The following is a 144,179-nucleotide window of genomic DNA, read 5'->3' on the forward strand; positions in this document are numbered from 1 at the left end:
CATTATACGCTATGTCAGGGGGCGTCCAATGAGAAGAGAACCCTGGGAGAATAAATGGCGCCCTCTGCTGTTGGTTCATAGCATAGCCTAAGGCCGTGTTCACACTGGCATCATACACACGCAGTTCGGCATCTGTATTACAACACTGCAAGTCCCAGCTGAACCGCAGAGGTCAACACAAAAATCGGTCTGTTTTATGCAAGTGTGAACCTGGCCATAACCCCCCCTCATTAACCCCTTGCTTGCTTCCCAACATTATAGATCCTCATGATACGGACTAATAGTTTCCAAACTGCACCTCTCCAGATATTGTAAAACTACAACTGGGAGTTGTATACCCTGGGAGTTGTAGTTATGCAACAGCTGGAGGTGTCCTGGTTGGGAAACACAGCCATAGGAGAAGGAGCATTTGCAAAACTACAACTCCCAGCATGCCTGATCAGCTGTTTGATGTCTGGGCATGCTGAGATTTGTAGTTTTGCAACAGCTGGAGGCCTCCTTGTTGGGAAACAATGCTGTAGGAAAAAGAGCATTTGCAAAACTACAACTCCCAGCATTCCCAGATGGGTGTTTGCTGTCCGGGCATGCTGGGAGTTGTAGTTTTGCAAATGCTCCTTCTCCTACGGCAGTGTTTCCCAACCAGGAAACCTTTAGCTGTTGAAAAACTACAACTCCCAGCATTCCCAGATGGGTCTTTGCTGTCCTAGTTTGCTGGGAGTTGTAGTTTTGCAACAGCTAAAGGTTTCCTGGTTGGGAAACACTGCCGTAGGAGAAGGAGCATTTGCAAAACTACAACTCCCAGCATTCCCAGATGGGTCTTTGCTGTCCGGGCATGCTGGGAGTTATAGTTTTGCAACAGCTAAAAGTTTCCTGGTTGGGAAAAACTGCCGTAGGAGAAAGAACATTTGCAAAACTACAACTCCCAGCATGCCCGGACAGCCAAAGGCTGTCCGGGCATGCTGGGAGTTGTAGTCTTGCAACATCCCGGGGGCCGCATTTTGTAGACCACTGATCAGGCCCATGTGTTCTGATGGGACACACATATCAATTAGACGTATTTGTACTTACAGATGGACGTTTACTGCTTCCTGTTTACGGATCTTTTCCTTATCACCAAACCGGTGAAGAAGGCGGAGAGGACCAAAGTCATCCGGCAGCCATTACTGGTGGACAAAGTCATCTGCAGAGAACTAAAAGACACAGGTGAGCGATCTCTATCCTCTACTGCAGTATCAGTTCTGAACACTAGGTGGTGTCGGCGCTCTCTCCCACCATCCCCTTATATACGATGTATTGGAGCTTTTCTCCCCAACCTGCAGCTCTCCAGTGTGTTGCAAAACTTCCCCTCTCAGTATAAGACATGCTGGGAGTTGTAGTATTGCAACAGTCTGTCTGATTAATAATTGTTGCAAATGATTCCCGGTATTTGCATGATCATCTTCCCTGAATCCAGGGCCGCTGTTTGCTGTACAGCAGATGCGTTGCAGGGCGAAAGGTAAATATTAAATATTGTTTTACCTAAAATACACATGAAGCGGAGGTAAATGATCTGTAATGGTTGTAAATACATAGAGGTCACGTTATACAGGGATACAGCCTCGTCTTATCCAGATCATTGCAATGGTCACAGCAGCACAGAGTATTTTATATATATATATATAAACACAGAATATGTTCAGCTCTCACCCCTAGCCCGCAGTGCCCGGACTGGCGTGGGCAGCGCCTAGTATGCAGGAATCAAGAACAACGGGATGTCCAGCGCAGGTAAGTGGTAACGGGATGCTTTATTACGGAACTTCAGCACATAGGTGACAATGATACCGGTGACGCGTTTCGGCCCTGGAGTTGGGCCTTAGGTGTATGACTAAGGCCCAACTCAAAGGCCGAAACACGTCACCTGTATCGTTGTTACCTATGTGCTGAAGTTCCGTAATAAAGCATCCCGTTACCACTTACCTGCGCTGGACATCCCTTTGTTCTTGATATATATGTATTTTTTTTTAAGACTTATGTAGATTTAGCATTTTTGCATCAAATTTTCTTTACTAATACTATCCACTCATTCATCTCTTCCTTCCATCTCCCTCAGGTTCCTTCCTCCTGATCTACCTGAACGAGTACCGAAGTGCGGTGGGCGCCTATACTTTTCAAGCCAGCGGGCAGTCATTGTGCAGGGGATGGGTGGAAGCGCTTTTCAATGCACAGGTAAGTGATAAATGATCACAATGCCCCTCTAGAGCTTTCTTTTCCAACCAGGGGGCCTCAAGCTGTTGCAAAACTACAACTCTCAGCATGCCTTAAGGGCTAAAAAAACATTCTAGAGCGGTATTCTCCAACCAGTGAGCCTCCAGCTGGGATACTGCAAACTCCCCCTCTTAAAGTTAGATGTCCTTGGTGTTTTATACAGGGATACTGCATAGACCAGTATTTCCCAATCCATGTGCCTCCACTTGTTACAAAACTACAACTCTCAGCGCGCTGTTGTCTGGGCATGCTGGGTGTTGTAGTCTTGCAACAGCTGGTGGCTCCCCTGTTGGAAAACACATCAGTATTGCATTGTACTATACGAGTGATTGCATATTTAAGTCCCTAAGGGAGACTAAAAGTAGTATGCAACTTTCCAGGCATGCTGGGAGTTGTAGTTGCAACAGCTAGAGACACCCTGATTGGGAAACACTGCTCTTGAAAAAGATTGGGAGAATGCAAGGGTTAAAAGTCTTTAAAATGTTGAGCTAAAGAAGTTATCAAGGAACAGAAAAACGAGCTGATTTCTTCCAAAAACAGCACCACCCCAGCATGATTTGAGTGTAGTATCACAACTCAGATCCATTTGCTTCAATAAAACTGAGTTGCAATACTGCACACAACCTGAGTGCAAGTGTGGCGCTGTTTCTGGAAGAAATCAGCGTCTCTTGCTCAGGAGGACCGATCCTGTCCTGCATTATACAGACAATCCATTGATATGAATGGACACTGTGTAATGTTTAATTTCTCCTGTGGTGGCGCTGTAGGGAAACTGAACACATACTGTCAGAGCTTATGTCTGGGGGTCCCAGCAGGAGAACACTTTGTGATCAGCTGCAAAACCCATGGACAGGGATGGCGCTGTATATATTTCTAAAACGGCATGACCCCTCTATCCGACAGGCAGAGAGGGTCCCTGGGATCCTATAAAGTCAAATTAGCTAATTTTATTTGGAAGATATTACTGAAAATATGGAATAGATTTTCTGCAATACCTAATCCAGCCTGTGGTGGTGCTGCTGCTCACCATTCTCTATCATATCCTGTTAACCATATAACATTTTACATCTTTCTCCACAGAACTTGTTACAGAGACTCCGCCAGGAGCACGTGCAGAACCAGCGGCTCCACCCAGAGGAGGAAGAAGACATGGAAAGTGGGACCTCTGCGGCCAGCTCCCCCACCATCCTGCGACGCAGCAGTGCTGACATGTTACAGAGGTAGGTGGCCTTCGTAAGATGATCACCTAATGTCCTGCAGTTACAGTTTGTGGAGGAACTCAGCAAGTGCTCAATATCCCTGCAGTGCCTCCAGAGGGGAAATGGGGCATTACATCATTTCTGTCAAAAGATTTGGACAATCTGTGTTCTTACATATTGGTTCATAATGACCCCGATTTACTAATGAGTTCCCAACATCATTTTGGTGCAGGATATGTGTGACAAACATGTGACATTGAGTGCTAAGAAACCAGTGATGATGATGATGATTGTTATGATGGAGATAATGATGCTGTGATGGAGATGATGAGGAGGATGATAGTGATGAGGATGATGATGATGATGATAGTGATGATGGTAGTGATGATGGTGATGATGATAGTGATGATGATAGTGATGATGATGATGATAGTAATGATGGTGATGGAGATGATGATGGTGATGATGATAGTGATGAGGATGATGGTAGTGATGATGATGATGATAGTGATGAGGATGATGATGATGATGATAGTGATGTTGGTAGTGATGATGATGATAGTGATGATGGTAGTGATGATGGTGATGATGATAGTGATGATGATAGTGATGATGATGATGATAGTGATGATGGTGATGGAGATGATGATGGTGATGATGATAGTGATGGTTATGATAGTGGTGATGATGATAATGGTAATGATTGTTATGATGGAGATAATGATGCTGTGATGGAGATGATGAGGAGGATGATAGTGATGAGGATGATGATGATAGTGATGATAGTGATGATGATTGTGATGAGGATGATGATAGTGATGAGGATGATAGTGATGAGGAGGAGGATGATAGTGATGAGGATGATGGTGACGGTGATGGTGATGATGATAGTGATTGTGATGATGATGATAGTGATGAGGATGATAATGATGATGATGGTGATGATGATGATAGTGATGCTGATTGTGATGATGATGATAGTGATGGTGATGATGATGATGATGATGATAGTGATGATGGTGATGATGATGATAGTGATGCTGATTGTGATGATGATGATAGTGATGATGATGATAGTGATGCTGATTGTGATGATGATGATGATAGTGATGATGATGGTGATGATGATAGTTATGAGGATGATGGTGACTGTGATGGTGATGATGATAGTGATGATGATGATAGTGATGGTGATGATGATGATAGTGATGGTGATGATGATGATAGTGATGGTGATGATGATGATAGTGATGGTGATGATGATGATGATAGTGATAGTGATTGTGATGATGATGATGATAGTGATGGTGATGACGATTATAATTATGATAATTATTTTCATTATTCTGAATGTTTCTTTAATGTGTCTCTATAACTTTTTTGCAGCCAATCGGATGGCTCGACAGAGACCATATCGGTCGTGGTCATCGATGCCTGTGATGATCTCTCCTCTCCCGAGACCGACCAAGGACCCTTCAGCTCCCAGTCCGATGCGACTTCCATCAGCACCACGGCCTCCTCCATCACCCCAACCAGGGACATGTTCGAAAGCATGGAGACCTCAGAGGCGAGCCCGGTGGCCGAGTCCAACTACCTAAAACTGGAGCCGAACACCTGCAGATCCTCGTCCATCGACAGCGCCTACGGGACCCTCTCCCCGACCTCACTGGAGGAGTTCGTGGAACGTCAGCAACAAGAGATGACAGAAGAGGAGAGGGAGTCGGTCAGCTCTCAGCGCTCCACCTCCCCCAAACTGAAGAGGAGAACCCCGGTCCAGCTCCTACCGTGCAAGACCAAGGTCCTGAAGTCCAAGTCTGAAGCCAACCTCCTCCACCTGATCTCCACAGAACCCACCACCCATGATGCCGAGGAAGCTCAGCTGACCCAGAGCAAGAGCCTGTGCGAACTCTTTATCTCCCCCAGACCAGACGCCATTGCGGATGGCGGCAGAAGCGACCGGGGGGCCCGATACGTTTCCCACAAAAGGACTAGCTTGGTGGAACGGTCCTTGAGGAAAGCCGAAGAACATTTGGCAAAACCCAGATCCCGCTCGGAATACGGCAGACAGACTGTGGTCAATCTGAGCAGCTGCAGCAGCAGCGACTCCTCCGACCTCTCCGATTCCGAAGAGATGCGATTTTCCAAATCTTCCGAAGATCCGCTATCCCGGCAGCTGGACGCTCTACCGGATTATGAGCTTGACTACCCGTCACGGGAATACAGCTCCTCTTACACCGAACACTATGTGGGCGACAATGGGGCCGAGACGGGCAATGCTGCCTCACCAGGCTGTGCCAGACGGACAATGTCAGACCCCCAGACGGCGCAGCACCGGAAACTTACTCTGGCCCAACTCTACCGGATAAGAACGACTCTGCTCCTTAACTCTACTCTAACCGCCTCGTAAGTCCATTCACTTATCTCTTGTGTAGACAATGTTATAAGGTTGGAGGCACACTTGTTGGGAAACACTACTCTAGTCTATGGTCTATTTCTGGTGTTGCAGCTAAAGTGAATGGAGCAAAGCTGCAATACCAGGTGCAGCCTAATAGGCGGCGCTGTTTCTTGGTGATCCACATGTGGTCACTTACCGCAACATATACGAGCATCCTCATTCTATAGATGACCTCACCAATTTAAACATATGTTTAAATTCCTCTCTCAAGATCTCTGCTTGCTGTCATTGTTTGGAAACTGTTGTTTCCCTATTAACCATCCTGTCAGACACAACTGTCCCTAATATCATGTTTGTAGGCCCCAATAGGGTTTATGGACAGAGGTTATCAAACCATTTCAGCCCTGACGCTCTCTATTAGAGACGCATTGCCTGACAACCCCTTAGAGAAGACTGTTGCTAGGTGGTGTTTCCCTAGCAACCATCCAGTCAGACATTACAGTTCCCTCTATCTTGTTTGTAGGCCCCACTGGGATTTATTTATACATAGAGGTTATCAAACCATTTCAGTCCTGGCCTTCTCTATTAAAGACGCATTGCCTGACAACCCCATAGAGAAGACTGTTGCTAGGTAATGTTTCCCTAACAACCATTCTGTCAAACATTACAGTCCTTTCCTGTTTGTAGGCCCCACTGTAACCATCCTGTCAGACACAACAGTCCCTGCTATCCTGTTTTATAGACCCCAATAGGGTTTATGGACCGGGGTTATCAAACCATTTCAGTCCTGACCTTCTCTATTAGCAACTCATTGCCTGACAACCCCATAGAGAAGACTGTTGCTAGGCAGTGTTTCCCTAGCAACCATTCTGTCAGACATTACAGTTCAGTTTGACAATGTTCTCTTTTGTATATAGGAAGCTGCTGCATTTAGTCAAAGTTATTTCACAAATACAAATTTACATTTTTTGTTGTTGTTGTTGTGTTTTTCAGGGAGGTGTAAATACATTGGAACCGAAACGCGTTGACTGCAGGAGAACAATATGTCCAAAGCGTTCCGGGTGGCCTGCGTTCCTTGTACCGGATGTGCACGTGGCTGAAGAGTCCATGTCTAGGCGTTGGACTTGGTGGGTCTAGATTCGTTGACAGACATTTGCAGAAAAATCTCCCCCCCCTTGAGACTCTGAAACGCGTCTCGTTCGCACTTTTTGAGCAATAAAGAATTTGTGATGGAAAGAAGGGGAAACGCCATAGGAAACGAGTGGAGGCGGTGAGACTCATGGGTGGACCCCGAAGTGTTATGGCAACCAATTGGTCGCGCCTTCGCAGGACTGAATTATGCATCATAACTATTGCTTTAATGTTTTACATACTCACCCTTTCCCCTTCCTTGACCCCGGCGCACCATACATGTCTATTAGCACAGCCCAAATTAACCTCTACGAAATGTTTACTAAGCTGTACGTCTGGCAGAGGAATCGAAGGGATGATGAGACTTCTTAACGTAAATTATAAGGATATTACGAGTCATCATGACCAAGCAAAATGGCGCCATTGGCTGCATCGACCAATCTCCTGTGATTTTTCTTGTCTGTGATCTGTCATGTGACTACTTAAAGCAGCGGTCTTCAAACTGTGAACCTCCCATATGTTGCAAAACTACAATTCCCAGCATGCCCGGACAGCCATTGGCTGTCCGGGCATGCTGGGAGTTGTAGTTTTGCAACATATGGGTGTCCACAGTTCGACAAGATGGCAGACGTTTGGGGGGAGGGGGGAAGAAGGGTTGGGCATGTTGAATATCTGGAATTAGGCACATTGGATGTCTGGAAGCAGCATATTACCTTTTTCTCCTTTGAAAACTCATGCACGCTCATCTGAGAGGGTCCGGAGTGATCATTGGGGGCCATACGTGCGTCTGGCCAATGGCTATCTAACGTGTATGGGAGACTATAGTCAGTAAGAAAACAAGGCAAAAGGAACAGACGCAGGAAAAACTGATTGAACTGTGTTATAGCTACTGTAGGCTCCGCAGGGGCGGGGCTTGATATAAGGAAAACCAAAGACAGAATTGCTGTTTGATGCCCTGCCCCCTCGGAGTCTGCAATAGCCAAAACACAGTGTTTACTGCCAGTAAAATCTCGTTAATGGAGTTCTTAGAGTCAGTTTTAGGAAGGAGGATCCGCCATCTAACCCAGTAAAGTCACACGGGGGATTTAATTTTACGGCGGTAAAAACTGCGCATATTTATTGGCACAAAAATTCGCAACTTTTTTGTCGGACTAATAAATCTGCCTACAAATGTCTTAGTAAGGCTGTAAATTTATAGAGTAGGTTATTCTTTAAAAAAAAGTATGATGAACACAGGAGCGATGACATCATCAGGTGACATCACAGTTGTGTTTAGATTGATCTAATTTAATGGAGCCTATTGATCATTTGCGTGAAATTTTTTTTCAATTTCTTTTTCCTTTCCGTTTTGCGCAGTTTTTCCGGCAAGGTTCCTGCGTGTAATTAAATAAATTGCGTAAGTGCACCATTTAAAAAAAAAAAATGCATTAGACTTCCCACAACCTAGGCAGTGGTGTATACTCGCGCAATTTTTTGTTGCTCAATTATTATTGTTTTTTATGCATTTTTAATGCACAATGATGAACGCAACAAATCATCTGCACACTTTAAGCCACGCCCCCTCTTAGTGCAAAAATAATGCAAGAACACGGCAAAATAAAAAATTAAAATTGCGCAAAAAATTATGATAAATGCCCCCCCCCCCCTTCCTATTATTAGAGCATGTGTGTTATACAGAGGCCTCCCCGGCTGTATATACTCCGACAAATGGGTCCCCTCGAAAGCTTCCGCACGTGACCAAAGTTGGGCGCCCGCGTCCGATTCTTACGCCGATACGAACGTCTTACGACTTTCTCGATGACTTGTGTCGCTGACCTGTACAGCCGCTAGAAGCGAGACGACTTCATCCTGTCATTCAGTCTAAGGGATGCGATTGCTAGTGTATAAGTAAGTGAACCCCCCTCCTCCCCATAAGGGTAGAGGGGGGGGGGGGGGGGGCCTGGCGCCTATTTTTTTTCCGATAGATTATGTACGGCGATGGCGAAGATGGACAGCGACAGTATTATCCTTCCCGGACATGGTGCTTGCCAATGTTTAAATTATTTCTTCCATGAAAATATTTTTCTTTAGTTGTTTTGTTTTTTTTAGATTTTTTTTTTCTCTTTAGTTTTTCTTTCTTTTGTTTATTTTTCGTTGTTACATTATTTAAACTTGTTGTTTTTTTGTTTTTTTTTCCAAAAGGGCACTTTATTTGTAAAATAATTTGTAGTTACCGTAACCAGTTAGAAACCCGTAACCTGTACATAGTCTATATCATATAAGTCTAGCACGATGTCGTAATGGCGCGCGTTCATGTCATAAACCGCTTTTTTACTGACGCATAATCTCATTTTCCTAACATGCACCGAGCCGTATGGGCGGCCATTTTGGCGAGATGAACCACAAGAAAATGTGCGAGCTATAATTTGAACTAGTCATATTGTTTAAGGGTTTGTCCGAATTGAATTTTTTCCCCCAGACACAGCGCCACCTATATGGCCGTGCCCGGTATTGCAGCTTTGTTACTTTTTTTTTGCTTGAGCTGCAACACCAGAAATAGCCAATAGAGTTTCCCATCCATTTTTGCAAAACTAAAACTCCCAGCATGCCCGGACAGCCAACGGCTGTCCGGGCATGCTGGGAGTTTTAGCTTTGCAACAGCTGGAGGCACACTGGATGGGAATTACCATACTAGAGCGGCGCTGTTTCTTTAAAAAAAATTCAAATGTTCAAATTGGCCGCCGCGTATACGGTTTCGTTATTACTAGGTTTGACATAACAATACATTGTACCCTCCCCCATCCATATGTTTTTACACCGCGTACCCCGGTAGGGTATTTTTTATTTATTAAAAAGAAAAACATATTACTTCTTTAAAGTGGTATAATTATTATTATTATTTTTTTTTTTTGTAAAAGAAAAAAATATATAAAAGTGAATTGAGTTTTTTCCTAATAATTTGGAAATAAAATTGTAAAATGTAATAAAAATGTTTGTAAATGCCACAGTGTGTGCCGCTTTATTACTAAGAAAATAAAAGTCGCTTATGGAATAGGCGCCGCGGGAAAACGGCGACATAACCAGGTTCACACTACGGAAGTTCCGGTGAAGCACCTTTTATATTGGCCAATGGTGGGACTATTTGTGGGACCTATGAGGAGATGAGGTTGTTTTTCTGTCTTCCATTGAGATCTACAGTAGTTGTATTAATACGTATACAAACAGCTCCCCCTAGAGGTGGCTGCAGACAGCCATAGTTTATACATTTAAAGGGGGTGTCCCAAAATCACCGCTGATTGCTGGAGGCCCATCTTTAGGACCCCCATTCCATGAGGATGAGAATGTGTATCCCATGTCCTCTGTTTGGCGGGGGGTCCGGCGTACATCAATGTTTATGGGGTCGTTGAAGAAGTCGGGCTGATATCTGGAGATGTTGCTTCAATGTCGTCCTGTAATTTTCTGTCCTCATGACGCCGTCAATTCTGTGAAATGATCAGTCCCTCCTGCAGCAGAGCCCCCACAATGTGATCGTGCCCCCCCCTAAGGTTCACAGTTGGGTGGGGTGATGTAGGGTGAAGGGGCTGGACAGAGGGGATGACATCACTCAGGGGGTGGGGCTAGATCTCAAAGACAAGATCCAGCCTAGCCTTCAAAAAAGATGGGAGTCAGGAAACTGAGAACACCACGCTGACAATAAGAGGACTACACAACTTCCTGTCAGGAGAGGGGGAGGAGCCAGGAGCTGCTGAGATAACACCACACTGACAATAAGAGAACTACACAACTTCCTGTCAGGAGAGGGGGAGGAGCCAGGAGCTGCTGAGATAACACCACACTGACAATAAGAGAACTACACAACTTCCTGTCAGGAGAGGGGGAGGAGCCAGGAGCTGCTGAGACAACACCACACTGACAATGAGAGGACTACACAACTTACTGTCAGGTGAGGGGGAGGAGCCAGGAGCTGCTAAGACAACACCACACTGACAATAAGAGAACTACACAACTTCCTGTCAGGTGAGGGGGAGGAGCCAGGAACTGCTGAGACAACATCACACTGACAATGAGAGTACTACACAACTTCCTGCAAGGAAAGGGGGAGGAGCCAGGTGAGGGGGAGGAGCCAGGAGCTGCTGAGACAACACCACACTGACAATGAGAGGACTACACAACTTACTGTCAGGTGAGGGGGAGGAGCCAGGTGCTGCTGAAACATCACCACACTGACAATGCAAGGACTGCACAACTTCCTGTCATGGGAGGAAATAAGCAAAAATATGCTGAAGCCAGTACAATTTGTGACAACACTATATTTGTGTATTTTAGGTTGAACTTGATGGTCTTTTTTTCAAGCTTACTAAGTTATATATCTTAGGCTGTTTTAGTTTTATTTAAATATATTTTTAATTGCTGAATACCCCTTTAAATACTGCCCTAGGTCACCTCCACCTCACATGATATCCATCAGCCTATCAGAAGCTTCTTTAAGCCATAGAATAGTTTTGGGAAATTTCCCAAACTATGATGTATATAACGTGATATTATCTAGTGATATTGTTAAAGGGGTTGTCTGAAATTTTTTCCCCGTGAAACAGCGCCACCTATAAGGCCGCCACCTGGTATTGCAGCTTTGTTACTTTTTGCTTGAGCTGCAACACCAGAAATTGCCCATAGACTAGAGCTGTGTTCCAAACCACTGTTGCAAAACTACGGAGTTGTAATTTTGCAACAGCTGGAGGTACACAGATTGGTAGACACTATACTAAAGTGATAGTTTTATTTAAATACAGTATTTTGATGGCTGAATACCCCCTTTAAATACTTCCCCAGGTCACCTTCAGCGACCTCACATGATGTTACTCAGCCTATCAGAAGCTTCTTTTAGCCATAGGATAGTTTTCTGAAATTTTTTCCAAACTGTGGTGTATGTAAACTTCTGACCCGCTGGGAGTCTCAGATTAAGCATAGAAGTATCGGGGTCCTCGTAAAAACATTTTCATGGTTTTTAAATAGGGGAAATGATCTCTTGTTTTATGTATCTCATGTTTTTAAAGGGGTATTCCGGCATTTCTTTTTATTTGACTGTGTTACAGGGGCTGTAAAGTTAGTGTAGGTCATAATATAGTGTCTGTACCTGTGTGTGGTCACTTAAAGGGGTATTCCAGGAAAAAGCTTTTTCTTTTTATATCAACTGGCTCCAGAAAGTTAAACAGATTTGTAAATTACTTCTATTAAAAAATCTTAATCCTTTCAATAATTATCAGCTGCTGAAGTTGAGTTGTTCTTTTCCGTCTGACAACAGTGCTCTCTGCTGACATCTCTGCTTGTCTCGGGAACTGCACAAAGTAAGAGAGGTTTGCTATGGGGATTTGCTTCTACTCTGGACAGTTCCTGAGACAGGTGTCATCAGAGAGCACTTAGACAGAGAAGAACAACTCAACTTCAGCAGCTCATCAGTACTAAAAGGATTAAGATTTTTTAATAGAAGTAATTTACAAATCTGTTTAACTTTCTGGAGCCAATTGATATATAAAAAAAAAAGTTTTTTTCCTGGTAACCCCTTTAATTCTTCTGTGATTTTTGCCACAATTTTTATTTTTAACATCACACAAAATAAATCAGGTCTCAGGTTTTCTCAAGTTGCAGTGCGGCCCAAGACATTACATCACTAGTCAAGTGATCAGAGGAAGTGTGTCTATGCTTCAATGGGCAGAGCGACTGCTGGGTTGGGAGTGAAATCATTCTGCAAGAATTGTAGTTTGCAACAGCTGGAGGCACCCTGGTTAGAAAACACCGGTCTATTGCATTGAAGGGAGCACAGGTGTGTTTCAATGGGTGGGGTTGCTGATGTGTGGGAGGGAGAAAAGTGACCTCACACTTACAAACAAGGAATCATGGGACTTGTAGTTGGAGGGAGGGAACTCCAACAGGAAATAGCCATTTTGCAAAAAGAAAGCCACAGTGTTCTGGTAATCTCACAACATAGCCATTTAACCCCAAGACAAGTGCAGATCCTTCCTAATCATGTCCATTACTGTCTGCCAGGTACGTACTAAAATCCCCTTATGGTGGAGAACCCCTTTAAGTAACTTATCTTTTGTATGTGTCTTATTGTGTTTTTTTGTATCTTATGTTTTTAAGTAATTTATCTTTTTTATGTATCTTATGTTATTTTTTTTTATGTCTTATCTTGTTAAAACATGTATCTCATCTTGTGTCTCTTGTTTTTTAAGTAATTCATCTTTTTTATGTATCTTATTTTTTGTCTTGTTTTATGTATCTCTTGTTTTTAAGTAACTTATCTTTTTTATGTATCTCATTGTTTTTTGTATCTCCTGTTTTTATGCATCTTATGTTATTTTTTATGTTTCTTTTTAATATCTCATCATGTTTTATGTATCTTATGTTTTTCATGTATCTCTTTTTGTTTCTTTGTATCTCCTGTTTTTATGCATCTTATGTTATTTTTTATGTTTCTTTTTAATATCTCATCATGTTTTATGTATCTTTTGTTTTTCATGTATCTCTTTTTGTTTCTTTGTATCTCCTGTTTTTATGCATCTTATGTTATTTTTTATGTTTCTTTTTAATATCTCATCATGTTTTATGTATCTTTTGTTTTTCATGTATCTCTTTCTGTTTCTTTGTATCTCCTGTTTTTGAACACTTGATGATTTTTGCCCATTTTTCATTCCGTGACTCATGTTACATTGTTTCCCCATGTCTTGTCCCCAGTTTGCCGTGGTTATGTATATATCTATGTCGCTGCTGACATCACTCTTTCCTCCCCCATCGCTGAATGTTCTTCACGTAAATTTTTACATATTTTTTTTTTACCAAATCTTCTCGCTTGTAACACGAAATGAGTTTTCAGAAATGCTCTTTCATGTGGTGACGTCTCAGAAGTGAAGACCTAACACATTTACATTGTGTGGGCTGCAGAGTGACATGACAAGGGGAGGCGCTGCAGCAGCAGAATATGGGAGGAGGATAGTCGCTCGCCCTCACTGAACTCCCAGGTGTCACTGGTGTCATTTCTGCTGGGGATGTTGCAGTGGATGCGTCGGGTTATAGGTGCCCGGACTCTGGAGTTTTAGGACTCTCCATGAACATTGGGGTCCGTATACATTGGGGTCCGTGAACATTGGGGTCATCGATTTCAGAAAATGAAGCCTTTTTTGTGCGTTCTGCTGCTGGGTTGGGTAAGTGACGACTGCGCATTTTTCAATCATTATTGACACCATAAAAGGAACTGAAGTGATAAAATAATGTTCTATGTCTGACAGTAAACTATATAATCATAAAGTTACTAGAGATAAGAAACCAAAATTTGTGTTGGGAGGATTTGCTCAAATCAGCTGTCAAATCCTATTCAGATTCTTACAGGAGCAGGGACTCCCATCTAAATACAGGAGTCCCTGCACCCATACACAATGGGATGAGAATCTGCAGACTATCGGCCTATCTGCCATGGTAACAGTTTGGGTGCAGGCTCTACGGACTGTATAAGTGATTACAGTGCAGTTACATCCAGTGACTACAGGGGGCTTCTCCTCTGACTCGATTTATTTTGTTGTCGCATCTTTTCCTCCATCCTTCCTGTTTTTCCAGCTCCCCCCCTCCCCACTTTTAGTTATCGTTTTATTAACAGGTCATAGTGCCGCCAAATAATAATAATTATACCCTCTTGGTTCCCTACACATTAATAGTTCCCCCCTTCTGTGTTGAACATAGTAATAGCCACCAAATAGTAATAGAGCCCCCTTAAGGCCGCTCAAAGAATTGGTGCTGTTCTTGATTCCTCACACAATGATGGTGCCCCACACAGTAAAAGCAACCTATAGGTCACTAGGCTGACCCAATAATACCCTTTTTCCCCATACATAAATAAACTTATCTTTATTGATTTCCTAAACACACATTAACAAAAGAGATTAAAATTCCAGTGTGACTCACTCCCTATGATTTCATAGTTATATATGAGTGCCGACCCGGCTACTCTCATTAGTTATTTATTTTTGCACCCCTGTGTACCTGCAGCATATACTCGGGGTATTGGAGTGATCACTGTGAATAAAATCAATCACTCGTCCCCTCTCGACATGTTTCGCTGCTTCACGCAGCTTTGTCAAGAGGGCAGCGGGCACTGAGTGTAAAAACGCTGAACTGGGGGATTTAAACCCTCCCTTCATGACAGCTTTGTGCCGGGAGTTCATCTTGTTGGAGGGCTGATGTGCACTGTTACCTGCGCAAGAACTTTTACTTTCCGGGCTGTATAAGTATAAGTTCTTGCGCAGGCAACAGCGCGCATCAGCCCTCCAACAAGATGAACGCCAGCTCTTTTGAGACTAAGCTTCGGCGCAGGGGATTCTGCGCAGATACGTCATGTTTCAGTCGCGTTTTGAACATAAATGTTCTCGCATATGATCTTGCGCAGACACGCTACGGGATCGAGGACGTCAGAAGTCTTCTCCTCCACTTACATTCCCCTCCGCAGGGCTAACTCAAGATTTAGGTGCATCTTAGTGCCAGTCAGCAAGAAGGGATGCTGACAGGCTGTGACACCGTCCCAGCCAATCAGATCGCAGAAATTCCGAACTCCCGACACAAAGCTGTCATGAAGGGAGGTTTTAAAACCCCCAGTTCAGCGTTTTTACACTCAGTGCCCGCTGCCCTCTTGACAAAGCTGTGTGAAGCAGCGAAACATGTCGAGGGGGGCCGAGTGATTGATTTTATTCACAGTGATCACTCCAATACCCTGAGTGTATGCTGCAGGTACACAGGGGTGCAAAAATAAATAACTAATGAGAGTAGCCGGGTCGGCACTCATATATAACTATGAAATCATAGGGAGTGAGTCACACTGGAATTTTAATCTCTTTTGTTAATGTGTGTTTAGGAAATCAATAAAGATACGTTTATTTATGTATGGGGAAAAAGAGTATTATTGGGTCACCCTAGTGACCTATAGGTTGGAATTAGTTAATTTACCCGCCATATATTGGTCTTAAATAGATCCCACACAGTAAAAGTGCCCCTCTTGGTACTCTCAGACAGTAATAGTGCCCCTCTTGGTGCTTCCAGACTGTAATAGCACCCCACTAGGTACTCGCACAGTAATAGAGCACCCTTGGTACTCTCACACAGTATTAGTGCCCTTCTTGGTGCCACACACAGTAATAGTGCCCCTTCTGGTACTCCCAGACTGTAATAGTGCCCCTCTTGGTACTCTCATACATTAATAGTGCCCCTCTTTGTACTCTCATACATTAATAGTGCCTTTCTTGGTACTGTCAGACTGTAATGGGCCTCTCTTGGTACTATCACAGTAATAGTGCCCCTCTTGTTGCTCTCACACAATAATAGTGCCCCTTCTGGCACTCCCAGAGTGTAATAGTGCCCCTCTATGTGCTCATACACAGTAATAGTGCCCCTCTATGTGCTCATACACAGTAATAGTGCCCCTCTATGTGCTCATACACAGTAATAGTGCCCCTCTATGTGCCCATACACAGTAATAGTGCCCCTCTATGTGCTCATACACAGTAATAGTGCCCCTCTATGTGCCCATACACAGTAATAGTGCCCCTCTATGTGCTCATACACAATAATAGTGCCCCTCTATGTGCCCATACACAGTAATAGTGCCCCTCTTGTTGCTCTCACACAATAATAGTGTCCCTTCTGGCACTCCCAGAGTGTAATAGTGCCCCTCTATATGCTCATACACAGTAATAGTGCCCCGCTATGTGCTCATACACAGTAATAGTGCCCCTCTATGTGCTCATACACAGTAATAGTGCCCCTCTATGTGCTCATACACAGTAATAGTGCCCCTCTATGTGCTCATACACAGTAATAGTGCCCCTCTATGTGCTCATACACAGTAATAGTGCCCCTCTTGTTGCTCCCACACAGTAATTGTGCCCCTCTTGGTTGAGTCTTCTACACAAATATATCTTACTTTATGCCCCCCATATAATGATGTATTTTATTCTTCCCCATTAAAAGTTATTTTTTTTGCAGCAATGAAAAATTATCTATCGTTCCCATGAAGAGCTTGGTGAGGGAAGCCTCGTCTCCACCTATTCTGTGTAACTTTTAATCTAAGGATAACCCCAATAATAGCGATTTCTTTCTTCCAAACATTGATAATCATAACTCAGAATGTTATAATCCGGCCCTGGTTTGCTTTCTTGCCCTTTTTATTTGGGTTTTTCTATCACTAGAAGAAAATTGGGGAAGCACCTTTCCCTGCTGGGTGGTCATCGCTGAGGTAGTGAGACGTCCTGCAAAGACATCATAGACATCTGACGTGGTGGGACGTCCTGAGGAGACATCATAGACATCTGACATGGTGGGACGTCCTGTGACATCATAGACATCTAACGTGGTGGGACGTCCTGTGACATCATAGACATGTGACGTGGTGGGACGTCCTGTGACATCATAGACATCTGACGTGGTGGGACGTCCTGTGACATCATAGACATCTGACATGGTGGGACGTCCTGTGACATCATAGACATGTGATGTGGTGGGACGTCCTGAGGAGACATCATAGACATCTGACGTGGTGGGACGTCCTGTGACATCATAGACATCTGACATGGTGGGACGTCCTGTGACATCATAGACATGTGATGTGGTGGGACGTCCTGTGACATCATAGACATCTGACGTGGTGAGACGTCCTGTGACATCATAGACATCTGACATGGTGGGACGTCCTGTGACATCATAGACATCTGACGTGGTGGGACGTCCTGTGACATTCTAGACATCTGACATGGTGGGACGTCCTGTGACATCATAGACATGTGACGTGGTGGGACGTCCTGTGACATCATAGACATGTGACGTGGTGGGACGTCCTGTGACATCATAGACATCTGACGTGGTGGGACGTCCTGTGACATCATAGACATCTGACGTGGTGGTACGTCCTGTGACATCATAGACATGTGATGTGGTGGGACGTCCTGTGACATCATAGACATCTGACGTGGTGGGACGTCCTGTGACATCATAGACATGTGACGTGGTGGGATGTCCTGTGACATCATAGACATCTGACGTGGTGGGACGTCCTGTGACATCATAGACATCTGACGTGGTGGGACGTCCTGTGACATCATAGACATGTGACGTGGTGGGACGTCCTGTGACATCATAGACATCTGACGTGGTGGGACGTCCTGTGACATCATAGACATGTGACGTGGTGGGACGTCCTGTGACATCATAGACATCTGACGTGGTGGGACGTCCTGTGACATCATAGACATCTGACGTGGTGGGACGTCCTGTGACATCATAGACATGCGACGTGGTGGGACGTCCTGTGACATCATAGACATCTGACATGGTGGGACGTCCTGTGACATCATAGACATCTGACGTGGTTAACCCTACGTTTTTTCTCCTTCTCTTTATAGTGATGACATTTCCTTTCTACATAAAACACAACCAAGAACATTTCTACCTGACACGGTGACATAAATATTTTCTTTTTGCGCGATCACTTGACATTTACGGTAAAACACTTGTGGTTTCCTTCACTTCTTGCTGTGACCTCAACAATACGATCTCCTGCGCGTTATGACTGGACCAAAACCTGCACATTTCCCCCCAAAATTTGTAGTTTAAAGAAAAAGTCATATAACAGCGTAGACACATCCGTCCGCGTCCGATCACATGGCCATTTACGGCTTCTACTGTGTTTTCCAGCCAGTGTGCCCCCAGCTGTTGCAAAACTGCAACTCCGAAGCCGAAGGCTGTCCGGGCATGCTGGGAGTTGTAGTTTTGCAACAGCAGTTGGTCCACAGGTTACATGCATGGAAAGCCAACCTGTCGTTACCAAGTATATATGGGCTAATGGCCTCATCAAATATATAACGTAATTTTTTTCTATTTTTATGTTATATAGAAAATATTTTATAATATTTTTTAACCTTTTCCCGCCCTATGACATATAGAAATGGGCATATATTTACGCCATATCGAATCAACAGTCTTTGAATAGAGCACAGGAGCTGCATTCACTTCAGGAATGGTGAGAAACGGCTGCTAACAGCAGCCGGGACTCGCCTCTAATGTCAGGCAGAGGCAGTTGTGCATTAACCCTTTAGATGCTGCGATCAAAGTTGATCCCGGGATCTAAAGGTTAACATTCCTGGTACCAGAGGGCTGGTACCACCACGGGATCCTCATCAGCTTGGATGACGACAAGAGGTCACACATCCTCCTCTGCGCTGTCAGACCGCCACTCCAGTAAACGTCCTGTGACATCATAGACATCTGACATGGTGGGACGTCCTGTGACATCATAGACATGTGACGTGGTTAGACGTCCTGTGACATCATAGACATGTAACATGGTTGGACGTCCTGTGACATCATAGACATGTGATGTGGTGGGACGTCCTCTGACATCCTCCTCTGCGCTGTCAGACCGCCACTCCAGTAAACCAGACAGCCTGTAGTCACGGAGCGCCGATAACACTGATTAATGCTGATTTATGGCTTGAAAGATTACGTGTAATTGTCTTCTATGGGGACTAAAATTGGAACTGTCCGGAGCAGGAGAGGTTTGCTATGGGGATTTGCAGAGCACTGTGCTCAGACTGGAAAAGACTACACAACTTCCTGCCAAGCATAGAGCAGCTGATAAGTACTGGAAGGATTAAAATTTTTAATAGAAGTAATTTACAAATCTGTTTTTCACCAGAGTACCCCTTTAATGGAGCCGGATCATTACATTACTCAGGGGAAAATTATATTTTTGTATATCGTGATAACTTTTAATCCTGGGATAACCTATGAGTAACATCAAACTCCTGATACCACCGCCATCACCGTCTGAAAAAGGCGGGCGCTAAAGATGACCAGTCACCCATGGCTTGCCAGTATTGCAGTGTTATTTAGATATTTCCTATCACTATTATTCATAGATTATTTTCTGAATGTGCATAGGGTTCTGCATTGTGCCTTTTGTTCAGTGATCCAAAAGCTTCCCCTGATGAAGCTGCTGTACAGTGAAACATGTTGAGGGGGCCCATGTTATTATTTACAACTCATGTAAGTGAGTACTGCAGCCTCCGTTCACCATATATTTAGATTAGTTATACTTGGGTATTATCACTTGCTACATTTTCACGCTTTTCTGTTAATCTTTTATTTGTCTACAATAAACGTTAGATTTTAGGGGTGGGATAAAAAAAAAAAAATTACGTTTTCTGAATTCAGACTTTGGCCCAGGGATTTTTGTGTTTACTGAATCCAAAAGCTGCTTCAGGTCAGATTAAAGGGGCACTCCGCTGCTAGACATCTTATCCCCTATCTAAAGGATAACTGATCATGGGGGGTCCCGCTGTTGGGATCTCCCACAGCACCCGATGTTCTAAACAAATTCCGGCTTCCTGTGGCAGTGGTTGTGATGTCTCGGCCACGCCCCCTCGTGATGCCATGTCACACCCCCTCCAGTCATGTCTATGGGAGGGGGCGTGTCAGCCGACACGCCCCCTCCCATAGACATGAATGGAGGGTGTGTGGTGTGACGTCACGAGGGGGCGTGGCCGTGACGTCACGATCACGGCCTCCGGCTCCAAGCGTTCTGAACAAAATGTTCTGATTTCTGATAAGATCACAAACCACATCACTATTGATACGAAGTCTCAGCTCTTTCCGTTACTTTGTATAATTTCTTCTACCGACGTCACGTCATCTATGTGCCAAAAAAAGATATATTTTTGGCGCACGGATGACTGGTCTAAAGTTTTTTTTTTTTTTTTTTAAACAATTGTAGAAATTCAACGTGAAGAAATTCTTAGTATAAAACTACAGACTAATTTCCTGCTAATAAAAGAACGATGGGACCTGTGGGCGAAAGAATCAAATTCTAATACAAATCGATTCAGGTTGTGAGTATTAATTAGTTTAGTATTAGTACAGCGCCACCTGGAGGTCAAAGTGAATTGCTATGTGCACGTCCACCTACTGAGCCGATGCTGGGGGGGGGGGGGCACATGCTCAGTTACTACCAGGTCTGCCAGGGGGGTGCTGTATATAATAGATGTTACACAGTATGTACACTGAATCCCTTAAAACTTAAAGGGGTACTCCACTGGGAAATTTTTTTTTATCAACTGATGACAGAAAGTTAGAGGGGTACTCCCATGGAAAACTTCATCCATTGGTGCCAGAAAGTTAAACAGGTTAAACAGGATTTGTAAATTACTTCTATTTCAAAATCTTAATCCTTCCAGTACTTATTAGCTGCTGAATACTACAGAGGAAATTCTTTTCTTTTTGGAACACAGAGCTCTCACTGACATCACGAGCACAGTGTTCTCTGCTGACACCTCTGTCCATTTTAGGAACTGTCCAGAGCAGCATATGTTTGCTATGGGGAGAGTTCTTAAAATGGACAGAGATGTCAGCAGAGAGCACTGTGGTCATGATGTCAGCAGAGAGCTCTGTGTTTAAAAAAGAAAACCATTTCCTCTGTAGTATTCAGCAGCTAGTAAGTACTGGAAGGATTTAGATTTTTTTATAGAAGTAATTTACAAATCTGTTTAACTTTCTGGCACCAGTTGATTTAAAAAAAATATATAGTTTGCCACGGGAGTACCCCTTTAAACTGAATTTTCTATGACTTCTATTAAAAAAAATCTTAATCCTTTCAATACTTATGAGCTTCTGTATGCTCCACAGGAAGTTCTTTTCTTTTTGAATTTTCTTTCCAGTCTGACCACAGTGCTCTCTGTTAGGAACTGTCCAGAGTCTGGACAGTTCCTGATATAGACAGAGGTGTCAGCAGAGAGCACTGTGCTCAGACTGGAAAGAACTAGATAACTTCCTGTGGAGCATACAGCAGCTGATAAGTACTGGAAGGATTAAGATTTTTTTTAATAGAAGTAATTTACAGATCTGTTTAACTTTCTGCACCAGTTGATCAAAAAAAAAATGTTTTCCAGCAGAGTACCCCTTTAACCTCTTAAGGATGCAGGGCGTACCTGTACGCCCAATCCCGGCTGCTATTGATAGCCGGGACCCTGGGCTAATAGCGCACAGCACAGTTGATCGCTGCGTCTTAAATGAAAGTAAAAGCTTCCTTGTAGCTCAGTTGGGCTGATCGGGACTATCGCGATAAAATCGCGATGTCCCGATCAGCTAGGACGCGAGCGAAGGCCCCCTTACCTTGCTCCGTCGCGTTCGATCGGCATTTGATTGCTTCAAGCCTGAGCTACAGGCTTCAGCAATCAAGCCCCTATTACGCTGATGCATGTACAGCTATGGCTTTGCAGGGGTCAGGGTAAGAGATCAGTGTGTGCAGTGTTATGGTCTCCTATGGGATAACAATGATCAGTGTGTGCAGTGTTATAGCCCCCTATGGGATAACAATGATCAGTGTGTGCAGTGTTATAGCCCCCTATGGGATAACAATGATCAGTGTGTGCAGTGTTATAGCCCCCTATGGGATAACAATGATCAGTGTGTGCAGTGTTATAGCCCCCTATGGGATAACAATGATCAGTGTGTGCAGTGTTATAGCCCCCTATGGGATAACAATGATCAGTGTGTGCAGTGTTATAGCTCCCTATGGGATAACAATGATCAGTGTGTGCAGTGTTATAGCCCCCTATGGGAGCTATAACACTGCAAAAAAAAGTGGAAAAAAAAAAGTTAATAAATGTTAACCCCTCCCCTAATAAAAGATAAAAGTTTGAATCACCAATCTTTTCCCATAAAAAACCCAAATTGTGTAAATAAAAATAAACATATGTGGTATCGCCGTGTGCATAAATGTCCGAACTATAAAAATATATTGTTAAGTAAACCACATGTTCAATGGCGTACGCGCAACGAAATTCCAAAGTCCAAAGTAGCGTATTTTTGGTCACTTTTTATATAATAAAAAAAAATTGAATAAAAAGCGATCAATAAATCCTATCAATGCAAAAATGGTACCGATAAAAACTTCAGAACACGGCGCAAAAACATGAGTCCTCATACCGACCCATGTGCAGAAAAATAAAAAAGTTATAGGGGTCAGAAGATGACAATTTTAAACATATACATTTTCCTGCATGTAGTTATGATTTTTTTTAGAAGTACGACAAACTCAAACCTATATAAGTAGGGGATCATTTTAACCGTATGGACCTACAGAATAATGATAAGGTGTCATTTTTACCGAAAAATGTACTGTGTAGAAACGGAAGCCCCCAAAAATTACAAAATAAAAAATTATCTTACATTTTGTCGCGCAAAGAATTTTTTTTTCCATTTTGCCGTGGATTTTTTGGTAAAATGACTAATGTCACTGCAAAGTAGAATTGGTGGCGCAAAAAATAAGCCCTCAAATGGAATTTTAGGTGCAAAATTTAAAGCGTTATGATTTTTAGAAGGTGATGAGGAAAAAATGAAAATGCAAAAACTGAAAAACGCTGAGTCCTTAAGGAGTTAAGGAAGTTGCTCAGTTTAGAAAAGACATTTTCATTAGTAAATCTGAATAAATTGAGGGGGTTCTCGGTTCAGGTTATAAAGAGCGTCTCTCACTATGAAGGACCCATCCTGGACTATTCAGGTAACCAACCCATCGTATTTTCAGATATGAGTGAAGGTAAATTAGTATTTGAGTGATTTTGGTATTTGTTACTATGTAGATAATGGGAAAGAATAGCAGGTAGTAATAATAATAGAGAAAAGACGTCGTCTACGTATTGTGACTACATAGAAATCTCTAAGCTGAAGCTGTGGGGTCGGGGTTAATAGTCAAAACTCAGCAGTCAACATTTTGTGAAAAAAAAAAACACCATGTGCTCCCCCCCCAAATCCTTCTTAGACCAAGTGTTAACCATAGTAGAAGGGTACGTGGAAGTCTGGTGCCTCTTCTACTATACTGGTATAGACTGAACGTTTCTTCCTCTTAGATTCTGCTAACAATTTATTACTTATCGCTTCCATCTTTGCTACGCGGGCAGGAACAGCGAATTGCGCAGCGGTGTTAGATTCCGATGGCTCTATCTCCTGATCAGCGCCATATACTTGTATAAACTGCAGATAATCTTCTCGGCATCTGGTTTCCTGGGGATTACGCTGCGGTTGTCACTTTCCTGTAACTATCAGAACAATACATAGAACCTTGTCTGAGGAGGTCGATGATTTACAACTTGTTAAAAAAATAAATAAATAAAAAAAACGACCCTCAACAACCTCTTCCTCTTATTTACTTCTCGAAATCCTCTAGTTCAGGGTTTCCCAACCAGTGTGCCTCCAGCTGTTGCAAAACTACAACTCCTGGCATGAAAGGCACTCTCAATGGTAGTGTTTTCCAATGTGTGTGCTCCAGCTGTTGCAAAACTACAGCTCCCAGCATGCCCGGACAGCCAAAGGCTGTCCGGGCATGCTGGGAGTTGTAGTTTTGCAACAGTTGGAGGTACCCTGGCTGGGAAACGTTTGCTGTAAGAGAAGGAGCATGTACAAAACTACAACTCCCAGCATGAAAGGTTGTCCGGGCATGCTGGGAGTTGTAGTCTTGCAACAGTAGGAAGCACTCTGGTTTGGAAACCCTGCTATAATCAATGATTTGCAACCAATGGTTCTCCTGCTGTATCAAAACTAAAACTCCCAGCATGCCCTAACAGCCTTTGTAGTTGTAGTTTTGCAACAGCTGGAGGCGCGCTGGTATGGAAACACTGCTATTATCAATGAGTTTCAACCCATGGTCCTCCTGCTGTTGAAAAACTACAACTTCCAGCATGCCCGGATAGCTTTTGGCTGTCAGAGTATGCTGGGAGTTGTAGTTTTTCAACAGCAGGAGGCACCCTGTTTGGGAAACACTGCTATAAACAATGATTTTTAAGCCTTTGTCTATCTGAACATGCTGGGAGTTGTAGTTTTGGAACAGCAGAAGGCACACTGGTTTGGAAACCCTGCTATAAACAATGATTTTCAACCTGTGGTTCTCCTGGTATTGCAAAAACTACAACTCCCAGCATGCCCTGATAGCTTTTGGCTGTGGTTTTACAACAGCTGTAGGCACGCTGGTATGGAAACACTGCTATAATCAATGTTTTTAAGCTGTGATTCTCCAGCTGTTGCAAAACTACAACTGTCAGCATGCCTGGATAGTCTTTTGGGTGTTTGTAGCTTTGCAACAGCTGGAGGCACACTGTTTGGGAAACACTGCTATAATCAATGATTTTCAAGCCTTTGGCTGTCCGGGCATGCTGGGAGTTGTAGTTTTGCAACAGATTTTGAGCTTAGATCAGCGTTTATCAACCTGTGTCTATTGCACATCTACAATTCCCAGCATACACGCGGACAGTTGGCTGTCTGGACATGCTGGGAGTTGTAGTTTTGCAACAACTGCAGGCAACACTGCTCCATGGTGTGTATATATATATATATATATATATATATATATATATATATATATATATATTTTAGTATCCAATAGCTTGCCACAGCTATAATCCAAACTGTATCCATCCAAAGATACAGCACCAGTCACGAGGTCCGGTATAATGCAGGCTTAAAGGGGTACTCCGGTGGAAAACTTTTTTTTATTTATTTTTTTAATCAACTGGTGCCAAACAGTTAAACAGATTTGTAAATTACTTCTATTTAAAAATCTTAATCCTTCCAGTACTTTTTAGGGGCTGTATACTACAGAAGAAATGCTTATCTTTTTAGATTTCTCTGATGTCATAACCACAGCGCTCTCTGCTGACCTCTACTGTCTATTTTAAGAACTGTCCAGAGTAGCAGAAAATCCTCATAGCAAAAATATGCTGCTCCGGACAGTAGCTAAAATAGACAGCAGAGGTCAGCAGAGAGCGCTGTGGTCATGACATCAGAGAAATCTAAAAAGATAAGCATTTCCTCTGTAGTATACAGCCCCTAAAAAGTACTGGAAGGATTAAGATTTTTTTTTTAATAGAAGTAATTTACAAATCTGTTTAACTTTCTGGCACCAGTTGATTTAAAAAAAAAAAAAAAAAAAAGTTTTCCACGGTAGTACCCCTTTAAATCTTTATTGTGCTTAGGAACACACGTGCAACATTTCAGCTTAATAATGCTTGAAAAAGGGCTACTATGCCGAAACGTTGCACGTGTGTTCCTGAGCACAATAAAGATTTAAGCCTGCATTATACCGGACCTCGTAACTGGTGCTGTATCTTTGGATAATATATATAAATTTATATATATATATATATATATATATATATATATATATATATATATATACATACATATTTACATTTAAAAAAAAAATAGCTTGGTGCTTAAAATTTATAAAGTTGTAACAATGGTTTGAGTATCTTTTATGACAATAACCGAGTCTACGCCTCCACTATTCCATGTGAACAGCCTCAGCCTATGGGCAAAATAGACAGCCGCCTAGAGCGCACTCTTGATGGGGGCGCGCTCTGCCCGCAGCAATAAAGTTGGCCAGCATCCAAAGCACCCACCCATCCAGTTAAACCCTGCAACCCCAGAAGTAAGGGGATTACATGAGGAGGAGGTTTGTTACAGTGTGTCACCCCAGAAGTAAGGGGATTACATGAGGAGGAGGTTTGTTACAGTGTGTCACCCCAGTAGTAAGGAGATTACATGAGAAGGAGGTTTGTTACAGTGTGTCACCCCAGTAGTAAGGAGATTACATGAGGAGGAGGCTGTTTGTTACAGTGTGTCACTCCAGTAGTAAGGAGATTACATGAGGAGGAGGTTTGTTACAGTGTATCACCCCAGTAGTAAGGAGATTACATGAGGAGGAGGTTTGTTACAGTGTGTCACCCCAGTAGTAAGGAGATTACATGAGGAGGTTTGTTACAGTGTTACACCCCAGTAGTAAGGAGATTACATGAGGAGGAGGTTTGTTACAGTGTGTCACCCCAGTAGTAAGGAGATTACATGAGGAGGAGGTTTGTTACAGTGTGTCACCCCAGTAGTAAGGAGATTACATGAGGAGGAGGTTTGTTACAGTGTATCACCCCAGTAGTAAGGAGATTACATGAGGAGGAGGTTTGTTACAGTGTGTCACCCCAGTAGTAAGGAGATTACATGAGGAGGTTTGTTACAGTGTTACACCCCAGTAGTAAGGAGATTACATGAGGAGGAGGTTTGTTACAGTGTGTCACCCCAGTAGTAAGGATATTACATGAGGAGGAGGTTTGTTAAAGTGTTACACCCCAGTAGTAAGGAGATTACATAAGGAGGAGGTTTGTTACAGTGTGCCCCCCCCCCCCAGTAGTAAGAAGATTACATGAGGTTTGTTACAGTGTGTCACCCCAGCAGTAAGGTGGCGTGTGTGAAAGGGCAGAGCCAATGGGCGGGGTCAAGGAGCGACAAAATTAGCTTTCCCTCTCGGGTGGCAAAAAACCTTGCACCAGCCCTGGCTCCATTGTGGTAACATCTGCCCACAGTATTTTGGCCCCCAAAAACGCCATGGGGTGTGTATGGCGCTTGTTTATTTATTCATTGATTAATTTTTTTACAGTTGCCCTGTCTGTTTCCACACAATCTTTGTACTGTTTATTTTTTTTATTTTTTTTAGACCAAGTAGAAGCCCAGCCTATAGGTGCGTTCACACAAGCGGATTAACTTGTAAATTCGCTGCGGGTTTCCTTCTGCTAGTTTCAATGGGGGAAATTTACAGCAGTGGAATTTCCGATCCGCTGAAGAACCCATTGAATTCAATAGGGTCTGCGGCAGAAATTCCACTGCCGAAAATCTGTTGCGGAGAGCCCCGCCCCATTCAAACTAGCAGGGGGAATCACGCGGCAAGGTAATCCGCTCGTGTGGACGCACCCTTAGTACGTGTTCACATGACGGAAATTCTGTGGGAAAGTCCGCATGAATTTTCCGCGCGGTAAATTTGTTGTCCATTAACTTTAATGGGATTCTGCAAGGATATTTACACAGCAGAATTTCTGCAGCGGATGTTCCACTGCAGATATTCCGCATTCTGTGGTATGGAAAAATATAAGTCTGGTCTGATATTTTTCCAGACTTTGGCTGCAGAATCCCATTGAAGTCTATGGGGCTTGATTTCTGCTGAATTCATGCGGAATTTATTCAGGTTCTGCATGGAATCTGCACAAACTTCTAGTGTTCTATCTTTTTACTGAGATGCAGAATCACACGGAATAAAAACTGCGGAATTCTGCACAGAACCAATGTGGATGCAGAATTCACGCAGATATGTGGATTTTTTGCCGTGTGAACGCGGCCTTAAGCTACGTTCACACAGGTGGGATACCTGCAGAATTTCCACACTGTATTTGCTGCGGAAAATCTGCAGCGGATTTTGCTACCATTGACTTAAATGGGTCTGAAGGAAAATCTGCAAATCTGCCTCTATTGCAAATTTTCTGCTGACCCATTCAAGTCAATGATAGCAAAATCCATCCATGTTAACGTACCCTTAGGTTCAATGGGTTGCAAAGTCCGTTCCAGAAAATCTGTAGCAAAATACGTAAGTATGAAGGGAGCCTTAGACCAATGTTTCCTTACAAGTATGCCTCCAGCTGTTGCAAATTACAACTCCCAAAATGCCCCGACAGCTGTAAACGATAAGTAATATAATACAGTGGAGCAAAAAAGTATTTAGTCAGCCACCAATTGTACAAGTTCTCCCTCTTATAAAGATGAGGCTGTAATTTCCATCATAGGTTATAACCTCAACTATGAGAGACAGAATGAGAGAGAAAAATCCATAAAATCACATTGTCTGATTATTAAGGAATTTATTTTCAAATTATGGTGGAAAATAAGTATTTGGTCACCTACAAACAAGAAGATTTACACCAGAAACAATATTGTAGATCTGAACCAGGCTGGGAAGACTGAATCTGTAATAGGCAAGCAGCTTGGTGTGAAGAAATCAACTGTGGCAGCAATTATTAGAAAATGGAAGACATACAAGACACTGATAATCTCCCTCGATCTGGGGCTCCACACAAGATCTCACCCCGTGGTGTCAAAATCATCACAAGAACGGTGAGAAAAAAAATCCCAGAACCACACGGGGGGGGGGGGGGGGGGACCTAGTGAATGACCTGCAGCGAGCTGGGACCAAAGTAACAAAGGCTACCATCAGTAAAACACTACACCACCAGGGACTCAAATCATGCAGTGCCAGACATGTCCCCCTGCTTAAGCCAGTACATGCCCGGGCCCGTCTGAAGTTTGCTGGAGAGCATTTGGATGATCCAAAAGAGGATTGGGAGAATGTCATGTGGTCAGATGAAACCAAAGTAGAACATTTTGGTAAAAACTCAACTCATCGTGTTTGGAGGAGAAAGAATACTGAGTTTCATCCAAAGAACACCATACGTACTGTGAAGCATGGGGGTGGAAACATCATGCTTTGGGGCTGTTTTTCAGCAAAGGGACCAGGACGACTGATCCGTGTGAAAGAAAGAATGAATGGGGCCATGTATCGTGAGATTTTGAGTGAAAACCTCCTTCCATCAGCAAGAGCATTTAAGATGAAACGTGGCTGGGTCTTTCAGCATCACAATGATCCCAAACACACCGCCCGGGAAAGAAGGAGTGGCTTCATAAGAAGCATTTCAAGGTCCTTGAGTGCCCTAGCCAGTCTCCAGATCTCAACCCCATAGAAAACCTTTGGAGGGAGTTGAAAGCCTGTGTTGCCCAGCGACAGCCCCAAAACATCACTGCTCTAGAGGAGATCTGCATGGAGGAATGGGCCAAAATACCAGCAACAGTGTGTGAGAACCTTGTGAAGACAGAAAACATGTGACCTCTGTCATTGCCAACAAAGGGGATATAACAAAGTATTGAGACGAACTTTTGTTATTGACCAAATACTTATTTCCCCCATAATTTGGAAATAAATTCATTATAAATCAGACAATGTGATTTTATGGATTTATTTTTCTCATTCTGTCTCATAGTTGAGGTTATAACCTATGATGATAATTACAGCCTCATCTTTATAAGGGGGAGAACTTGTACAATTGGTGGCTGACTAAATACTTTTTGCCCCACTGTATATGAACACAGCGACCTCACCAGCAGAATAGTGAGTACAGCTCTGCAGTATAATATAGGATATAACTCAGGATCAGTACAGGATAAGTAATGTAATGTATATACACAGTGACCTCACCAGCAGAATAGTGAGTGCAGCTCTGGAGTATAATACTGGATATAACTCAGGATCAGTACAGGATAAGTAATGTAATGTATGTATACAGTGACCTCACCAGCAGAATAGTGAGTACAGCTAGGAGTATAATACAGGATATAACTCAGCATCAGTACAGGATAAGTAATATAATATATGTACACAGTGACCTCACCAGCAGAATAGTGAGTACAGCTCTGGAGAATAATACAGGATATAAATCGAGATTTTCCTAGCTTGTGACGGAAAATATTAGTTATATGAAGACAGGAGGCGAGTATCTTATGCATTAATCTTTCTTTATTAATGCCCATAGCAGAAAACTATCTTTCTTTATATAATTCAAACAGAAAAAACTTTTCTTCTTTGAAAACGATGAAACAGACTACATATCCCAGCAGTCCTTGCAATCCTGATAGCCACTCCTATCCCAGTGACTCTATATAAAGGACTGCCTTAGTAACACTCCTCCTCTTTCTTGAAGCGAAGTGCAGACTCCTAAGAATCACGAACTCCATGTAGAACTCGGTACCGCAACTCGATTCTTCGGCCAGCCGGCCAACACCTTCCGACTCCGGAGCCATAACACGGTCTTGTGGAACCTTGCCACCAACGACACTCCAACAGGGATGTCCTGAAATCGAACTTCGTCCCAACGGGGACTCAGGAACCAATAGATTATCCGCAAACAGGAATTCTCCGCCGTAGTTCAATACCCTGTAGAAAAAGAGAAGAAAACTCGTAACAGGGTGGGTCGGGAGGGAAGATACTCGCCTCCTGTCTTCATATAACTAATATTTTCCGTCACAAGCTAGGAAAATCTCGATTTATATATCAGACAGGAGGCTCATATCTTATGCAAGTTTAAAGCTGCATCATAAAATAGACATCAAATATAAGAATGATTCAGATCAAAGGACAGACATAGAGACATGATCCTCCGGTCTAAAGTAAAATTGACGAAAGGTCGACTCTGAAGACCAATCTGCTGCTACTAGAAGGTCTGACAGCGAACCACCTGAAGTAACCACTTTAGTGGCCATAGCTCCCCTAGTAGAGTGGGCGCCAAAAAGGGAAATATCAATCCCTGACATTTCCATTACTGATCTCACCCATCTGGCCAGAGTGGCCGAGGAGACTGGATGGTGTGGTTGGACATATGAAACAAGTAATTGGGAATAGTCGGGGGAACGCAAAGGTGCCGTGCGCCTCTCGTATGCCTGCAGGCATCGGACGACACAAAGTCGTGGATGCGACGGAAAAAAGGGGTAGAAAACCGAGTGCAATCTGGTTTTGGTTCTACGAACCACTGAGAAATTAACCCCTTCTGGCGAAAATTGTCGCCTGGAAATATCGAGGGCTCTCACATCTGATACCCTTTTAATGGAAACCAGACATAATAGAGTCGTGAGCTTGAAGGATAAAACCTTCAAGGAAAGAGAATCATTGTCTTCCCACGAGGAAAACATCTGTAACACTTTGGCAACGTCCCAAGTGGTCTGATAACGCGGTCGCGGAGGACGTTTAAATTTTACGCCGCGTAGGAGACGGCACACCAAAGGATGTTTGCCTACAGGTAAAGAGTCCACCGGAGAATGGTATGCCGAGATGGCGGACCTGTATACATTGAGGGAACTATATGATTTTCCCGATTCACATGATTCCGCCAGGTAGTTCACTACTAATGAAACAGGTGCCTGAACAGGATTAACTTGTCGTTGATCACACCAACGAACCCACAATCCCCAGGCAGATCGATATGCCGATCTAGTCCCTGGGGCCCAGGCCAAGGCGAGGAGATCTCTAGCCGATTGTGAAAGGACTCCACTTGGGTCTGGCACCCCGAAACCAACCACGCCAGGAGAGGTAGTTTGCCCTCCAGCACCAACGGGTGTTGACCCTTGGTTGGATTCGTCAAAAGATGTGGTAAGTGGGGAAGTAGTCTGGGATAGTCCATCGAAATCCCCAGAATCAGAGGGAACCACGGTTGCGTCGGCCACCAAGGCGTGACCAGAACAACCCTCGCCTTCTGGTTGACTATTTGAAGGAGAAGTCTGGTGATCAACGGAAAGGGGGGAAACGCATAATGCATCCCTGTCGGCCAAGTTTGGCGAAATGCATCCACTGCTACTGCCTCTGGATCCGGCCTCCAGCTGTAAAAGCGGAATAACTGTCGGTTGAGGCGTGAGGCGAAAAGATCCGTGTGGAACGGACCCCAGATGTCACGATGCCGGCTGGCAGGAGGTGGATCCTCTGTGCCAGAGAGGGATTGGCGTGGACCGTGCTAGTGGACCGGTTCTAAGTCACTACTGGTTTTCACCAGAGCCCGCCGCAAAGCGGGATGGTCTTGCTGCGGCGGTAGTGACCAGGTCGTATCCACTAGCAACGGCTCAACCTCTCTGGCTGCTGAAGATAGGCGCGGTACAAGGGAGTAGACAGAAGCAAGGTCGGACGTAGCAGAAGGTCGGGGCAGGCAGCAAGGATCGTAGTCAGGGGCAACGGCAGGAGGTCTGGAACACAGGCTAGGAACACACAAGGAAACGCTTTCACTGGCACAATGGCAACAAGATCCGGCGAGGGAGTGCAGGGGAAGTGAGGTATAAATAGGGAGTGCACAGGTGAACACACTAATTGGAACCACTGCGCCAATCAGCGGCGCAGTGGCCCTTTAAATCGCAGAGACCCGGCGCGCGCGCGCCCTAGGGAGCGGGGCCGCGCGCGCCGGGACAGGACAGACGGAGAGCGAGTCAGGTACGGGAGCCGGGATGCGCATCGTGAACGGGCGCCACCCGCATCGCGAATCGCATCCCGGCTGGAGACGGTATCGCAGCGCACCGGGTCAGTGAAGCTGACCGGAGCGCTGCGGTAGCGAGAGTGAAGCGAGCGCTCCGGGGAGGAGCGGGGACCCGGAGCGCTCGGCGTAACAGTACCCCCCCCCCCTTGGGTCTCCCCCTCTTCTTAGAGCCTGAGAACCTGAGGAGCAGACTTTTATCTAGGATATTGTCCTCAGGTTCCCAGGATCTCTCTTCAGGACCACAACCCTCCCAATCGACCAGAAAAAAGGTTTTCCCTCTGACCTTCTTGGAGGCCAGTATCTCTTTTACGGAGAAGATGTCCGAGGAGCCGGAAACAGGAGTGGGAGGAACAAGTTTGGGAGAGAAACGGTTGATGATAAGTGGTTTAAGAAGAGAAACGTGAAAGGCATTAGGAATACGAAGAGAAGGAGGAAGAAGAAGTTTGTAAGAGACAGGATTAATCTGGCACAAGATTTTGAAAGGACCAAGATAGCGTGGTCCCAATTTGTAGCTAGGGACACGGAAGCGGACATATTTAGCGGAGAGCCATACCTTGTCTCCAGGAGAAAAAATGGGGGGAGCTCTTCTTTTTCTATCAGCAAACTTCTTCATGCGTGATGAAGCCTGTAAAAGAGAATTTTGGGTCTCTTTCCATATGGTGGAAAGATCACGAGATATTTCATCCACAGCGGGCAAACCAGAGGGCAAGGGAGTAGGGAGGGGGGGAAGAGGGTGACGGCCGTACACCACAAAAAATGGGGATTTGGAGGAAGATTCAGAGACTCTGAAGTTATACGAGAATTCGGCCCATGGTAGAAGATCTGCCCAGTCATCCTGGCGGGAGGAAACAAAATGACGTAAATAATCACCCAGGACCTGGTTAATTCTTTCTACTTGCCCGTTGGATTGAGGATGATATGCAGAGGAAAAGTTTAATTTAATCTTGAGTTGTTTACAGAGAGCCCTCCAGAATTTTGACACGAATTGGACGCCTCTATCCGAGACGATCTGCGTGGGCAACCCGTGAAGACGAAAAATGTGTACAAAAAATTGTTTTGCCAACTGAGGCGCTGAAGGAAGACCAGGAAGAGGGATGAAATGTGCCATCTTGGAGAATCGATCAACGACCACCCAAACAACAGTGTTGCCACGGGATGGGGGTAAGTCTGTAATAAAGTCCATACCAATCAGAGACCAAGGCTGTTCGGGGACAGGCAGAGGATGAAGAAGACCAGTGGGCTTCTGGCGAGGAGTCTTATCCCGGGCACAAACAGTGCAGGCTCGTACAAAATCCACAACATCCGTCTCCAGAGTCGGCCACCAATAGAAACGAGAGATGAGTTGCACGGATTTCTTGATACCCGCATGACCTGCGAGATGGGAGGAGTGACCCCATTTGAGGATTCCGAGGCGTTGGCGTGGAGAAACGAAGGTCTTCCCTGGAGGAGTTTGCCTGATGGAGGCTGGAGAAGTGGAGATCAGGCAGTCAGGGGGAATGATGTGTTGCGGAGAGAGCTCTACTTCCGAGGCATCCGAGGAACGAGAGAGAGCATCGGCCCTAATGTTCTTATCGGCAGGCCGAAAGTGAATTTCAAAATTAAATCGGGCAAAGAACAGAGACCACCTGGCCTGGCGAGGATTCAGCCGTTGGGCAGACTGGAGATAGGAGAGGTTCTTGTGATCGGTGTAAATAATAACTGGAAATCTTGATCCCTCCAACAGATGCCTCCATTCCTCAAGTGCTAATTTAATGGCTAGAAGCTCTCGGTCCCCGATGGAGTAGTTCCTCTCAGCCGGAGAGAAGGTCCTAGAAAAAAAACCACAAGTAACAGCATGCCCGGAAGAATTTTTCTGTAGAAGGACCGCTCCAGCTCCTACTGAGGAGGCATCAACCTCCAATAGGAAGGGTTTAGATGGGTCAGGTCTGGAGAGCACGGGAGCCGAAGAAAAGGCAGACTTGAGCTGTTTAAAGGCGTCTTCCGCTTGAGGAGGCCATGACTTAGGATTGGCATTCTTTTTTGTTAAAGCCACGATAGGAGCCACAATGGTGGAAAAATGTGGAATGAATTGTCTGTAATAATTGGCGAAACCCAAAAAACGTTGGATAGCACGGAGTCCGGAGGGGCGTGGCCAATCTAAGACGGCAGAGAGTTTGTCTGGATCCATTTGTAGTCCCTGGCCAGAGACCAAGTATCCTAGGAAAGGAAGAGATTGACATTCAAACAGACATTTCTCCATTTTGGCATAAAGTTGATTGTCACGAAGTCTCTGAAGAACCATGCGGACATGCTGGCGGTGTTCTTCTAGGTTGGCAGAAAAAATCAGGATATCGTCCAGATATACAACAACACAGGAATATAAGAGATCACGAAAAATTTCATTAACAAAGTCTTGGAAGACGGCAGGGGCGTTGCACAGGCCAAAGGGCATGACCAGATACTCAAAGTGTCCATCTCTAGTGTTAAATGCCGTTTTCCATTCATCCCCCTCTCTGATGCGGATGAGATTATAGGCACCTCTTAGGTCCAGTTTGGTAAAGATGTGGGCACCTTGGAGGCGATCAAAGAGTTCAGAGATGAGGGGTAGGGGGTAGCGGTTTTTTACAGTGATTTTATTAAGACCGCGGTAGTCAATGCAAGGACGTAGAGAGCCATCTTTTTTGGACACAAAGAAAAATCCGGCTCCGGCAGGAGAGGAAGATTTGCGGATAAAGCCCTTCTTTAAATTTTCCTGGATATACTCAGACATAGCAAGAGTCTCTGGGACAGAGAGAGGATAAATTCTGCCCCGGGGTGGAGTAGTGCCCGGGAGGAGGTCAATGGGACAGTCATAAGGCCTGTGAGGAGGTAAAGTCTCAGCTTGTTTTTTGCAAAAAACATCCGCAAAGTCCATGTAGGCCTTAGGGAGACCGGTTACAGGGGGGACCACAGGGTCACGGCAAGGAGTACTGGGAACCGGTTTAAGGCAGTCCTTGGAACAAGAGGGACCCCAACTCTTGATCTCCCCAGTGGACCAATCCAGGGTAGGGGAGTGGTGTTGAAGCCAGGGTAGTCCAAGGAGAATTTCGGAAGTGCAATTGGGAAGGACCAAAAACTCAATTTTCTCATGGTGAGGTCCGATGCGGAAACGTATGGTACAGTCCAATCTTTCATTGTTAACACAATTGATGTAGAGAGGTCTGGCGAGACTGGTCACTGGGATGTTGAACCTGTTGATGAGAGAGGCCAAAATAAAGTTTCCTGCAGATCCGGAATCCAAGAAGGCCATAGTAGAGAAGGAGAAGGTAGAGGCAGATACCTGCACAGGCACAGTAAGACGCGGAGAAGCAGAGTTGACATCAAGGGCTGTCTCACCTTTGTGCGGAGTCAGCGTACGTCTTTCCAGGCGGGGAGGACGGATAGGACAATCCTTCAGGAAGTGTTCGGTACCGGCACAGTACAGGCAGAGATTCTCCATGCGGCGTCGTGTCCTCTCTTGAGGTGTCAGGCGAGACCGGTCAACCTGCATAGCCTCCACGGCGGGAGGCACAGGAACGGATTGCAGGGGACCAGAGGAGAGAGGAGCCGGGGAGAAAAAACGCCTCGTGCGAACAAAGTCCATATCCTGGTGGAGCTCCTGACGCCTTTCGGAAAAACGCATGTCAATGCGAGTGGCTAGATGAATGAGTTCATGTAGGTTAGCAGGGATTTCTCGTGCGGCCAGAACATCTTTAATGTTGCTGGATAGGCCTTTTTTAAAGGTCGCGCAGAGGGCCTCATTATTCCAGGATAGTTCTGAAGCAAGAGTACGGAATTGTACGGCGTACTCGCCAACGGAAGAATTACCCTGGACCAGGTTCAACAGGGCAGTCTCAGCAGAAGAGGCTCGGGCAGGTTCCTCAAAGACACTTCGAATTTCCGAGAAGAAGGAGTGTACAGAGGCAGTGACGGGGTCATTGCGGTCCCAGAGCGGTGTAGCCCACGACAGAGCTTTTCCAGACAGAAGGCTGACTACGAAAGCCACCTTAGACCTTTCAGTAGGAAACTGGTCCGACATCATCTCCAAGTGCAGGGAACATTGAGAAAGGAAGCCACGGCAAAATTTAGAGTCCCCATCAAATTTATCCGGCAAGGATAGTCGTAGGCCTGAAGCGGCCACTCGCTGCGGAGGAGGAGCAGGAGCTGGCGGAGGAGATGGTTGCTGAAGCTGAGGTAGTAGCTGCTGTAGCATCACGGTCAGTTGAGACAGCTGGTGGCCTTGTTGCGCTATCTGTTGTGACTGCTGGGTGACCACCGTGGTGAGGTCGGCGACAACTGGCAGAGGAACTTCAGCGGGATCCATGGCCGGATCTACTGTCACGATGCCGGCTGGCAGGAGGTGGATCCTCTGTGCCAGAGAGGGATTGGCGTGGACCGTGCTAGTGGACCGGTTCTAAGTCACTACTGGTTTTCACCAGAGCCCGCCGCAAAGCGGAATGGTCTTGCTGCGGCGGTAGTGACCAGGTCGTATCCACTAGCAACGGCTCAACCTCTCTGGCTGCTGAAGATAGGCGCGGTACAAGGGAGTAGACAGAAGCAAGGTCGGACGTAGCAGAAGGTCGGGGCAGGCAGCAAGGATCGTAGTCAGGGGCAACGGCAGGAGGTCTGGAACACAGGCTAGGAACACACAAGGAAACGCTTTCACTGGCACAATGGCAACAAGATCCGGCGAGGGAGTGCAGGGGAAGTGAGGGGAGTGCACAGGTGAACACACTAATTGGAACCACTGCGCCAATCAGCGGCGCAGTGGCCCTTTAAATCGCAGAGACCCGGCGCGCGCGCGCCCTAGGGAGCGGGGCCGCGCGCGCCGGGACAGGACAGACGGAGAGCGAGTCAGGTACGGGAGCCGGGATGCGCATCGCGAACGGGCGCCACCCGCATCGCGAATCGCATCCCGGCTGGAGACGGTATCGCAGCGCACCGGGTCAGTGGAGCTGACCGGAGCGCTGCGGTAGCGAGAGTGAAGCGAGCGCTCCGGGGAGGAGCGGGGACCCGGAGCGCTCGGCGTAACACCAGAGACCCTGAAGCGTTAGAAACACAGATCGTTCCAGCGTCCAGTCGCTGGAATCTGTAAGGTATCGGGAATTCCAGTCTGCCACAGAGTTGGACACACCTGGAATATACTCCGCTATCGGAATAATGTTGCGAGAAAGGCAGAAATGCCAAAATTCGGACGCGATGTCCGCTAACATTTTGGATTTCGTGCCCCCTAGGCGGTTGATGTATTGCACCGCCGCCACATTGTCCATGCGTAGTAATACGCAACAGTTGGACCTCTGGGAGAGGAAGCTCCTGAGGGCGAAAAAGGCCGCCAGGAGTTCCAATGCATTGATATGGAGGGAAGATTCGTCGACGGACCATGTCCCTCCTGTGGTAGAGTGGCCACACCGGGCCCCCCAGCCCTGTCGGCTCGCATCCGACTCCAAAACGACGTCTGGGCTGGAATTGAAGATCGTCTTGCCGTTCCATTCGACGGCATGCCGAAGCCACCACCGTAACTCTTCCTCCGATTCTGGACAAAGAGTGACCTCGTCCGCATAACGCAGACCCTGCCCTAAGTGTAGGGTCTTGAGGCGTTGCAGCGCCCGATAATGAAGCGGGGCCGGAAAAATGGCCTGAATGGAGGCCGCTAGTAGACCGACTATACGTGAGATCACTCTCAACGATACTCGGCCTTTTCGCAAGACTGCCCTGATTTCCTTGCGAATCAAGGCCAGTTTGGACTTGGGTAAACGTAGTACCGCCTGTCTGGTGTCCACTAAGAACCCCAAAAACTCCATCTCCTGACCTGGAGAGAGTACTGACTTTTTGTGGTTGATGAGGAAACCTAGGTCCTCCAGTAATGTCACTGTCCACAGTTTGTGCAGACTGGCTTGTTCTCTGGAACGTGCCATTATTAGTAAGTCGTCCAGATATATTATTAGGCGTACGCCTCTGCATCGCAATGCGGCTACGAAGGGCTTCATTATCTTGGTGAAGCACCATGGAGCTGATGAAAGACCGAAGGGTAGGCAAGTAAATTGCCACATTCTGTCCCTCCATAGAAATCTTAGAAATTGCTGGGAGGCAGGATGCATGGGAATTGTTAGGTATGCATCCTTTAGGTCTATCTTGACCATCCAATCTCCCGGGATCAGGAGGTCTCGCAGTAAGTGTATCCCCTCCATTTTGAAGTGACGATACGTCACATGTTGGTTTAACTGTCTTAAGTTTATCACCGGCCGATAACCTCCGTCTTTCTTCTTGACTAAGAAGAGAGTGCTTACGAACCCGGGTGACCAGGGATCGACTTCTACTACCGCCTGTTTTGATATGAGTTCTTCTAGTTCCAAGTCTATGAGGCGTACATTTGGAGGAGAAAAATGAATGGGATGCGGTCTGATGTTCATGACCGGTTGAGAGAGGAAATCTATGTGATAACCCGTTACCGCTGCCAGTATCCACGCGTCTGCTGTAATCATGGACCAGACGTGGGTAAAATACTGCAGCCTGCCCCCCACAGGTATGTGTGTGTGGTAGTGTGGCATCATACTCACCAGTGGGCGGACGAGATCTAGGGAATCCTCTGCTTCCGCGTCCCCTCCAGGGGCGTCCTCGTGGGGGAAAGAAAGGGGCCGGTTGTGCCATAGGGATTGGATATTGCTGTTGAGCGGTAGCATAAGGTTGAGCAGGGGGTCTGGAATAAGCTCTGTAATAATTGTTACGGCCGGCAGAGCGACCCCTACCTCTGCCGGCCTTGTGAAAAACCTTAGTCCCAGTACCAGGCTTTTTAAGAGAGGATTGAGCCTTGTCAAGGCTGGTGAACAGACTAACGAATTTGTTTATGTTTTTGATCAAATCCTCTCCAAATAGGAGGCCTTCGGCTGAAGGTCCCGGCTCAGTCTCAGCCAAATGAGACAACTGGGGGTCGAGTCTCATTAATATCGACCTGCGTCGCTCAGTAGAGCATGTAGTATTGGCCGAACCCAGGAGGCATATGGCCCTCTGTGCCCAACCTCTTAATTGGGTCAAGTCCACGGGGTCATCTGTGGAAGCCGCTTGTTCTGATAAATTTAATATTTTTGTCAGAGGGCCCAACAAGTCTAAAATGCGATCTTGTATCGCCTTAAATGAGCGCTCGATACCTTTTTTGGTATACTTGCCATTTTTTAGCAAGTACTTTAACAGTACTGGATCAATTTCAGGTGTATGGGCCACCTTTTTGGGGACAAATGGCCTGGGGCATTCTGCTCTCAGTTTGTTCCTATTGACCCTGTCCAGGGTCCTCCTTCTCCAGTATTCTACATATTGTGATACTTGCGGTAGGGGTGCCCAGTCACCTGACCGCGGATGCGATATTGCATCCGGTTTGAAGAATGGTTCCCCTAGGGAGTCTAAGATGGCCTCAGAAGGCAAGTCAGGGTCGACTTCTTTTAAGTCAGTCATAAGCCCAGCTTCCTCAATCTCCGAATCAGAATCTGTGGTCACTGCCACCTCGGATCCTTCTGAAGATTCGTCATTAGACGTATCATTAAAGGAGTTCGGCTTTGCTCGCCTAAGGGACTTAAGGTGTTTATGTGGTATCTCCTTGTGAGTCAAGGGTCGTTGAGGATTCTGTTCAGGAAGGCTGGGTTGACCGGCCGTGTTGGGTCCGGTCTTATGCATCAATTCTACTTCCCCTGCCGGGGAGTCGGAATACGCAGTAAGGTGTCTGCGTTTGAAAGGAGCTTTCCCTTTCTTAACATTACTCTCTGTAACCTGGGAGGTGGAAGGGTTAACAGCAGAGGACAGTGCAGCCTGCACAGACCTGTTGATGAGGTCCTGAATTTGAGCAGCTGTGAGAAGCTGAGGTGAATCAGATGGAAAATCATCCACTGTCACCTCCCTGGGTAAGGAATTAGCTCCTTCTGCCATGATAATTCTATAATAGTACTAATTAGGGATTAGAGTAATGTAAATGTACTACAATCTAGAGCAACAGAGTAACTATTAAGCGCACCGCACTGAGCAAACTAAGTTCTCAGGGCAGCACAGAATATATGAATTCACTATACAGGGACAAATCCGTAAGTACCGCTCTCCTCACCGCTCGCAGCAGACTGGCGATGCGGTGAAGAGGAGTGTCACGATGCCGGCTGGCAGGTAGTGGATCCTCTGTGCCAGAGAGGGATAGGCGTGGACCGTGCTAGTGGATCGGTTCTAAGTCACTACTGGTATTCACCAGAGCCCGCCGCAAAGCGGGATGGTCTTGCTGCGGCGGTAGTGACCAGGTCGTATCCACTAGCAACGGCTCAACCTCTCTGACTGCTGAAGATAGGCGCGGTACAAGGGAGTAGACAGAAGCAAGGTCGGACGTAGCAGAAGGTCGGGGCAGGCAGCAAGGATCGTAGTCAGGGGCAACGGCAAGAGGTCTGGAACACAGGCTAGGAACACACAAGGGAACGCTTTCACTGGCACAATGGCAACAAGATCCGGCGAGGGAGTGCAGGGGAAGTGAGGTATACATAGGGAGTGCACAGGTGAACACACTGATTAGAACCACTGCGCCAATCAGCGGCGCAGTGGCCCTTTAAATCGCAGAGACCCGGCGCGCGCGCGCCCTAGGGAGCGGGGCCGCGCGCGCCGGGACAGGACCGACGGAGAGCGAGTCAGGTACGGGAGCCGGGGTGCGCATCGCGAGCGGGCGCCACCCGCATCGCGAATCGCATCCCGGCTGGAGGCGGTATCGCAGCGCACCCGGTCAGTGGATCTGACCGGGGCGCTGCGGGAGCGAGAGTGTAGCGAGCGCTCCGGGGAGGAGCGGGAACCCGGAGCGCTCGGCGTAACAGTACCCCCCCCCTTGGGTCTCCCCCTCTTCTTGGAGCCTGAGAACCTGAGGACCAGATTTTTATCTAGGATATTGTCCTCAGGTTCCCAGGATCTCTCTTCAGGACCACAGCCCTCCCAGTCAACCAAAAAGAAGGTTTTTCCTCTGACCTTTTTGGAGGCCAGTATCTCCTTTACGGGAAAGATGTCTGAAGAACCGGAGACAGGAGTGGAAGAGATAAGTTTAGGAGAGAAACGGTTGATGATGAGTGGTTTAAGAAGAGAAACGTGAAAGGCATTAGGAATACGAAGAGAAGGAGGGAGAAGAAGTTTATAAGAGACAGGATTAATCTGGCACAAAATTTTGAAAGGACCAAGATAGCGTGGTCCCAATTTGTAGCTGGGAACACGGAAGCGGACATATTTAGCGGAGAGCCATACCTTGTCTCCGGGAGAAAAAATGGGGGGAGCTCTTCTTTTCTTATCAGCAAACTTCTTCATGCGTGATGAAGCCTGTAAGAGAGAATTTTGGGTCTCTTTCCATATGGTGGAAAGATCACGAGATATTTCATCCACAGCGGGTACACCAGAGGGCAAGGGAGTAGGGAGGGGGGGAAGAGGGTGACGGCCGTACACCACGAAAAATGGGGATTTGGAAGAAGATTCAGAAACTCTGAAGTTATACGAGAATTCGGCCCATGGTAGAAGATCTGCCCAGTCATCCTGGCGGGAGGAAACAAAATGCCGTAAATAATCACCCAGGACCTGGTTAATTCTTTCTACTTGCCCATTGGATTGAGGATGATAAGCAGAAGAAAAGTTTAATTTAATCTTGAGTTGTTTACAGAGAGCCCTCCAGAATTTAGACACGAATTGGACGCCTCTATCCGAGACGATCTGCGTGGGCAACCCGTGAAGACGAAAAATGTGTACAAAAAATTGTTTTGCCAACTGAGGCGCAGAAGGAAGACCAGGAAGAGGGATGAAATGTGCCATCTTGGAGAATCGATCAACGACCACCCAAACAACAGTGTTGCCACGGGATGAGGGTAAGTCTGTAATAAAGTCCATACCAATCAGAGACCAAGGCTGTTCGGGAACAGGCAGAGGATGAAGAAGACCAGCGGGCTTCTGGCGAGGAGTCTTATCCCGGGCACAGACAGTGCAGGCTCGCACAAAATCCACAACATCCGTCTCCAGAGTCGGCCACCAATAGAAACGAGAGATGAGTTGCACGGATTTCTTGATGCCCGCATGACCTGCGAGATGGGAGGAGTGACCCCATTTGAGGATTCCGAGGCGTTGGCGTGGGGAGACGAAGGTCTTCCCTGGAGGAGTTTGCCTGATGGAGGCTGGAGAAGTGGAGATCAGGCAGTCAGGAGGAATGATGTGTTGCGGAGAGAGCTCTACTTCCGAGGCATCCGAGGAACGAGAGAGAGCATCGGCCCTAATGTTCTTATCGGCAGGCCGAAAGTGAATTTCAAAATTAAATCGGGCAAAGAACAGAGACCACCTGGCCTGGCGAGGATTCAGCCGTTGGGCAGACTGGAGATAGGAGAGGTTCTTGTGATCGGTGTAAATAATAACTGGAAATCTTGATCCCTCCAGCAGATGCCTCCATTCCTCAAGTGCTAATTTAATGGCTAGTAGCTCTCGATCCCCGATGGAGTAGTTCCTCTCCGCCGGAGAGAAGGTCTTAGAAAAAAAACCACAAGTAACAGCATGCCCGGAAGAATTTTTTTGTAGAAGGACCGCTCCAGCTCCTACTGAGGAGGCATCAACCTCCAATAGGAAGGGTTTAGATGGGTCAGGTCTGGAGAGCACGGGAGCTGAAGAAAAGGCAGACTTGAGCTGTTTAAAGGCGTCTTCCGCTTGAGGAGGCCATGACTTAGGATTGGCATTCTTTTTGGTTAAAGCCACGATAGGAGCCACAATGGTGGAAAAATGTGGAATAAATTGTCTGTAATAATTGGCGAACCCCAAAAAACGTTGGATAGCACAGAGTCCGGAGGGGCGTGGCCAATCTAAGACGGCAGAGAGTTTGTCTGGATCCATTTGTAGTCCCTGGCCAGAGACCAAGTATCCTAGGAAAGGAAGAGATTGACATTCAAACAGACATTTCTCCATTTTGGCATAAAGTTGATTGTCACGAAGTCTCTGAAGAACCATGCGGACATGCTGGCGGTGTTCTTCTAGGTTGGCAGAAAAAATCAGGATATCGTCCAGATACACAACAACACAGGAATATAAGAGATCACGAAAAATTTCATTAACAAAGTCTTGGAAGACGGCAGGGGCGTTGCACAGGCCAAAGGGCATGACCAGATACTCAAAGTGTCCATCTCTAGTGTTAAATGCCGTTTTCCATTCATCCCCCTCTCTGATGCGGATGAGATTATAAGCACCTCTTAAGTCCAGTTTGGTAAAGATGTGGGCACCTTGGAGGCGATCAAAGAGTTCAGAGATGAGAGGTAGAGGGTAGCGGTTCTTTACCGTGATTTTATTAAGACCGCGATAGTCAATGCAAGGACGTAGGGAGCCATCTTTTTTGGACACAAAGAAAAATCCGGCTCCGGCAGGAGAGGAGGATTTGCGGATAAAGCCCTTTTTTAAATTTTCCTGGATGTACTCAGACATAGCAAGAGTCTCTGGGGCAGAGAGAGGATAAATTCTGCCCCAGGGTGGAGTAGTGCCCGGGAGGAGGTCAATAGGACAGTCATAAGGCCTGTGAGGAGGTAGAGTCTCAGCTTGTTTTTTGCAAAAAACATCCGCAAAGTCCATATAGGCCTTAGGGAGACCGGTTACAGGGGGAACCACAGGGTCACGGCAAGGAGTACTGGTAACCGGTTTAAGGCAGTCCTTGAAACAAGAGGGACCCCAACTCTTGATCTCCCCTGTGGACCAATCCAGGGTTGGGGAATGGTGTTGAAGCCAGGGTAGTCCAAGGAGAATTTCGGAAGTGCAATTGGAGAGGACCAAAAACTCAATTTTTTCGTGGTGAGGTCCGATGCACATTAGGAGGGGTTCCGTGCGGTAACGCACGGCACAGTCCAATCTTTCATTGTTAACGCAATTGATGTAGAGAGGTCTGGCGAGACTGGTCACTGGGATGTTGAACCTGTTGATGAGAGAGGCCAAAATAAAGTTTCCTGCAGATCCGGAGTCCAAGAAGGCCTTAGTGGAGAAGGAGAAGGTAGAGGCAGATATCCGCACAGGCACAGTAAGACGTGGAGAAGCAGAGTTGACATCAAGGACTGTTTCACCTTTGTGCGGAGTCAGCGTACGTCTTTCCAGGCGGGGAGGACGGATAGGACAATCCTTCAGGAAGTGTTCGGTACCGGCACAGTACAGGCAGAGATTCTCCATGCGGCGTCGTGTCCTCTCTTGAGGTGTCAGGCGAGACCGGTCAACTTGCATAGCCTCCACTGCGGGAGGCACAGGAACGGATTGCAGAGGACCAGAGGAGAGAGGAGCCGGGGAGAAAAAACGCCTCGTGCGAACAAAGTCCATATCCTGGCGGAGCTCCTGACGCCTTTCGGAAAAACGCATGTCAATGCGAGTGGCTAGATGAATGAGTTCATGTAGGTTAGCAGGAATTTCTCGTGCGGCCAGAACATCTTTAATGTTGCTGGATAGGCCTTTTTTAAAGGTCGCGCAGAGGGCCTCATTATTCCAGGAAAGTTCTGAAGCAAGAGTACGGAATTGCACGGCGTACTCGCCAACGGAAGAATTACCCTGGACCAGGTTCAGCAGGGCAGTCTCAGCAGAAGAGGCTCGGGCAGGTTCCTCAAAGACACTTCGGATTTCCGAGAAGAAGGAGTGTACAGAGGCAGTGACGGGGTCATTGCGGTCCCAGAGCGGTGTGGCCCATGACAGAGCTTTTCCAGACAGAAGGCTGACTACGAAAGCCACCTTAGACCTTTCAGTAGGAAACTGGTCCGACATCATCTCCAAGTGCAGGGAACATTGTGAAAGAAAGCCACGGCAAAACTTAGAGTCCCCATCAAATTTATCCGGCAAGGATAGTCGTAGGCCTGAGGCGGCCACTCGCTGCGGAGGAGGTGCAGGAGCTGGCGGAGGAGATGATTGCTGAAGCTGTGGTAGTAGCTGCTGTAGCATCACGGTCAGTTGAGACAGCTGTTGGCCTTGTTGCGCTATCTGTTGTGACTGCTGGGCGACCACCGTGGTGAGGTCGGCGACAACTGGCAGAGGAACTTCAGCGGGATCCATGGCCGGATCTACTGTCACGATGCCGGCTGGCAGGAGGTGGATCCTCTGTGCCAGAGAGGGATAGGCGTGGACCGTGCTAGTGGACCGGTTCTAAGTCACTACTGGTATTCACCAGAGCCCGCCGCAAAGCGGGATGGTCTTGCTGCGGCGGTAGTGACCAGGTCGTATCCACTAGCAACGGCTCAACCTCTCTGACTGCTGAAGATAGGCGCAGTACAAGGGAGTAGACAGAAGCAAGGTCGGACGTAGCAGAAGGTCGGGGCAGGCAGCAAGGATCGTAGTCAGGGGCAACGGCAAGAGGTCTGGAACACAGGCAAGGGACACACAAGGGAACGCTTTCACTGGCACAGTGGCAACAAGATCCGGCGAGGGAGTGCAGGGGAAGTGAGGTATACATAGGGAGTGCACAGGTGAACACACTGATTAGAACCACTGCGCCAATCAGCGGCGCAGTGGCCCTTTAAATCGCAGAGACCCGGCGCGCGCGCGCCCTAGGGAGCGGGGCCGCGCGCGCCGGGACAGGACCGACGGAGAGCGAGTCAGGTACGGGAGCCGGGGTGCGCATCGCGAGCGGGCGCCACCCGCATCGCGAATCGCATCCCGACTGGAGGCGGTATCGCAGCGCACCCGGTCAGTGGATCTGACCGGGGCGCTGCGGGAGCGAGAGTGTAGCGAGCGCTCCGGGGAGGAGCGGGAACCCGGAGCGCTCGGCGTAACAAGGAGGTACAGAACTAGGGTGTTCTCAGCCGTAATCTCGCGATGTTACGGCTGAAAAACCCAATGATTGGTCAGTAAATGACCGCGCCTCACGGAGGGCCCGCCCCCTTCCCTGACCACGCGCGCGAGTCGGAGTCGCGGCGGGAAGAAGGAGGAGAAGAAGGGGGGAAGGGTAAAGGACGCTCACAAGATGGCGTCTAAAGGTAAGAGTATGAGGCAAAATGGGGAAAAGAAAAACAGGATTAGGAGGGAGGAGAAGAGCGCCCGAACGTGCGGACAGCGGCTCTCTTCTCCCTACGATATAACAGGGCAGAAGCCCAGAGGAAAAAGAGAGAATGAATAGAAAAGAAAGAATAAAATATTTAAAGAGAGAGTAGTAAGATATTGTTAAGTGTAAACACAAAACAATTCTGAATACACTGCACAGGTAGGAACAAATGAAGAAGTAATTTATACATGAATTGAAGTAATACTTATCTTATCTCTGCCATGAGCAGAAAGAAAGAGGAGGAGTGTTACTAAGGCAGTCCTTTATATAGAGTCACTGGGATAGGAGTGGCTATCAGGATTGCAAGGACTGCTGGGATATGTAGTCTGTTTCATCGTTTTCAAAGAAGAAAAGTTTTTTCTGTTTGAATTATATAAAGAAAGATAGTTTTCTGCTATGGGCATTAATAAAGAAAGATTAATGCATAAGATATGAGCCTCCTGTCTGATATATAACTCAGGATCAGTACAGGATAAGTAATGTAATGTATGTACACAGTAACCTCACCAGCAGAATAGTGAGTACAGCTCTGGAGTATTATACAGGATATAACTCAGGATCAGTACAGGATAAGTAATGTATGTACACAGTGACCTCACCAGCAGAATAGTGAGTACAGCTCTGGAGTATAATACAGGATATAACTCAGGATCAGTACAGGATAAGTAATGTAATGTATGTATACAGTAACCTCACCAGCAGAATAGTGAGTACAGCTCTGGAGTATTATACAGGATATAACTCAGGATCAGTACAGGATAAGTAATGTAATGTATGTACACAGTGACCTCACCAGCAGAATAGTGAGTACACCTCTGGAGTATAATACAGGATATAACTCAGGGTCAGTACAGGATAAGTAATGTGATGTATGTACACAGTGACCTCACCAGCAGAATAGTGAGTACAGCTCTGGGGTATAATACAGGATATAACTCAGGATCAGTACAGGATAAGTAATGTATGTACACAGTGACCTCACCAGCAGAATAGTGAGTACAGCTCTGGAGTATAATACAGGATATAACTCAGGATCAGTACAGGATAAGTAATGTAATGTATGTACACAGTGATCTCACCAGCAGAATAGTGAGTACAGCTCTGGGGTATAATACTGGATATAACTCAGGATCAGTACAGGATAAGTAATGTAATGTATGTACACAGTGACCTCACCAGCAGAATAGTGAGTACAGCTCTGGAGTATAATACAGGATATAACTCAGGATCAGTACAGGATAAGTAATGTATGTATACAGTGACCTCACCAGCAGAATAGTGAGTACAGCTCTGGAGTATAATACAGGATATAACTCAGGATCAGTACAGGATAAGTATTGTATGTACACAGTGACCTCACCAGCAGAATAGTGAGTACAGCTAGGAGTATAATGTAGGATGTAATTCCCTATCATTTGTATTTTGTTATGCTTAGTGTTGGTTTTTGCACTTTGTGTTGGCATTTAGTATTAGGTTGGGTGGTGGGTTTATAGTGGGTTTGTGGTTTCTGATTTTGACTCATAGGTGTCTGTCAGTCTATGTTTTGGTATTTGGTTATTTGGTTTGGGCATGATCGCTTTATTTTGTGAGAGGGAAATAGAACCGGACTAAGGATTTAAGGATAGTTTTATCAGCTATTGTATATTGTGCACATATTGTTAGGTTGCCAGACCGGCTTTGAAACGCGTTGAGCTGATCCTTTTATGTAAAATAAAACGTATCTATGAAAATACTCTCTCAAGTGATCGTTGGTGGCAGCGCGATTCATCTCCCATTTCATGGATCTTCTTGGGTAAATGTGTCACTCGGGATCTTATAAATCTATCACTCGGGATCTTATAAATTTATCACTCGGGATCATTCGGGATCTTATAAATGTGTCACTCGGGATCTTATAAATCTATCACTCGGGATCATTCGGGATCTTATAAATGTATCACTCGGAATCTTATAAATGTGTCACTTGGAATCTTATAAATGTGTCACTCGGGATCTTATAAATCTATCACTCGGGATCTTATAAATTTATCACTCGGGATCTTATAAATGTGTCACTCGGGATCTTATAAATCTATCACTCGGGATCTTATAAATGTATCAGTCAGGATATTATTAATGTATCACTCGGGATCACTCGGGATCTTATAAATGTATCACTCGGAATCTTATAAATGTATCACTCGGAATCTTATAAAGCTATCACTCAGGATATTATTAATGTATCACTCGGGATCATTCGGGATCTTATAAATGTGTCACTCGGGATCTTCTAAATCTATCACTCGGGATCTTATAAATGTATCACTCAGATCTTATAAATGTATCACTCAGGATATTATTAATGTATCACTCGGGATCACTCGGGATCTTATAAATGTGTCACTCAGGATCTTATAAATGTCTCACTCGTCGCTCGGCTTCTGTGTTATTGCAGAGACTTTTACCAGAAGCGGCTTTGTTTGCCTATAAGATGTGGTTTTCCGGTTATCTGTCCTACTTTCGGGTTTGTGCCAACTCAGCTTTTCCTGTAGTTCGACTTCCCTGAACTCCTTATGCAAAGCAAATAACTGCGGCCGGACTCTGAGAAGAGGCTTCACAACGCAGTGGGCGTAGTAAATAAATAAAACCGTACGGAGATTCCATCCGAACACCATGATTGATCGGAAAAACAGCAGAAAAAAACTGGGGAAACCAAGACAGACGCGCAGAGTCTGGAGGAAGAGCTGAATGCTGAGCAATCCTTCTTAACCCTTAAATGATGCCGCAAATTTACGTTTTTTCGCATTTTAATTTTTGCGTCCTTGTCTTTTGAAATCAATAACTCTTCCGATTTTCGATCTCTAGGGCTTTTTGTCTGTAGAACCAATTGTACTTTGTAATGACATTCACTCATTTCACCACAAAATGTAAGGCGAGGCCAATTTTTTTTTACTCCATTATGAAATTGAAAAAAAAAAAAAAACTACTATGCAACTTTTAGAAGGTTTCATTTCTACTCAGTGCACTTTAGGGTAAAATCATCAAGTTATCTTTCTGTTTTTATCTGTGACATTTTTCTTTAGATGTTACTTTTTGATCATTTTTTATAAATTGTTTTCTCTGATATGAAGTGACCCAAAATCTGCAATTCTAATTATTTTTTTTATGTCTACGCCATAGACCGTGCAGTTTAATTAACATTATATCTTACTAGATTCAACATTTACGCAATTATACCGCATATGTTTCTTTTTATTTACTTGAATTTTATTTTAAAAAATAAGAAAAGGGTGGTGATTTAAACAGTTATTCAGTTTAAAAAAAAATAATTTTATTCACATTACTTTATTTAAAAAAAAATATTTTTTAACACTTTTTTCATTGTTGCCTTTGGGGACTATGGGGAAGATTTTTCAAAACCTGTGCAGAGGAAGAGCGGTGCAGTTGTCCATAGCAACCAATCAGATCACTTCTTTCATTTTTAGAGAGGCCTGGTAAAAATGAAAGAAGCGATCTGATTGGCTGCTATGGACAACTGCACCGCTCTTCCTCTAGACAGGTTTTGAAAAATATCCCCCTATATCCAATCTTATGCAATACCCCTGTATGCAATCTTTAGATTGCAAACGCTGTTCAATGTTGTGCTATTGCATAGCATTGATCAGTGCTATCTGTGCTCTTCTGCTTGAGCCTGCCAAAGCATGCTGGAGATATAGAAAAGACACCAGATGGCAAGGAGGCAGATAGGAACCCTCTGGTCATCATGGAAGCTGATCGGGACCCCGCAATTATCTTATGGTGGTCCAGATCAGCTTACACAACTATGCGCCCACATACAATAACGCACTTTAGGTCTCGCAATTATTGTAGGATATAAAAGGGTTAACAGCCTAGCTGTGACCCCTGGATGACGATTCAAGCTGGGGCCGCACGAAGCGGGGGATGACATCCCAATCCCATTACCGTCCTATAGCGGGAACGGGTTAAAGGGCAGTTCCCAACCAGGGTGACTCCAGCTGTTGCAAAACTACAACTCCCAGCATGTCCGGACAGCCGTTGGCTGTCCGGGCATACTGGGAGTTGTAGTTTTGCAAAGCTGCCCTTAGCTTCAGAGCTAAAATCCTTCACAAATTCTTCATCGTGTTTGCCAACCAGTGTGCCTTCAGCTGTTGCAAAACTACACCTCCCGGCATGCGAAAGGCATGCTGTTAGTTGTAGCTTTGCAACAGCTGGAGGTGCCCTGGTTGGGAAACACTGCTCTAAGGCTACGTCCACACGTGCTGTATTTTGCTGCAGATTTTTGCAACCCAGTATAGTCAATATGTGGCAAAATCAGCTGCAGAACTTATCCCAAGGCGGGAATCGACTTGGGTTAAAAAAAAAATAAGAGAATAAAAAAAAAAAATATATATATAAAAAAAAAAAATTATATATATATATATATATATATATATATATATATAAAAAAATTATATATATATATATATATATATATATATATAAAAAAAATTATATATATATATATATATATATATATATATATATATTTTTTTTTTTTTTTATAAAATAAACACAGTACTCTCTGTATGGCATTTTGGGGGCCAAAAACACAGACAAAAGGGAAGTTTTTTCAGCCTTTTGTGGCACTTTTTAGGCTCAGGCTTAGTTTTCCAAAATCTTCAGCATGTTGAGGGTATGAAAACATTGATTTATTTATTTATTTATTTATTCATTCCACACACTTTTCTTTGCTTTGAAAGTATGTGAGGATTCAATTTTGCGCCATTTATTTATTTATTTTTTGCATTTTGCGCCAAAACTTAACGTCAATTTTAAATATATAAAAATTCAGGCGGGCAAATACAAATCACTATGTAAGGAGATATGTGAGATATTATTAGCGATACCGTCGCACTCGTTTTTACCACTCAGTTACTTAGGATGATTGACATGAAAATAGCGCGTTTTATTATGATTTTAATAACCGCAGGAAAGTAATTTAAATTATTACAGCAATTTTGGAAAATCATAGTAAAAAAAGCGACAGAGCTGCGGAGCCTCCAGTTGAAAGTGAGCGGCACCAGACGGTAGGTTTGGAAACCAATTTAAAAATAAATAAAGTTTGGAAATATATATATAACAGTATCTTAAAATGTCAGGATTATAAATACAATATACAATATATAACTTAGCTTTTTTGTACACTATTCAACAGTAACGTAATGTTAAGCTTTGTCCATGTTTCTCTGCTGGATCCCTTCATAGTTATTTTTCTCTAAGGTGATATAGGATGTAATTCTAGGCAGGTGATCACCCCCCACCGCAGACGTCAGCGCCATCTCGTGCCCGGACTATACCCACAACTAGGGCAGAGACGGTAAAGGGACATTCAGCTGATGATACTCTGAGCAGTGTTTATATACTAGTGTGCCTACATGGTGATAGATGTAGTTTTGCAACAGCTGGAGGCACCCTGATCTGGAAACACTGGAATACAGACTGCTGCTCCATAGAAAAATACTGAATGGACAAGAATATAACTACTATAATACTGCTCCTATATACAAGAATATAACTACTATAATACTGCTCCTATATACAGGAATATAACTACTATAATACTGCTCCTATATACAAGAATATAACTACTATAATACTGCCTCCTATATACAAGAATATAACTACTATAATACTGCCTCCTATATACAAGAATATAACTACTATAATACTGCTCCTATATACAAGAATATAACTACTATAATACTGCTCCTATATACAAGAATATAACTACTATAATACTGCCTTCTATGTACAAGAATATAACTACTATAATACTGCTCCTATATACAAGAATATAACTACTATAATACTGCTCCTATATACAAAAATATAAGTACTATAATACTGCCCCTATATACAAGAATATAACTACTATAATACTGCTCCTATGTACAAGAATATAACTACTATAATGCTGTCTCCTATATACAAGAATAGAACTACTATAATACTGCTCCTATATACAAGAATATAACTACTATAATACTTCTCCTATGTACAAGAATATAACTACTATAATACTGCTCCTATATACAAGAATATAACTACTATAATACTGCTCCTATATACAAGAATATAACTACTATAATACTGTCTCCTATATACAAGAATATATCTACTATAATACTGCTCCTATATACAAGAATATAACTACTATAATACTGCTCCTATATACAAGAATATCACTACTATAATACTGCCACCTGTGTACAAGAATATAACTACTATAATACTGTTCCTATATACAAGAATATAACTACTATAATACTGCTCCTATATACAAGAAAATAACTACTATAATACTGCTCCTATATACAAGAATATAACTACTATAATACTGCCTCCTATATACAAGAATATAACTACTATAATACTGCCTCCTATATACAAGAATATAACTACTATAATACTGCTCCTATATACAAGACCATAACTACTATAATACTGCTCCTATATACAAGAATATAACTACTATAATACTGCTCCTATATACAAGAATATATCTACTATAATACTGCTCCTATATACAAGAATATAACTACTATAATACTGCTCCTATATACAAGACTATAACTACTATAATACTGCTCCTATATACAGGAATATAACTACTATAATACTGCTCCTATATACAAGAAAATAACTACTATAATACTGCTCCTATATACAAGAATATAACTACTATAATACTGCCTCCTATATACAAGAATGTAACTACTATAATACTGCCTCCTATATACAAGAATATAACTACTATAATACTGCCCCCTATATACAAGAATATAACTACTATAATACTGCTCCTATATACAAGAATATAACTACTATAATACTGCTCCTATATACAAGAATATAACTACTATAATACTGCTCCTATATACATATACTGACCTATATCCCTACTAGCAATGAGGCCGACACCTGCAGTCAACATAAAGATGTATACAGATCTCATTGAGTTTAGTACAAGCTGTATGAATTCATAGACAATCAGCGCCCCCTGGTGGAATTTATCATAGATCACCTTACACAGAAATATTATGACATAATTGTGCAGAGAAACAGAAAAAAACGAACAGAATGTATAAGATAGTATCCACGGAACAATAAACAAAACATTTAGTCTAATCTTCAATTTTTCTTCTTTAGGTTCATTTTACAGAATCTGTTATCCATAAAAATATAGATACACTAGAGAGAAGCAATGAAAGAGTTAACTTCAGTAATGGCGAAATAAACCGACCAATCAGAAGTCTCCAGCGTCACAAACGGTCGAACTGTGGAACCGAAATGTATTATAACTATGAAGACGAACATTGCTGCAAGATGTGCCCTATAGGTGAGATCATCTACCGCTGTGTATTTACATAGTATTATAGTAGTTATATTCTTGTATATAGGAGCAGTATTATAGTAGTTATATTCTTGTATATAGGGGGCAGTATTATAGTAGTTATAATCTTGTATATAGGAGCAGTATTATAGTAGTTATATTCTTGTATATAGGAGCAGTATTATAGTAGTTATATTCTTGTATATAGGAGCAGTATTATAGTAGTTATATTCTTGTATATAGGAGGAAGTATTATAGTAGTTATATTCTTGTATATAGGAGGCAGTATTATAGTAGTTATATTCTTGTATATAGGAGCAGTATTATAGTAGTTATATTCTTGTATATAGGAGCAGTATTATAGTAGTTATATTCTTGTATATAGGAGCAGTATTATAGTAGTTATATTCTTGTATATAGGAGCAGTATTATAGTAGTTATATTCTTGTATATAGGAGCAGTATTATAGTAGTTATATTCTTGTATATAGGAGCAGTATTATAGTAGTTATATTCTTGTATATAGGGGGCAGTATTATAGTAGTTATATTCTTGTATATAGGAGCAGTATTATAGTAGTTATATTCTTGTATATAGGGAGCAGTATTATAGTAGTTATATTCTTGTATATAGGAGCAGTATTATAGTAGTTATATTCTTGTATATAGGAGCAGTATTATAGTAGTTATAGTCTTCTATATAGGAGCAGCATTATAGTAGTTATATTCTTGTATATAGGAGCAGTATTATAGTAGTTATATTCTTGTATATAGGAGCAGTATTATAGTAGTTATATTCTTGTATATAGGAGCAGTATTATAGTAGTTATATTCTTGTATATAGGAGCAGTATTATAGTAGTTATATTCTTGTATATAGGAGCAGTATTATAGTAGTTATATTCTTGTATATAGGGGGCAGTATTATAGTAGTTATATTCTTGTATATAGGAGGCAGTATTATAGTAGTTATATTCTTGTATATAGGAGTAGTATTATAGTAGTTATATTCTTGTATATAGGAGCAGTATTATAGTAGTTATATTCTTGTACATAGGAGGCAGTATTATAGTAGTTATATTCTTGTATATAGGAGGCAGTATTATAGTAGTTATATTCTTGTATATAGGAGCAGTATTATAGTAGTTATATTCTTGTATATAGGAGCAGTATTATAGTAGTTATATTCTTGTATATAGGAGCAGTATTATAGTAGTTATATTTTTGTATATAGGAGCAGTATTATAGTAGTTATATTCTTGTATATAGGGGCAGTATTATAGTAGCTATATTCTTGTATATAGGAGCAGTATTATAGTAGTTATATTCTTGTATATAGGAGGCAGTATTATAGTAGTTATATTCTTGTATATAGGAGCAGTATTATAGTAGATATATTCTTGTATATAGGAGGCAGTATTATAGTAGTTATATTCTTTTACAAAGGGGGCAGTATTATAGTAGTTATATTCTTTTACAAAGGGGGCAGTATTATAGAAGTTATATTCCTGTCTATATACCTGATATATATAGCGGAGCTCTAATTTGCCATCACTCCTGGTTTTACGCCTCAGTGCACACTATTGAAAAGGTTTTTGTGCCATTTGGAAGCCATTTTATTTAGAGAAATATCCTGGCAGCAGGGACCCTTGAGATCAAGCATTATATGGGGCCAATAATTCCTATGTGGTTAGTATAATTACCTCTAGGATCTCTGAGATGCTTTTGTATTTTCTCTCTTTTAGGTCACTATAAGGAGAAGCCGTGTTCTGCTCCTGAGCAGGATTCTGTATGTAAACCTTGTGTCGCAGGCACCTTCCTCGCTCACATCAACTACGTAACTGAATGCAGACGTTGTACGCGTTGTGATCCAGGTACAGTGCGCATAGTCACTTCTCCGTATCCATGTATGTTATAAGACTTCTGCAATTGTTTTATGAGAAAAAACTTAATTTACTCCTAAGGGAAAATAACCTTTTGGGATAACTAATTTCCAAACCTTTATTCTGATAATGGGGAAAGCAGCTGCATAAAGTACCATTTTCATTCTTTCTCGTTATTGCCATTTTAAGGAATAGATCAGTGTTTTTCAAACAGTGTGTTTCCTTCTGTTGCAATACTACAACTCCCAGCATGACCGGACAGCCAAAAAAAACACAAAGTGTACTGGGATACTGCAAACTCCCCCCTTAAAGAAAGATATCAGTGGTGTTTTCTAGTGGGATAAGGCGTAGTCCAGTGTTTTTTTTAACCAGTGTTCCTCCACCTGGAGCAAAACTATAGGTTGTGTTATTTTGAAACAGCTGGAGACAAACTGAAAAACACTGGAATCGATATATTTTAGGGAAGTGTAATTCCTTAAAATGTATCTAAATCTTTTCATATACTCTTAGTAGACATACTGAACATGTTCTTAATGATGGGGGTTGTAGTTTTGCAATGTCTGATATATTGTTGTTACATCTACTGTTCACTCCTGATGTTGTAATCCCACAATGTGTAGTAGTCCAGTTCTGTAAAGTAGTTGCCATACTCCATGATGCCACTTTAGATCTATAAAGATTTTTGAGCTTATCTCAGTCTTTCTTTGACAGACAGACAGGGGGGAAAAATGCAAAGTGTACTGGGATACTGCAAACTCCCCCTCTTAAAGAAAGATGTCAGTGGTGTTTTCAAGGTGGATAATGCATAGTCCAGTGTTTTCCAACCAGTCTTCCTCCACCTGTTGCAAAACTACAACTCCCAGCATACTCAGAGAGCCATGTTGTAATCCCACAATGTGTAGTAGTCGTGCTCTGTAAAGTGGTTGCCATACTCCATGATGCCCGGTAAGATTTATACAGATATTTTAGTTTATCTCAAACTTTCTTTGACAGACACACAAGTGGAAGTGGTGAGATGCTCTGCAGATAGAAATTCACAATGTGCCTGTAAAGAAGGTTATTATCTATCTGCGGATCACTGCATACTGTGTACAAAATGCCACAATCGGAGTGTAACCAAGAATTGTAAGTAGAATTCTTCTCATTGTCCAGTACTGGGGTTGTTAGGCTGTTATTAGAGGATAGCATTATGTAGAGAAGTGACAGAGGTGAATTGACCTATAATCACATTTGAGGTGTTTTATGAAGATTTAAAGTCTTTAGGCTGTGGTCACATGTTTAATTTTACTGCATTTTTTATGCATATTCAGTTTCTTTAACGATTTTTAAAAAATCAAGGTAAAAATGGGACATTTTACTGTGATTTACCAAATTTGTGACAAAATAGCACCTTTTTTGTTAAGATTTGGAGAAAATCATGGCAAAAAAAAAACATTAAAAAAGCTGCAAAAAAAAAATGCAATGTGTGAACACAGCCTCAGGGGAGGTGTATATCTACTATATATCCTGATCCCATAAATATAGCAGCAGTATACAGATAATGTGCAAGGGAGGTGTATAACTACTAGTGTTGAGCGGCATAGGCCATATTCGAATTCGCGAATATTCGCGAATATATGGACGAATATCCGTCATACATTCGCGAATATTCGCATATTCGTTATATTATCGTTTTATTTTCGCATATGCGAATATTCACATATGCGAAAATTAGCATTTGTGAATATTGGCAAAAACAAAATTAGAGCATGCGAAAATTCGCATATGCTAATTTTCGCATATGCAAATTTTCGTGCGACAGTCTCACACAGTAGTATTACAGCCTTCTTTACACCACACAAGCTGGAAGCAGAGAGGGATGATCACTGTGATGTGTACTGGGAAAAAAAAAAACGAATATTCGTAATTACGAATATATACCGCAATATTCGCGAAATTCGCGAATTTGCGAATATGCGATATTCGCGAATAATATTCGAATTGCGAATATTCGCGAGCAACACTAATAACTACTATAATCCTGATCCCACAGAGATAGCAGCAGTATACAGAGAGAGCTGGAGGAGAAGTGTGTAACTACAATATATCCTGATCCCATAGAAATTGCAGCAGCAGTATACAGATAGAGCTGGAGGGGAGGTGTATAACTACTACATATCCTGATCCCATAGAAATAGCAGCAGCAGTATACATATAGAGCTGGAGGGGGTGTATAACTACTATATATCCTGATCCCATAGAAATAGCAGCAGCAGTATACAGATAGAGCTGGAGGGGAGGTGTATAACTACTATATATCCTGATCCCATAGAAATAGCAGCAGCAGTATACAGATAGAGCTGGAGGAGAGGTGTATAACTAATGTATATCCTGATCCTAGAGAGATAGCAGCAGTATACAGATAGAGCTGGAGGGGAGGTGTATAACTAATATATATCCTGATTCCATAGAGATAGCAGCAGTATACAGATAGAGCTGGAGGGGAGGTATATAACTACTATATATCCTGATCCCATAGAGATACCAGCAGTATACAGATAGAGCTGGAGGGGAGGTTTATAACTACCGTATATCCTGATTCCATAGAGAGCAGCAGTATACAGATAGAGCTGGAGGAGAGGTGTATAACTAATATATATCCTGATCCCAGAGAGATAGCAGCAGTATACAGATAGAGCTGGAGGGGAGGTGTATAACTACTGTATATCCTGATTCCATAGAGATAGCAACAGTATTCAGATAGAGCTGGAGGGGAGGTATACGACTACTATATATCCTGATCACAGAGATAGCAGCAGTATACAGATAGAACTGGAGGCAAAGTGTACATCTACTATATATATATATATATATATATATATATATATATATATATATATATATCTCCTGATCCCATAGAGATAGCAGCAGCAGTATACAGATAGAGCTGGAGGTAGGGGAGGGGTCTGGGAGCTAGCAGGAGGGATCTGATGATGTCACCCTGTAGTTCACTCCTAAATCATTGTATTCTGAAGGTCCTGTCCAGTCCTGATTGTGATTATGGAGGGGGCCTATGGGGCCCCCTCTATTGTATGTGTGTCCCAGGGATAAGTTACTTTAAGACGCAGGGTTCCCCTCAGTATTTCAGGAGGTGTTGTGCTAAACCTGTAAGAAGCAGTGTCCTGTCTAGTCTGTTTTCTAGTTGATATGCAATGTAACATGTCTTGGGGCCAGCACCTGTCTATGGCCTAAAGGATAAATTAAATGAACACTACACATTGTCTCCCCATCCTCTATCTGTGCAGTAATGGGGGTTGTGGTGGAGACAAGGAGATACAATGTAACCAGGACAATATTGTATCATAGGTTGGATACTACAGTATCTAATGAGGTCATTGAGTGAGAACATGTGGCTCTCTTCTGCCACCTAATGGACACATAGCAGTTTTACATGACTATTCTAATCTGCACATTAATAAACTTTAGAACAGTGTTTATCAACCAGGGTGCCTCCAGCTGTTGCAAAACTACAGCTCCCAGTATGCCCGGACAGCCAACAGCCTCCAGATATACAGTATAGTAGCTATACACTTCTCATCCAGCTTTTGGTATCAGGATAGATAGCACTTATACCCCACCCCCTCCAGCTCTATCCATATACTGCTGCTATCTCTAGGTGATTAGGATATATAGAAGTTATACCTCACCCCTCTGCTATGTCTTTGGGATCAGAATATTTAACAGTTATACACCTCCCCTTCAGCTCTATCTGTATACTGTTGCAGCTATCTTTGTGGTATCAGGATATATAGTAGTTATACACCTCCCCTCCAGCTCTATCTGTATATTGCTGCTATCTCTATAGGATCAGGATATATAGTAGTTATACACCTTCCCTCCAGATCTATCTCTATCTATACTGCTGCTATCTCTATGGGATCAGGATATATAGTAGTTATACACCTCAGCTCCAGCTCTATCTGTATACTGCTGCTGCTATCTCTATGGGATCAGGATATATAGTAGTTATACACCTCCCCTTCAGCTCTATCTGTAATACTGCTGCTATATCTATAGGATCAGGATATATAGTAGTTATACACCTCCCCTTCAGCTCTATCTGTATACTGCTGCTATCTCTATGGGATCAGGATATATAGAAGTTATACACCTCCCCTCCAGCTCTATCTGTATACTGCTGCTATCTCTATAGGATCAGGATATATAGTAGTTTTACACCTCCCCTCCAGCTCTATCTGTAATACTGCTGCTATCTCTATGGGATCAGGATACATAGTAGTTATACACCTCCCCTTCAGCTCTATCTGTATACTGCTGCTATCTCTATGGGATCAGGATATATAGTAGTTATACACCTCCCCTCCAGCTTTATCTGTATATTGCTGCTATCTCTATGGGATCAGGATATATAGTAGTTATACACCTCCCCTCCAGCTCTATCTGTAAACTTCTGCTATATTTAGTAGTTATACCCCTCCCCTCCAGCTCTATCTGTATACTGCTGCTATCTCTATGGGATCAGGATATATAGTAGTTATACACCTCCCCTCCAGCTCTATATGTATACTGCTGCTATCTCTATAGGATCAGGATATATAGTAGTTATACACCTCCTCTTCAGCTCTATCTGTATACTGCTGCTATCTCTATGGGATCAGGATATATAGTAGTTAAACACCTCCCCTTCAGCTCTATCTGTATACTGCTGCTATCTCTATGGGATCAGGATATATAGTAGTTATACACCTCCCCTTCAGCTCTATCTGTATACTGCTGCTATCTCTATGGGATCAGGATATAAAGTAGTTATACACCTCCCCTTCAGCTCTATCTGTATACTGCTGCTATCTCTATGGGATCAGGATATATAGTAGTTATACACCTCCCCTCCAGCTCTATCTGTATACTGTTGCTATCTCTATGAGATCAGGATATATAGTAGTTATACACCTCCCCTCCAGCTCTATCTGTATATTGCTGCTATCTCTATAGGATCAGGATACATAGTAGTTATACACCTCCCCTCCAGCTCTATCTGTAAACTTCTGCTATATTTAGTAGTTATACCCCTCCCCTCCAGCTCTATCTGTATACTGCTGCTATCTCTATGGGATCAGGATATATAGTAGTTATACACCTCCCCTCCAACTCTATATGTATACTGCTGCTATCTCTATAGGATCAGGATATATAGTAGTTATACACCTCCTCTTCAGCTCTATCTCTATACTGCTGCTATCTCTATGGGATCAGGATATATAGTAGTTATACACCTCCCCTTCAGCTCTATCTGTATACTGCTGCTATCTCTATGGGATCAGGATATAAAGTAGTTATACACCTCCCCTTCAGCTCTATCTGTATACTGCTGCTATCTCTATGGGATCAGGATATAAAGTAGTTATACACCTCCCCTTCAGCTCTATCTGTATACTGCTGCTATCTCTATGGGATCAGGATATATAGTAGTTATACACCTCCCCTCCAGCTCTATCTGTATACTGTTGCTATCTCTATGAGATCAGGATATATAGTAGTTATACACCTCCCCTCCAGCTCTATCTGTATACTGCTGCTATCTCTATAGGATCAGGATACATAGTAGTTATACACCTCCCCTCCAGCTCTATCTGTAAACTTCTGCTATATATAGTAGTTATACCCCTCCCCTCCAGCTCTATCTGCATACTGCTGCTATCTCTATGGGATCAGGATATATAGTATTTATACACCTCCCCATCAGCTCTATCTGTATACTGCTGCTGCTATTTCTATAGGATCAGGCTATATAGTAGTTATATACCTCCCCTCCAGCTCTATCTGTATACTGCTGCTATCTCTATGGGATCAGGATATATAGTAGTTATACACCTCCCCTCCAGCTCTATCTGTATATTGCTGCTATCTTTATGGGATCAGGATATATAGTAGTTATACACCTCCCCTCCAGCTCTATCTGTAAACTTCTGCTATATATAGTAGTTATACACCTCCCCTCCAGCTCTATCTGTATACTGCTGCTATCTCTATGGGATCAGGATATATAGTAGTTATACACCTCCCCTTCAGCTCTATCTGTAATACTGCTGCTATCTCTATGGGATCAGGATATATAGTAGTTATACACCTCCCCTTCAGCTCTATCTGTATACTGCTGCTATCTCTATGGGATCAGGATATATAGTAGTTATACACCTCCCCTCCAGCTCTATCTGTATACTGCTGCTATCTCTATAGTATCAGGATATATAGTAGTTTTACACCTCCCCTCCAGCTCTATCTGTAATACTGCTGCTATATTTAGTAGTTATACCCCTCCCCTCCAGCTCTATCTGTATACTGCTGCTATCTCTATGGGATCAGGATATATAGTAGTTATACACCTCCCCTCCAGCTCTATATGTATACTGCTGCTATCTCTATAGGATCAGGATATATAGTAGTTATACACCTCCTCTTCAGCTCTATCTGTATACTGCTGCTATCTCTATGGAATCAGGATATATAGTAGTTATACACCTCCCCTTCAGCTCTATCTGTATACTGCTGCTATCTCTATGGGATCAGGATATAAAGTAGTTATACACCTCCCCTTCAGCTCTATCTGTATACTGCTGCTATCTCTATGGGATCAGGATATATAGTAGTTATACACCTCCCCTCCAGCTCTATCTGTATACTGCTGCTATCTCTATGAGATCAGGATATATAGTAGTTATACACCTCCCCTCCAGCTCTATCTGTATATTGCTGCTATCTCTATAGGATCAGGATACATAGTAGTTATACACCTCCCCTCCAGCTCTATCTGTAAACTTCTGCTATATATAGTAGTTATACCCCTCCCCTCCAGCTCTATCTGTATACTGCTGCTATCTCTATGGGATCAGGATATATAGTAGTTATACACCTCCCCTCCAGCTCTATCTGTATATTGCTGCTATCTCTATGGGATCAGGATATATAGTAGTTATACACCTCTCCTCCAGCTCTATCTGTAAACTTCTGCTATATATAGTAGTTATACACCTCCCCTCCAGCTCTATCTGTATACTGCTGCTATCTCTATGGGATCAGGATATATAGTAGTTATACACCTCCCCTCCAGCTCTATCTGTATACTGCTGCTGCTATCTCTATGGGATCTGGATATATAGTAGTTATACATCTCCCCTCCAGCTCTATCTGTATACTGCTGCTATCTCTATGGGATCAGGATATATAGTAGTTATACACCTCCCCTCCAGCTCTATCTGTATACTGCTGCTGCTATCTCTATGGGATCTGGATATATAGTAGTTATACATCTCCCCTCCAGCTCTATCTGTATACTGCTGCTATCTCTATGGGATCAGGATATATAGTAGTTATACACCTCCCCTCCAGCTCTATCTGTATACTGCTGCTGCTATCTCTATGGGATCAGGATATATAGTAGTTATACCCCTCCCATCCAGCTTTACATGGTCATCTAGATGTTACAAAACTACAACTCCCAGCATGCTGGGAGTTGTAGTTTTGCAGTATCTAGAGGTCCACAGTTTGGAGACCACTGATCTAGAACGTGGTCACACGAAGAACTGTAGATCTGTATGTCTACACCACTTATATATCTTCATCCATAGGCTCCTCAACAAACAATGCTCAATGTGGAGGCTGCCTGCCCGGTTACTATGAAGAACAGGATGAATGTCGTCCGTCCTGTGATCAGTAAGTGCTAAATAACATGAAGTTACATAGAAATTGTTATAATTTGTTACAATATGTGTTTAAATGTTTTTGGTCAAGTTCTTTCACATCAATCTTTGTTCATAAATAACCAGAAGGCAAAAAGCTCAAAGCATTCAGTCATAGATTCTATCCATGACTATACGACCGTCGTGGATGGTGCATTGTCCTGCTGACCGTCTCCTTCTGCCATAGAGGAAACAGCTGCCATGGAGGGATGAACTTGGTCACCACAATGTTTAGATAAGCCCGACTATTCAAATGTCTATTCACAGGTATGAGAGGAGCCACGGTGCGCCAAGAAAACATTCCCCTCACCATAATATCTCTTCTACCCGCATGAACTGTTCACACCTGACACGAAGCACACATCAACATGCTGCTTCTACCAAATTCTGCCCCTCTTCTCCATTAGCATGATGCAACAGAGATCTGGATCAGGTCATGTTTATCCACAGAGATCTGGATCCATCTGACCAGGTCATGTTTCTCTATAGAGATCTGGATCCATCTGACCAGGCCATGTTTCTCTATAGAGATCTGGATCCATCTGACCAGGCCATGTTTCTCTATAGAGATCTGGATCCATTTGACCAGGCCATGTTTCTCCACAGAGATCTGGATCAGGTCATGTTTCTCCACAGAGATCTGGATCCATCTGACCAGGCCATGTTTCTCTATAGAGATCTGGATCCATCTGACCAGGCCATGTTTCCCCACAGAGATCTGGATCCATCTGACCAGGCCATGTTTCTCTATAGAGATCTGGATCCATCTGACCAGGCCATGTTTCTCTACAGAGATCTGGATCCATCTGACCAGGCCATGTTTCTCCATAGAGATCTGCACCCATCTGACCAGGCCATGTTTCTCTATAGAGATCTAGATCCATCTGACTAGACCATGTTTGTCCATAGAGATCTGGATCCATCTGACCAGGCCATGTTTCTCTATAGAGATCTGAATCCATTTGATCAGGCCATGTTTCTCCATAGAGATCTGGATCCATCTGACCGGGACATGTTTCTCTATAGAGATCTGGACCCATCTGACCAGGCCATGTTTCCCTATAGACATCTGGACCCATCTGACCAGGCCATGTTTTTCCACAGAGATCTGGATCCATCTGACCAGGCCATGTTTCTCCTCAAAGATCTGGATCCATCTGACCAGGCCGTGTTTCTCTATAGAGATCTGGATCCATCTGACCAGGACATGTTTCTCTACAGAGATCTGAGTCCACCTGACCATGCCATGTTTCTCTATACAGATCTGGATCCATCTGACCAGGCCATGTTTCTCCATAGAGATCTGGATCCATCTGACCAGGCCATGTTTCTCCATAGAGATCTGGATCCATCTGACTAGGCCATGTTTTTCCATAGAGACTGGATCCATCTGACCAGGCCATGTTTCTCCATAGCGATCTGGATCCATCTGACCAGGCCATGTTTCTCCATAGAGATCTGGATCCATCTGACCAGGCCATGTTTCTCTATAGAGATATGGTTCCATTTGACCAGGCCATGTTTCTCAATAGAGATCTGGATCCATCTGACCGGGACATGTTTCTCTATAGAGATCTGGACCCATCTGGCCAGGCCATGTTTCTCAATAGAGATCTGGATTCATCTGACCAGGCCATGTTTCTCCTCAAAGATCTGGATCCATCTGACCAGTCATGTTTCTCTATAGAGATCTGGATCCATCTGACCAGGACGTGTTTCTCTACAGAGATCTGGATCCATCTGACCAGGCCATGTTTCTCTATAGAGATCTGGATCCATCTGACCAGGCCATGTTTCTCTATAGAGATCTGGATTTATCTGACCAGGCCATGTTTCTCCATAGAGATCTGGATCCATCTGACCAGGCCATGTTTCTCTATAGAGATCTGGATCCATCTGACCAGGACATGTTTCTCTATAGAGATCTGGATCCATCTGACCAGGCCATGTTTTTCCATAGTGACCGGATCCATCGGACCAGGCCATGTTTCTCTATAGAGATATGGATCCATTTGACCAGGACATGTTTCTCTATAGAGATCTGGATCCATCTGACCAGGCCATGTTTCTCTACAGAGATCTGGACCCATCTGACCAGGCCATGTTTCTCCATAGAGATCTGGATCCATCTGACCGGGACATTTTTCTCTACAGAGATCTGGACCCATCTGACCAGGCCATGTTTCTCTGCAGAGATCTGGACCCATCTGACCAGGCCATGTTTCTCTATAGAGATCTGGATCCATCTGACCAGGTCATGTTTCGCTATAGAGATCTGGATCCATCTGACCAGGCCATGTTTCTCTATAGAAATTTGGATCCATTTGACCAGGCCATGTTTCTCCATAGAGATCTGGATACATCTGACCAGGCCATGTTTCTCCACAGAGATCCGGATACATCTGACCAGGTCATGTTTCTCTACAGAGATCTGGATCCATTTGACCAGGCCATGTTTCTCTATAGAGATCTGGATCCATCTGATCAAGCCATGTTTGTCCAAAGAGATCTGGATCCATCTGACCAGGCCATGTTTCTCTATAGAGATCTGGATCCATTTGAGCAGGCCATGTTTCTCCATAGAGATCTGGATCCATTTGACCGGGACATGTTTCTCTATAGAGATCTGGACCCATCTGACCAGGCCATGTTTCTCTACAGAGATCTGGATCCATCTGACCAAGCCATGTTTTTCTATAGAGATCTGGATCCATCTGACCAGGCCATGTTTCTCTATAGAGATCTGGACCCATTTGACCAAGCCATGTTTCCCTATAGAGATCTGGACCCATCTGACCAGGCCATGTTTTTCCACAGAGATCTGGATTCATCTGACCAGGTCATGTTTCTCCTCAAAGATCTGGACCCATCTGACCAGGCCATGTTTCTCTATAGAGATCTGGACCCATTTGACCAAGCCATGTTTCCCTATAGAGATCTGGACCCATCTGACCAGGCCATGTTTTTCCACAGAGATCTGGATCCATCTGACCAGGCCATGTTTCTCCTCAAAGATCTGGACCCATCTGACCAGGCCATGTTTCTCTATAGAGATCTGGATCCATCTGACCAGGACGTGTTTCTCTACAGAGATCTGGATCCATCTGACCAGGCCATATTTCGCTATAGAGATCTGGATCCATCTAACCAGGCCATGTTTCTCTATAGAAATCTGGATCCATTTGACCAGGCCATGTTTCTCCATAGAGATCTGGATACATCTGACCAGGCCATGTTTCTCCACAGAGATCCGGATACATCTGACCAGGTCATGTTTCTCTATAGAGATCTGGATCCATCTGACCAGACCATGTTTCTCTATGGAGATCTGGACCCATCTGACCAGGCCATGTTTCTCCACAGAGATCTGGATCCATTTGACCAGGCCAAACTATAGAGATCTGAATCCATCTTACTAGGCCATGTTTCTCTATAGAGATCTGGATCCACCTGACCAGGCCATGATGTTTCTCCACAGAGATCTGGATCCATCTGACCAGGCCATGTTTCTCCATAAAGATCTGGATCCATCTGACCAGGCCATGTTTCTCTATAGAGATCTGGATCCATCTGACCAGGCCATGTTTCTGTATAGAGATCTGGATCCATCTGACCAGGACATGTTTCTCTATAGAGATCTGGATCCATCTGACCAGGCCATGTTTCTCCATAGAGATCTGGATCCATCTGACTAGGCTATGTTTCTCTATAGAGATCTGGATCCATCTGACCAGGCCATGTTTCTCTATAGAGATCTGGATCCATCTGACCAGGCCATGTTTCTCTATAGAGATCTGTAACCATCTGACCAGGCCATGTTTCTCTATAGAGATCTGGATCCATCTGACCAGGACATGTTTCTCTATAGAGATCTGTAACCATCTGACCAGGCCATGTTTCTCTATAGAGATCTGGATCCATCTGACCAGGTCATGTTTCTCTATAGAGATCTGGATCCATCTGACCAGGACATGTTTCTCCACAGAGATCTAGATCCATCTGACCAGGACATGTTTCTCTATAGAGATCTGGATCCATCTGACCAGGACATGTTTCTCTATAGAGATCTGAATCCATATGACCAGGACATGTTTCTCTATAGAGATCTGAATCCATCTGACCAGGACATGTTTCTCTATAGAGATCTGGATCCATCTGACCAGGCCATGTTTCTCTATAGAGATCTGTAACCATCTGACCAGGCCATGTTTCTCTATAGAGATCTGGATCCATCTGACCAGGACATGTTTCTCTATAGAGATCTGTAACCATCTGACCAGGCCATGTTTCTCTATAGAGATCTGGATTCATCTGACCAGGTCATGTTTCTCTATAGAGATCTGGATCCATCTGACCAGGACATGTTTCTCCACAGAGATCTAGATCCATCTGACCAGGACATGTTTCTCTATAGAGATCTGGATCCATCTGACCAGGACATGTTTCTCTATAGAGATCTGAATCCATATGACCAGGACATGTTTCTCTATAGAGATCTGAATCCATCTGACCAGGACATGTTTCTCTATAGAGATCTGGATCCATCTGACCAGGACATGTTTCTATAGAGATCTGGATCCATCTGACCAGGCCATGTTTCTCTATAGAGATCTGGATCCATCTGACCAGGCCATGTTTCTCTATATAGATCTGGATCCATCTGACCAGGACATGTTTCTCTATAGAGATCTGGATCCATCTGACCAGGCCATGTTTCTCTATAGAGATCTGGATCCATCTGACCAGGACATGTTTCTCTATAGAGATCTGGATCCATCTGACCAGGTCATGTTTCTCTGTAGAGATCTGGATCCATCTGACCAGGCCATGTTTCTATAGAGATCTGGATCCATCTGACCAGGCCATGTTTCTCCATAAAGATCTGGATCCATCTGACCAGGCCATGTTTCTCTATAGAGATCTGGATCCATCTGACCAGGCCATGTTTCTGTATAGAGATCTGGATCCATCTGACCAGGACATGTTTCTCTATAGAGATCTGGATCCATCTGACCAGGCCATGTTTCTCCATAGAGATCTGGATCCATCTGACTAGGCTATGTTTCTCTATAGAGATCTGGATCCATCTGACCAGGCCATGTTTCTCTATAGAGATCTGGATCCATCTGACCAGGCCATGTTTCTCTATAGAGATCTGTAACCATCTGACCAGGCCATGTTTCTCTATAGAGATCTGGATCCATCTGACCAGGACATGTTTCTCTATAGAGATCTGTAACCATCTGACCAGGCCATGTTTCTCTATAGAGATCTGGATCCATCTGACCAGGTCATGTTTCTCTATAGAGATCTGGATCCATCTGACCAGGACATGTTTCTCCACAGAGATCTAGATCCATCTGACCAGGACATGTTTCTCTATAGAGATCTGGATCCATCTGACCAGGACATGTTTCTCTATAGAGATCTGAATCCATATGACCAGGACATGTTTCTCTATAGAGATCTGAATCCATCTGACCAGGACATGTTTCTCTATAGAGATCTGGATCCATCTGACCAGGCCATGTTTCTCTATAGAGATCTGTAACCATCTGACCAGGCCATGTTTCTCTATAGAGATCTGGATCCATCTGACCAGGACATGTTTCTCTATAGAGATCTGTAACCATCTGACCAGGCCATGTTTCTCTATAGAGATCTGGATTCATCTGACCAGGTCATGTTTCTCTATAGAGATCTGGATCCATCTGACCAGGACATGTTTCTCCACAGAGATCTAGATCCATCTGACCAGGACATGTTTCTCTATAGAGATCTGGATCCATCTGACCAGGACATGTTTCTCTATAGAGATCTGAATCCATATGACCAGGACATGTTTCTCTATAGAGATCTGAATCCATCTGACCAGGACATGTTTCTCTATAGAGATCTGGATCCATCTGACCAGGACATGTTTCTATAGAGATCTGGATCCATCTGACCAGGCCATGTTTCTCTATAGAGATCTGGATCCATCTGACCAGGCCATGTTTCTCTATATAGATCTGGATCCATCTGACCAGGACATGTTTCTCTATAGAGATCTGGATCCATCTGACCAGGCCATGTTTCTCTATAGAGATCTGGATCCATCTGACCAGGACATGTTTCTCTATAGAGATCTGGATCCATCTGACCAGGTCATGTTTCTCTGTAGAGATCTGGATCCATCTGACCAGGCCATGTTTCTATAGAGATCTGGATCCATCTGACCAGGCCATGTTTCTCTATAGAGATCTGGATCCATCTGACCAGGACATGTTTCTCTATAGAGATCTGGATCCATCTGACCAGGACATGTTTCTCCATAGAGATCTGGATCCATCTGATCAGGTCATGTTTCTATAGAGATCTGGATCCATCTGACCAGGACATGTTTCTCTATAGAGATCTGGATCCATCTGACCAGGACATGTTTCTCTATAGAGATCTGGATCCCTCTGACCAGGACATGTTTCTCTATAGAGATCTGGATCCATCTGACCAGGACATGTTTCTCTATAGAGATCTGGATCCATCTGACCAGGACATGTTTCTATAGAGATCTGGATCCATCTGACCAGGCCATGTTTCTCTATAGAGATCTGGATCCATCTGTCCAGGCCATGTTTCTCTATATAGATCTGGATCCATCTGACCAGGACATGTTTCTCTGTAGAGATCTGGATCCATCTGACCAGGTCATGTTTCTCTGTAGAGATCTGGATCCATCTGACCAGGCCATGTTTCTATAGAGATCTGGATCCATCTGACCAGGACATGTTTCCCTATAGAGATCTGGACCCATCTGACCAGGCCATGTTTCTCTGTAGAGATCTGGATCCATCTGACCAGGACATGTTTCTCTATAGAGATCTGGATCCATCTGACCAGGACATGTTTCTCTATAGAGATCTGGATCCCTCTGACCAGGACATGTTTCTCTATAGAGATCTGGATCCATCTGACCAGGACATGTTTCTCCATAGAGATCTGGATCCATCTGATCAGGTCATGTTTCTATAGAGATCTGGATCCATCTGACCAGGTCATGTTTCTCTATAGAGATCTGGATCCATCTGACCAGGACATGTTTCTCTATAGAGATCTGGATCCATCTGACCAGGACATGTTTCTCTATAGAGATCTGGATCCATCTGACCAGGACATGTTTCTCTATAGAGATCTGGATCCATCTGACCAGGCCATGTTTCTATAGAGATCTGGATCCATCTGACCCGGCCATGTTTCTCTACAGGCCCCAGTTAGTATTGCCCCGATAAACAGGCTTCGCTCCAAGTCCCTGTGATCACTGGATTCTTCAGCTGTTAATTTATTTATATTTTTCTAGAAGGAATAACAGAAGAACAACAATAAGTTCTAGGAAATGATTCTCCAACTTTGTTTTAATGTTTTTTTCCAGCTGTTTCCATTGGTCATTGACTATTTTCTCTCTCTCCAGGATTGGTGAAAAATGTGAAAATACTAATACCAGCTGCTCCCCAGTGTGTGAACCTGTCACCTTTGAAGGTAAGTCAGACAAATAGGAAACTGATTAAAGCCCCTCAGTAAATATCATTTACAGTACCTACAGTCCCCACCAGGGGAGCTTATGAGCTTACTTCATACCGTATAAACCGATGGTTTCAAACCTGGGATCTGTGACACACTGGGGGCCCTGAGAACCCACTAGGGGTGTCAGAGTATGTGGGGGCAAACTAGCTACAGGGGCTATTACCTACAGAAGGCACTAACTACCTACAGGGGGAAACAAACTACCTATATGGGGCGAATTACATGCAGGGCACAAACTACTTTAGGGGGTCAGGGGGGGGGGGGTTCAAACTACCTACAGGGGTACATTAACAACCTACAGTGGGATCCTACCTACAGGGAGCAAACTACCTAAAGGGGTACATTAACTACCTACAGGGGAGGTGTAAACTACATGTGGTAGGGAAATTACATACAGGACAAAAACTACTTACAGTTGGGGCAAAGTGGTGGTGGTGGTGGGGGGGGGTTCTTACCTACAGGGGGGTTCCTACATACAGTGGGGCACTTACTACCTGCAGGGGGATGGGTGTTTGCAAACTACCTATGGGGGAAATTACCTACAGGGCACAATCTCCTTACAGGGGCGAATTATCTACAGGGTACAGACTACTTACAGCGGGGGCAAACTAGCTAAAGGAGGGTCTTACCTACAACAGGAAAACTACCTACAGGGGGCACTAAATACCTGCAGGGGAGGAGGGGGTGCAAACTACAGGGCACAAACTACTTATGGGGGCGGGCAAACTACCTAAAGGGGGATCTTACCTACAGGGGGTTCCTGCCTACAGCAGGAAAACTACCTACAGGGGTGGACTAACTACCTATAGGGGGGGGGGGGGGCACTTACTTCTGGCAGGGAGGGAGCAAACCACCTATGGGGGGGAATTACCTGCAGGCCACAAGCTCCTTACAGTGGGAAGGGAAAATACTTATGGGGGGCTTCTAATTTCAGTGTTCAGAGTCTTACCTACAGGGGGGGGGGGGCAGACTAACTTCAGGGGATCCTGCCTACACGGGGGAACACTACAATCTGGGGGCACTATCTTTCAATGTGTTGTCCCGAGGTGGAAAAGCTTGGGATACACTGATTTAAATAGTGAACTCTATAATAAAACAATGTGCAGAGAGCTCCCCCTGGGGGTGGCTACAGGTAGACAGAATTCTTACACTACAGCTATGCAGGGGATTTGGAACTCTGTGTCAGAATAAAAAACTGAGCCCCGAATGCTCTAAAAATATAAAAGAATATCCATAACTTATATCTTCTGTTTTTTATATTTCTGTAGAGAAGTCAGCGCCATACATGTGGATCGGGGGCTTCCTGCTGCTTCTCGTACCATTCGGGGGTCTTTTTATTTACAAGCACATGAGGAGGAAGAAACACAACAGGGGTCAGTCTGTGTATTATATGTATTATGTGTATTATATGTATTATGTGTATTATATGTATTATGTGTATTATATGTATTATGTGTATTATATGTATTATGTGTATTATGTGTATTATGTGTATTATATGTATTATGTGTATTATATGTATTATGTGTATTATGTGTATTATGTGTATTATATGTATTATGTGTATTATATGTATTATGTGTATTATGTGTATTATGTGTATTATGTGTATTATGTGTATTATATGTATTATGTGTATTATGTGTATTATGTGTATTATATGTATTATGTGTATTATATGTATTATGTGTATTATATGTATTATGTGTATTATGTGTATTATGTGTATTATGTGTATTATATGTATTATGTGTATTATATGTATTATGTGTATTATATGTATTATGTGTATTATGTGTATTATGTGTATTATATGTATTATGTGTATTATATGTATTATGTGTATTATGTGTATTATGTGTATTATATGTATTATATGTATTATATGTATTATGTGTATTATATGTATTATGTGTATTATATGTATTATGTGTATTATGTGTATTATGTGTATTATATGTATTATGTGTATTATATGTATTATGTGTATTATGTGTATTATGTGTATTATGTGTATTATGTGTATTATATGTATTATGTGTATTATATGTATTATGTGTATTATATGTATTATGTGTATTATGTGTATTATGTGTATTATATGTATTATGTGTATTATGTGTATTATGTGTATTATATGTATTATGTGTATTATGTGTATTATGTGTATTATGTGTATTATGTGTATTATGTGTGTTATATGTATTATATGTATTATGTGTATTATGTGTATTATGTGTATTATGTGTATTATGTGTATTATGTGTATTATGTGTATTATATGTATTGTGTGTATTATGTGTGTTATATGTATTATGTGTATTATGTGTATTATATGTATTATGTGTATTATATGTATTATGTGTATTATATGTATTATGTGTATTATGTGTATTATGTGTATTACCGTATATACTCGAGTATAAGCCGAGTTTTTCAGCACGATTTTTCGTGCTGAAAACACCCCCCTCGGCTTATACTCGAGTGAACTCCCCCACCCGCAGTGGTCTTCAACCTGCGGACTTCCAGAGGTTTCAAAACTACAACTCCCAGCAAGCCAGGGCAGCCATCGGCTGTCCGGGCTTGCTGGGAGTTGTAGTTTTGAAACCTCCGGAGGTCCGCAGGTTGAAGACCACTGCGGCCTTCAACATCATCCAGCCCCCTCTCACCCCCCTTTAGTTCTGAGTACTCACCTCCGCTCGGCGCTGGTCCGGTCCTGCAGGGCTGTCCGGTGAGGAGGTCGTCCGGTGGGATAGTGGTTCCGGGCTGCTATCTTCACCGGGGAGGCCTCTTCTAAGCGCTTCGGGCCCGGCCTCAGAATAGTCACGTTGCCTTGACAACGACGCAGATGCGTCGTTGTCAAGGCAACGGCTCTATTCCGGGCCGGAAGCGCGGAGAAGAGGCGCCCCCGGTGAAGATAGCAGCCCGGACCACCTCCTCACCGGACCACCTCCTTACCGGACAGCCCTGCAGGACCGGACCAGCGCCGAGCGGAGGTGAGTACTCAGAACTAAAGGGGGTGAGAGGGGGCTGGATGATGTTGAAGGCCGCAGTGGTCTTCAACCTGCGGACCTCCGGAGGTTTCAAAACTACAACTCCCAGCAAGCCCGGACAGCCGATGGCTGCCCGGGCTTGCTGGGAGTTGTAGTTTTGAAACCTCTGGAGGTCCGCATGTTGAAGGCCGCAGTGGTCTTCAACCTGCGGACCTCCGGAGGTTTCAAAACTACAACTCCCAGCAAGCCCGGACAGCCGATGGCTGCCCGGGCTTGCTGGGAGTTGTAGTTTTGAAACCTCTGGAGGTCCGCATGTTGAAGGCCGCAGTGGTCTTCAACCTGCGGACCTCCGGAGGTTTCAAAACTACAACTCCCAGCAAGCCCCGACAGCCGATGGCTGCCCGGGCTTGCTGGGAGTTGTAGTTTTGAAACCTCTGGAGGTCCGCAGGTTGAAGACCACTGAGGGCGAATGATGAGAAGAGGATGATGAAGGGGGGGTGTGGGGATGATGAAGGGGGGTGGGGATGATGACAAGGGGATGATGAAGGGGGGGTGTGGGATGATTACAAGGGGATGATGAAGGGGGGATGTGTGGGATGATAAGGGGATGATGAAGGGGGGATGTGTGGGATGATGACAAGGGGATGATGAAGGGGGGATGTGTGGGATGATAAGGGGATGATGAAGGGGGGATGTGTGGGATGATGACAAGGGGATGATGAAGGGGGGGATGTGTGGGATGATAAGGGGATGATGAAGGGGGGATGTGTGGGATGATGACAAGGGGATGATGAAGGGGGGGATGTGTGGGATAATAAGGGGATGATGAAGGGGGGATGTGTGGGATGATAAGGGGATGATGAAGGGGGGATGTGTGGGATGATGACAAGGGGATGATGATGAGGATGTTAATGACGGGTCTGGATGATGACAGGGGGGGATGAGGTATTTCCCACCCTAGGCTTATACTCGAGTCAATAACTTTTCCTGGGATTTTGGGTTGAAATTAGGGGTCTCGGCTTATACTCGGGTCGGCTTATACTCGAGTATATACGGTATATGTATTATATGTATTATGTGTATTATGTGTATTATGTGTATTATATGTATTATGTGTATTATATGTATTATGTGTATTATGTGTATTATGTGTGTTATATGTATTATGTGTATTATATGTATTATGTGTATTATATGTATTATGTGTATTATGTGTATTATATGTATTATGTGCATTATGTGTATTATGTGTATTATGTGTATTATATGTATTGTGTGTATTATGTGTATTATATGTATTATGTGTATTATATGTATTATATGTATTATGTGTATTATGTGTATTATATGTATTATGTGCATTATGTGTATTATGTGTATTATATGTATTATGTGTGTTATATGTATTATATGTATTATGTGTATTATGTGTGTTATGTGTATTATATGTATTATGTGTGTTATGTGTATTATGTGTATTGTATGTATTGTGTGTATTATGTGTATTATATGTATTATGTGTATTGTGTGTATTATGTGTGTTATGTGTATTATATGTATTATGTGTATTATGTGTATTATGTGTGTTATGTGTATTATATGTATTATGTGTATTATATGTATTATGTGTGTTATATGTATTATGTGTATTATATGTATTATGTGTGTTATGTGTATTATATGTATTATGTGTATTATATGTATTATATGTATTATGTGTATTATATGTGTATTATGTGTATTATATGTATTATGTGTATTATGTGTATTATATGTATTATGTGTATTATGTGTATTATGTGTATTATATGTGTATTATGTGTATTATATGTATTATATGTATTATGTGTGTTATGTGTATTATGTGTATTATATGTATTATGTGTGTTATATGTATTATGTGTATTATATGTATTGTATGTATTATGTGTGTTATGTGTATTATATGTAATATGTGTATTATATGTATTATGTGTGTTATATGTATTATGTGTATTATATGTATTATATGTATTATGTGTGTTATGTGTATTATATGTATTATGTGTATTATATGTATTATATGTATTATGTGTATTATATGTGTATTATGTGTATTATATGTATTATGTGTATTATATGTATTATATGTATTATATGTATTATGTGTATTATATGTATTATATGTATTATGTGTATTATATGTGTATTATGTGTATTATATGTATTATGTGTATTATGTGTATTATGTGTATTATATGTATTATATGTATTATGTGTATTATGTGTATTATGTGTATTATGTGTATTATGTGTATTATGTGTGTTATGTGTGTTATGTGTATTATATGTATTATGTGTGTTATGTGTATTATATGTATTATGTGTGTTATGTGTATTATATGTATTATGTGTATTATGTGTATTATATGTATTATATGTATTATATGTATTATGTGTATTATATGTATTATGTGTATTATGTGTATTATATGTATTATATGTATTATATGTATTATGTGTATTATATGTATTATGTGTATTATGTGTGTTATATGTATTATGTGTATTATGTGTATTATATGTATTATGTGTATTATATGTATTATGTGTATTATATATGTATTATGTGTATTATATGTATTATGTGTATTATGTGTATTATGTGTGTTATATGTATTATGTGTATTATGTGTATTATGTGTATTATATGTATTATATGTATTATGTGTATTATGTGTATTATGTGTGTTATATGTATTATATGTATTATGTGTATTATGTGTATTATGTGTATTATATGTATTATGTGTATTATATGTATTATGTGTATTATGTGTATTATATGTATTATGTGTATTATATGTATTATATGTATTATGTGTATTATGTGTATTATGTGTATTATGTGTGTTATATGTATTATGTGTATTATATGTATTATATGTATTATGTGTATTATATGTATTATATGTATTATGTGTATTATGTGTATTATATGTATTATGTGTATTATGTGTATTATATGTATTATGTGTATTATATGTATTATGTGTATTATGTGTATTATATGTATTATGTGTATTATGTGTATTATATGTATTATGTGTATTATGTGTATTATATGTATTATATGTATTATGTGTATTATGTGTATTATATGTATTATGTGTATTATATGTATTATGTGTATTATGTGTATTATATGTATTATGTGTATTATATGTATTATGTGTGTTATGTGTATTATATGTATTATGTGTATTATGTGTATTATATGTATTATGTGTATTATATGTATTATGTGTATTATATGTATTATGTGTATTATATGTATTATGTGTATTATGTGTATTATATGTATTATGTGTATTATGTGTGTTATATGTATTATGTGTATTATATGTATTATGTGTATTATGTGTATTATATGTATTATATGTATTATGTGTGTTATATGTGTTATATGTATTATGTGTATTATATGTATTATATGTATTGTGTGTATTATGTGTATTATGTGTGTTATGTGTATTATATGTATTATGTGTATTATGTGTATTATGTGTGTTATGTGTATTATATGTATTATGTGTATTATATGTATTATATGTATTATGTGTATTATATGTATTATATGTATTATATGTATTATATGTATTATGTGTATTATGTGTATTATGTGTGTTATGTGTATTATATGTATTATGTGTATTATATGTATTATGTGTATTATATGTATTATATGTATTATGTGTATTATGTGTATTATGTGTATTATGTGTATTATATGTATTGTGTGTATTATGTGTATTATGTGTGTTATGTGTATTATATGTATTATGTGTATTATGTGTATTATGTGTGTTATGTGTATTATCAGCTTTATACACATTTATGATACAAACCACAGAAGAACCAGAAATAACTTTTCCTTTTTCTGATTTTCAGGAGAGCACATCATCACTGTGGTAAGATCCCATCATGTGTTATTATGGTCCTGGACATGAGGGGATAAGAAAGGGTTAATGTTATCATCAGAGCGATCAAGAAAACTCAGTCATTGTTATGGAACTGGACAGATAGATATGAGATAGATAGATAGATAGATATGAGATAGATAGATAGATAGATATGAGATAGATAGATAGATATGAGATAGATAGATAGATATGAGATAGATAGATAGATAGATAGATAGATATGAGATAGATAGATAGATAGATATGAGATAGATAGATAGATAGATAGATATGAGATAGATAGATAGATAGATAGATAGATATGAGATAGATAGATAGATATGAGATAGATAGATATGAGATAGATAGATATGAGATAGATAGATAGATAGATAGATATGAGATAGATAGATATGAGATAGATAGATAGATAGATAGATAGATAGATATGAGATAGATAGATATGAGATAGATAGATAGATATGAGATAGATAGATAGATAGATAGATATGAGATAGATAGATAGATAGATATGAGATAGATAGATATGAGATAGATAGATAGATAGATATGAGATAGATAGATAGATAGATATGAGATAGATATGAGATAGATAGATAGATAGATATGAGATAGATAGATAGATATGAGATAGATAGATATGAGATGGATAGATAGATATGAGATAGATAGATATGAGATAGATAGATAGATATGAGATAGATAGATATGAGATAGATAGAAAGATAGATATGAGATAGATAGATAGATAGATAGATAGATATGAGATAGATAGATATGAGATAGATATGAGATAGATAGATATGAGATGGATATGAGATAGATAGATATGAGATAGATAGATATGAGATAGATAGATAGATATGAGATAGAGAGATAGATAGATATGAGATAGATATATATGAGATAGATAGATAGATAGATAGATATGAGATAGATAGATAGATAGATATGAGACAGATAGATAGATATATATGAGATAGATAGATAGATATGAGATAGATAGATAGATATGAGATAGATAGATATGAGATAGATAGATATGAGATAGATAGATATGAGATAGATAGATAGATAGATATGAGATAGATAGATAGATAGATAGATATGAGATAGATATATATGAGATAGATAGATAGATAGATATGAGATAGATAGATAGATAGATAGATAGATATGAGACAGATAGATAGATATATATGAGATAGATAGATATGAGATAGATAGATAGATAGATATGAGATAGATAGATATGAGATAGATAGATAGATAGATAGATAGAAGATAGATATGAGATAGATAGATATGAGATAGATAGATAGATATGAGATAGATATATAGATATGAGATAGATAGATAGATATGAGATAGATAGATATGAGATAGATAGATATGAGATAGATAGATAGGAGATAGATAGATAGGAGATAGATATGAGATAGATAGATAGGAGATAGATAGATAGGAGATAGATAGATAGATATGAGATAGATAGATAGATAGATATGAGATAGATAGATAGATAGATAGATAGGAGATAGATATATATGAGATAGATAGATAGATATGAGATAGATAGATAGATAGATATGAGACAGATAGATAGATATATATGAGATAGATAGATATGAGATAGATAGATAGATATGAGATAGATAGATATGAGATAGATAGATAGATAGATAGATAGAAGATAGATATGAGATAGATAGATATGAGATAGATAGATAGATATGAGATAGATATATAGATATGAGATAGATAGATAGATATGAGATAGATAGATATGAGATAGATAGATATGAGATAGATAGATAGGAGATAGATAGATAGGAGATAGATATGAGATAGATAGATATGAGATAGATAGATAGATAGATAGATATGAGATAGATAGATAGATAGATAGATAGATATGAGATAGATAGATAGATAGAAGATAGATATGAGATAGATAGATATGAGATAGATAGATAGATAGATAGATAGATATGAGATAGATATATAGATATGAGATAGATAGATAGATATGAGATAGATAGATATGAGATAGATAGATATGAGATAGATAGATAGATAGATAGATAGATATGAGATAGATAGATAGGAGATAGATAGATATGAGATAGATAGATATGAGATAGATAGATATGAGACAGATAGATAGATATGAAATAGATAGATATGAGATAGATAGATAGATATGAAATAGATAGATATGAGATAGATAGATAGATATGAGATAGATAGATAGATAGATAGATATGAGATAGATAGATATGAGGTAGATAGATATGAGATAGATAGATAGATAGATATGAGATAGATAGAGAGATAGATATGAGATAGATAGATAGATAAGAGATAGATAGATAGATAGATAGATAGATATGAGATAGATAGATATGAGATAGATAGATATGAGATAGATAGATATGAGATAGATAGATATGAGATAGATAGATATGAGATAGATAGATAGATAAGAGATAGATAGATAGATAAGAGATAGATATGAGATAGATAGATATGAGATAGATAGATATGAGATAGATAGATAGATAAGAGATAGATAGATAGATAGATAGATAGATATGAGATAGATAGATAGGAGATAGATAGATATGAGATAGATAGATATGAGACAGATAGATAGATATGAAATAGATAGATATGAGATATATAGATAGATATGAGATAGATAGATATGAGATAGATAGATAGATAGATGTTACGCCGAGCGCTCCGGGTCCCCGCTCCTCCCCGGAGCGCTCGCTTCACTCCCTCCGCTGCAGTGCTCCGGTCACGTCCTCTGACCCGGGGCGCTGCGATCCTGCTGCCAGCCGGGATGCGATTCGCGATGCGGGTAGCGCCCGCTCGCGATGCGCACCCCGGCTCCCCTACCTGACTCGCTCCCCGTCTGTTCTGTCCCGGCGCGCGCGGCCCCGCTCCCTAGGGCGCGCGCGCGCCGGGTCTCTGCGATTTAAAGGGCCACTGCGCCGCTGATTGGCGCAGTGGTTCCAATTAGGGTTTTCACCTGTGCACTTCCCTATATTACCTCACTTCCCTTGCACTCCCTTGCCAGATCTTGTTGCCTTAGTGCCAGTGAAAGCGTTCCTTGTGTGTTCCTTGCCTGTGTTTCCAGACCTTCTGCCGTTGCCCCTGACTACGATCCTTGCTGCCTGCCCCGACCTTCTGCTACGTCCGACCTTGCTTCTGCCTACTCCCTTGTACCGCGCCTATCTTCAGCAGCCAGAGAGGTGAGCCGTTGCTAGTGGATACGACCTGGTCACTACCGCCGCAGCAAGACCATCCCGCTTTGCGGCGGGCTCTGGTGAAAACCAGTAGTGGCTTAGAACCGGTCCACTAGCACGGTCCACGCCAATCCCTCTCTGGCACAGAGGGTCCACTACCTGCCAGCCGGCATCGTGACAGTAGATCCGGCCATGGATCCCGCTGAAGTTCCTCTGCCAGTTGTCGCTGACCTCACCACGGTGGTCGCCCAGCAGTCACAACAGATAGCGCAACAAGGCCAACAGCTGTCTCAACTGACCGTTATGCTACAACAGTTGCTACCACAGCTTCAGCAGTCATCTCCTCCGCCAGCTCCTGCACCTCCTCCGCAGCGAGTGGCCGCTCCTGGGATACGCTTATCCTTGCCGGATAAATTTGATGGGGACTCTAAGTTTTGCCGTGGCTTTCTTTCCCAATGTTCCCTGCATCTGGAGATGATGTCGGACCTGTTTCCCACTGAAAGGTCTAAGGTGGCTTTCGTAGTCAGTCTCCTGTCCGGAAAAGCCCTGTCATGGGCCACACCGCTCTGGGACCGCAATGACCCCGTCACTGCCTCTGTACACTCCTTCTTCTCGGAAATCCGAAGTGTCTTTGAGGAACCTGCCCGAGCCTCTTCTGCTGAGACTGCCCTGTTGAACCTGGTCCAGGGTAATTCTTCCGTTGGCGAGTATGCCGTACAATTCCGTACACTTGCTTCAGAATTGTCCTGGAATAATGAGGCCCTCTGCGCGACCTTCAAAAAAGGCCTATCCAGCAACATTAAAGATGTTCTGGCCGCACGAGAAATTCCTGCTAATCTACATGAACTTATTCACCTAGCCACTCGCATTGACATGCGTTTTTCTGAAAGGCGTCAGGAACTCCGCCAAGATATGGACTCTGTTCGCACGAGGCGTTTCGTCTCCTCGGCTCCTCTCTCCTCTGGTCCCCTGCAATCTGTTCCTGTGCCTCCCGCCGTGGAGGCTATGCAGGTCGACCGGTCTCGCCTGACACCTCAAGAGAGGACACGACGCCGTATGGAGAACCTCTGCCTGTACTGTGCTAGTACCGAACACTTCCTGAGGGATTGTCCTATCCGTCCTCCCCGCCTGGAAAGACGTACGCTGACTCCGCACAAAGGTGAGACAGTCCTTGATGTCTACTCTGCTTCTCCACGTCTTACTGTGCCTGTGCGGATGTCTGCCTCTGCCTTCTCCTTCTCTACAGTGGCCTTCTTGGACTCTGGATCTGCAGGAAATTTTATTTTGGCCTCTCTCGTCAACAGGTTCAACATCCCAGTGACCAGTCTCGCCAGACCCCTCTACATCAATTGTGTAAATAATGAAAGATTGGACTGTACCATACGTTTCCGCACGGAGCCCCTTCTTATGAGCATCGGATCTCATCATGAGAGGATTGAACTTTTGGTCCTCCCCAATTGCACCTCGGAGATTCTCCTTGGACTTCCCTGGCTTCAACTTCATTCCCCAACCCTGGATTGGTCCACTGGGGAGATCAAGAGTTGGGGGTCCTCTTGTTCCAAGAACTGTCTAAAACCGGTTCCCAGTAACCCTTGCCGTAACTCTGTGGTTCCTCCAGTAACCGGTCTCCCTAAGGCCTATATGGACTTCGCGGATGTTTTCTGCAAAAAACAAGCTGAGACTCTACCTCCTCACAGGCCTTATGATTGCCCTATCGACCTCCTCCCGGGTACTACTCCACCCCGGGGCAGAATTTATCCTCTCTCTGCCCCAGAGACTCTTGCCATGTCCGAATACGTCCAGGAGAATCTAAAAAAGGGCTTTATCCGTAAATCCTCCTCTCCTGCCGGAGCCGGATTTTTCTTTGTGTCCAAAAAAGATGGCTCCCTACGTCCTTGCATTGACTACCGCGGTCTTAATAAAATCACGGTTAAGAACCGCTACCCCTTACCCCTCATCTCTGAACTCTTTGATCGCCTCCAAGGTGCCCACATCTTCACTAAATTGGACTTAAGAGGCGCCTATAACCTCATCCGCATCAGAGAGGGGGACGAGTGGAAAACGGCATTTAACACCAGAGATGGACACTTTGAGTATCTGGTCATGCCCTTTGGACTGTGCAATGCCCCTGCCGTCTTCCAAGACTTTGTCAATGAAATTTTTCGTGATCTGTTATACTCCTGTGTTGTGGTATATCTGGACGATATCCTAATTTTTTCTGCCAATCTAGAAGAACACCGCCAGCATGTCCGTATGGTTCTTCAGAGACTTCGTGACAACCAACTCTATGCCAAAATTGAGAAATGTCTGTTTGAATGCCAATCTCTTCCTTTTCTAGGATATTTGGTCTCTGGCCAGGGACTACAGATGGATCCAGACAAACTCTCTGCCGTCTTAAATTGGCCACGCCCCTCCGGACTCCGTGCTATCCAACGCTTTTTGGGGTTCGCCAATTATTACAGGCAATTTATTCCACATTTTTCTACCATTGTGGCTCCTATCGTGGCTTTAACCAAGAAAAATGCTGATCCCAAGTCCTGGCCTCCTCAAGCAGAAGACTCCTTTAAACGACTCAAGTCTGCCTTTTCTTCGGCTCCCGTGCTCTCCAGACCTGACCCTTCCAAACCCTTCCTATTGGAGGTTGATGCCTCCTCAGTAGGAGCTGGAGCTGTTCTTCTACAAAAAAATCCTTCCGGGCATGCTGTCACTTGTGGTTTTTTCTCTAGGACCTTCTCTCCAGCGGAGAGGAACTACTCCATCGGGGATCGAGAGCTTCTAGCCATTAAATTAGCACTTGAGGAATGGAGGCATCTGCTGGAGGGATCAAGATTTCCTGTTATTATCTACACCGACCACAAGAACCTCTCCTACCTCCAGTCGGCCCAACGGCTAAATCCTCGCCAGGCCCGGTGGTCTCTGTTCTTTGCCCGATTTAATTTTGAGATTCACTTTCGTCCTGCCGATAAGAACATTAGGGCCGATGCTCTCTCTCGTTCCTCGGATGCCTCAGAAGTTGATCTCCCTCCGCAACACATCATTCCACCTGACTGCCTGATCTCCACTTCTCCTGCCTCCATCAGGCAGACTCCTCCAGGAAAGACCTTTGTTTCTCCACGCCAACGCCTCGGAATCCTCAAATGGGGTCACTCCTCCCATCTCGCAGGTCATGCGGGCATCAAGAAATCTGTGCAACTCATCTCCCGCTTCTATTGGTGGCCGACTCTGGAGACGGATGTTGGGGACTTTGTGCGAGCCTGCACTATCTGTGCCCGGGATAAGACTCCTCGCCAGAAGCCCGCTGGTTTTCTTCATCCTCTGCCTGTCCCCGAACAGCCTTGGTCTCTGATTGGTATGGATTTTATTACTGATTTACCCCCTTCCCGTGGCAACACCGTTATTTGGGTGGTCGTTGATCGATTCTCCAAAATGGCACATTTCATCCCTCTTCCTGGTCTTCCTTCTGCGCCTCAGTTGGCTAAACAATTTTTTGTACACATTTTTCGTCTTCACGGGTTGCCTACGCAGATTGTCTCGGATAGAGGGGTCCAATTCGTGTCTAAATTCTGGAGGGCTCTCTGTAAACAACTCAAGATTAAATTAAATTTTTCCTCTGCATATCATCCCCAGTCCAATGGACAAGTAGAAAGAATTAACCAGATCCTGGGTGATTATTTGCGACATTTTGTTTCCTCCCGCCAGGATGACTGGGCAGATCTCCTTCCATGGGCCGAATTTTCGTATAACTTCAGGGTCTCTGAATCTTCCTCCAAATCCCCATTTTTCGTGGTGTACGGCCGTCACCCTCTTCCCCCCCTCCCTACCCCCTTGCCCTCTGGTCTGCCCGCTGTGGATGAAATTTCTCGTGACCTTTCCATTATATGGAGAGAGACCCAAAATTCTCTCTTACAGGCTTCTTCACGCATGAAGAGGTTCGCGGATAAGAAAAGAAGAGCTCCCCCCGTTTTTTCCCCTGGAGACAAGGTATGGCTCTCCGCTAAATATGTCCGCTTCCGTGTCCCTAGCTACAAGTTGGGACCACGCTATCTTGGTCCTTTCAAAATTTTGTGTCAAATTAATCCTGTCTCTTATAAACTTCTTCTTCCTCCTTCTCTTCGTATCCCTAATGCCTTTCACGTCTCTCTTCTCAAACCACTCATCCTCAACCGTTTTTCTCCCAAATCTGTTCCTCCCACTCCTGTTTCCGGCTCCTCGGACGTCTTCTCGGTCAAGGAAATTTTGGCTGCCAAAAAGGTCAGAGGGAAAAATTTTTTTTTAGTAGACTGGGAGGGTTGTGGTCCTGAAGAGAGATCCTGGGAACCTGAGGACAACATCCTTGACAAAAGTCTGCTCCTCAGGTTCTCAGGCTCCAAGAAGAGGGGGAGACCCAAGGGGGGGGGTACTGTTACGCCGAGCGCTCCGGGTCCCCGCTCCTCCCCGGAGCGCTCGCTTCACTCCCTCCGCTGCAGCGCTCCGGTCACGTCCTCTGACCCGGGGCGCTGCGATCCTGCTGCCAGCCGGGATGCGATTCGCGATGCGGGTAGCGCCCGCTCGCGATGCGCACCCCGGCTCCCCTACCTGACTCGCTCCCCGTCTGTTCTGTCCCGGCGCGCGCGGCCCCGCTCCCTAGGGCGCGCGCGCGCCGGGTCTCTGCGATTTAAAGGGCCACTGCGCCGCTGATTGGCGCAGTGGTTCCAATTAGGGTTTTCACCTGTGCACTTCCCTATATTACCTCACTTCCCTTGCACTCCCTTGCCGGATCTTGTTGCCTTAGTGCCAGTGAAAGCGTTCCTTGTGTGTTCCTTGCCTGTGTTTCCAGACCTTCTGCCGTTGCCCCTGACTACGATCCTTGCTGCCTGCCCCGACCTTCTGCTACGTCCGACCTTGCTTCTGCCTACTCCCTTGTACCGCGCCTATCTTCAGCAGCCAGAGAGGTGAGCCGTTGCTAGTGGATACGACCTGGTCACTACCGCCGCAGCAAGACCATCCCGCTTTGCGGCGGGCTCTGGTGAAAACCAGTAGTGACTTAGAACCGGTCCACTAGCACGGTCCACGCCAATCCCTCTCTGGCACAGAGGGTCCACTACCTGCCAGCCGGCATCGTGACAATAGATAGATATGAGATAGATAGATAGATTCTCTGTTGCCCATACCAACCAATCACAGCTCAGCTTTCATTTTACCAGTGGTATATGAGAGATGAAAGCTGAGCTGTGATTGGTTGTTATAGGTAACACATAATCTTATTATAAGACGGCGCCATAATTCTCCGCTAGGTGAGAACAGACCGTACAGGACGCTGGTTTCATCCCTATTATTATTGGTTCTGTTCCCTCTGATATATTGATCCCATCGTCCCCCGGCCCCTCTCCCCTTAGGGTTAGATAAGATTTTCGTACATTTCGGTCTCATTGTCGCGCAGGAGATTTGTTTACATCGCTGTTTCTCCCGGTCTCCTAGCAACAGAGAAGGTGATGAAACATTCAGGGCCGTATGCATTAAATATGTGCGCCATGAATTGTTTATGTCGTCCGCTTTGTCTGCGAGTCCGACGGGAACATCAGGCTCTTATACAAAGTTTACTGTCCGAGTCAACAATGGCGCAAACCCCTGCGTCCAACACATGTACACCATCTTATGTCAGCCACCGGGGAAAGTGAAGGCTAAAGTGGCGCTCCGCCTGTGGTTAACATGGCTTATATGTGCAGGGAATCATCTCTCTATATACCCTATACATAAGGCCGCGGTCACATGGTCAGGTTTTTAATTGGAATTATTAACCCCTTCAGAACCGGCCAACTTTTAATTTTATGTTTTTGTTTTTATTTATAAATGTATTTATATATTTGGTTTTTATTTTACTTTTTTTTTTTACTTAAAGGGGTACTCCGCCACTAGATATCTTATCCCCTATCCAAAGGATAGAGGATGAGATGTCTGTTCGCAGGGTTCCCGCCGCTGGGGACCCCCGCGATTTCGTCGGCATCACTCCAGACATCCAGTTCACGGAGCGACCTTCACTCCATGCCGGATGACTGGCGATGCGGGGCGGTGGCTCATGACGTCATGGCCACGCCCCCGCCAATGCAAGTCTATGGGAGGGGGCGTGACGACGTCACGCCCCCTACCATAGACTTGCATTGAGGGGGCGTGACCATGACATCACGAGCCTTTGCTGCTGCACCCTACTCGATGAACGAACGCGGGTGCAGCAGGGAAATCACGGGGGTCCCAGCATTGGGACCCCCGCGATCAGACATCTTATCCCCTATCCTTTGGATAAGGGATAAGATGTCTAGGGGCGGAGTACTCCTTTAAAAGTGCGCTTAATCTTGCTCTATTCTGACCTTTATATATTTTTTTCACCTATGGAGCAGCGTTGGGCCATTTTTGTGCCTTGATCTGTAGATTTTTTTGGTATCAATTTGGCGTAGATTTGACTTTTTGCTCACTTTTTTTTTTATAAAATTTGATCTGGGACCCAATGTGACCATAAGAAAAACATGACGGAATTCAGGAATTTCGATATTTTTTTCCCATTCACAATAATGTAAAGTAATAATGTTATATTTTAACAGTAAGTTCGGGCAATTCTGCATGCAGGATTACAAAAAAAGGTTTATTTTTAAATGTTTATAATATTTTTATATGAAAAATGGGAATGGGGGTGTTAAATTATGTTTAGGGTTTATTTGTATTTAAAAAAAATATTTTCTATTTTTTTTTATTTTTTTTTTACAATTTTTTAGTCTCCCTAAGGGACATGTTTTAGCAATTATTAATGTATGCTACAGAGGAAATTCTTTTCTTTTTGGAACACAGAGCTCTCTGCTGACATCATGAGCACAGTGCTCTCTGCTGACATCTCTGCCCATTTTAGGAACTGTCCAGAGCAGCATATATTTTCTATGGGGATTTTCTCCTACTCTGTACAGTTCTTAAAATGGACAGAGATGTCAGCAGAGAGCACTGTTGTCGTGATGTCAGCAGAGAGCTCTGTGCTCCAAAAAGAAAATCATTTCCTCTGTAGTATTCAGCAGCTAATAAGTACTAGAAGGATTAAGATTTTTTAATAGAAGTAATTTACAAATCTGTTTAACTTTCTGGCACCAGTTGATTTAAAAAAAAATAAAAAAAATAAAGTTTTCCACCGGCATACCCCTTTAATAGGAGAGTCTTAGAAGCTCTGAAGGCCTAGTGTAGGTCTTGAGTTGCCATGACAACAGATCGTCTCCCCACATTTGCATTGCAACCACTGCACCAATGTCGCTCCAGATGGCTGTTTAGATGCTGCTGTCAGTTTTTTCCTTAAAAATGTTCTAAGATTTTATATATTGATATAATGCATTTTAGAAACGTTTAAGGTTTTTTGGAAGCTGGTGACAATCTACCTACATTCCAGTCAGCAAAGAGTTAGGTAGAACAGAGATGTGATTGAAATATATACATGAGATGACTCTCCAGTCAATGTTAATCAAAGGCAGAGAAAGCCGTGTTTACCAATTAATGTACCTCCAGCTGTTCCAAGACTACAACTCTCATCATGCCCGGATAGCCAAAAGGTGGTCGGACCCCCGTGATCTGACACTTATTCCCTATCCTTAGGATAGGGGATACGTTTTCAGATCTTGGAGTACTCCTTTAAGAGAGGGAGTTTGCAGTATCCCAATACATTTTGTTTTCGGGGACTGGGAGTTGTAGTTTTTCAAGCTGGAGGCACACTGGTTGTGGAACATTGTTATAGAGACTATAAGCAGATCTGCAATCTCTTTGGTTTTATGGCTCCAATACATAATGAAGCCACTTTCCAGTCTTCCACCGTTTCCTGTATTCCGCTTCTAAGCCGAGCTGCGTCACCAGGTTTATAGACCACAGAAATCCTGTGTATGGGGAGAAAACTAACACGACCGCCCATAGAGGGCGATCCCAGAGATCCGGCCACAGTGTGGACAAACCCTTTAAATCATTGAACCAGTGACCATGACCCATCACTCGCAGATTTAGGGGACTCCTCCTTTTACTGATTTCTTTTTCTCATTTAGCACGGAGAAGGAGACCTCCCGGGTTTATCAGATGTAAACCAAGAGACAAGAATTATTTTTTCAGATGATCCAGGTAAAATATTTTGGTATTATCTACCATTCCATTGTACACTTATATATGCAGCTGCAACGGATTAAAGGAGTATTCAGGCGAAAATTAAGTTATCCCCTATCCACAGGACAAGTAGCTGATCGCGGGGGGTCCGACAGTTAGGACCCCCCATCACCGGGACAGAACCCCGGTGCTCTCATTGAGGAGCCCGTGTCTTCAACCAGCAGATGGCACATGCTCTATTCATTTCATTTGCAGCAGTATACAGATAGAGCTGAAGGGGAGGTGTATAACTACTATATAACCTAATCCCATAGAGATAGCAGCAGTATACAGATGGAGCTGGAGGAGAGGTTAATAACTACAATATATCCTGATCCTATAGAGATAGCATCAGCAGTATACAGATAGAGCTGGAGGGGAGGTTAATAACTACAATATATCCTGATCCTATAGAGATAGCATCAGCAGTATACAGATAGAGCTGGAGGGGAGGTTAATAACTACAATATATCCTGATCCTATAGAGATAGCATCAGCAGTATACAGATAGAGCTGGAGGGGAGGTGTATAACTACTATATATCCAGATCCCATAGAGATAGCAGCAGTATACAGATAGAGCTGGAGGGGAGGTGTATAACTACTATATATCCTGATACCATAGAGATAGCCGCAGTATACAGATAGAGCTGGGGGAGAGGTGTATAACTACTATATATCCTGATCCCATAGAGATAGCAGCAGCAGTATACAGACAGAGCTGGAGAAGAGGTGTATAGCTACTATATATATATACTGATCCCTTAGAGATAGCAGCAGCAGTATACAGATAGAGCTGGAGGGGAGGTGTATGACTAATATATATCCAGAGCTCACAGAAATAACAGGAGCAGTATATAGATAGAGCTGTCCAATTTTGTGTGAATCAGGCTGGTGATCACATGACCCAGTTACACTAATAAAATGCATGATGCTGAAGCTTGGTGAGTGTTCATGATATGGCCAAAAAACAAAACATGGAGTTCTTCTTTACAGAAAAACATTGAGGCTGTTTTAGTTTATTTTCTTCCCATATATTATAAGTCCCCGTTGTTATTAGATTACAAAGTGCCGCCTCTTACTAACAAACCCCCGGCCTGTACCTCATGAAATATTCAGCCTGATATTTCCCAGTATTGTCCGTTCTCCTTGTTGCCACAAGAGAATCTAATTCAATGACTTCATGAAATATTGATCAGGATAAATAGTGACTGCACCAGCGCAGGTAAACACTGACACAATGATACGTTGGCTCCTCGGCAGGTCACGTTCCCTCCGTCCTCCAGAAGAGCTGCGCCTTGTACGACATCATCAACTGCGTCCCGGTCAGACGGTGGAAGGAGTTCATGAGGACCCTGGAGCTTCCCGACAATGTCATCGAGATGGTGGAGGTGGAGATCCCCAACTATCGGGACCAGCAGTATGAGATGCTCAGGAGATGGTGCCAGCTCAAAATGGCGTCTATAGATGCCGTGTACCAGACCTTAGAGCGGATGAACCTATCGCGGTGCGCGGAAGAACTCAAAGCAAAGATAGAACATTACCCAGAATCCATATAAAGACCTTCTAAAGTCCATCGGGGAAATAAGTTACCAAGCACTACATGAACGTTGGTGCGGTCCTGGGCACCAGGGAGGGTAGACATTCAGAACTTGAATCAGGAATGTTGGTACAATGTTTTTTGAAAAATGTTCGGTGAAATTACAAAAACATGACACAATTTGACACAGTTGAGTAAATTCAGTTAGTGCCAACCCTAGAACTGGTGCCCCAATGGAGAGAGCGCCATTTACCTGCTGGTAACCAATGTTCTAGAATCCAGTAGAAGAAACTTTCAATCCTCATTAAAGGGGTACTCCAGCGATAGTAACAGTAGAGGGCAGTGTTTACCAAAACTAGTTTTGCAACAGGTGGTGCCTCATAAGTTTGGAAACACTGGCCAATGCGGTATCCCACTACAAAATACCAAGGACATCTTTCCTTAAGAGGGGGAGTTTGCAGTATCCCGGAGCATTTTGTGTTTTTTGGCTGTTCAGGCTTGCTGCGGCCCCATTCTTGTTATCATGGGGGAAATGGATGCCAGAGGTCAGACCACCATTATCTTTTGAAAATAGTTTCTTTCACTAGAATATGCCTTAAAGGGGTACTCCGTCGAAAAAAATCTTTTTTTAAATCAACTGGTGCCAGAAAGTTAAACAGATTTGTAAATTACTTCTTTTTAAAAATCTTAATCCTTCCAGTACTTATCAGCTGCTGTATGCTGATTTACAAATATGTTTAACTTTCTGGCACCAGTTTATTTTAAAAAATAAATAGTTTTTTCACTGAAGTGCCCCTTTAAAGTGTTGATAGAAGTAAAGCTCTGCTGTGTCATATGTTATAATCCTGAACAACAAACAATTCTGATGTTTTTGGACATTACTCCAGTGAATGCTTTCTAGTAAAGTAGAGTGTATGTTCAGATGTCACTGGATGCTTTCTAATACTGAAAAGTGTATGTCTAGTGCACCTCGTCAGACGATAAGGGGAAAAGGCAAGTAAGATAAGGATGGCACCTTACGCTGAGGGCACAACACCCGTATGCGTGTGTAGGAGAAAATAATGGATTCCGCAGCTCCGGGTTCCCTCCGGGTCCACAGTCGGGTCACAGTCAGGCTGTCACGCCCCCTCCCATAGACTTGCATTTAGGGGGCGGGGTGTGACTTCATAAGGGGTTGGGGTTGTGGAGCTTCCGGCTCCAGAGTTCGAAACAGTTTGTTCCAAGCGCTGAGCAGCGGAGTACCCCTTTAAGCCTTTGCATACTGGGTAATTTTACAACTAGAGAGTAAAAAGTTGAAGACCACTGAATCCGTGATATTTAAAGACACAATATTATTTATTCGTTCTCCAGTGTTGTGACTGATCAACCCTCTGGCTTCAAATATTTTTTTTTTATTTTTTTTATATTTTAAATATTTAAACAAAAATGAACATCACAGGGGACTTGTGCAGAGAGAAGTGGGAACATCCATTTCGGGGCCCAGGAATCAATGAGGATCGACCAATGGGGAAATAGGAACGGTGCTTTATTGTAAAAACATGCAACGCACAGGATAAACGTTTCTAGCCCGGACCAGGCTCTTCATCAACTAAAAGCTTCCACGAGGTGCTATGTATATATATATATATATATATATATATATATATATATATACATATATATATAAATATATACACATGAAGACACTGATTGTAATAAATAACTTCTGGGTTGATGCCGGTGACGTCGGCACATATTGTTACATAACAGGCCAAAAGTTATAAAACAATCAAAACATAGTACACACCATTAAAGCTTCATGAAAAGATACAATTCATTCATGCATAAAGCTTCAAGAAAAGCTTCAGTGTTAGAGATTGCTGGATAGCTTTGTGTCATTTTGTGCTGTGATACATCAGGGGGCGTGTCAACATGCCCCCTGATGAAGCACAATGCGAAACATATGTTGGGGCTGGAGCTGGTAGGTTGGCAGCTCACATGACAGGATGTTCTCGGGTTTCTTGGCAATTGTCTTCCCTATTTAGCTTTTCATCTGTTTATACTTTGAAGCTTTCCTATCACTCACCCATCATGTGGATCCACTTTTATCTAGTACTGTAATGAGTGATCTGTAGGTCACCTGACTCTCTGATCATTATTCCCAGCATTCCATGCGCTCTCTGTACCATCTCCCCTTCTCTGTTGTTGTCATTCCAGAGCCTTTTGTTTTTAACATTTCCCTCTGTAATTTTAAATGTATGTCTTATATTTTGATATATGTTTAATAAAATTGAATATTTTCCATAATTGGTTCTGTTGTTGGTTTATATCTCTGGAGCGAACCGATTGGGGCTTTGTTCTGATCGCCAATTCTTTGGTGGAGATATAACGTTTTTAATGGTGTGTACTAAGTTTTGATTGTTTTTATAACTTTTGGCCTCTTATGTAACAATATGTGTTGACGTCACCGGCATCAACCTGGAAGTTTTTTTTTATTACAATCAGTGTCCTCTTGTGTATATATGTATATATATATATATATATATATATATATATATATATATAGTTTTGTTTATTACAATCAGTGTCCTCTTGTGTGTGTGTATATAAATATATAGTTTTTATTATAATCAGTGTCCTTTTGTGTATATATATATATATATATATATATATATATATATATATATAGTTTTTTATTACAGTGTCCTCTTGTGTGTGTGTGTGTGTGTGTATATATATATGTATATATATATATATATATATATATATATATATATATATATATATATAAATAGCACCTCATGGAAGCTTTTAGTTGATGAAGAGCCTGGTCCGGGCTAGAAACGTTTATCCTGTGCGTTGCATGTTTTTACAATAAAGCACCGTTCCTATTTCCCCATTGGTCGATCCTCCTTGGTTCCTGCGCCCGAAGTAGATGTTCCCACTTCTCTCTGCACAAGTCCCCTGTGATGTTCACTTTTGTTTAAATATTTTAAATATTCAAAAAATAAAAAAAATATTTGAAGCCAGAGGGTTGATCAGTCACAACACTGGAGAACGAATAAATAATATTGTGTCTTTAAAGGGGTACTCCGGTGAAAACCTTTTTTCTTTTAAATCAACTGGTGCCAGAAAGGTAAACAGATTTGTAAATTACTTCTATTAAAAAATCTTAATCCTTCCCGTACTTATTAGCTGCTGAATACTACAGAGGAAATTCTTTTCTTTTTGGAATGCTCTCTGATGACATCACATGCACAGTTCTCTTTGCTGACGTCATTATAATAAAAATTACTCTTTATTTATTGTTGTCCTTAGTGGGATTTGAACCCAAGGCCCCAGCACTGCAAGGCAGCAGTGCTAACCACTGAGCCACCATGCTGCCCTTAGCATACATCTGCTATGCACGGTTGCTAAAATGGACAGAGATGTCAGCAGAGAGCACTGTGCTCGTGATGTCATCAGTGTTCCAAAAAGAAAGGAATTTCCTCTGTAGCATTCAGCAGCTAATAAGTACTGGATTTTTTAATAGAACTAATTTACAAATATGTTTAACTTTCTGGCAACAGTTGATTTAAAAGAAAAAAGGTTTTCACGGAGTACCCCTTTAAATATCACGGATTCAGTGGTCTTCAACATTTTACTCTCTAGTTGTAAAACTACCCAGTTTGCAAAGGCTTAAAGGGGTACTCCGCTGCTCAGCTCTTGGAACAAACTGTTCCAAATGCTGGAGCCGAAAGCTCCATAGCCCCAACCCCTTAAGATGTCACACCCCGCCCCCTCAATGCAAGTCTATGGGAGGGGGTGTGACGTCAAGCCCCCTCACATAAACTTGCATTGAGGGGGCGGGCCATGATGTAATGAGGGGGTGGAGCTATGACGTCACAAGCTCCCGGCTCCAGCGTTCTGAACACTTTGTTCCAAACGCTGAACAGCGGAGTACCCCTTTAAAAATGAAAATAAATATAATACTAGCTCGCCCTAGGGTCAATAACATTATTAGCGGATCTGCACATTATTGGTGGACAGTGGAGACCCCCAGAATCATCAGTGCTGGTGGGCCCGGGGAGCCCCATGATGCTGCTTCTTCCCAACATCCATTCAACTACCCACCGTATCATTACTACCTAGTTAAACGTAGACATTGGCGCAGGCTTTTGAATATTTGGCGCAATTTATGCCCAACACCCATGCCCGCTAAGATTGGGCGCACGTGTTGCAAACAAGGAAAAATTCTTATGAAGATGTGTGGTTCACCAATTTGGCGCAATTTACAAAAAATAGAAAAAAAAAAAAAAAATGGGCAAATTCAGTTTCGAATGGGCAAATTCAAATTCTTGTCTAACTTGATGCCACCTTTTGGTTGGCTTAGATATATATTTTTTGCTTATGCACGAATACTAAGCCACGCCTCTGTCCTCTAAGCCACACCCCCTTGTCTAATAAGGGGCAAAAAGTGTCTCAAACGTGGACATCAGAATTCTTGAATACATCTGCCCCAGTGGTTCCTGCATTTGACTCTGTATCCGTTTACTTGGACACTTTTCTCCTGATACATTGTCACGAAATCCAACGGACCCCACACATGGCCATCCCTTAGCGGAGCCTTGCTTGTAGCTAAGCTAAGTGAATTTTTGTAATAATATACTGTATCAGTGTTTCCCAACCAGTGTGCCTCCAGCTGTTGCAAATCTACAACTACCACCATGTCCGCATCCTGGGAGTTGGAGTTTTGCAACAGCTGGAGGCACACTGGTTGGGAAACACTTGACTAAACAATCAAGAATTGCTGGATGTGCAATAAATACTGTGAATATAGATTCTCGATCTTTTCCTAATGATGTAAATCAGTGGTCTCCAAACTCGGGACCTCCAGATGTTGCAAAATTACAACTCCCAGCATGCCCGGACAGCCGTTGGCTGTCCGGGCATGCTGGGAGTTGTAGTTTTGCAACAGACCACTGGTGTAAATTGAAACCTGAAACTTGTTTTTGGGTTTACAGAGTATCTTTTATAAAGTGGAAACTAGAATTACAATGTATCGTTTTTTTTATTTATTTATGTTTGTTTAGAAATGTTTTGTAAATAGTAATCGGTTGTCTCCATGGCAACCAATCAGATTACAACTGTTTTTAAAAACAAAGAAACAAACAAAAAAATCATTGGTTGAGCAACGTTTCGTCTCTCGTTTTTACATATGATTAATGCCAGTTAATGAAATGTTTCCTCTTAGTTAAAGATTGTTTATTGAGATATTTCCCCCTAATGTAGTTTCCTTGTGTTGTAATATTGCATGTATAGTTATCAAGGTGGATCCTAAACTTATTCCAAATAATAGGTGTTTTATTGGACAGCGCCCCTCATGAGCCAAGGCTGTGTCTGGTATTGCAGCTCATCCTTATTCACTTGAAATTATTTTGTTTAACTGAATTTCTCAAGATATTAAAACATGTTGTTTGTTTTTTTTTAAATCAGTTTCTGTTTTTTTTAATTGTAATTTAACTTTGCGGCCCCTTTAATAATGCAAATAATGCAATCTTGCATGACCTGTCTTTAACAGCATTTAGTGATATGCTTCACTGCAAGCCCCATAGACAACAATAAACAGGAGCTGGACATGATCTGTGACCTGTGCAGGGATCATTGTATAAGGGAGGGGTAGGCTGAGCTCCTATTGTCTTCTCTAGCTACAGGGAGTAGGCTGAGCTTTGGCTGTCTTCTCTATCTACAGGAAGGGGGAGGCTGAGCTCTGGCTGTCTTCTCTATCTACAGGAAGGGGGAGACTGAGCTCCAGCTGTCTTCTCTATCTACTGGGAGGGGGGGGGGGGCTGAGCTCCGGCTGTCTTCACTATATACAGGGAGGGGGAGACTGAGCTCCGGCTGTCTCCTCTATCTACAGAGAGGGGGAGGCTGAGCTCCGGCTATCTTCTCTATCTACAGGGAGGGGGAGACTGAGCTCCAGCTTTCTTCTCTATCTACTGGGAGGGGGGAGGCCGATCTCTGGCTGTCTCCTCTATCTACAGAGAGGGGGAGGCTGAGCTCCGGCTATCCTCTCTATCTACAGGGAGGGGGAGACTGAGCTCCGGCTGTCTTCACTATCTACAGGGAGGGGGAGGCTGAGCTCCGGCTGTCTTCACTATCTACAGGGAGGGGGAGACTGAGCTCCGGCTGTCTTCACTATCTACAGGGAGGGGGAGACTGAGCTCTGGCTGTCTTCACTATCTACAGGGAGGGGGAGACTGAGCATCGGCTGTCTTCACTATCTACAGGGATGGGGAGACTGAGCTCCGGCTGTCTTCACTATCTACAGGGAGGGGGAGACTGAGCTCCGGCTGTCTTCACTATCTACAGGGAGGGGGAGGCTGAGCTTCGGCTGTCTTCACTATCTACAGGGATGGGGAGACTGAGCTCCAGCTGTCTTCACTATCTACAGGGAGGGGGAGACTGAGTTCCGGCTGTCTTCACTATCTACAGGGATGGGGAGACTGAGCTCCGCTGTCTTCACTATCTACAGGGAGGGGGAGACTGAGCTCCGGCTGTCTTCACTATCTACAGGGAGGGGGAGGCTGAGCTCTGGCTGTCTACTCTATCTACAGGGAGCCTTGTCTTCTCTATCTCCTGGTGTCACCTCTCACTGTAATGCTATACAGATCCCTTTCCAGCAGCCTCCTCCTTATCATCACAGACACAACAGGACGTCTCAGCGTAGTTTTAGGCCTAGTGGGCAGACAGAAAACTCCAAAATATCAGGATTGTTTTATAATATAGATTAGAGTAAAATGGAAAATTAAACCAAAAAGTTTTACATAAAAACTTTTTTAAAACAATTGGTCATTTTCTGTTGACACAAACCTTTAGAAGTTGAGGAATTGTAAAACCAGATAGAACAATGGAAAAGAAACAATAATCATCAAAATCTGTTAACATTTTTTAACACTAACATCTTAAAACTAAAGGCTAAATGGGGAAAAACATTCCAACAAAAGGCCAAATCTTATGATTGAACCTGTACATTACCTGCACAACCTGTGAAGTGACAGTTTTTTAGAGAGGTTCTTGTGTATGCATAGTGCTTACCCATTTTAGCTGATTTGGCAGGCATTGGGTGCATCCAGGTGAACTTACTAGACTCATCAATTTTTGGTGTTAATTCACATTGATGTAAATAGCTGGGAGGGTAGGACTACTATATATCCTGATCTCATAGAGATTGTACTGTATTGTATATATCATCTGCTCAGCTCCTCCTGCTCTATAACATGTTACCTGCAGATTGTACAGTATTGTATATATCATCTGCTCAGCTCCTCCTGCTCTATAACATGATACCTGCAGATTGTACTGTATTGTATATATCATCTGCTCAGCTCCTCCTGCTCTATAACATGATACCTGCAGATTGTACTGTATTGTATATATCATCTGCTCAGCTCCTCCTGCTCTATAACATGTTACCTGCAGATTGTACTGTATTGTATAATCATCTGCTCAGCTCCTTCTGCTCTATAACATGTTACCTGTAGATTGTACTGTATTGTATATTACATCTGCTCAGCTCCTCCTGCTCTATAACATGTTACCTGCAGATTGTACTGTATTGTATATATCATCTGCTCAGCTACTCCTGCTCTATAACATGATACCTGCAGATTGTACTGTATTGTATATATCATCTGCTCAGCTCCTCCTGCTCTATAACATGATACCTGCAGATTGTACTGTATTGTATATATCATCTGCTCAGCTCCTCCTGCTCTATAACATGATACCTGCAGATTGTACTGTATTGTATATATCATCTGCTCAGCTCCTCCTGCTCTATAACATCTTACCTGCAGATTGTACTGTATTGTATATATCATCTACTCAGCTCCTCCTGCTCTATAACATGTTACCTGCAGATTGTACTGTATTGTATATATCATCTGTTCAGCTCCTCCTGCTCTATAACATGATACTGATTTCTTATGCAAACATTGTTCTTTTTGTGTTGTCTACGGTGAATCTCATAAAAAAAAACAAAATAAAAACTTTCATATTTCTTTTTTTTTTGTAAATATTTATTGCATCTTGTGTGATATACATTGTAGTGATGATGCGGCTATGTTACTATATTGTTATATATGTCTATGGCCAATGTTACAGTCACCAATAAATATGTCACATGTGATGTCATCAATGATCCTGAACCCCTGTACAGAAACAATTTTGCCTTAACAGCAATGTTTACCGATCAGGATGCCTTCGGCTGTTGCAAAACTACAACTCCCAGCATGCCCGGACAGCCAAAGGCTGTCCGGGTATGCTGGGAGTTGTAGTTTTGCTACAGCTGGAGGCCCCCTGTTTGGGAAACACTGCACTACAGTCTTCAAATAAAGCAACTTTTTTTATTTTGTTAATTAATCTTTATACTAATTATGATTTATAATATGTAAGAGAATCCAGATCATTAATACAGAAATATTGTCTGCTAGTCAACACATGACCACCCAAAAACAGTCCATTATATGAGCCACGGGGCCACAGCCCGACCACCCTGCCTACTCCCCTCCCACAGTACTCCTGCCAGTTCCCTGCCCAAAGCTGTTGCAGAACATCTCATTGCACCGCAGACTATCACATGTGGTGGCGGGGTGTGAAGTGCAGGGCAGATGTTGTTACCCTAGGGCAGATGGCATTAACCTCTTGTATTCGTGATGCCAGGGCGTGGTTTAACCTATAACCACCCAAAGGTATACCGCTGGATCCTGGGCTAGGCACGGGGGTAATAAAGACTCTTACGCCAAGTTACTGACAACGGTAGCTTTACTGAGGGTAGACAGATGGTAAAGTCTATACAGTTCAGCCAGGGCCCAAGGAGGTGACCAGTGACGCAGAGTGGACAATTGAATGCAGACCACGCTGACTTGACAGATGACAGGGACTGACTTGACTCCTAAAGCTGTGACTTTATCTTACTTGACTTGATGGCGGCTGCAGGACTGGACTTTGAGGTCCCCAACACTCTGGACACACACACTAGACAAGACTGCACTGGACCTCAGCAGAAGAGAGAGAGAGAGAAGCTCCACCCAGGGCTTATATGGGAAGACTAGCAGGGAGCCCATAGGTCATTCTTGGGATCACCTGGTCACCGGTACCTCCTGGGTAAAAATCACATGACATATCACATGGTATAACTCTTAAAGCAACATTACATTTTATAACACTTTACACTGTAAAACATATTTACAATAGGGAAACAAGAGCAGGGGCCTTGGGGACACTGAAGGAGGCTGCCTGACAGGACAGCAGGAGCACAGGGTAACACCTCCCGTACTGGGCCACCGCAAACTCCCCCTCTTAATTAAAGTCATCCTTGACGCCCAGTTCTGGAGGGCGGAGGACTGAAGAGGCCACTGAGGCTTAGTGACAATTCTTGGGGCATTTATGCACAATGTCCTTCTCAGATCTGGTTTACGATAAGGATGAGTCCATGTGGCATGGTGAATTTCCATACATGCTCTTTAAACATATGGGGTTAATTTGACTTTGGAACTCCTTTCTGAAGACACTCAAGATAACAATATACATATCAATATACATAGATTCAAGGATTGGTCTTGAATTGATCTACCCAATGCCTTGGCTGCTGGGGCCCCTCGGTTCTCAACTCTTCTCCCCAGAATTCAATATACGTTGTTACACTATACAACAGTGTTACTTTTAAATTGATCAATTCTGTCGCTCTATGTGCATTATCTAGATATCAGGTGAACCCTCTGGCCAGTAGAGTACCCTGTACACGTGGACAGGAGAGAAACATTAGTGGACTGGCAGACTGGAACGACAAATAATGTTACAGTCCTATCTTAACTATTTGCATATGTGTGGACTACTTTTACCATATGTGAACTGACTGTGTGTGGTAGATAACTTTGTATTATGAGTTAATCTTTGTACCTGGTGGGAATTTGTCCTTGTGTTGACCATTGGGACCTACGTAACAGCACTTTGGGGGAATCTGGGACTCTTGCATTTTCGGGAGCCCTTGGAGCCTCTGAAGCTGCAGCTAACTCTTCCTCGATGAATTTAAGAGCGGGTATTGATCTAGGGCTGGTGGGACCCAGAGTTTCTGGCATCTGCACTGGAGAGGCTGGAGACTGAGGTGGTACTCTAGAGACTGGTGTATAGGCCGGAGCCAACGGTGAGAAGTCTGGGACTGGTGTGGAGACTTGTGTTTGGTGAACCGGACCCGGGGTTGGTGAGACACAGAAGATCACAGGCTGAGTTGGAGAAAACATGGGGAAATCCATGGATAGGTGGATTCCCTCGCCTGGGACATATTCTCTCACAGGTCTGACAGCTGGAGGAGGGGGTGCTGGGAGCACTGGTAGATCTTCTTTCAGACATAACTTGATTCGGTTTCGGTGAACAACTTGTGGCTCATACCCAGGCTTCTGTACTTCGTATACATCAGAGTCCAGATAGGGTATGGCTGTCACCGTGTATGGTTCTGTCTTCCAGATAGAGTCTAACTTGTGGGTCCTTGGAAACTTCCGCAGCCAGACTTTATCGCCCAACTGAAGTGGTTTGGCAGAAGCGTGACGGTTGTAATCTTCCTGTTGTCTCTGCTGATCCTCACTCATCTTCTTGCTGACAATTTCTTTGGCCTCTTGGATTCTTCTCTGGTGGTCAGAGAACCACTCCAGGGAGGCTTGCGGAGAGTTGTTGAATGGAGCTTAAAGCCCAAATGTTCTGTCTTTAGGCAGCTGCCCATGGCGCCCCAACATCAAGTAGAAAGGGGTGTACCCCGTAGAACAGTGGACTGTGTTATTATACATCTCCAATAGTTCGGGCAGCAGTCGGGGCCACTCTTCTTGTCTTGACACAGAGGCGGCTCGCAACATGTGAATAAAGACTTGTTTGATGCGCACACTGAGCCCATTCCCCTGGGGGTGATAAGCAGTAGTCTGGAGTTTCTTGCAGGCATGGAATTGAAACAGCTCTTGGAAGAGTTGGGCCTCGAAGGCCGTTCCATGGTCCATTAGAACAGACTCCGGACACCGAAGGGTTTGCACCCAATTGGAGTATCATCTGGGCCGCTGTCTTGGCTGTAAGATCTTTGACGGGGACAACGAAAACCCATTTAGAGTAGTGATCAACCATGGTGAGAGTATAAGTGTACCCAGACCCAGGTAGGAGACAACTTGACATGGTCTAGCGCGAACAACTGGTTAAGCCTTTCACTCTGGATGGAATGGAGGGGTTCTCTTGCATCCTTGTTATTTACATTTGACCGCTAAGCGATCACCAAGACCCTATATTTCCCACCCGATATAAAAGGGTACTCTGGTGAAAACCTTTTTTCTTTTAAATCAACTGGTAGCAGAAAGTTAAACATATTTGTAAATTACTTCTATTAAAAAATCTTAATCCTTCCAGTACTTATTAGCTGCTGAATGCTACAGAGGAAATTCCTTTCTTTTTGGAACACTGATGACATCACGCGCACAGTGCTCTCTGCTGACATCTCTGTCCATTTTAGCAACCATGCATAGCAGATATATAGCAGATGTATAGCAGATGTATGCTAAGGGCAGCATGGTGGCTCAATGGTTAGCACTGCTGCCTTGCAGTGCTGGGGAGTTGGGTTCAAATCCCACTAAGGAAAACAATAAATAAAGCATTATTATTATTATAATAATGTCAGCAGAGAGAACTGTGCTCATAATGTCATCAGAGAGCATTCCAAAAAGAAAAGAATTTCCTCTGTAGTATTCAGCAGCTAATAAGTACAGGAAGGATTAAGATTAAGTAATTTACAAATATGTTAAACTTTCTGCCACCAGTTGATTTAAAAGAAAAAAGGTTTTCACCGGAGTACCCCTTTAACTTTCTGGCACCAGTTGATTTAAAGAAAAAAAAAAGTTTTCCACCGGAGTCGCTCTTTAAGATTTATAAGATATATGTTATGAAAGCACCCGGACAGGCTTCATGTGCTGCGCTCTGGCCCCTCAGGAGTAACAGACCCCGGGCCAATCAGCAGCAGTGGGTGGAAAATTAAATCCCTGCTCTGCGTCCCAGCCCTGCTTGTGATTACAGTTCATTCTTGTGTCTCATCCCTTTTTCTGATTTTTGCCTATTTATTGACCAGTCTTTAGCCTGTGACGTGTTGTCTGTCTGGTTTGACCCTTGCCTGCCATTGTGGACTATCCTTCTGCTTAGTGTTTTGGTACTTTCTGGTTTTGACTTTGGCCTGTTTGACTCCACATTGTCAATCTCTCTCTTTGGAGTATTGTGCTCCATAGTTTGTGCTTTGTTCAATCTATTGGCCCTGATTTACTAAGAGTGTTGTGTAGGTTTCTTTGTTGGCTTTAATTCCCTTCAATTTATTTCCCCCAGTATTTACTAAGGTTTCCCTACATTTTGCTTTTTTTTTTTTACACCTGCTCTCATCTGTTGGGTTTTCCTTGGCTCAAATCCACCACATTTTCTGTGGAAATCTTAGTAAATATGTTGGGTTTTTGTGAAAATGTCGGTAACACGCCCCTTTTCTGTGACCACACCCCTTTCATGTCAGACATACCCCTTTTTCAAGTCGTTTGGGTTTTTCATTTCTGGCGCAGACAGAATTCAGGCGCAACGAGACAGAATTCTGGCGCAAATTCCGGCGCAGACAGAATTTCTGGCACAATGCGCCAGAATCTGGCGCACAACACAACAGAACATGTCCGATTTACAATAGTAAATGAGGACCATGGTATCCTGACCCGATTCCCGACTTCTATACAGTGTTTGTTTATTTTGCTTTACACTTTTGCTACGCCCCGCCCAATATCCAGCACAGGGACCGGCACTGTAGTTTGGGTCACCCTCCTAATGGGGTACTCCGGCGGAAAACTTTTTTTTTTTTTTTTTTAATCAACTAGGAACAGAAAGTTAAACAGATTTGTAAATTACTTCTATTAAAAAATCTTAATCCTTCCAGTACTTATTAGCTGCTGAATACTACAGAGGAAATTATTTTCTTTTTGGAACACAAGAGCTCTCTGCTGACACCACAAGCACAGTGCTCTCTGCTGACATCTCTGTCCATTTTAAGAACTGTCCAGAGAAGGAGAAAATCCCGATAGCAAACATATGCTGCTCTGGACAATTCCTAAAATGGACAGAGATGTCAGCAGAGAGCACTGTGTTCCAAAAGGAAAAGAATTTCCTCTGTAGTATTCAGCAGCTAATAAGTACTGGAAGGATTAAGATTTTCTAATAGAAGTAATTTACAAATCTGTTTAACTTTCTGGCACCAGTTGTTTAACAAAAAATAAAAAAAAGTTTTCCACCGGAGTACCCCTTTAAGGAGGTGGGCACCCCAAAAGGCAGAAACAGGCTTTACTGTCTCAAAGAATTGTTTATTATAAAATACATCGTTGGCATTCAATCCTTTCATAAATAATTTATTTGCAAAAGAACAAAAAGTACGATGACATCATCAACGTCGACAGCCATGTGACCACAACAACCACACGCGTGAGGCGTTGTATCTTTAAAAACATAACTATATATTTTTATTTTCTTCAACGTTTAAACAATATAGATCTCTCAATTATATGTATATATATCTTTATGCCAGACATTGCTAGAAGGAAGCAGGAGAAACGCAACAATGAGTAGAAAATATCGCTAACGTAGCAATGGCAATGAGTATGGCATCTGTGTGTATATATATATATATATATATATATATATATATATATATATATAATTTATAAACCAAATATGTTAATATATTATTTACTGTATCTTCTCTTAAAATAGGTTTTTCTTTAAAAAAAGAAAGAAAAAAAAACAACTATTGTACACCCAACACGTCTTACATCCTCTAACACAGTGTTTCCCAACCAGGGTGCCTCCAGCTGTTGCAAAACTTCAACTCCCAGCATGCCCGGACAGCCAACGGCTGTCCGGGCATGCTGGGAGTTGTAGTTTCGAAACAGCTGGAGGCACCCTGGTTGGGAAACACTGCTCTAACATTCAGTAAACATGTATAATATATATTTCTATATACAAAATGTAAAAATCCCTACAGACACGACGCTTTATGGTGGAGTTTCGGCCAAGAGATGACGGGTTGTCCTGGCTCTGAATGGTTGTATTTCCATCAACATGGGAAACGCTGCAACTTTGTAATGCACCGGCCCTCTCCGAGTGGGTTTGAGACCGAATGGATCTTAGGGTCAACACTTTATAGTTTTTTTGGTACACAGGCAGTATGGGCCTGTGCGGATCATGGAATTCACACTAAATGAACATATATGGATCTTAGGGTTCCTACTGTATGGACCTATATAGATCTTGGTGCCTAAACAATAGGACGTTTGGGGTCCACAATGTATTGATATTTGAGAGGCTCTTGAGGTGCACACTGTATGGTCAGGGATGGATTTCAGGAATCTTGGGGTTCACATTATGGGTCATGGAACTTGCTGATAACCTATGGATCATGGGGCCCCCATTGAATGGGCGTAGTTCTTTAGTCCACCTTGGAATCCACATTGTATAGATCCACACAATATGAACCCCAAGTTCCTTATTGTTTTAACAAATTCATAAAAGGTCCATACAGTGAACACCCCAAGATTCATATACCGGTAGCTGGATCTCTAAAATTCATATACTGTGGACTCTAGTGTTAATATAGATCTATACAGTGTCTACACCATATGGACATTAATGAATCTTGTAGAGACACAGTACGATCTTGGGGTCTACAAGGTATGGACGTGAATGAATCCTGGAGAGACACAGTACGATCTTGGGGTCTACATAATATGGACATGAATTAATCTTGGAGAGACACAGTACGATCTTGGGGTCTACACCGTATGGACATGAATTAATCTTGGAGAGACACAGTCCGATCTTGGGGTCTACACCATATGGACATGAATGAATCCTGGAGAGACACAGTACAATCTTGGGCTCTACACGGTATGGACATGAATTAATCTTGGAGAGACACAGTACGATCTTGGGGTCTACACGATATGGATGTGAATGAATCCTGGAGAGACACAGTACGATCTTCGGGTCTACACCATATGGACATGAATTAATCTTGGAGAGACACAGTACGATCTTCGGGTCTACACCATATGGACATGAATGAATCCTGGAGAGACACAGTACAATCTTGGGGTCTACACGGTATGGACATGAATTAATCTTGGAGAGACACAGTACGATCTTGGGGTCTACACAGTATGGATGTGAATGAATCCTGGAGAGACACAGTACAATCTTGGGGTCTACACGGTATGGATGTGAATGAATCCTGGAGAGACACAGTACAATCTTGGGGTCTACATGGTATGGACATGAATTAATCTTGGAGAGACACAGTATGATCTTGGGGTCTACTTGGTATGGACATGAATGAATCCTGGAGAGACACAGTATGATCTTGGGGTCTAAGTCATATGGACATGAATGAATCTTGGAATGAACCGGTAGACCATAAACCTTTGCAGAAAATAAAGTGTAGACCCCCAAGATCTATACAGAGAAGACCCCACATATCATACTATTAAGATCCCTAGATCTATACAGGTCCACATGGTATGAACGCTAAAGATCTATACAGTGTAAAAAAATTCTATCCATGTGCATACAGGAATACGAAAGGTACATAGAATACGGGCTCCATGCTGTACTGACCTGTATGGATCATGGGGTCCATGTTGTAGGAATCTCGGGGGTCACAGACCTTGCAGCGCGTTTCCCCAAGATCTCTGCTCATTAATAATAGGGGCTCATTCACACTACTGAATCTCTAAAGTCTGAATTGGGCTTAAAAGTCTCTACATTACAAAGGTGCGGGGTCCTACCCAGTGCTCAGGGAGATAAACCACAGTTTTGAGCCCCAACAACTACTTTAAGGAGGTCTTCTCAGTTTTTTTTTTTTTTTTTTAAAGCTTTATCACTGTAACATGAGAAAGTAATGAAACTTTTGGGGAAAAAAATTGTAAGCGCTTTAATTATTCAACGTTTCAACATCTTAACATCTCTACTTGTTGTCAGTGAATAGGAACATCTGAGTGCCTAGAACAGTGTTTCCCAACCAGGATGCTTCTAGATGTTGCAAAACTACAGCTCCCAGCATGCCCGGACAGCCGAATGCTGGGAGTTGAAGTTTTGTAACAAGTGGGAGCACACTGGTTGCCAAACACTGACCTATTCAGTAAAAAAACAACAATGACGTATTTCTTTAAGAGGGGGAGTTTGCAGTATCTCGGCTGGAGGCACACTGGTTGGAAAACACTGCTCGAGGGTGTTTATGGCCTCTTAGTGTAACACGATTGTTTGTGTTCACTGACAGCAAGCACAGAGCGACCAAACAGAGAAACCATAAAATTAAAGGGGTATTCCGGGCAAAAAAGTCTTATCCCCTATCAAAAGAATAGGGGATAAGATGTCTGATCGTGGGGGGCCCGCCGCTGGGACCCCCCGCGATCTCCCTGCAACAGCCCACATTCTATACGTAGCTGTGTCTGAAGTTTCGGAAACCGTCGGGCTTCCGAGACGGGGACGTGACGTGACGCCACGCCCCCTCCATTCATGTCTATGGGAGGGGCCGTTGCTGCCGTTACGCCCCCTCCCACAGAAATGAATGGAGGGGGCGTGGTGTGACGTCACATCCCCGTCTAGGAAGCCCGGCAGTTTCCGAAACTTCAGACGCAGCTACGTATAGAATGCAGGCTGCTGCAGGGAGATCGCGGGGGGTCCCAGCGGCGGGCCCCCCACGATCAGACATCTTATCCCCTATCCTTTCAATAGGGGATAAGATGTTTTTGCCCGGAATACCCCTTTAAGTATATTAAAATATAGCTGAACTTCACTGACATAAAACCGGAAAACACCTCAAGTGAATAAAAAAAAAAAATGAATATTCCGATGTAAAAATGACAGAAAATGTGGTTGCAGAAGGTAGGTACTTCGAGAAAACAAGCACCGATTGTGGCTACAGTAACTATGAAATAAAATAAAAACGAACACATTTTATGAAGTTCCTGGAAACTGCAACACATGAGGCCAATATGCCATATGGGGGGGAGATAAAGTGATGCGTTTGTGTCCAACCACGGTTGTGAAATACAGCAGCAGCCCCTAAATCAGACCGACTTAAAGAAGCACTCCGGGAATATTTTTTTCTTTGCTTACATAGTGCATTATAGGCTTTTGTTAGAGAATAATGTACAGGTTCTTGTGTACGCCTTTTGCTTTTTGCTAAAGAGGCAGACATGGGATAGGATCCATTATGCTTTGCAAATGCACAATGATGTGGGCTTTGTATAGCAGCCTATGTTTTCCGTGAATCCTCTGGCTGAGGGTCAGGTATTTGATCACTGCCCCAGGTCATCTATATAGGCTGCTGGAGGTCACCAGGTGAACTGATTAGACTCATAAGTGGGTTGGGGTCACATTATGTGCAGTTTTAATGTGTTTTCTTATTTAAAACACTTTTTTTTTTTTTGAGAAATATTTTCATGAGGAGAAAAGGATTTTACCTATAATCACAATTCAGGTGTTTTATGAAGATCTGAAGTCTTAGGCTGTGTTCACATGTTTAATTTTTACTGCATTCTGGCTGTTTTTGCTGCAATTTTTGCAAATCTTGGAAAAATTACATATTGATACTGGGATTTGCACAACTGCGGAACAATATGACTATTTTTGATCGATGTTTGGAAAATCACTGCTAAAACAGAAAAACTGCAGAAATAAATGCAACATATAAACAAAGCCTTAGGAGAGGTGTATAACTACTATATATCCTGATCCCATAAAGATAGCAGCAGCAGTATACAGATAGAGCTGGAGGGGAGGTGTATACCTACTATATATCCTGATCTGATAGAGATGGCAGCAGCAGTATACAGATAGAGCTGGAGGGGAGGTGTATATCTACTATATATCCTGATCCCATAGAGATATCCTGATCCGATAGAGATGGCAGCAGCAGTATGCAGATAGAGCTGGAGGGGAGGTGTATATCTACTATATATCCTGATCCCATAGAAATAGCAGCAGTATACAGATAGAGCTGGAGGGGAGGTGTATAACTACTATATATCCTGATCCCATAGAGATAGCAGCAGTATACAGATAGAGCTGGAGGGGAGGTGTATACCTACTATATATCCTGATCTGATAGAGATGGCAGCAGCAGTATACAGATAGAGCTGGAGGGGAGGTGTATATCTACTATATATCCTGATCCGATAGAGATGGCAGCAGCAGTATACAGATAGAGCTGGAGGGGAGGTGTATATCTATTATATATCCTGATCCCATAGAAATAGCAGCAGTATACAGATAGAGCTGGAGGGGAGGTGTATAACTACTATATATCCTGATCCCATAGAGATAGCAGCAGTATACAGATAGAGCTGGAGGGGAGGTGTATAACTACTATATATCCTGATCCCATAGAGATAGCAGCAGTATACAGATAGAGCTGGAGGGGAGGTGTATATCCACTGATGGACCACTGCCTTAAATGGACGGACTATTGTTTTTAATGGGCACCATGCACTGCTTCATTTCCCCTGTGGAGGCGCTGCTGCTCTATTACCACATATGATGAACAGTGGTCCTCACCAATATATTTGAATTCTACAGAAAGTTCCTAAAAACAAATAGTTTGAAGAGACCGTATTGGTTTTCCCCCTTTATAGTCACCTTCACTGTGTGGACAAGAGACAATGAATCCAATTGTCATATATTTATATATATATATATATATATATATATATATATATATATATATGGGCTCCAGTCCTGCAGGAACGCGTGGGAACTAAGTTCCTGCACTTTTTCCACAGCAGGAAAACCATTCCCATTAGCAGGAGTCATGCAGGACCAGCCTTTGAGTGGAAATCTTGGGTGAGTCCCCTCACTTTTTCCCCAGGACTTGACCCCTGTATATATATATATATATATATATATATATATATATACATACACATACACACACATGAGCCCCATGTAGCCCCATGAAGTAAAAACACTTAGAATTTTATGTGTTATTCTTGTTTCAGTCCATACAGAATGACCCTCCCCCGATGGGCTGTGACATCACCGTAGTTTTGTTGATAAAATTTCCTCGGACGATATAAACTCTTGACATCAAAAAATGAAAAAACGGAAATATGAGCCCGGCCTAATGTTTCGCTATGTCCCCTTTCTTTAGGATAATTTGCCTCTGCCAAGGCGCTAACTTGGTCTCATCGTATCCCAGTGTTCTTAGCTTTTCCGACTGCTCCCGTTCCCGCTCCTGCTCTTCTTTCTTTAGTTTCTCTTGCTCTTTTCTGGGAAGACAAGAAGGAAGGTCTCCATGTTTGAAAACATTCAATGGATTCCCAATCATTTTATTTATTTATTTTTGTAATTTTTTTTTTTCTTGAAGAAATGTTTTACATCTTACAATGGAAATGAAATAAGACCATAAGAAGGGAAGTTACCCCAAGAATACTTGTGGGGTGCCGTGTGGGCATTCTTACCTTGGTGAAGGACCGTCTTTCCGTTGTGTCCATGGTAGACAAAGGGGTTGACTATGAGAGTAACATAAAAGAGATTGACGGACGTGCAGAAAGGAGAAGGGGAGAAGGAAGGGGAGAACAGGGCAATGATGGCGTCTAGTAGTTTGTAGATGGGTGACCTAACATAACTTGCTATAGGAGAGGGGTAAGAGGAAGATAAGAACTTGTAAGTTGTGGGTGAATGGGTAATCAAAGATAACTGTTCAGTAGCATGCTGGGGACCCCTGCCCTATAAGCTGGACTATCACTTGTGGTAAAATGAAAGGAGGAGATCTGTAGGTTGTCATTTGGTCACTGTGTAAAATTTGCATACCTACTTAAAAGGATCTAAAATCAGTAGTAAAGCTAAGACCTTATGGGGTACCTCCCAGATACATCACCCACTTTGCAAAAGCCATCGAATGGCTTCTGGAGCCTCTCCTTAATAAAGTGTTTCCCAACTACTCTGTTGAGAGTTGTAGTTTTGCTACAGGTGGATGCACACTGGTTGGATAACACTGCTCTATGCGGTACCCCAGTACAAAATACCAAAGACATCTTTCTTTAAGAGGGGGAGTTTGCAGTATCCCAGTATATTGTGTGTTTTTTGGGCTCTACGGCCATGCTGAGATATGTAATTCTGCAACAGCCTGAGGCACAATGGTTGGGAAACACTGCCTTTATAGAGGCTTTGAAGGAGAGGCTTTGTGTGTCCTGTGTGTCGTGGTGTTTCGGCTGTTGCCTCACCAACAGTACAACAGATCTACTTCTTTTGGGAACCTGTCACCAAGTTTATAACAAGTGGCAAAACATAATAGAAGATAATATTACATGTCCTCCCATGCTTCGTGTTGCCACTTGTTATAAAGGGTAGAATTAAGTGACAGGTTTCCTTTAAAGAAGTTATGTCAGGATTACAGGATAGAAGCCCAACTGATCATTAGAACAGAGGACCCTTATCCCAGGGTGAACGTTACTGCAGTACTAGACCGCCTTATTATTCTCTATGATACTTCCAAACATTGTAGAACACTGAATTTGGGAATGTTTGGAAAGTCCTATGAAGAGTCAATGGAGGCGCTGGTTGAGCATGCTAGACCGCCACTCCACAGTCACTCAGAGAAAAAGGGTCTCTAATTGAGTCCCAGCGGTCAGACCCCCAACTATCATCTATTGATTCCCTAACCTGTGGATAAGGAGGACATTTTTATCTGGGGATAACCCCTATTATTCATTCTTTTTCTATTAAATTGCATTCATGCAAAACTAGGTGACATCCGATAGATGGAAATAGATGTAATCACCCCTGCGTACGGACTGGCGGGAAGTTTCTCCGGCCCGCAGTACAATTCCAGGAAAGTATTGTCTCGCATTAGTGATGTGATGAAACAGGAATTGTTTATTTATTCATATAACAGGATACAGCGGACAGAATAGTAACGTTGACTATGACATGATTAAGGATCTTGAATCATTCGAAACACGTCAATGTTACTATTCTGCCTGCTATATGATTAAATAAAGAGTTCCTGTTTCATCACATCACTAGCGCTGGATATTACTTTCCGGGTGACATCCAAAATGGCCTCCATTACTGCAACCTCTTGGGCTGTCGTCCAGATTGACGTTTCCTTATAGGGGAACTCCACTGGAAAACATATTAAATTAACTGGTGCCAGAAAGTTAAACAGATTTGTAAATTTCTTCCATTAAAAAATCTTAATCCTTCCAGTACTTATCAGCTGCTGTATACTACAGAGGAAATTCTTTTCTTTTAGAATTTCCTTTCTGTCTGACCACAGCGCTCTCTGCTGACATCTCTGTCCGTGTCAGGAACTGTCCAGAACAACATATGTTTGCTATGGGGATTTTCTCCTGCTCTGGACAGTTCCTAACATTAACAGTGGTGTCAGCAAAGAGCACTGTGGTCATGACAGAAAAGAAATACCAAAATAAAATATTTTCCTCTGTAATATACAGCCGCTAATGAGTACTGGAAGGATTCAGATTTTTTAATAGAAGTAATTTACAAATCTGTTTAACTTTCTGGCACCAGTTGATTTAAAAAATAAGTTTTCCACCGGAGTACTCCTTTAAAGGGGTACTCCACCCCTAGAAATCTTATTCCCTATACAAAGGAGCCTCCGGGCGCTGCACCTGATACTCCAAACAAACGCTGGGTGCAGCAGAGAGATCTTGAGGGTCCCTAGCGGCAGGACCCCCGCGATCTCCCTGCTGCACTTGGCGTTCGTTTAGAGCATCGGGTGCATCGCCAGAGGCTCGTGATGTCATGGCCACGCCCCCTCCCATAGACTTGCATTGAGGGGGCATGGCCGTGACATCATGAGCCTCCGCACCGCATCTCCAGTCATCCAGCACAAAGTGAAGTTGGCTCCTTGCATCGGATGTCTGGGGTGCCGCAGTCGAGATTGCGGGGGTCCCCAGTGGTGGGACCCCTGCGATCAAACATCTTATGCCATATCCTTTGGATAGGGGATAAGATGTCTAAGGGCAGAGTACTCCTTTAAATAATCTGATTCCGGGACAACAATGTACAATCTATGGGCACAATACACAGGACGGTCATCTAGACACTCAAGGAATAACTAGTAATATACAGTAAGAAGATGATGAGATTCTCACCTTTTCTGCTCTCTGTCACGTGAACAATTGCAAAGGGGGGGAAAAAAAACGAAGAAAATATTAAATTATTTATAAGAAACTTAATAAAAACTTTCAATGAGAAGTGATTTAGAAGACACCCGGCCTTACTTCTCCTCCTCCATCTTCTTCCTCAGGATCTCCCTCCGCCATGCCGGCATTGTAGATAGTCGTGCGGCTTCTTCCTGTTCCTGCATAAGAAATGGGAAACTCCAAATAAATACATATATAAAATCTGAGATGACTACAGGAACCTGTTATAAAACATAATTGGAACACAAAGTAATATCCTACAGGGATTCTTAAAGAAGAACTCCACCTAAAATAAACTCTCATTCGGCTCCGGTCGTATCTTGCCCCCTGGTAACCTGTGCAGCCATTTTAATCAGACTTTCAGCTCCAAACCTTTATCCTACAACAACAACTACTGATAATATGTAAAATATAAAAGTTATGTTTTCTATCATTTCTTTTTTCTATTTAGGTTATAAACAGAAAGTAAAAAAGGAACAAGTCCCCGGAACATTCAGTAAAGTCTGATTTGCCAAATGTTTGACATCATAAAATACTTACATGGGGACAAATTCTGCACATTTTACACCGTCTTGTACATTTCTTTTTAGGAGGAGGACGTGTATAGGTGAGGACGGTAAAGTAGGAGGACGTGTATAGGTGAGGACGGTAAAGTAGGAGGACGTCTATAGGTGAGGATGGTAAAGAAGGAGGACGTGTATAGGTGAGGACAGTAAAGTAGGAGGACGTCTATAGGTGAGGACGGTAAAATAGGAGGACGTGTATAGGTGAGGACGGTAAAATAGGAGGACGTGTATAGGTGAGGACGGTAAAGTAGGAGGACGTGTATAGGTGAGGACGGTAAAGTAGGAGGACGTGTATAGGTGAGGACGGTAAAGTAGGAGGACGTGTATAGGTGAGGACGGTAAAGTAGGAGGACGTGTATAGGTGAGGACGGTAAAGTAGGAGGACGTGTATAGGTGAGGACGGTAAAGTAGGAGGACGTGTATAGGTGAGGACGGTAAAGTAGGAGGACGTGTATAGGTGAGGACGGTAAAGTAGGAGGACGTGTATAGGTGAGGACGGTAAAGTAGGAGGACGTGTATAGGTGAGGACGGTAAAGTAGGAGGACGTGTATAGGTGAGGACGGTAAAGTAGGAGGACGTGTATAGGTGAGGACGGTAAAGTAGGAGGACGTGTATAGGTGAGGACAGTAAAATAGGAGGACGTGTATAGGTGAGGACGGTAAAATAGGAGGACGTGTATAGGTGAGGATGGTAAAATAGGAGGACGTGTATAGGTGAGGACGGTAAAGTAGGAGGACGTGTATAGGTGAGGACGGTAAAGTAGGAGGACGTGTATAGGTGAGGACGGTAAAGTAGGAGGACGTGTATAGGTGAGGACGGTAAAGTAGGAGGACGTGTATAGGTGAGGACGGTAAAATAGGAGGACGTGTATAGGTGAGGACGGTAAAGTAGGAGGATGTGTATAGGTGAGGACGGTAAAGTAGGAGGACGTGTATAGGTGAGGACGGTAAAATAGGAGGACGTGTATAGGTGAGGACGGTAAAGTAGGAGGACGTGTATAGGTGAGGACGGTAAAGTAGGAGGACGTGTATAGGTGAGGACGGTAAAGTAGGAGGACGGTAAAGTAGGAGGACGTGTATAGGTGAGGACGGTAAAGTAGGAGAACGTGTATAGGTGAGGACGGTAAAGTAGGAGGACGGTAAAGTAGGAGGACGTGTATAGGTGAGGACGGTAAAGTAGGAGGACGTGTATAGGTGAGGACGGTAAAATAGGAAGACGTGTATAGGTGAGGATGGTAAAGTAGGAGGACGTGTATAGGTGAGGACGGTAAAGTAGGAGGATGTGTATAGGTGAGGACGGTAAAGTAGGAGGACGTGTATAGGTGAGGACGGTAAAGTAGGAGGACGTGTATAGGTGAGGACGGTAAAGTAGGAGGACGTGTATAGGTGAGGACGGTAAAGTAGGAGGACGTGTATAGGTGAGGACGGTAAAGTAGAAGGACGTGTATAGGTGAGGACGGTAAAGTAGGAGGACGTGTATAGGTGAGGACGGTAAAGTAGGAGGACGTGTATAGGTGAGGACGGTAAAGTAGGAGGACGTGTATAGGTGAGGACGGTAAAGTAGGAGGACGTGTATAGGTGAGGATGGTAAAGTAGGAGGACGTGTATAGGTGAGGACGGTAAAGTAGGAGGACGTGTATAGGTGAGGACGGTAAAGTAGGAGGACGTGTATAGGTGAGGACGGTAAAATAGGAGGACGTGTATAGGTGAGGACGGTAAAGTAGAAGGACGTGTAAAGGTGAGGACGGTAAAATAGGAGGACGTGTATAGGTGAGGACGGTAAAGTAGGAGGACGTGTATAGGTGAGGACGGTAAAGTAGGAGGACGTGTATAGGTGAGGACGGTAAAGTAGGAGGACGTGTATAGGTGAGGATGGTAAAGTAGGAGGACGTGTATAGGTGAGGACGGTAAAGTAGGAGGACGTGTATAGGTGAGGACGGTAAAATAGGAGGACGTGTATAGGTGAGGACGGTAAAGTAGGAGGATGTGTATAGGTGAGGACGGTAAAGTAGGAGGACGTGTATAGGTGAGGACGGTAAAATAGGAGGACGTGTATAGGTGAGGACGGTAAAGTAGGAGGACGTGTATAGGTGAGGACGGTAAAGTAGGAGGACGTGTATAGGTGAGGACGGTAAAGTAGGAGGACGGTAAAGTAGGAGGACGTGTATAGGTGAGGACGGTAAAGTAGGAGGACGTGTATAGGTGAGGACGGTAAAGTAGGAGGACGGTAAAGTAGGAGGACGTGTATAGGTGAGGACGGTAAAATAGGAAGACGTGTATAGGTGAGGATGGTAAAGTAGGAGGACGTGTATAGGTGAGGACGGTAAAGTAGGAGGATGTGTATAGGTGAGGACGGTAAAGTAGGAGGACGTGTATAGGTGAGGACGGTAAAGTAGGAGGACGTGTATAGGTGAGGACGGTAAAGTAGGAGGACGTGTATAGGTGAGGACGGTAAAGTAGGAGGACGTGTATAGGTGAGGACGGTAAAGTAGAAGGACGTGTATAGGTGAGGACGGTAAAGTAGGAGGACGTGTATAGGTGAGGACGGTAAAGTAGGAGGACGTGTATAGGTGAGGACGGTAAAGTAGGAGGACGTGTATAGGTGAGGACGGTAAAGTAGGAGGACGTGTATAGGTGAGGATGGTAAAGTAGGAGGACGTGTATAGGTGAGGACGGTAAAGTAGGAGGACGTGTATAGGTGAGGACGGTAAAGTAGGAGGACGTGTATAGGTGAGGACGGTAAAATAGGAGGACGTGTATAGGTGAGGACGGTAAAGTAGAAGGACGTGTAAAGGTGAGGACGGTAAAATAGGAGGACGTGTATAGGTGAGGACGGTAAAGTAGGAGGACGTGTATAGGTGAGGACGGTAAAGTAGGAGGACGTGTATAGGTGAGGACGGTAAAGTAGGAGGACGTGTATAGGTGAGGATGGTAAAGTAGGAGGACGTGTATAGGTGAGGACGGTAAAGTAGGAGGACGTGTATAGGTGAGGATGGTAAAGTAGGAGGACGTGTATAGGTGAGGGCTGTAAAGTAGGAGGACGTGTATAGGTGAGGACGGTAAAGTAGGAGGACATGTATAAGTGAGGACGGTAAAGTAGGAGGACGTGTATAGGTGAGGATGGTAAAGAAGGAGGATGTGTATAGGTGAGGACGGTAAAGTAGGAGGACGTGTATAGGTGAGGACGGTAAAGTAGGAGGACGTGTAAAGGTGAGGACGCTAAAGTAGGAGGACATGTATAGGTGAGGGCTGTAAAGTAGGAGGACGTGTATAGGTGAGGACGCTAAAGTAGGAGGACGTGTATAGGTGAGGACGGTAAAGTAGGAGGACGTGTATAGGTGAGGACGGTAAAGTAGGAGGACGTGTATAGGTGAGGACGGTAAAGTAGGAGGACGTGTATAGGTGAGGACGGTAAAGTAGGAGGACGTGTATAGGTGAGGACGGTAAAGTAGGAGGACGAGTATAGGTGAGGACGGTAAAGTAGGAGGACGTGTATAGGTGAGGACGGTAAAGTAGGAGGACGTGTATAGGTGAGGGCTGTAAAGTAGGAGGATGTGTATAGGTGAGGACGGTAAAGTAGGAGGACGTGTATAGGTGAGGACGGTAAAGTAGGAGGACGTGTATAGGTGAGGGCTGTAAAGTAGGAGGACGAGTATAGGTGAGGACGGTAAAGTAGGAGGACGTGTATAGGTGAGGACGGTAAAGTAGGAGGACGTGTATAGGTGAGGACGGTAAAGTAGGAGGACGTGTATAGGTGAGGGCTGTAAAGTAGGAGGACGAGTATAGGTGAGGACGGTAAAGTAGGAGGACGTGTATAGGTGAGGACGGTAAAGTAGGAGGATGTGTATAGGTGAGGACGGTAAAGTAGGAGGACGTGTATAGGTGAGGACGGTAAAGTAGGAGGACGTGTATAGGTGAGGACGGTAAAGTAGGAGGACGTGTATAGGTGAGGGCTGTAAAGTAGGAGGACGAGTATAGGTGAGGACGGTAAAGTAGGAGGACGTGTATAGGTGAGGACGGTAAAGTAGGAGGACGTGTATAGGTGAGGGCTGTAAAGTAGGAGGATGTGTATAGGTGAGGGCTGTAAAGTAGGAGGACGTGTATAGGTGAGGACGGTAAAGTAGGAGGATGTGTATAGGTGAGGATGGTAAAGTAGGAGGACGGTAAAGTAGGAGGATGTGTATAGGTGAGGATGGTAAAGTAGGAGGACGGTAAAGTAGGAGGACGTGTATAGGTGAGGACGGTAAAGTAGGAGGACGTGTATAGGTGAGGACGGTAAAGTAGGAGGACGTGTATAGGTGAGGACGGTAAAGTAGGAGGACGTGTATAGGTGAGGACGGTAAAGTAGGAGGACTCCCTGATTCAATGACTGCTCAATCCTGTCCCAACGTCCCTGTCCTCTGGTCTATCCACACAGTAAAGAACACTGAAATATAATCATATTAAAAGAAAGAATAAGGAGGGGGGAAAAAGGAAAGAATGAAGAAAAAAAGAATAGAAGAGAATGAAGATGAAAGAGGGGTCAATAAGGAAAATGGAAAAGAACAAAAGAGAAGAGAAAATGTGAGATATAAAAAGAAAGAGAAGAGAAAATAGAGAAGAAAGGGAAGAAGACACAAAAAGTGGAAAAAAGACAAAAGAGAAAAACTGTGGAAAGAAAAGACATGAGGAAAGAAAGGAGAAAAAGAGGGGGAAAAAGAACAGAGAGGAAATGAGAAGAAGGGAAGAAAAGAATGAAGAGGAGAAGATGGGAGAAAGGAAGAGAAGAAAGGAGAATAATAGAAGAGAATGGAGGAAAATAATAAAAGGGAGGGGAGAAGAATGATAGAAGAGAAAAAAATGGGGGAGAGAAAACTGGAGAAAGAAAGAGAAGAGATAAGAACAAGAAGTGAGAAGAGAGGAGAAGAGATAAGAACAAGAAAGAAGAAGAGAAAAGAACAAGAAAGGAGAAGAGAGAAGAGATAAGAGAGGAGAAGAGAGAAGAGAGAGCAAGAGAGGAGAAGAGAGAACAAGAGAGAAGAGAGGAGAAGAGATAAGAGAAGAAGAAGAGAGAAAAGAGAGGAGAAGAGATAAGAGAAGAAGAAGAGAGAAAAGAGAACAAGAGAGAAGAAAAAAAGAGAGAAGAGAGAACGAGAGAGAAGAGAGAACAAGAGAGAAGAGAGAACAAGAGAGAACAAGAGAGAAGAGAGAACAAGAGAGAACAAGAGAGAACAAGAGAGGAGAAGAGAAAAGAGGAGAAGAGAGAAGAAGAGGAGACATGAGATGAAAGAAGAGAAGAAAGGAGCAAGGAAAGAAAATGACGGAAGATAAAAGGAAATGAGAAAAGATGGGAGGAGAGGGAAGGAGAAGAGATGAGAGAACAGAAGAGTGAAGAGCGGAGGAGAAAGGAGACAAAATGGAAGGAGAGGAAGAGGGGGCAGAAAAGAACAGTAAAGAGAAAGGAAAAGAAAACCAGAGAAGACAAGAGGAGGAGGGAGAATACGGATGGAGGAGACTCTGCGCTGTTCTAGAATTAACCAGAAACCTTCTTCATATTCTTACTAAGACGACCACAACTGTGAAACCCTCAGCGATGACTACGACGTCTTCACAACCACAAGTGTTTTCATTGTGCGTCATCTATTACAGGTATTTCTGGAAGAAGATTGTACGATGCTGCCCGAGCTGACACATGACATTTCTATATATCTACATACAATGTCTAATGGTCCATGGACACAGGAGCTGCAGATATAGAGGATCCGTCTGATCTCCACAGATCTTCCCTCCATGTGTCCGATGATTCTTCTGATGTTTTACACTATTATGTTTCTTACTTTTTACCTTCAGACCATGATGTTGAGTAACATATATACTCTATATTGTGTCTTCGGTTATATCTTATACTCCACCCAGAGGAGGCCACATTATAACAGATAATTCTATGAATAGTCACAACCTACACTCTACATATGTTGCTTATTGAGGAAGATCTTGTAGATCAACTGGTGCCATTAAATTCTACAGATTTGTAAATTACTTCTATTAAAAAAATCTAAATCCTTCCAGTACTTATGAGCTGCTGCATGCTCCATTCTTTCTGTCCACAGTGCTCTCTGCTGACACCTCTGTCCATGTCAGGAAAGTAGGAGAAAATCCCCATAGAAAACAAACCTCTCCTGCTCCGGACAGTTCATGACATGGACAGAGAGGTGTCAGCAGAGAGCACTGTGGTCAGACAGAAAGGAAATTCAAAAAGAAAATAACTTTCTGTGGAGCATACAGCATCTGTGCTGGAAGAATTAAGATTTTTTAATAGAAGTAATTTACAAATCTGTTTAACTTTCTGGCACCAGTTAATTGTTTTCCAGCAGATTTCCCCTTTAAGTGTCTAATACTTTAAAGGGGTACTCCACTGGCCAGCGTTCGTAACAAAATGTTCCAAATGAGGTTTTGATGCTGCGGGGGTCAGCCACACCCCTCGTGACATCACAGCCATGCCCCCTCAATGCAAGTCTATGGGAGGGGGCATGGCCGCGATGTACCCTTTAGAGCTCGATCGGCTCCAGTGGAGTACCCCTTTAATGCTCGATCTGCTCCAGTGGAGTACCCCTTTAATGCTCGATCTGCTCCAACACTGACCTGTCTGGAGATGCACAGACTATAATATGTCAACAAAAGTTAGATTTTATTTCCACCATTTACACTTTCAAAATAACCAAAAACAAAAAAATGGCGTCTGCAAAAGTTTGGGCACCCTGCATAATTTATAGCATGCACTGCCCCCTTTGCAAAGGTGAGACCTGCCAGTGTCATGGATTGTTCTCAATCATCATCTGGGAAGACCAGGTGATGTCAATCTCAAAGGTTTTAAATGCCCAGACTCATCTGACCTTGCCCCAACAATCAGCACCATGGGTTCTTCTGAGCAGTTGTCTAGAAATCTGAGACTGAAAATAGTTGATGCTCACAAAGCTGGAGAAGGCGATAAGACAATAGCAAAACGTTTTCAGATGTCAATATCCTCTGTTCGGAATGTAATTAAGAAATGGCAGTCATCAGGAACAGTGGAAGTTAAAGCAAGATCTGGAAGACCAAGAACAATATCAGACATAACAGCTCACAGGATTGTGAGAAAAACAATTCAAAACCCATATTTGACTGCACAATCCCTCCAGAAAGATCTGGCAGACATTGGAGTTGTGGTACACTATTCCACTATAAAGAGATACTTGTACAAATATGGTCTTCATGGAAGAGTCATCAGAAGAAAACCTCTTCTACGTCCTCACCACAGAAATCAGCGTTTGAACTTTGCAAATGAACATATAGACAAGCCTGATGCATTTTGGAAACAAGTTCTGTGGACCGATGAGATTAAAATTGAACTTTTTGGCCAGAATGAGCAAAGGTACGTTTGGAGAAGAAGGGGAACAGAATTTAATGAAAAGAACCTCTGTCCAACTGTTAAGCATGGGGGTGGATCAATCATGCTTCGGGGTTGTATTGCAGCCAGTGGCACAGGGAACATCTCAGAAGGAAGGAAGGAAAAATGGATTCAATAGAATTTCAGCAAATTTTGGATGCTAACTTGATGCCATCTGTGAAAAAGATGAAGTTAAAGAGAGGATGGCTTCTACAAATGGATAATGATCCAAAACACACCACGAAATCCACGGGGGATTACATCAAGAGGCGTAAACTGAAGGTTTTGCCATGGCCTTCACAATCTCCTGACCTCAACATAATTGAAAATCTATGGATAGACATTAAAAGAGCAGTCAGTGACAGACAGCCCAGAAATCTCAAAGAACTGGAAGACTTTTGTAAGGAAGAATGGGCAAAGATACCTCAAACAAGAATTGAAAGACTCTTGGCTGCTACAAAAAGCGTTTACAAGCTGTGATACTTGCCAAAGGGGGCCGTGCATGCTATAAATTCTGCAGGGTGCCCAAACCTTTGCAGATGCCATTTTTTTGGTTTTCTGTTATTTTGAAAGTGTAAATGATGGAAATAAAATGTAACTTTTGTTGACATATTATAAGAATGTCTAATCTGTAATTTGATGCAGTTTGTCGATTTTTCCATCTTTCCTTGGCTTCTTTATGCACATTAATACAAGTTTTTACCTGGGGTGCCCAAACTTTTGATCCCCACTGTAAGTGTTTAAATGCGGGAGGGGGTTGGGCTTCTGACATCAAGGCCCCCCAGCGATCTCCAGAATGGGGCACTGAATGCATTCTCTATGGGAGCGCCAGAGATACACGAGTGCTGTACTCATGAGTGCATGCCGAGCCCACAATCCATTTGGCAGGAAGAGTTGGGACCCCGTACTGGAGATCTCAGGGGGGTCCCAGCAATCAGACCCACATGTTTTATCACCTATCCTGTGGATGGGGGATCCGACTTTAAAGGGGTGTTCCATTGGAAAACATTTTTATTAAATTTTTTCAAAAATTTTGAAATGACAGAAATTTCCCAGTGTTACAATATTGCAATACGCACAATAACAAAATAAGCAAAGACCAGACGGATATAATTCTTAGGGAGGAAACTTTATTCAGCTCTAAAGTAAACGCAACTACACACAAATATATTTTACCTTCACATGAACGACAAAGAAAAAAAACAGAAACGTAAGCTGAAAAAACCACACAAGAAAATGTCTACAACCCGACGGCTCCGGAATGGGAAAAACATTGTATTAAGACGAATGAACGTCAGGTCACGTCTCTATATTGTTCCCATCGACCAATCAGATTGAGTCACAGATGGAACGTGGACTCGGAACGCTCACTACGGCAACTGGGCCACATAGTTCTGATACAGGAGGCCCAATGGGGGAGATTTATCAAAACCTGTGCAGAGGAAAAGTTGCCCATAGCAACCAATCAGATCGCTGCTTTCATTTTGCAGAGGCCTTGTTAAAAATGAAAGTAGTGATCTGATTGGTTGCTATGGGTAACTTTTCCTCTTGACAGGTTTTGATAAATCTCCCCCCAATATGTTTAGAGCAGGGGTCTCAAACTGGTGGCCCTCCTGATGTTGCAAAACTTCAACTCCCAGCATGTCCGGACAGCCGTTCGCTCCATGCACCAGATGACAGGGGGAGCTGCAGGAGAGATCGCGGGGGTCCTCAGCAGCGGGACCTCCATGATCAGACATCTATTTAAAGGGGTACTCCCGTGGAAAACTTTTTTATTTTAATCAACTGGTGCCGGAAAGTTAAACAGATTTGTAAATTACTTCTATTAAAAAATCTTAATCCTTCCAGTACTTTTAGGGGCTGTATACTAAATTATTTTCTTTTTGGATTTCTCTTATGTCATGAGCACAGTGCTCTCTGCTGACACCTCTGTCTATTTTAGGAACTGTCCAGAGCAGCATATGTTTGCTATGGGGATTTTCTCCTGCTCTGGACAGTTCTTAAAATGGACAGAGATGTCAGCAGAGAGCCCTGTGCTCGTGATGTCAGCAGAGAGCTCTGTGTTCGTGACATAAGAGAAATCAAAAGAAAACCATTTCCTCTGTAGTATACAGCCCCTAAAATGTACTGAAAGGATTAAGATTTTTTAATAGAAGTAATTTACAAATCTGTTTAACTTTCTGGCACCCGTTGATCTAAAAAAAAGTTTTCCACGGAAGTACCCCTTTAAGGGTTCCCCTTTACTAATATCTGCAGAGTCTCCGGACTACTGAAAACCGACAGTATGTGACGGAAAACATGGGACCTCTATTCTCGAGATCCAGGAGGTCCCAGCAGTCAGGAACTGTGGACAGGGGATAAATGTTGTTGATGGGACCAACCCCATTAAAGGGGTACTCCGATGGAAATGTTTTTTTTTATTTTTTAAATCAACTGGTGCCAGAAAGATAAACAGATTTGTAAATTACTTCTATTAAAAAATCTTTACCCTTCCAATACTTATTAGCTGCTGTATGCTACAGAGGAAATTCTTTGCTTTTTGAATTTCTTTTTTGTCTTGTCCACAGTGCTCTCTGCTGACACCTCTGTCCATGTCAGGAACTGTCCAGAGCAGCATAGGTTTGCTATGGGGATTTTCTCCTGCTCTGGACAGTTCCTGATACGGGCATCAGGTGTCAGCAGAGAGCACTGGGGACAAGACAAAAAAGAAATTCAAAAAGCAAAGAATTTCCTCTGTAGCATACAGCTGCTAAAAGGTACTGAAAGGGTAAAGATTTTTTTAATAGAAGTATTTTACAAATCTGTTTAACTTTCTGGCACCAGTTGATTTAAAAAGAAACGTTTTCCACCGGAGTACCCCTTTAAACTCCTCCAGAGGTATCTGCAAGCAATAAGACATTTATGATTTAACTCTATTGGGGGAGATTAATCATTTGTGACTTTTTTTCCACTTTTTTAGTTTGCACCTTCTTTTTTATTCCAATATAAAATATTAAAAATTAATCAAACTGTTGCACAAGCGTTTGGTGCATTTTTAACTGACTTTATTGCCTTGTGGAACTGTAAGTCCTAAAACTTTTAGATAGGACTACAGGAGCAGTGTGTCCCTCTGAGGAGACCGCAAAACTGGCATATGAAGTCTTACAAGCCGTGCAATGCTCCATGGGAAAAGAATATGCAAAGTAGGTTATTTCCAGAAGGAAAGAACTTGCTCTACAGTGACACCTGCTGGAAGTAGCTTCCCTTACAATCAAAGTCCAGGGATTAAAGGGGTACTCTGCCCCTAGACATCTTATCCTCTATACAAAGGATAGGGATAAGATGTCTGATCACTGGGGTCCCTGCGGCACCCCAGACATCCGGTGCACAGAGTGAACTTCGTGCCCCGCCCCCTCAATGCAAGTCTATGGGAGGGGGGGGGGCGCTGCACCCCACGCTCTAAACGAACGCTGGCTGCAGCAGAGACATGCAGAGTACCCCTTTAAAGAGCCTTAAAACATGATTAGGAATTATACGCAAAATAAATAAAAAAAATCAGCTACAAATCAGTCTTACAGTCAGAAAAATAAAGCAATGTGTGAGTTAACAATTTTGGGGTCATACAGTATATTTTAGGATACAGACAATTCTATTTTTTATCATGCATGTAAGTTAGTTTCTAGAAGACTATACTAAAAAACATGCAAAAAGCAATTACTAAAAATGGTTCCCGGCCTGGGCTTAGTAAAGAATAGAAAAGTTTTATATCACGTGACGTCAACTTTGCCCAAATAGTGGGGGGGCTGTTCCCACCTGTATGTGCTTATACAGAGGGTCACTATAAAACCGACTACCGTTAGGAGGACTCATCTTATCCATGCATTACATTTCAGTGGCTGGCATGTAATTCCGCATTTCCCCTGCAGGGGTCGCTCTATGGAGAAACGTATGACTAGAGGCGGCTTTCCTGACCAATATGAGAAAAGCCAAAGGGAAAAATTCATCTAAAACTCTATTGAAAGCAAATCCTAAACACTGAACTTTGTTATACCTGAGGATGGGTAATCTAGTTTAAAATGGCCGCCATTACCGATTTTCTCTCAAAATCATATTGATGGAAGACACACAGTGATATGTGTATATATAACAATTTTTTATTTATTTAATTATTTTTATTTTATTTTGTGCCCTTATGTCTACTCCTAAAAAATGACAAATTAGAAGAAAAAAAAAATCTATAAACTGCATTTTTTCACTATCCATGTATGGATATATATAACAACGAAGAAGCGGGGAAATCAATTTTCTAAACTGTATATTTACGCTACTAAATTTAAACTAAAACTCCAGTAATGTAAATTTTTGTATCTATTTATTTTTTATTTATTTTTAGACCCTAATGTCTATGTGTTTTTTTTTTGTTTTTTTTTTGGTATTTTTATTAATGGTTAAAGTTTCTTAGTAATGCAATATATATATATATATATATATATATATAGCGGTGAGAGATCGCCGAAACGTTGTTACTCACATCATGGAATAAATTCACAGCTTTTTGGATTATACTACTGTGGTGTGCTGCCTTTATCCATTACTATATATATATATATATATATATATATATATATATATATATATATATTATTTCAAATAATCGAATGTAACAATAATTTCATAACCTCCAGAAAAAAAAGTATATAACCTATATTTATGCATTATGCTCATGAAATGACTCTGCCGATCCCTCAATTCCACAGCGAACAATAGTGCACCTGCTGCTATGTCAGTTCAGTTGTTCCATATGGATTCACTCGTCATCCAGGCGGCAGCCCTTTTGTTGCCATGTTTATCCTGGTAAAGTGTTATTTACCATCAGCCGGTTACGTACTGGAATAAGCGATTGCTGTGACCTCATATGTCAAACAATTCTGCTTCTTTTTCTTTCCAAAATGAAAAACTGCGATCGATATAGCGACAAATGTCATCGTTGGTGAATTCCCCCAGTTCTGATACTAGCTGAATAGAGTCTTTCCTACATTTGGGGAGGGGAGTCAGTTCATCGGCGGTTACCATGCTATGCTTGGGTTTGGGTTCCATGATAACCTTGGGTTGGTCACCCGGTGTGTTTCGGATGATAGGCTCCTCCAGCTGCTCTGGTACTTTTGCACCATCTACATCCCCCACTATACTGTCCCCAAAGAACTGCTGCTTGAGGTCCTCAAATCCATCAGTCCAATCCCTCTTCCCAGATTCGATCTCTTCCATGACGACCTTATGAAATTTACGGATGAGTTCCCAGCTATGACTACCCAGACGGTCAAACATTTCATAACACAGAATGTGACGGAACTTCCTCTCTTCTCGTGACATAGTCATTTCTAATAACTGGAAGTAACCCAACATGAAGAGATCCAACGTCAGGCTTGAGTATTCCACCGGAGACCCGTTCACGTGCGGTAAGAAGTGTTCTGGCCAATAAAGCATGTTTGCTCTACTCAGACGTCGAATCTGCCTTGTGGGGACTTGGAATATGATACTTCTCCAGTGACTTATCAACTTCCCAACAACTTGTCGCTGCTTCATGAAATATAACAGGCGGTCATCATCACTTTGTCCTTTGGCCATTTTGGCGTTATTCTCTTCATTTTCTGCGTTCCTCTTCTCAATCTCAAACTCACTATTAGTGGACCCACCAGGCGACTTCTTTTTAGGAGTACTATTTTTGTCTGACTCCGTAAATGTCCACTTCTTCCAGTGCTCAAGGAAAAGGTAGACAATCCTCTCCTTTCTCATGTCTATGTAGTCTTGTACACAGCTCAGTTCTGTTTGTACAGGTAGACTTCTAGTCATGTGGTCTGCGCTGAACAATGGCTCTCCCAACGCGTCCATCATGTTGCCCTGGTTTGTAGAGTCTATGTCTCTTGGGAAGACATCTTCATCATGATATGTTAACTGGTCATTTAAGATACCATATTGCTCATTGCTGGTTATGTAGTCTTCTTCCAGGATGGGTTCCCTTCCGTAAGCCGTTGTACCTACTGGTAAAGATCTCTTCCTTTTATAAATTCTATTGGAAGCATTATAGTCACTTTGAGGCCGTGTGTACAATTCATAATTGGCCTTCAAGTTTTTGACAGATACACCGAACTGCTTAATTTCCTTTTCTACTTCCTCTCGGGTAGAACTGAAGGACTGCGATCTCCCAATATTCCCACCGCCATCTTTTGTTGGACTTTGAGGGCGTTCCGTGGTGTCTCTGGGCACCAGATCTTCAAGATCAACCTCTTTACCACCAAGAGTTGCCAAGAGGATGGCCATGCTTTTCAAGAGGGTGGAGATCTTAGAACACCAGGCTGGAAGGTCATCAGCTCGGCCTTGCATCTGCTTTGGATTAACGGTGAAGTGCTCTTGGGATAAGGCTGCCGACACTGGTAGAAGTTGCTGAAGTTCATGTTCCAGCTGCTCCAGTTCAGTTTCTACTTTTTGCACCTTATGCATCACTTGAAGGTTCTCAATCTGCTTCTCTATACGATTGATATCATCTTCGGTCATGAGTTCCCCAAAGGGTCCCAAAATTGCATTATGCGCATGAGAATATCTCCATCCTTCAGGGTGGTAGTAACTACCGGCCTCACACTAGTGCAAAAATAAAAAACAAAAAGGGAGGGAACACGTCCCTCAGGATACAAAGCCAAATAGTCCGTTCGGTGCACTCTTAAAAAAAACGACATGTTTTAGTGGTGTAATGGTATACCGGTATGGGGCTAACAAAGGCATTGGGGTGTTCAGCTAAGGACTGGATGAAAGTCCAAGCCAATTGGAGCAAAGAACATAACATCATTGACGGAACATACAGGAGGCAATGCCGTTCATTACGCATGCTCTTACGTCTTGTCATAAGCAATAACATGGGAAGGATCACTGGAAGGATGGAACAGGACAGAACACTCATTACACCACTAAATGTCCATGTAAAACATTTAAACGTGCAGTATAGAGTATACATATACAACAATCTATCAATATCTACATATATACCATTAGGTCAGAGGGTTGGTATTCCACGGGTGAATTTCCGTGCCCGTATTCGAGGATTGAACTTGTCGTTCTTTTCTATACTAAATACTGCAGTTTAAATGTATCACGAGAAGAGGAAAACAAACTTCACACCAACACCATGCAAACATATCCTTATAGAGAAGAGGTTCAGTTCTGTATTGTAAAGGAACCTTCAGTGGCCTATGACCCCCTACTTATTCCATACTGTGAGGACCCCATATTGAAGTACAACATATGTAACAGGGCCCCTCACCTACCGTGTGTCCTTTACTCTACTGGTATCCTCTTATTTAGGCCCCATTAGGTTACTGCTACCTCTAAGCCCCCTATAGTTTAAAGGGGTATTCCAGTGAAAAACTGGCTCCAGAAAATTAAACAGATTAGTAAATTACTGCTATTAAAAAAAAATCTTAATCCTTCCAGTACTTATCAGCTGCTGAAGTTGAGTTGTTCTTTTCTGTCTGACCACAGTGCTCTCTGCTGACACCTCTGTATGTCTAAGGAACTGTCCAGAGCAGGAGAGGTTTGCTATGGGGATTTGCTCCTGCTCTGGACAGTTCCTGAGCCTGACAGAGGTGTCAGCAGAGAGCACTGTGGTCAGACAGAAAAGAAAGACTCAACTTCAGCAGCTGATAAAGTACTGGAAGGATTAAGATGTTTTAATAGAAGTAATTTACAAATATGTTTAACTTTCTGGGGCCAGTTGATATAAAAAAATGTTATTCACTGGAATACCGCTTTAACCCCGGGAATATCCTTTTAACAGAGTTCCTGCACTTTTACCACAGCAGGAACACCATTCCCATTGCAGGACGCAAAGACCAGCCCGTGAGGGGAAATCTTGGGTAAGTTCCCACACTTTTTTATTCCCAGGACTTGACCCCTGGTTACACCTCTGCTTGTCCCCACATGGGGGCGCTCTTCTGGATAAGACCACTAACCCTAAGACATCTTCCCTAACCACCATAGTCTTTAAAGGGGTTATCCAGGAAAAAAAGAAATTTTTATATATCAACTGGCTCCAGAAATGTAAACAATTTTGTAAATTCCTTATATTAAAAAATCTTAATCCTTTCAGTACTGATGAGCTGCTGAAGTTGAGTTGTTCTTTTCTGTCTAAGTGCTCTCTGATGACACCTGTGTCGGGAACTGTCCAGAGTAGAAGCAAATCCCCATAGCAAACCTCTTCTACTCTGTGCAGTTCCCGAGACGAGCAGAGATGTCAGCAGAGAGCACTGTTGTCAGATAGAAAAGAACAACTCAACTTCAGCAGCTGATAATTATTGAAAGGATTAAGATTTTTTAATAGAAGTCATTTACAAATCTTTTTAACTTTCTGGAGCCAGTTGATATATAAAAAATTTTTTTTTCCCTGGAATACCCCTTTAAGTTAAAGAGCCATGCACATGCCTGGACACTTCTTTCAGCCTCCTGTAGGCTGCACCCCCCTATTCTACTGAGGTCGTGGACCACACATTTATAAGGCAATTTATAGCAAGACCCCTTTATCTATAGCTCCCCTGATGCTCATCATACGTCGTTATATGAAGAGCTATTTCTTGGGTTATATAACAGAATTCCTATTTATTACATTTATTTCTTATCTCTACCTCCACTGGAGACCTCTATACAGGGTTGCTTTAACTATAGGGTCAAATGGTGAACTTGTACCGTGCCCCTGACAGTAGGGGGCGCCTGTCCTGAAAATATGGAGGGGCAGCAGCCACCATTGTCTGCAGGGGAGCATAAGACATTTATTGCAACTGTTTACACTAGTGTTTCCCAACCAGTAAGCCTCCAGCTGTTGCAAAACTACAACTCCCAGCATGCCCGGACAGCCGTTGGCTGTCCGGGCATGCTGGAAGTTGTAGTTTTGCAACAGCTGGAGGCACACTGGTTGGGACACACTGGTTTACACTATTAAAAAACACGCTGGTATGTGGAACACACTGATATTTGCCTCCAAAGTTACATGGATTTCAATGGGTTAAAGGGGTACTCCGCCTCTAGACATCTTATCCCCTCTCCAAAGGATAGGGGATAAGATGTCTGATCGCGGGGGCCCTGCCACTGGGGTCCCCCATGATCTCCCTGCTGCACCCGGCGTTCGTTTAGAGCTGCCACGCCCCGTCACGGCCGTCACGCCCCCTCCCATAGACTTGCATTGAGGGGGTGTGGCCGTGATGTCACGAGCCTCCGCCCAGCATGGCCAGTCATCGCAGCAGAGATCACGGAGGTCCCGCCGCTATCCTATGGATAGGAGATAAGATGTCTAGGGGTGGAGTACCCCCTTAAGTAACCAAAAACATGGTTTTTAGAAATCACACCTAGCTAGAACCCGCTGATAAAAGCCTCCATAGAAATCAATGGGACAGCGTAAAATAAGCCCTTTTTTTTAGTTTAGCAAGTTTTTTTTTCCCCCACATGCGCACACGTTTTCGTGCACCAAGTATTCGTGCAAAGTATCCCTACTAACTACAAAATAAAAATAAAAAAAGCCTCAAAAAACATGTCAAATAGCCTTAAATGCCACTGCAACCCCACTGCGGGATCGGGAAACCCGTTACATTACCATTTACTTTAATGGGTTTGCCGAAAGTCTGCCACAGTGGCAGATTTGCAGCTTGGCAGCGGACCCTTAAATGTCAGCGTAACTCTCACCGGATTTCCCGATGCTGCAGCGGAGTTACGATCATGTGAACGTACCCTCAAAGGGGTACTCTGCCCCTAGACATCTTATCTCCTATCCAAAGGATAGGGGATAAGATGTCTGATTGCGGGGGTTCGGACGTTGGGGAGCCCCGCGATCTCCCTGCTGCACCCGGCGTTCGTTTAGAGCGTTGGGTTGCAGCGCCGGAGGCTCGTGACGTCACGGTCACGCTCCCTCAATGCAAGTCTATGGGAGGGGGGCGTGACAGCCATCACGCCTCCTCCCATAGACTTGCATTGAGGGGCGTTGCCGTGACGTCACGAGCGGGGTGTGGCCATGACGTCACGAACCTCCGCCCCGCATCGCCAGTCATCCTGCACGGAGCAAAGTTCGCTCTGTGCATCAGATGTCTCGGGTGCTGTAACCAAGATCACGGGAGTCCCCAGTGGCAGGACCCCCACGATCGGACATCTTATCCCCTATGCAAAGGATGTCTAGGGGCGGAGTACCCCTTTAAAGAGGATTTACCACAAAGATAAATAGGTCTAGACTGATACATTATGTGAAATTAAACATATTTCCAATGTACAAGTATTACTATATATGTGAATTCGGGTAGAAGAAACAGACATGGCCGCACATCTACAATCTTGTATAATGATCCGATTGCTTCTCAGCATAATATCAAAAACTAACAGGTTGTTATTATACATTTTAGATCAAAAAGTACAAGCCCACTCGCCACGTCAAGGCCACCTATTTAGAGTGGGTCCCTAACGTCCCTAGCATAAAATGGCGCAGCACCGAGCGGCGACCACCACCACCGCCGTGACACCAGTGCCCACGGGGGGGGGGGGGGGGGGGGGGAACGACCCACTGGCAGAGCGGCCCCAATGCCACTCAAACCAGTCTATGGGTCGCACCTCCCCGCAGACACGGCGCCACGGCAGCAACGGACACCGCACAGCACCACACCAGTACATATATGTACTGTGAGGGAGGTATATATACTTCCTAATGCCTCATGACTTTTCTTTGTTTTGCCCTGTTGCCCTTGGTTACGACCACCTGCATGTTGCTCGTTAGTCTCTACTGTGTATACAAGCAAGGGGCATTGTGGGAACGTGTGCTCTCTGTTGCCTGGCAACATAATGGCCACAGTTTAGAAAACAGGAAGTGATCCGCATGATCACCGGGGGTCTGAAGAGCTAAAATGGCGGCCAGAGGTCTGCTCCTAACCTCTGTGCTGCCTGATCGCCGCTCCTCTAATACAGGCACCCTCCCCCTTGGGGCCCCTTCTGTCCCCCATATTATCTAATCCAATTACCCCAACTCTTCAGTAGAATATACTCAGCCCATACTCCCCGAGCCGATCCACATAAGGTACATACACCTTGTTAATATAATATTAATAACAGGGAGGCACTACTTACCATAGTTACCAGATATAGAAACATACCCGGTTTACCTTGTCTCTAGCCATCATGTGTGTCAGTACCTACCTATATAGCAGGTAGCCCATGATAATTACCTAACTACTGTCTCAACTTCCATCTCACTCCCTGTTTATCCCACTAGCTTGAGAAGTTTGGCCTCATATCAGCCTAATATCTCCCGACACCACTCGGCCGGTTGTAGCACCTGTACTCCGGAAACGCGAAGGTAAAATCGGATGTTGTACTTTTCAACAGTCCCTCTTTATAACCATTGTAGGACTAATAATCTAACGTTATACTTACCACATTATGTTATAGAAAAGGATCGGGGATAAGATGTCTGATCGCGGGGTTCCTGCCACTGGGGACCCCCGCTATCTCCCTGCTGCACCCGGCATTCGTTTAGAGCATCGGGTGCAGTGCGGGAGGCTCGTGACATCACAGCCACACCCCCTCAATGCAAGTCTATGGGAGGGGGCGTGGCGGCTGTGACAGGGGGCGTGACAGCTCTAAACGAATGCCGGGTGCAGCAGGGAGATCTTGGGGGGCCCCAGCAGCGGGATCCCCGCGATCAGACATCTTAAGATAAGATGTCTAGGGGCGGAGTACCCCTATAACCCATTGAAATCAATTTCACTGAAAAAAAAAAACTTGTTTCACAGGCAAATATCAGCGTGTTCCAAATGTGTTTTTTTAATAGTGTAAACCAGTGTGACCCAACCAGTGTGCCTCCAGCTCTTGCAAAACTACAACTTCCAGCATGCCCGGACAGCCAACGGCTGTCCGGGCATGCTGGGAGTTGTAGTTTTGCAACAGCTGGAGGCTCACTGGTTGGGAAACACTAGTGAAATAGTTGCAATAAATGTCTTATGCTCCCCTGCAGACAATGGTGTCTGCTGCCCCTCCATATTTTCAGGACGGCCGTCACGCCCCCTCCCATAGACTTGCATTGAGGGGCATGGCCGTGACGTCACGCGCCTCCCGCCCCGCATCGCCGGTCATCCGGCACGGAGCGAATTTCGCTCCATGCACTGGATGTCTGGGGCGCCGCAGCCGAGATCCCGGGGGTCCCTCGGATAGGGGATAAGATGTCTAGAGGCGGAGTAATCCATCAATAAACCTGAGGTTCAGTAAGTATAAAGGAACTACATGACACAAGTGGAGTATATATATATATATATATATATATATTTGTTTAAATATGATAATTGTGCATGTATAGCAAACAGTAATATGAATAAGTTCAACAGAAACTCCAGTTCTGTTCTTTCGAAGAAAAGCCTGAAAGAGTTAATGTGTAAATAAGCAAAACTACTTCCGAGAAAGACTGAATCACGAAGATTTTTACCTTCCAGTAAGATTATAAATAGAACTATAAGTGCGAATCTACACGTGTATTTTCTCGCTGTCACCCCCGGCGGATGGTGCACATTGTACAGAAGAGTGAAGTAAGAGAAAGGAAGTGACAACTTTCTGGATCAGACATCTGGCTCAGGGGTGCCGCTGAGCTGTGTCTATTATTTGTCCCCATGAATATGATCTGAATCTTCACAGCTCACTGTACTCATTGCCAGGTAAGATTAGGTTCACACTGCCGTTGTGCTCTGTCCTGTTCTCGGTCCATTTGGCTTTTTTTTTGTTGCCCCAAACGGGATCGGAGCACAACTGTCACCACCGGGCCCCAAAAGATCCCATTGACCTGTATGGGGTCTGCTGGGAATCCGGTGTTTGACCTATTTGTGTCCAACAGAACATCCACTTATAAGAGAACTCTGTGTGTAATGTAAAGACATTTTGCCCAGTGACATGATGCAAATTCTCTCTGTTTGCCTACTTGGGTGTGATTTGCATTCCCCTCCATAGGTGTCACTGCACAAACTCTGGTATATAGAGTAAAAGGAGATACAGAGAGGCCACAGTGTTATGTTGTATAACAGAAATGTTGGACGGATATGGACTGGGCAACCACGTTTTGAGGGTCTTTGCCCTCCTAAAACCACATCTAGGAATAAAGTCTCCCAAAGTGCGGTCACTAGTAAGGGTGGCCCAATGGCCGGTCAGACCCTTTTTTTTTTATATATTTCTGAGTGTAGTACAATGTAACCTGTCACATTAAAGACTTCTGGGTCACTAGGATCCCGTCTCACCCTTCTCTCACTCCTTTCTAGGCATTTTTCTTACAGTTTCCACTTTTTGTTGACCTCCCTGTATTAGTGAGAGTAGATATCCATTTTTAGGAAAACAAATGGCCACAGTGGCTTGTTGTTGGTTACGCTGGATGTTGGGGCTACAGTTCCGCTTCACCCTCTTTATCTTACTGTATGGAATATTTTGTTTCCAATTTTTTTTTATTATTGCTATCGAAATCCAGGTAGCCTTCTGTTCGATATAGGTGTTTAAATCCGGGAACACCACCTCTCCAAATGCCAAGAGTTACTGCTTAGTTATAGAATGAGGTATTGGGACCCTCCCTAATGAAAAGAATATCATCAATAAATCAACAGTAGAACTTGATACGAGGGTCACAAATACTCCTCGTGAAGGCTCCTATAAACAGGTGTGCATAGCTCAGGGCAAACTTAGTCTACATTGCTGTACCACGAACCTGCATAAAGAAGCCCCAGTTATAAACTGCTCAAAAAAATAAAGGGAACACAACACAATGTAACTCCAAGTCAATGACACTGTCCACTCAGGAAGAACACTGATTGACAATCAATTTCACTTGGAACAGACAACAGGTAGAAATTATAGGCAATTAGCAAGACACCCCCAATAAAGGAGGGGTTCTGCAGGTGGTGACCACAGACCACTTCTCAGTTCCTATGCTTCCTGGCTGATATTTTGGTCACTTTTGAATGCTGGCGGTGCTTTCACTCTAGTGGTAGCATGAGACGGAGTCTACAACCTACACAAGTGGCTCAGGTAGTGCAGCTCATCCAAGATGGCACATCAATGCGAGCTGTGGCAAGAAGGTTTGCTGTGTCTGTCAGCGTAGTGTCCAGAGCATGGATGCACTACCAGGAGACAGGCCAGTACATCAGGAGACGTGGAGGAGGCCGTAGGAGGGCAACAACCCAGCAGCAGGAACGCTACGTCCGCCTTTGTGCAAGGAGAAGAAGGAGGAGCACTGCCAGAGCCCTGCAAAATGACCTCCAGCAGGCCACAAATGTGCATGTGTCAACTCAAACGGTCAGAAACAGACTCCATGAGGGTGGTATGAGGGCCCGACGTCCACAGGTGGGGGTTGTGCTAACAGCCCAACACTGTGCAAGACATTTGGCATTTGCCAGAGAACACCAAGATTGGAAAATTCGCCACTGGCGCCCTGTGCTCTACACAGATGAAAGCAGGTTCACACTGAGCACATGTGACAGACGTGACAGAGTCTGGAGACGCCATGGAGAACGTTCTGCTGCCTGCAACATCCTCCAGCATGAGCGGTTTGGCGGTGGGTCAGTAATGTTGAGGGGTGGAATTTCTTTTGGGGGGCCGCACAGCCCTCCATATGCTTGCCAGAGGTAGCCTGACTGCCATTAGGTACCGAGATGAGCTCCTGAGACCCCTTGTGAGACCATATGCTGGTGCGGTTGGCCCTGGTTTCCTCCTAATACAAGACAATGCTAGACCTCATGTGGCTGGAGTGTGTCAGCAGTTCCTACAAGAGGAAGGCATTGATGCTATGGACTGGCTGCCCGTTCCCCTGAATCCGATTGAGCACATCTGGGACGTCTCGCTCCATCCACCACAGACTGTCCAGGAGTTGGCGGATGCTTTAGTCCAGGTCTGGGAGGACATCCCTCAGGAGACCATCCTCCACCTCATCAGGAGCCTGCCCAGGCATTGTAGGGAGGTCATACGGGCACGTGGAGGCCACACACACTACTGAGCCTCATTGGGACTTGTATTAAGGACATTACATAAAGTTGGATCAGCCTGTAGTGGGGTTTTCCTCTGTGATTTTGAGGGTGACTCCATATCCAGACCTCCAGGGTTGATGATTTCCATTGATAATTTTTGTGTGATTTTGTTGTCAGCGCATTCAACTATGTAAAGAGGAAAGTATTTCATACGATTAGTTCATTCATTCAGATCCAGGATGTGTTATCTTAGTGTTCCCTTTATTTTTTGGGGGCAGTGTAGGTAAAGTAGTAGTGACCCAATGTAAATTATTTAGCATCAAATATGAAGTCCGCTGTCTAATGGACATGAGAGGATCTCCTGCAAGAAAGGATGGCACAGCCTCTACCCCTTATCATGGGGTATCACTGAATAGGGCTGTGACACTGAGACAGGCCCACAATTTCCAATTAAAGGGGTATTCCAGGGTCATTTTTTTATTTGACTATGCTACAGGGGCTGTAAAGTTAGCGTAGTACATAATATAGTGTCTGTACCTGTGTGTGACGGTTTTCTCACAATTCTTCTGTGATTTTCTCCCCAATATTTATTTTTAACAGCATACAAAATTACCCATGTCTCGGGATTTCACAGGTTGCAGTGCGTCGAGACCTGACATCACAAGTCAGGTGATCAGAGGGAGTCTGTCCTGCTTCAATGAGTGTTCTTTTTTTCTTCAATGGGAGTTCATTTTTCAACAGCTTTAGGCACCTGATCAGGAAACACTGATCTGCATTGAAGGGATTACCAGTGTGGATCAATGGGTGGCGTGGATGATGTGTGGGAGGGAGGAAAGTGACCTCATACTATGGAACTATGGAATGTGTAGTTTAGAGAATGAAATTCAATAGGAAATACCCAGTTCTGGCAGGTTCGCACTACTAATCTGCAGGTTCAATAACTCACAGATCATTTTCCATCAGTAGTGTCAGAGCAATGGTCTGCAAATGATTCAGGTCTCTACAGAATCTATGTTTCTCCCCATTCTTATTTAGATATCTAAAACCTTCTAAGACACTATCATAAAAGTGTCCATATAAATACCCAGCTAGCCTGTTTAGTCTTTGCTTGTGTACAGTTCTTCTGCACTAGCTCTTGTATATCTCCCTGCTTGCTCTATCCTGTGTATATTTACCCTTGGCTAAGTGACTTGAGTATCACTCTGTAATCCGTTTTTGAACTGCAAGCTCTTTTGGTTTTGATTCGACCTGTCTGACTACTACGTCCAATGCACTCTCGGATAAATACTGTTTATTGAAGATTCAACCAGAGACCATAGATGCAAAGTTGATGCGTTTCGGCCACAATCTGCAGCCTTAGTTATCCTAGTATGACTATGGCTTCAGATGGTGTCCGAAAGGCGTCACCTTTGCATCTATGATGTCTGGTTGAATCTTCAATAAACAGTATTTATCCGAGAGTGCGCTGGACGTTCATTGCTTCTATTGAATTATACTACCGGATTTGGGTTTGTCCCGGTCCGTGACACCAGGGGGCAATGGGGCGATACATTGAGGGATAAGTTGAGGGATGACTGCAGAGCTCAATATGCACACCAGGTGAGTGTCCTTCTGCAATCTCTATAGGATCAGGATATAAAGTAGTTATACACCACCCCTCAGCTCTCTCTGTATACTGCTGCTACTGTCTCTATGGAATCAGGAGATTAAGTAGTTATACATCTCTCCTCCAACTCTATCTGTATACTGCTGCTGCTATCTCTATGGCATCAATATATCTAGGAGTTATACACCTCCTCTACAGCTCTATCTGTATACTGCTGCTCCTATCACTATGGGATCAGGATACATAGTAGGTAAACCCATTTCCCTTCCAGCTCTATCTGTATACTGCTGCTATTTCTATGTGATTAGTATATATAGTAGTTATACAACTTTCCTGCAGCTCTATCTGTATACTGCTGCTATATCTATGAGATCAGGATATAAAGTAGATATACACCTCCCTTCCTAGCTCTATATGTATATTGCTGCTATCTCTATGGGATCAAGATTTAAAGTAGTTAAACACCTCCCTCCCAGCTTTATCTGTATACTGCTGCTGCTATTTCTATGGGATCAGGATATAAAGTAGTTATATATCTCCCCTCCAGCTCAATCTGTATACTGCTGCTGCAATCTCTATAGGATCAGCATATATAGTAGTTATACTCCTCCCCTCCAGCTCTATCTATACACTGCTGCTATCTCTCCTGAGGCTGTTCACACATTGTGTCTCTTGCATTTTTTTCTGTTTTTGCTGTGATTTCCCACATATTGTGGCAAAATAATCAAAACAAATACAGAAACAGCCAAAATGCACTAAAATTATGTAAAAATCTTGGGTAAATTGAGTAAAAATGTAATGTGAGAACACAATCTAAAGACTTCAAATCTTCATAAAACACCTCATTTGTGATTATGGGTGAAATCACTTTCTCCTCGTGGCAATATGTATCTATCAAATGCACTTTGAATAAGAAAACACATCAAAACTGCACATAATGTGAACTGACACCTACCCTCTATGAGTCAAATCAGTTTACCTGGCTGAACTCAAGCACAAGCAGCCTAATTAGATGACCAGGTTTAGTGATCAAAAACCACACCCTCAGCTACAGGATTCATGGGAAATGTTGGCAACAATACAGAATTACATCAGTGATGATACAATATACAAAAATGTAGCCTATCCCATGCCTGACAAATCATAAAAGGTAAGCATATGGAACAACCAAGAACCTCTACATTATACACTATATAAGCAAATAAATAGCTATCCCTTGGGGTAAGAAGGGGGTCTTTTCAGGACCTTTCTTATCAAAAAGGAAACAAGTACAAAGAGCGTCTCTTACTCTGGAGGACCCATCTTCTGCTGCAATACTCAGGCAACCCATTTGTTTGAATGGGCGCTGTATAATCCTTTATTTCCCCTGTGGTGGCGCTGCAGAGAAACTAAACACTTTCTGCCAGTTTTCCCCAAAGATTATGGCTGATCCCTGTGGTTTCCAGCAGGTGGACAAGTGGTGATCAGCTGATTGTAAAGAGACCCCTCTAACAAGTATGTATTGCAAAAAATGGAGAACCTCAATAGCAGTGTTTTCCAACAAGTGTGCCTCCAGCTGTTGCAAAACTACAACTCCTAACATGTCCAGACAGCCAAAGGCTGTTGTATCTTTGCAAAGCTGCACTGGTTTTAGAATGGAAATCCTCTAGCCATTCTTGATTGTTTAGAGTGGAGCTAAAATCCTCCAGCAATTCTTAATTGTTAAAGGCTGTCCAGGCATGCTGGGAGTTGAAGAACTCTGTCCTATGCAGTATCCCAGTACAAAATAACAAGGTCATCTTTTTTTTTTAAGAGGGGGAGTTTGCAGTATCCCAGTACATTTTGTGTTTTTTGCTGTCCAGACATGCTGGATGTTGTAGTTTTGCAACAGATGGAGGAAGCCTGGTTGGAAAAACACTGCTATACCTTAAAAAAATATCAGGAAGGCGTAAAAATGCATAAAGAAGAAGTAAAATCACACAAGAGTCACAACAAGCCTAGACAAAACTCAGCCACTGCACCCCAAAGTCTACAGCGAGCTTCATCTTACCGTGCGCTTCTTCTCCTCCTCTTCCTGGATTTTCAGCTGCAGTTTTCGCACCATGACCTGTCGCTTCCATTCTGGGATAGGTCGTCCCTGTTCATCGTGTGTCGGGATCAATGACTCGATATCCAGTTGGCTGCTCTGCCCCGTGGCCGGAGGAGTGGAGTTTCCATTCATCAGAGGCTCCGAAGGCTTCGCCGCCGCCTTGTTTGGGGGATTGGTCGTGTTCACGGGGGACAGAGCAGGAGAAGCTGGAGGAGGAGAAGACGGAGAAGGAACCTCTGACTGCAGAGAAAGAGAGAAGTGATAAATATGACAATAGGCAAATAGTCAATGTGCATCTTTATTCATCACAGAATATCACAACCAACTCAACAGACGTCCAGAGCAGACTGAGATAACCATAAGGTGCATATCACATTGTAAGTCAATTATGGAAATAACATAGAACAATAAAGTGTCATAGTGCAATACAAATACAGTAAAATCCCCCAATAGTGGACACTCACGGGGGATAAAAAAGTATCCGCTATTGAGAGATGTCCCCTATTGGGAAAAAAGGCTCAAAAATCTTTCTAAATGACTGAATCCTGTCCTGTACTCACTCCAGAGTGTAATTACCTATAAAACATAATAAAAAGAAATATAACAGGAGAATCTCCCAGTGCCGATTAATCAACTCTTATCCCTCCCCCATAACATTTAATCCCCCTTTATACCCTGTGCCACCTTATTCCCCCCGTGACTTGTGCCAAATTATCCCCCCCCTTACCCCCTGTGACACATCATTTCCTCTTGATGCCCCCCTGTGCCATTTAATTCCCCCTCTATTACCCTCTGTGTAAATTCATCACCCCCCCCCCCCCCCCCTCTTTATGAAGAGCCGGACGGACATACAGAAGCCGGAGATCACTGTTTAAACAGCCGTCTTCTGCTTCTGTGCTGGGGCTTCTGCAGAGGGGGTGCAGTGGGGGCCTGGGCCCCTTACTGGGGTATTGGCTGTACCCCCTGCCGGTGACCCTGTGTAGGTAGGGTAGGGCGGGCATATAAGCCTGGTTATCCCCTATTGGGAGTGTTTTGTCCCCTATTGGGAGTGTTTTGTCCCCTATTGGGTGTGTCCACGTCAGCTATTGGGAGTGTCCCATATTCGGAGAGTGCAAATACATTAAGTCTTATGGGAATCAGCCGGGGAATTAAAAACTGTCCGCTACTGGGAGGTGTACGCTAAGGGAGATTTTACTGTACTACTATATAAAGTGCCCATGGACTCTTCCTTTCTGTCTGTCTGTCTCATGTCTGTATGTGTTATGTCTATCTGTCTGTCTGTCTCATGTATGACTGCCTGTCTCATGTCTGTTTGTCTCATGTCTATCTGTCTCAAGTCTGTCCCAAGTCTGTCCCAAGTCTGTCCCAAGTCTGTCCCAAGTCTGTCCCAAGTCTGTCTCAAGTCTGTCTCAAGTCTGTCTCAAGTCTGTCTCAAGTCTGTCTGTCTCATGTTTCTGTCTTAGAAGATGAAAAGATGGTGGTCAGTCCATTGCTCTGTGGCTGACGGCTGTCCAGGCACGCTGGGAACTGTAGTTTTGCAACAGCTGGAGGCACTGGTTGGGAAACACTACATTAAACAATCAAGAAATTCTTCAGGATAGCTTTGCAAAACTAAAACTACTCCTTCGTTTAGAGGGGGAGTTTGCAATATCCCAGTACTACCTGCTCCATTACTCTCTCCTTTATAGCAGTTTGGTTAAGCTGATGATAACCTAGCTGACAGTTTCTCTATGAAGTGACATAACTTTTCTGTATACTTTATGGGGGAGATTTATCAAAACCTGTGCAAAGGGAAAGTTGCCCATAGCAACCAATCAGATTGCTTCTTTCATTTTGCAGAGGCCTTGTTAAAAATGAAACAAGTGAGCTGATTGGTTACTATGGGCAACTGGGCAAATTTTCCTCTGGACAGGTTCTGATAAATCTCCCCCTCTATCGGTACCCAGGTTGTACAATGGCACCAAAGGAAGACATAGACCATATGATACATCTCTATATATTATCACTTCTGTAATATGATAAAACATATGAAATGGATTTCACCCGCACATTTGATCCTGGCTGTCCACTGCCTGAGAAGATGGTGGTCAGACCTTTGCTCTGCGGAGTTGGCTTCAGACTCTTTCCGGCTTTAATTTCGGCCAGCAGCTCGGAGTTGTCTCCTGTTGGGGACATCATGTTGAATGACTTGGTGCCTATAGAAAACAAGGATATATTGTCAATCATATACATTGGTTTCTCATGGGTAAAGTTGTTAAAGGGGTACTCTGCTGTTAGACATCTTATCTTATTTGGGGGGCAGCCGCTGGGAACCCCTGTGATCCCCCCTGCAGCAACCCGGGTACCTCAGCAGCCCGGAGCTAAGTTTTCTCCGAGGCTGATGGGGGGCGGTGCAGGGGACGGGGCATTGTGACATCACGGCCCGCCCCTCGTGACATCATGCCCCGCCCCCTCAATGCTAGTCTATGGGAGGAGCGTGACGCCCCTTCCATAAACTTGCATTGAGGGGGGGGGGGGGCGGACGTGACGTCCCGAGGGGGCGGAGCCGTGATGTCACAATGCCCCGTCCCCTGCACCGCCCCCCATCAGCCTCGGAGAAAACTTAGCTCCGGGCTGCTGAGGTACCGAGCTGCTGCAGGGGGGATCGCGTAGGTCCCCAGCTGCAGGCCCCCATGATCAGACATCTCATCCCGTATCCTTTGGATAGGGGATAAGATGTATAGGGGCAGAGTACCCCTTTAAGTATATGGTAACAGGAGGGTTTGCAGAGATCATGGGACCCCATAGTAAATTGTGGGGCCCTACAGTGAAGCCAAATGTATTGTGTGTCTCATTCCACCATAGTTTCCAAAATTCTGCTGTGATTAATTCTGTACTACATCTATATAGGGGGCAGAGTCAATTCAATGTGATCAATGGATTGTACAGTTGCCTTACAGCGCTGGAATCCTGGGTTCAAATCCTATCAAGTACAAAACTTGCAAAGAGTTTATATGTTCTCCCTGTGTTTGCGTGGGTTTCCTCACACACCTTAAAGACATTCTAGAAGAATTACAAATTTAGATTGTGAGCTATAATAGGGACATGGACCAATTTAAGTGTTGAGAAATATGTGGGGGCTATGTAAATTACAGGAATTTTTATTATGAGCTCCTCCTAGTGTTGGCTGCAGGAAGCTGCTGTGACATTGTCACAGTTCAGGGTCCACCACAGAAATGCTGCAGGAATTCAGCTCTGAAGCAAATGCAGCTTTGCAAAACTAAAACTACTCCTTCTTTAAGAGGGGGAGTTTGCAGTATCCCAGTTCATTTTGTGTTTTTTTTGGCTGTCAGAACATGCTGGCAATAGTAGTTTTGCAACAGCTGGGAAACACTGCACTAAACAAGATTTTCTGGAGGATTTCAGCTCTGAAGCAAGCGCAGCTTTGCAAAACTACAACTCCCAGCATGCTCGGACAGCCAACGGCTGTCCGAGCATGCTGGGAATTGTAGTTTTGCAACAGCTGGAGCCACACCGGGTGGGACACATTGCACTAAACAATCAAGAATTGCTGGAGGATTTCTGCTCTGAAGTGAGTGCAGCTCTGGAGTATACTGCTGGCTGTAACAATTAGTGGCCAGGTAAGGGTTATTGTTAGGATTATTATTATTATATTATACGAAGAAAGTCGTGTTTACTAGATTACACATGTGGGGGTTGTAGCAGTTGTGTTTCCTAGCTCTATGGATGTAGCACTGCTGTTTGCTACTATTCTCATTAATAGTGCTCAGAAGTGACTAGCATGAACATCAAAATAATATAATAGTATAATAAAATTATTATAAAAGTATAATATATAATAGTAACATACAATGACGTCACCAGAAACATCCCTTGGGGTGGGGCAGGGGCAGCCGTAAATGCTTTACTACCCATCCGCCACAAAATTGGACATAACATTTTTTATTTATATATTAAAGGGGTACTC

General features: G+C 43.3%; 3 protein-coding genes across 8 annotated transcripts in view; 2 read left to right on the plus strand and 1 right to left on the minus strand.

Moving 5' to 3' along the window:
- Window positions 1–9,947, plus strand: part of PLEKHG5 (pleckstrin homology and RhoGEF domain containing G5) — a 351,187-nt gene extending 341,240 nt beyond the window's left edge. For all 6 annotated transcript variants that reach the window (XM_056544819.1, XM_056544817.1, XM_056544820.1 and 3 more), the window contains 5 exons: window positions 1,071–1,203; window positions 2,090–2,205; window positions 3,325–3,464; window positions 4,830–5,846; window positions 6,832–9,947. In XM_056544819.1, the coding sequence (XP_056400794.1) occupies window positions 1,071–1,203; window positions 2,090–2,205; window positions 3,325–3,464; window positions 4,830–5,846; window positions 6,832–6,841 (1,416 nt within the window). In that variant the 3' untranslated portion in view covers window positions 6,842–9,947. The remainder of the gene's footprint in view (window positions 1–1,070; window positions 1,204–2,089; window positions 2,206–3,324; window positions 3,465–4,829; window positions 5,847–6,831) is intronic.
- A 4,079-nt stretch (window positions 9,948–14,026) lies between these two features.
- On the plus strand, window positions 14,027–92,599 carry TNFRSF25 (TNF receptor superfamily member 25). The gene is made up of 10 exons (XM_056542654.1): window positions 14,027–14,150; window positions 54,112–54,301; window positions 56,038–56,166; window positions 57,169–57,300; window positions 63,801–63,885; window positions 71,359–71,426; window positions 72,740–72,844; window positions 78,395–78,414; window positions 89,720–89,792; window positions 91,076–92,599. Exons 1-10 carry the CDS (start codon window positions 14,115–14,117, stop codon window positions 91,369–91,371), a joined length of 1,134 nt encoding a protein of 377 aa, XP_056398629.1. The 5' UTR covers window positions 14,027–14,114; the 3' UTR covers window positions 91,372–92,599.
- A 21,063-nt stretch (window positions 92,600–113,662) lies between these two features.
- ESPN (espin) overlaps window positions 113,663–144,179 on the minus strand; it is a 238,079-nt gene continuing 207,562 nt past the window's right edge. Inside the window, exons 11-14 of the mRNA XM_056541801.1 lie at window positions 142,262–142,407; window positions 140,174–140,452; window positions 126,306–128,169; window positions 113,663–113,742 (exon numbers count right to left, since the gene is read on the minus strand). Of these exons, the coding sequence (XP_056397776.1) occupies window positions 126,445–128,169; window positions 140,174–140,452; window positions 142,262–142,407 (2,150 nt within the window). The 3' untranslated portion in view covers window positions 113,663–113,742; window positions 126,306–126,444. The remainder of the gene's footprint in view (window positions 113,743–126,305; window positions 128,170–140,173; window positions 140,453–142,261; window positions 142,408–144,179) is intronic.

This window comes from Hyla sarda, chromosome 10 (assembly GCF_029499605.1).
Source record: "Hyla sarda isolate aHylSar1 chromosome 10, aHylSar1.hap1, whole genome shotgun sequence".
Classification (NCBI taxonomy): domain Eukaryota; kingdom Metazoa; phylum Chordata; class Amphibia; order Anura; family Hylidae; genus Hyla; species Hyla sarda.

Excerpts from the sequence above, each read along its gene's own strand:
- TNFRSF25 (XM_056542654.1), top strand. The coding sequence starts at position 14,115 with ATGAAGCCTTTTTTGTGCGTTCTGCTGCTGGGTTGG. Across the intron at positions 57,301-63,800 it reads TCGGAGTGTAACCAAGAATT|GCTCCTCAACAAACAATGCT; the intron begins GTAAGTAGAATT and ends CTTCATCCATAG. Across the intron at positions 78,415-89,719 it reads GAGAGCACATCATCACTGTG|CACGGAGAAGGAGACCTCCC; the intron begins GTAAGATCCCAT and ends TTTCTCATTTAG.